This window comes from Narcine bancroftii, chromosome 6, assembly GCF_036971445.1.
Source record: "Narcine bancroftii isolate sNarBan1 chromosome 6, sNarBan1.hap1, whole genome shotgun sequence".
NCBI lineage: Eukaryota > Metazoa > Chordata > Chondrichthyes > Torpediniformes > Narcinidae > Narcine > Narcine bancroftii.
The window spans coordinates 124,411,818-124,555,996 of record NC_091474.1 but is presented as its reverse complement, the minus strand read 5'-3'; the positions used below and the strand labels follow the sequence as shown (position 1 = coordinate 124,555,996).

At 43.2% G+C, this 144,179-nt stretch overlaps 1 protein-coding gene across 1 annotated transcript; it reads right to left on the bottom strand.

Moving 5' to 3' along the window:
* Nucleotides 1-39,988: 39,988 nt before the first annotated feature.
* On the bottom strand, nucleotides 39,989-116,177 carry hcrtr2 (hypocretin (orexin) receptor 2). The gene is made up of 7 exons (XM_069888094.1): nucleotides 115,976-116,177; nucleotides 79,961-80,139; nucleotides 70,037-70,280; nucleotides 64,821-64,936; nucleotides 64,512-64,735; nucleotides 56,045-56,166; nucleotides 39,989-40,606 (listed from the first exon to the last, which is right to left on the bottom strand). Exons 1-7 carry the CDS (start codon nucleotides 116,175-116,177, stop codon nucleotides 40,386-40,388), a joined length of 1,308 nt encoding a protein of 435 aa, XP_069744195.1. The 3' UTR covers nucleotides 39,989-40,385.
* Nucleotides 116,178-144,179: the final 28,002 nt, after the last annotated feature.

Genomic DNA, 144,179 nt, shown 5'->3' with positions numbered 1-144,179 from the left:
TTGACTGTCACCATACTGCCACTTCTGGATACGACAGTATAGGGTTGATGGTAATAAGGTGTGTCTAGCTTACCACCAGTTTCATGCCTCACTAGAACATTATCTCCTAGCATGATGTCTGAGTACTTGGCTCCACGTTTCGAATCTGTGTACAGCTTTGCTGCACCTTTCTTTTCAGCATCGTGGTCCCTCATCTCCTGGTCGTCTCGGATTTCCTTTATTTCTGGCATTTTTGTGCGGATTTTTCTCCCAAAAAATGCTTCTGCAGGACTTTTTCCAGTGGTTGCATGAGGCGTTGCTCGATAGACAGCCACATAAGATAGCAATGCTTCTCGCCAATTTTGTCCTCCTGCGTGTGCAATCCTCAATCGTTTTTCAATGGATTGATTTTGTCTCTCTACTTCTCCATTGGCTTGCGGCCATTTTGGAGTTACTTTACGATGGTGGATACCTGTGGTCCTCATGTATTCTGCAAATGTCTCTGAAGTGAATTGTGGACCATTGTCAGAGTATAATGTAACAGGTAATCCATATCTTGCGAATATCTCTGCTAACGCTTGTATTGTTTTTTCAGTGGTTGTGGACTTCAACACCACGTACTCATAGTATCTGCTGTAGTAATCTATCACTACCATAATTGATTCACCCGTCGGTAAAGGTCCAAGAAAATCAACAGCTACGTCGATCCATGGTCCTGTCGGGAGTTGCGTACTCCGGATCGGTTCTGGCGGATTACTTCTACTTGTGATTTGACATCCGTGACAAGTTTTAACAAATTTCTCTGCGTCTTTATCACAACCTGGCCACCATACCTTGGTCCTGAGATTTTGCTTGGTACCAACAATACCTAGGTGTCCTTCATGCGCTAAGGATACGATCCTCGGTCTCAATCTTTGCGGTATCACCAATCTGCAACCTCTTAATACACACTGTCCGATGCAACAAAGTTCGTCTCTAATGGGAATGTAAGCCTTGTGAGTACACTTGTCCCATTGTCCACTCTGTATGCATTCTCTTTGTTCCCTGAGTTCTGGATCACGTTCGGATTCTCTCTCGACTTCCTTCGTAGTCACAGCTTTCGGTGTCGACTGAATAGCTACGAAGCGTACAAAGCTCTCTGTTTCTGTTCCCAATTCTGACTTGGATTGTGGACCACCATCCTTCACCAATCTAGACAGTGGATCAGCAATGTTTGCTTTCCCTGCAATGTGGATTACTTTATATTTGTAGGGTTGTAGTCTGAGTACCCATCTCTCTATTCTGGCACATGGTTTGGATCTAGGTGCATAGATCACCTCTAATGGCTTATGATCTGTGATGAGTTCAAATTCAATGCCGTATAAATATGCATGGAACCTCTCACAGGCCCATACAAGTCCGTGTGCTTCTTTCTCTGTCTGAGAGTATCTTTTTTCCACATTTGATAATGATCTGCTGGCGTAGGCAATGATTCTTGGTCATCCATCATGCATCTGGACCAACACGGCTCCTAAACCAACCGGGCTGGCATCCGCTATGACTTTGGTTGATGCCGCCGGATCGTAATATCCAAGAGTTTTTGCATCTGTCAGGCTTTGCTTCAGCGCTGTGAACGCTTTCTTCTGCTCAGATCCAAAATGAAATGGTACACCTTTCCTGGTTAGTTTCCTTAGTGGTTCTGCCACTGTAGCGAAATTAGGAATGAACTTTGCACAAAAATTGACCAATCCCAGGAAACTCCTCACCTCTGTTGCGTTCTGAGGTGCACGTGCCTCTTCAATAGCTTTCACCTTGGCCTCTGCAGGGTTTAGTCCTTTCCGTGTAAGTCTGTGTCCCATGAAGTCCATTTCTGACACACCGAACTGGCACTTGTTTCCATTCACGGTAAGGCCTGCCTCCTGTAGTCTAGATAGTACACGCCTCAACCGTTTGTCATGCTCTTCCTTCGTTGGTGCATGGACTATGATGTCGTCAGAAATGTTGGCAACTCCAGGAATGCCTTGAATCATTCGACGGATTTTATACTGGTAGATCTCCGAAGCTGCATTAATTCCAAATGATAGTCTCTTGTAATGATACAATCCACAGTGAGTCACAAATGTAGTTACATCTCGGGAACCTGGATCCAGCTCTAATTGATGATAGCCCCACCTCAGATCAATTTTTGAGAATACCTTGCTGGTAGTTAGTTCTTGAAGTATTTCTTCCACTGTTGGTATAGGGTGTCATTCTCTAATTATAGCTTCATTGGCCATTCTCATGTCAACACATAGTCTTATGTCACCCTTTGGTTTGGGCACAATCACTACTGGGCTGACCCATTGTGTCGAATGTTCCACCGGTTCAATAATGTCTTGTTTGATCAATTCTTTAATTTTGGCTTCGAATTTTCCACGAAGTCCAAACGGAGTTCTGCGCATTGGTTGTGCCTTGGGTTTGACCGTTTCATCTACCGCTAGCTTCAATTGTCGACCTTTCAGCTTTCCTACTCCTTGGAAGATTGCGGGGAATTCTTGCTTCATATCCTCGTATGACTGAATTGAATTGACACAAGCTCCAATATGAAGTATTGCCAGGTCTTGCGCTGTGCTTCTACTCAGCAATGGTTCTCCCCTCTCTTCTATGACCATAAACTCTGCTTCGGTGTACTTATCTCCAGCTTCAACAGTTGCAGTAAAACATCCAATAGTCTGCAATGGCTTGGTTGCTGTGTATGGATATAGTTTCTTGGAACACTTCTTTGAGGTACAGATGATCCTTTTCCTTTTCAACTTCTCCCATAAATGTCGATCAATCACATTACTGTCACTGCCTGAGTCTACAATGATCTGAACTGTCACTCCACCAATGATCACTGGGACTTTCTCATGACGTACTTCATTCAACGTAAATTGGTAACAACTCTGTTCCTCCTGGGTATCATCATCGTCACCGTCTATCTGGCGAATGGTATCTTTCTTTCCAGGATACTTTCCTTTCCCCCAGGCTTTGCCTTTGGAAGTTGTACTCTTCCTCTTCGGGTCTGCATTGGACTTGCTTTTGCACTTCTTTGCAAAGTGGTCTTTACCTCCACACTTTCTGCAAACTTTGCCCTTGGCCGGGCAATATGGGTCTTTTCCAAAGTGACCTCGGTTTCCACATCGATACACTCCACGTCCTGTGTCGGCGTATATCTTGGCTGATTATGGCAATGTGAGAGCCTCTTAATTTGCTGGCTTGAGTTGTCTTTCAGGGTATGAAATTGCCCTTCAACAGCCTCTAATGCAGCAGCAATGGTTAAAGCATCGGTGAGTTCCAACTCATTCCCTCTTTCCAGTAGACGTCTTCTGAGTTTATCTGATCTGCAGTGTTGTACGACTTGATCCAATAATTGGTTGTCCAAATCAGCTGGCATGTAATTGAATCCAACAGCTAGCTGGCGTAGTCTCGTCATGTACTGAGCAATTGTCTGGCCATCTTCTTGTCTCGTTCTCCGAAACAAATGGCGTTGAAATGTAGCATTCGGTGTCACTACATAGTGTGCATTTAATGCATCTACCGCTTTCCGGTACTCATCCTTTCTTCCAGTATTCAAAAGTGTCTTAAATGTTTCCCGAACTGAGGGTCCTGCAGTGAAAAGAAGTAACGCCCTTCTCTGCGCTTTTTGTTCAACTGTACCGGTATCTAGAAATAGGCCACGACTGTCGGCATAGGATTCAAATTCTTCCAGCCATGCCTTCCACTTCACACTTACAGTGCTTGCATCACCAGTCGGGTCAAAATGAGCAATTCCACTATGTGTTAGAAAGTCACTGTCTGCCCCAGCCATGAGGAAATATTCCAGCCCCAAAAGTACTGAGACAAGAGAAAATTCTTATCACCTTGAAGTTGTCTGTAAACCTCTGTAATCTTGTTTAGTCTTTAATTTTCTTCAAGCTTCTTTCATCCTCGTCGCCAATGTCACATTTGTGGCCCGAAATGTGAAGTTAAGGAAACATTAAACACAAGTTTATCAGGTAAACTTCTTAGTGGCTTTATTTCTCCGGTTTCCTTTGTTCTCCTGCTTGTGTTCTTATCTCCCTCTCATACCACGTGACTTCCGGTACATCTCATACATATTCATTATCATGACAGGTATCTCCGAACTGTCTCACCGATTCAGCCCCGATCCCTCTGCAGTCTGACTGGAGCTTGCACTTTCTCCATGTGACCCTTCACCTCGGAAGGGACGCTCTTTTGCTATTCTTTCTCTCTTACTGTAAGGAGCGCCAGACGACACCAATGGTGACTCCTTGTCTGCCTTGCGGCAGGCAGAGGAAGTTTCATGTAATATTACATGCTCTTTATTGCTACATGACAATAAAGAAATCATGAATCATGAAATATTACTTCTGACCTAGCGCAACCCCTTGAAACCACAGGCGTAGATTCTGCACTTCGACTTTTGGTCCAAAATATGACAATGTTATTCACTGAGTTGTTGGGTGAAGTATAATGAACACAATAGACTGAGCACCCTGAGGTCTCATATATAACCTGACGATTGCCTGATGCTACATGATAATGCATTTGATAGATTACTTCATTGCCACTGGTCAATAATGCAAACCATTCTCCTCAATTCAGAAATTCCCCTGTAATTGACAACTGGTGAATGTAAGGAAATATATTTTTAATTTGAGTTGCTTAATGTGTATTCAAAGGATTCTGAATGTCATATGTCTTGATGGACTTCCTCCTGGTCAGTTCATCAGAGGGGCTGAGTGCAGTCAATAGCGATCCGCGCATTGATCTTAATACTTGAATTTTAAAGTAGTTGTAAGTGGAGGAATATTTTGATAATTCAAGGAGAACATTAAATTGGGGGTTTGTTCTCCTGTTTATGCTAAATACTTTTTAACTTCCGTGTTTAATGTAACATAATGTAACGGTTAGTGTGGCGCTTAGTGCAACGCTGTGACAACGCCGGCGACCGAGGTTAGAATCCCGCGCTGTTTCTCAAGAGTTTGTACGTACTCCCCGAGTCTGTTTTCTGGTTTCCTCCCACCATTCAAAACATAACGGGGGGAAAAGTCAATCAGGTGTAAATTGGGCAGCACAGAGCCATGTTACCATGCTGTATGCCTAAGTTTAAATTTAAAATCTAAAATGAGTTTGTTTGCATGTTTACAATCTAATATCTAATCAATTCCACATCTTGCTCTTTTCCTTCTGAAAATCTATGTTGTGGGATATGCTACATCTCTGAAAACCATAGCACAGAGAGTGAGATTCTCCCCTTAACTTCTGAGAGCACTGCATGTTCAGGGTTCTTTTGCTCTTAGGGCGAAAGTGGTCACTTGTATTGCACCCAAGGCCAAAATGAATGTGAAGAACAAAAAATTTAACACAGTGATCACAAAACAGAAATGGACTATATCATAGCCAGTCTCGACTTCTAAAATAAGGGTTTTTTTTTTAAATATTGAAGCTAATGTGTGCAGTGATTCCTGCCAAATTGTGGTGTTGAGAATTGGGTATGTCTGGTCCTCATAGGTTATCAGCAGATCTTGCTAAAGATTATGATTACATGAGATCACAGAGGAGGTAGTTCAAGGAATAATGGTCGTTCTTAGCCCTGGGAGAGTTCATTTGTACTTTGTCGCGCCTTGTCTATAATTTACCAAGTTGTTTGTTCTCATCTATCTGTCTGGGCTTTCATTAATTACTTGTGAATCCAGACTTTCCCAGATCCTAAAACCCTCTGAGTGTAAAAAAAAGAACCTTTTATTTTCCCCTTTTCTTCACAATGATTTTGAAAGTTGAACTCTTGGAAAATGATTTACTTCCCAGAAGGCGTTTCTCCTCCTTCTGCTCTATCCAAACTTGGCATCATCTTAAACATCATTTATTTTCAGTTGTTGCTGGTTAACATTTGATCAGAAAAGAATGGTGCTCATTTCCCCAGCATTGTCGTAACTGAAGTTCCACACCTCACATCACATTTTGCTACAAGAAACTGTCAGAGCATAAGACAGAAATGGAAATAGCTTATTCAACTCATTAAGAGTGCCCCCCTCCATTCAATCATGAGCTGATCCATTTTCCCACTCGGCCCCACCGCCCGACCTCATCCCTATAACCTTTGATGTCCTGGCTTGGCATCCACATCCACCTGTGGCAACAAATTCTACAGATTCACCACCCTCTCTGGCAAAAGAAATTCCTCAGCATCTCTGTTCTAAGTGGACACCCTTCAATCTTGCTGTTGGGCCCTCTTGCCCTTGACTCTCCCACCATGGAAAACCACCTTTTTACATCTACTCCATTCTTGCCATTCTACATTTCATATGTTTCAATAAGATCCTTTCTCATTCTCCTAAATTCCAACAAGTACAGGCCAAGAGCTGTCAAAAGCTCCTCATGTGATAACTCTTTCATTCCTGGAATTATCCTTGTGAACCTCCTCTGAACCCTCTTCAATGTCAGCACATCCTTTCTTAAATGAGGAGCCCAGAACTGCTCACAATGCTCCAAGTGAAGTCTCATCAGTACCTTTAAAGCATTGGTTCTCGACTTTTTTCTTTCCACTTAGTAAGGGATTGCTTAAGGTGGTATGTCAGTGGAAAGAAAAAGTTGTCAAACCACTTCTTTAATCGTCCCTAATTGACTTGTTAAGTGCACGGTTTCATAACTCCAAAGGAAATGGGCCATAGACAATTTTTCTCAAGCAAAATATTTCAGTAACAATTGGGTCTAGTGCAGTGATTCTAAACCTTTCCTTCCCACTCATATCCCACCTTAAGCAACCCCTTACTAATCACAGAGCACCAATGGTATAGGGATTACTTAAAATGGGATGTTAGTGGAAAGAAAATGGTTGAGAACCTCTGATTTAAAGCCTCAACAACACAGGTCTGGAAACACTCAGGAAATTAGACACATCTGTGGAGAAAGAAACAAAGTTGGCCACCCCTGATTTAGATTTTAGACTTAGATGTCAGATTTATTGTCATAGTTCATACACATCACAAACAACCCTGAGAGTCTCTTTTCTGCCAGCAAGGCAGAACAGAATGACCACTTATTGAAAGTACAAGAAAAAAATGAACAGAGTGTATACATGTTAACAAAGAACTGTAAGCAGATAACTAATGTAAACAAACTGACTGTGCAATACACAGATATTAAAATATCAATAAAGTGCACGAGTCCTTGAATGAGCCTCTTATTGAGTTTGTCGTTGAGGAGTCTGATGGTGGAGGGGTAGCAGCTGTTCCTGAACATGGTGGTGTGAGTCTTGTGGCACCTGTACCTCTTTCCTGATGGCCGCAGCGAGAACAGAGCGTGTGCTAGGTGGTGAGGATCCTTGATGATCGCTGCTGCTCTCCGACACCAGCATTCCCCATAGATGTTCTCGATAGTAGCGAGGCTTTTGCCTGTGATGTCCTGAGCTGTGTCCACCACCTTTTTCAGGGCTTTACACTGGGCAGCCGGTCAGCATGTTTTCTATCACATATCTATAGAAATTTGCCAGGATTTCTGGTGTCAGATCAAACTCCTGAAGAAGTAGAGGTGCTGATGTGCTTACTTCATGATGCCATTAGTGCGTTGGTTCCAGTAAAGATCCTCCAAGTTAGTGACTCCCAAGAACTTAAATTGGCTCACCCTCTCCACCTTTGATCCCCATTCATCACTGAATCATACACATCTCATTTTCCATAACTGAAATCAACAATCAATGTCAATGGTGACATTGAGTGGAAGATTGTTGTGGGTGCATCATTCGGCCGAGTTTTCATTATGGTGACATTGAGTGGAAGATTGTTGTGGGTGCATCATTCGGCCGAGTTTTCATTATGGTGACATTGAGTGGAAGATTGTTGTGGGTGCATCATTCGGCCGAGTTTTCATTATGGTGACATTGAGTGGAGGATTGTTGTGGGTGCATCATTCGGCCGAGTTTTCATTATGGTGACATTGAGTGGAGGATTGTTGTGGGTGCATCATTCGGCCGAGTTTTCATTATGGTAACATTGAGTGGAGGATTGTTGTGGGTGCATCATTCGGCCGAGTTTTCATTATGGTGACATTGAGTGGAGGATTGTTGTGGGTGCATCATTCGGCCGAGTTTTCATTATGGTGACATTGAGTGGAGGATTGTTGTGGGTGCATCATTCGGCCGAGTTTTCATTATGGTGACATTGAGTGGAAGATTGTTGTGGGTGCATCATTCGGCCGAGTTTTCATTATGGTGACATTGAGTGGAAGATTGTTGTGGGTGCATCATTCGGCCGAGTTTTCATTATGGTGACATTGAGTGGAGGATTGTTGTGGGTGCATCATTCGGCCGAGTTTTCATTATGGTGACATTGAGTGGAGGATTGTTGTGGGTGCATCATTCGGCCGAGTTTTCATTATGGTAACATTGAGTGGAGGATTGTTGTGGGTGCATCATTCGGCCGAGTTTTCATTATGGTGACATTGAGTGGAGGATTGTTGTGGGTGCATCATTCGGCCGAGTTTTCATTATGGTGACATTGAGTGGAGGATTGTTGTGGGTGCATCATTCGGCCGAGTTTTCATTATGGTGACATTGAGTGGAGGATTGTTGTGGGTGCATCATTCGGCCGAGTTTTCATTATGGTGACATTGAGTGGAGGATTGTTGTGGGTGCATCATTTGGCCGAGTTTTCATTATGGTGACATTGAGTGGAGGATTGTTGTGGGTGCATCATTTGGCCGAGTTTTCATTATGGTGACATTGAGTGGAGGATTGTTGTGGGTGCATCATTCGGCCGAGTTTTCATTATGGTGACATTGAGTGGAGGATTGTTGTGGGTGCATCATTTGGCCGAGTTTTCATTATGGTGACATTGAGTGGAGGATTGTTGTGGGTGCATCATTCGGCCGAGTTTTCATTATGGTGACATTGAGTGGAGGATTGTTGTGGGTGCATCATTCGGCCGAGTTTTCATTATGGTGACATTGAGTGGAGGATTGTTGTGGGTGCATCATTCGGCCGAGTTTTCATTATGGTGACATTGAGTGGAGGATTGTTGTGGGTGCATCATTCGGCCGAGTTTTCATTATGGTGACATTGAGTGGAGGATTGTTGTGGGTGCATCATTTGGCCGAGTTTTCATTATGGTGACATTGAGTGGAGGATTGTTGTGGGTGCATCATTCGGCCGAGTTTTCATTATGGTGACATTGAGTGGAGGATTGTTGTGGGTGCATCATTTGGCCGAGTTTTCATTATGGTGACATTGAGTGGAGGATTGTTGTGGGTGCATCATTCGGCCGAGTTTTCATTATGGTGACATTGAGTGGAGGATTGTTGTGGGTGCATCATTCGGCCGAGTTTTCATTATGGTGACATTGAGTGGAGGATTGTTGTGGGTGCATCATTCGGCCGAGTTTTCATTATGGTGACATTGAGTGGAGGATTGTTGTGGGTGCATCATTCGGCCGAGTTTTCATTATGGTGACATTGAGTGGAGGATTGTTGTGGGTGCATCATTCGGCCGAGTTTTCATTATGGTGACATTGAGTGGAGGATTGTTGTGGGTGCATCATTCGGCCGAGTTTTCATTATGGTGACATTGAGTGGAGGATTGTTGTGGGTGCATCATTCGGCCGAGTTTTCATTATGGTGACATTGAGTGGAGGATTGTTGTGGGTGCATCATTCGGCCGAGTTTTCATTATGGTGACATTGAGTGGAGGATTGTTGTGGGTGCATCATTCGGCCGAGTTTTCATTATGGTGACATTGAGTGGAGGATTGTTGTGGGTGCATCATTCGGCCGAGTTTTCATTATGGTGACATTGAGTGGAGGATTGTTGTGGGTGCATCATTCGGCCGAGTTTTCATTATGGTGACATTGAGTGGAGGATTGTTGTGGGTGCATCATTCGGCCGAGTTTTCATTATGGTGACATTGAGTGGAGGATTGTTGTGGGTGCATCATTCGGCCGAGTTTTCATTATGGTGACATTGAGTGGAGGATTGTTGTGGGTGCATCATTCGGCCGAGTTTTCATTATGGTGACATTGAGTGGAGGATTGTTGTGGGTGCATCATTCGGCCGAGTTTTCATTATGGTGACATTGAGTGGAGGATTGTTGTGGGTGCATCATTTGGCCGAGTTTTCATTATGGTGACATTGAGTGGAGGATTGTTGTGGGTGCATCATTCGGCCGAGTTTTCATTATGGTGACATTGAGTGGAGGATTGTTGTGGGTGCATCATTCGGCCGAGTTTTCATTATGGTGACATTGAGTGGAGGATTGTTGTGGGTGCATCATTCGGCCGAGTTTTCATTATGGTGACATTGAGTGGAGGATTGTTGTGGGTGCATCATTCGGCCGAGTTTTCATTATGGTGACATTGAGTGGAGGATTGTTGTGGGTGCATCATTCGGCCGAGTTTTCATTATGGTGACATTGAGTGGAGGATTGTTGTGGGTGCATCATTCGGCCGAGTTTTCATTATGGTGACATTGAGTGGAGGATTGTTGTGGGTGCATCATTCGGCCGAGTTTTCATTATGGTGACATTGAGTGGAGGATTGTTGTGGGTGCATCATTCGGCCGAGTTTTCATTATGGTGACATTGAGTGGAGGATTGTTGTGGGTGCATCATTCGGCCGAGTTTTCATTATGGTGACATTGAGTGGAGGATTGTTGTGGGTGCATCATTCGGCCGAGTTTTCATTATGGTGACATTGAGTGGAGGATTGTTGTGGGTGCATCATTCGGCCGAGTTTTCATTATGGTGACATTGAGTGGAGGATTGTTGTGGGTGCATCATTCGGCCGAGTTTTCATTATGGTGACATTGAGTGGAGGATTGTTGTGGGTGCATCATTCGGCCGAGTTTTCATTATGGTGACATTGAGTGGAGGATTGTTGTGGGTGCATCATTCGGCCGAGTTTTCATTATGGTGACATTGAGTGGAGGATTGTTGTGGGTGCATCATTCGGCCGAGTTTTCATTATGGTGACATTGAGTGGAGGATTGTTGTGGGTGCATCATTCGGCCGAGTTTTCATTATGGTGACATTGAGTGGAGGATTGTTGTGGGTGCATCATTCGGCCGAGTTTTCATTATGGTGACATTGAGTGGAGGATTGTTGTGGGTGCATCATTCGGCCGAGTTTTCATTATGGTGACATTGAGTGGAGGATTGTTGTGGGTGCATCATTCGGCCGAGTTTTCATTATGGTGACATTGAGTGGAGGATTGTTGTGGGTGCATCATTCGGCCGAGTTTTCATTATGGTGACATTGAGTGGAGGATTGTTGTGGGTGCATCATTCGGCCGAGTTTTCATTATGGTGACATTGAGTGGAGGATTGTTGTGGGTGCATCATTCGGCCGAGTTTTCATTATGGTGACATTGAGTGGAGGATTGTTGTGGGTGCATCATTCGGCCGAGTTTTCATTATGGTGACATTGAGTGGAGGATTGTTGTGGGTGCATCATTCGGCCGAGTTTTCATTATGGTGACATTGAGTGGAGGATTGTTGTGGGTGCATCATTCGGCCGAGTTTTCATTATGGTGACATTGAGTGGAGGATTGTTGTGGGTGCATCATTCGGCCGAGTTTTCATTATGGTGACATTGAGTGGAGGATTGTTGTGGGTGCATCATTCGGCCGAGTTTTCATTATGGTGACATTGAGTGGAGGATTGTTGTGGGTGCATCATTCGGCCGAGTTTTCATTATGGTGACATTGAGTGGAGGATTGTTGTGGGTGCATCATTCGGCCGAGTTTTCATTATGGTGACATTGAGTGGAGGATTGTTGTGGGTGCATCATTCGGCCGAGTTTTCATTATGGTGACATTGAGTGGAGGATTGTTGTGGGTGCATCATTCGGCCGAGTTTTCATTATGGTGACATTGAGTGGAGGATTGTTGTGGGTGCATCATTCGGCCGAGTTTTCATTATGGTGACATTGAGTGGAGGATTGTTGTGGGTGCATCATTCGGCCGAGTTTTCATTATGGTGACATTGAGTGGAGGATTGTTGTGGGTGCATCATTCGGCCGAGTTTTCATTATGGTGACATTGAGTGGAGGATTGTTGTGGGTGCATCATTCGGCCGAGTTTTCATTATGGTGACATTGAGTGGAGGATTGTTGTGGGTGCATCATTCGGCCGAGTTTTCATTATGGTGACATTGAGTGGAGGATTGTTGTGGGTGCATCATTCGGCCGAGTTTTCATTATGGTGACATTGAGTGGAGGATTGTTGTGGGTGCATCATTCGGCCGAGTTTTCATTATGGTGACATTGAGTGGAGGATTGTTGTGGGTGCATCATTCGGCCGAGTTTTCATTATGGTGACATTGAGTGGAGGATTGTTGTGGGTGCATCATTCGGCCGAGTTTTCATTATGGTGACATTGAGTGGAGGATTGTTGTGGGTGCATCATTCGGCCGAGTTTTCATTATGGTGACATTGAGTGGAGGATTGTTGTGGGTGCATCATTCGGCCGAGTTTTCATTATGGTGACATTGAGTGGAGGATTGTTGTGGGTGCATCATTCGGCCGAGTTTTCATTATGGTGACATTGAGTGGAGGATTGTTGTGGGTGCATCATTCGGCCGAGTTTTCATTATGGTGACATTGAGTGGAGGATTGTTGTGGGTGCATCATTCGGCCGAGTTTTCATTATGGTGACATTGAGTGGAGGATTGTTGTGGGTGCATCATTCGGCCGAGTTTTCATTATGGTGACATTGAGTGGAGGATTGTTGTGGGTGCATCATTCGGCCGAGTTTTCATTATGGTGACATTGAGTGGAGGATTGTTGTGGGTGCATCATTCGGCCGAGTTTTCATTATGGTGACATTGAGTGGAGGATTGTTGTGGGTGCATCATTCGGCCGAGTTTTCATTATGGTGACATTGAGTGGAGGATTGTTGTGGGTGCATCATTCGGCCGAGTTTTCATTATGGTGACATTGAGTGGAGGATTGTTGTGGGTGCATCATTCGGCCGAGTTTTCATTATGGTGACATTGAGTGGAGGATTGTTGTGGGTGCATCATTCGGCCGAGTTTTCATTATGGTGACATTGAGTGGAGGATTGTTGTGGGTGCATCATTCGGCCGAGTTTTCATTATGGTGACATTGAGTGGAGGATTGTTGTGGGTGCATCATTCGGCCGAGTTTTCATTATGGTGACATTGAGTGGAGGATTGTTGTGGGTGCATCATTCGGCCGAGTTTTCATTATGGTGACATTGAGTGGAGGATTGTTGTGGGTGCATCATTCGGCCGAGTTTTCATTATGGTGACATTGAGTGGAGGATTGTTGTGGGTGCATCATTCGGCCGAGTTTTCATTATGGTGACATTGAGTGGAGGATTGTTGTGGGTGCATCATTCGGCCGAGTTTTCATTATGGTGACATTGAGTGGAGGATTGTTGTGGGTGCATCATTCGGCCGAGTTTTCATTATGGTGACATTGAGTGGAGGATTGTTGTGGGTGCATCATTCGGCCGAGTTTTCATTATGGTGACATTGAGTGGAGGATTGTTGTGGGTGCATCATTCGGCCGAGTTTTCATTATGGTGACATTGAGTGGAGGATTGTTGTGGGTGCATCATTCGGCCGAGTTTTCATTATGGTGACATTGAGTGGAGGATTGTTGTGGGTGCATCATTCGGCCGAGTTTTCATTATGGTGACATTGAGTGGAGGATTGTTGTGGGTGCATCATTCGGCCGAGTTTTCATTATGGTGACATTGAGTGGAGGATTGTTGTGGGTGCATCATTCGGCCGAGTTTTCATTATGGTGACATTGAGTGGAGGATTGTTGTGGGTGCATCATTCGGCCGAGTTTTCATTATGGTGACATTGAGTGGAGGATTGTTGTGGGTGCATCATTCGGCCGAGTTTTCATTATGGTGACATTGAGTGGAGGATTGTTGTGGGTGCATCATTCGGCCGAGTTTTCATTATGGTGACATTGAGTGGAGGATTGTTGTGGGTGCATCATTCGGCCGAGTTTTCATTATGGTGACATTGAGTGGAGGATTGTTGTGGGTGCATCATTCGGCCGAGTTTTCATTATGGTGACATTGAGTGGAGGATTGTTGTGGGTGCATCATTCGGCCGAGTTTTCATTATGGTGACATTGAGTGGAGGATTGTTGTGGGTGCATCATTCGGCCGAGTTTTCATTATGGTGACATTGAGTGGAGGATTGTTGTGGGTGCATCATTCGGCCGAGTTTTCATTATGGTGACATTGAGTGGAGGATTGTTGTGGGTGCATCATTCGGCCGAGTTTTCATTATGGTGACATTGAGTGGAGGATTGTTGTGGGTGCATCATTCGGCCGAGTTTTCATTATGGTGACATTGAGTGGAGGATTGTTGTGGGTGCATCATTCGGCCGAGTTTTCATTATGGTGACATTGAGTGGAGGATTGTTGTGGGTGCATCATTCGGCCGAGTTTTCATTATGGTGACATTGAGTGGAGGATTGTTGTGGGTGCATCATTCGGCCGAGTTTTCATTATGGTGACATTGAGTGGAGGATTGTTGTGGGTGCATCATTCGGCCGAGTTTTCATTATGGTGACATTGAGTGGAGGATTGTTGTGGGTGCATCATTCGGCCGAGTTTTCATTATGGTGACATTGAGTGGAGGATTGTTGTGGGTGCATCATTCGGCCGAGTTTTCATTATGGTGACATTGAGTGGAGGATTGTTGTGGGTGCATCATTCGGCCGAGTTTTCATTATGGTGACATTGAGTGGAGGATTGTTGTGGGTGCATCATTCGGCCGAGTTTTCATTATGGTGACATTGAGTGGAGGATTGTTGTGGGTGCATCATTCGGCCGAGTTTTCATTATGGTGACATTGAGTGGAGGATTGTTGTGGGTGCATCATTCGGCCGAGTTTTCATTATGGTGACATTGAGTGGAGGATTGTTGTGGGTGCATCATTCGGCCGAGTTTTCATTATGGTGACATTGAGTGGAGGATTGTTGTGGGTGCATCATTCGGCCGAGTTTTCATTATGGTGACATTGAGTGGAGGATTGTTGTGGGTGCATCATTCGGCCGAGTTTTCATTATGGTGACATTGAGTGGAGGATTGTTGTGGGTGCATCATTCGGCCGAGTTTTCATTATGGTGACATTGAGTGGAGGATTGTTGTGGGTGCATCATTCGGCCGAGTTTTCATTATGGTAACATTGAGTGGAGGATTGTTGTGGGTGCATCATTTGGCCGAGTTTTCAATCTCCCTCCTGTAGGCTGATTCATTGTCACTGTTTATACAACCCACTGCTGTGGTATCATCAGTGAATCTGTAGCTGCTGCTAATAGTCGTACTGAGCCCCACAGTCGTAGGTGTAAAGTGAATAGACCAGAGGGCCAAGAACTCAGCCCTGTGGTGCTCCAATACTGATGGAGATTGTGAAGGAGATGTTCTTACCAATCCTCATTGATTATGGTCTGGAGGCGAGGAAATCCATAATTCATTTACATAATGGGGTGTTAACTCCCTGGTCTTGGAGTTGGCTGATCAGTTTTGACGGGATGAGGGTGTAAAATATCAATCTGTAGTCGAATAAAGAGCATCTTGATGTATGCATCTTTGTTGTCCAGGTATAAGGCAGACAAAGAGCCACCATGAGCATTGCCCGGCATCCCTAACAATAAGAGAAAAAGAAGCAGAAGAGAGTCCCTTCAGAGTCACTGAGGGTCTGTGGATTCAACTTCAGTGTTCCCACGGCCTCTTCAGCTGCACAGATTCCTGTTTGATCCATCAGCAACCTAAGCTCCAGATCCCAACCTCCAACATGATCTGATCAGGGAGCCTTCAGCACCCGAGGCCTTTCAGGAGCCCTTCTTGCCTTCAGCACCCTTTTGAATCCCAGCTCTGAAACCTGGTTCCCATGAGCCAGTCTCCAGCAGCCCACAGCCCATGTGGGTCCCCCGCCTGTAGGTTATCCGCAATGTGTGTGGATCCCTCAGCCACTGAGCCCCTTGCTGGTCTGTCGCTGTGTTCATCATCCTGCAGGTTCATCTTCTCTGCTTCTCCTTCTCAATGGTGGATGTTCAACTCATTACAGGAGTCTGCAACCTTGTGATATACTGTCCGGCTAGAGTTGGTGCCAGAACGAATGTTGGAGGGAGGCATTAGCGTATGGGGGGCAGAGTGGGATGCTCATAAACTTGCTCAGTGGGGAGGGGGCTATTGCTAGATGCGGGGGGGGTTTGCGGGACAGAGTGTAGTATAGCCAAGTTTGCAGATGATACTAAATTGAGTGGAAAAGGATGTGGAGAGGCTGCAGAAGGATATAGTTAAATTAGGTGAATGGGCAAAGGTCTGACAGATGGAGTACAACATTAATAAATGCGAGGCCATCCACTTTGGGAGGAAAAATAGAAGAGCAGATTATTATTTAAATGGTGAAAGACTGCAGCATGCTGTAGTGCAGGAGGACTTGGGAGTGCTTGTGCGTGAATCGCCAAATTTTGGGTGGCAGGTGCAACAAGTTATTAATAAGGCAAATGGAATGTTGACCTTCATCACTACAGGAATTGAATTCAAGAGCAGGGAGACCATGCTGCAACTGTACAAGGTACTGGTACACAATCCTTTATCTGGAACCCTTGAGAGGACAGTGTGTTCTGAATTTCAGATTTTTCCGGATTTCAGAACAAAAGCCAGTTGCCCCAGATTTAAGCTGCCATATCCACCCCTTCCAGTCGTGCTGCCATCTCTCTCCCCTTCGCCACCCGAGTTGCGCTGTCGTCTCTCCCCCCACACCCACCTGCGTCGTGCTGCCATCTCTCTTCCCCCCCACCCCCCCCACCCCACATCAGATTCATGCAGGATTTGAAAGGTCTTGGGATGTGTAGGTCTTTGAGTGGTCTTTGTGGTTCAGGTTTTCATATGTACCTGTCAACCCCCGATGATATTTTCATCCCAGGCAAAGACAGATCTGGGTATGCTTACATGTGAAGTCGAGTGGCAGAGAAACAACTTGAGGAGAAATTGAGAAACTACAGATGCTGGAGTCTTGAGCCAATAATGAGCTGCAGGGGGACCTCAGCAGGTCAGGCAGTGTCCAGGGTCTCAATACAGGGTCCCAACACAACACATTGACTCATCATTTCCGTCCATACATGCTGCCTGTCTCACTTAGGCCCTCACTGCTTGCTCAAACTTGTAGAAAGGACTTGGGGAAACCAAGGAACCCACTTCAATGGTGGAAATAATACCATAAAAAAACAGACTAAAATGCTGGAGAAGTCAGCAGGTCTTTCGGTGTCCATAAAAGACAAATATCTTTAAGAGGCATTTAGACAGAGAGGGAAAGAATGGAGGGATGAGAGAGTGCACTTTAAATTGGTATCATGGTCAGCATGAACATTATGGGCTGAAGAGCCCATTCCTGTGCTATACCGTGGTGGGTTCTATGATAGTCCAGGTTGATGCACGATTCCTAGCTCTTCTTAACACAGCAGCTGGGACATGAACACCTCCAGGAAATCATGGCATTCTCAAGAAAGAAATCTTCTTGATCTACAATAACCTGCTCTTTGAGAGGGTGGAAATAATCCCCTCCACAAAAAAAGAGATCCGTTCTCTTGAATATAAATACCTAAAAAAGCTGGAGAAACACGACAGATCCCATAGCATCCAAAGGGGGAAAAGCTATATAGATACCATTTCAGGCCTGAGCCCTTCACCTAGGTTTGAGCAAGAAGCAGGCAGGTGCCAGAAAGTAGGGGTAAGAGGGAAGAAAGGGGAAGGGGGTAGCTTTGTGAATGAAGAGCAGGAGGAAAGGAGACAGAAGGAGAGAGAGGGATGAGGGGAGGGGAGCTGGAAGAAAGGAGACTGAAGGAGAAGATGAGAGAGGGATGGGGGAGCTGGAGGAAAGGAGACTGAAGGAGAGGGAGAGAGAGAGAGATGAGTGGAAGAGAGCTGGAGGAAAGGAGAGGGAGTGAGAGGGATGAGGGGAGAGGAACTGGAGGAAAGGAGACTGAAGGAGAGAGGGATGCGGGGAGGGGAGTTGGAGGAAAGGAGACTGAAGGAGAGAGAGATGAGTGGAAGAGAGCTGGAGGAAAGGAGACAGAAGGAGAGGGAGAGAGAGGGATGAGGGGAGGGGAGTTGGATGAAAGGAGACTGAAGGAGAGGGAGTGAGAGGGATGAGGGGAGGGGAGTTGGATGAAAGGAGACTGAAGGAGAGGGAGTGAGAGGGATGAGGGGAGGGGAGGGAGGAAAGGAGACTGAAGGAGAGGGAGAGAGAGGGATGAGGGGAGGGGAGCTGGAGGAAAGGAGACAGAAGGAGAGGGTGAGAGAGGGATGAGTGGAGGGGAGCTGGAGGAAAGGAGACTGAAGGAGAGGGAGAGAGAGGAATGAGGGGAGGGGAACTGGAGGTAAGGAGACTGGAGAGGGAGAGAGAGGGATGAGGGGAGGGGAGCTGGAGGAAAGGAGACTGGAGAGGGAGAGAGAGGGATGAGGGGAGGGGAGCTGGAGGAAAGGAGACTGAAGGAGAGGGAACGAGAGGGATGAGGCGAGGGGAGTTTGGAGGAAAGGAGACAGAAGGATAGGGTATGAGAGAGATGGGAGGGAATGGGGGCAGGGTGGAGGTATTACAACCACAAAGGCAGCATATCACATAGGGGTAAAGATGAACAATTACTTTAATAACAAAAATTCACCTTCAAACTTTAATTCAAAACCTCTTTATCGTGCAAGTTCAGAAATTTTTAGATCATTTTTTGCACATGCCCAGTCCGTCTCCCACCCTCTCAGCAGTCCACCTTCACCTTGGCTCTCTAAGGCAAACTGTCACCTTTTAACATAAAACCACACAACACATAGCCCAATACACAACACAGAACTCTGTAATGCCTGACAGAAGATGAGGTATTGTTCCTGCAGTTAGCAGGTGGTCTCAGTTGGGCAGTGCATGAGACCGTGGATGCACGATGCTATCACAATGTCTGTGACCCAGGTTCAAATCCGGCGCTGTCTGTCAGGTGCTTGTACATTCTCCCTGTTTCTGCGTAGGTTTCCTCTGGCTGCTGCAGTTTCCTCCTACCCTTCAAAATGGATGTGCATTGCAAGTTAATTGGCAGTAAATGGGTGGCACAGGCTCATGGCCTGGAAGGGCCAGTCACCGTGCTGTATGTCAAAATTTTACAAAAATATTTAGATGCAGATGTCAGCATGGGAATGTGGTGGGGAATTGAAATGGGTGGTCACTGGAGATCTTCGCCATTACAGTGGACAGAGCCGAGGTGCTCAACCAAGTCATCTCACAGTCTGTGTCCAGTTTCTTCAATGTAGAGAAGATCACAATGGGAGCACAAGATGCAGTAGATGACCCCTGCAGATTCACAAGTGAAATGTTTAGAGGCCCGAATGTGGGGAGGGAGGGATTGTGGGCGCAAGGGTAGCATTTTCTGTAGCTACAGGGGTAGGTACTAAGGGGGCGATTGGTGGGAAGGGATGAGTGGGCAAGGGAATCACGGAGGGAGCGGTCCCTGTGGAAGGCAGAAAGATGAAGTGAGGGGAAGATGTGCATGGCGGTGGAATGGCGATGTGATGTAGATGGTGGAAATTACAGAGGATAACCTGTTGGGTGGTAGGTGAGGACAAGAGCAATCCTTGTTGCATCTGGAGCTGGAGGGGACAAGAGCAGATGTGTGGGAAATATTCAGGTGAAGGCCGAATTGATAGTAATGGATCAGAAGCCACAATTTTTGAAGAAGGGGGCATCGTGGATGATCTCACATGGAAGACTTTGTCCTGGGAGCATCTCTTAAATGCATTTGCATGCAGTCAATGGCTCACGGGAAAGAGGTGGATCCCAGTACTTGAGATACAATTCCTATAGGTTAGATGGCCATTGGAGAGAAGATGAATGGAAATTTGCCAGGCAGCTGATGAGAATGTGGAAAGTGTAAATGAGTTCAACAATGGCTTGATGGGTTGCAGAACTTGTTTCTATGCTGTATGTGAATCCTCAATGAAATCCATGTTCCATGTTGGAACCTCTGCATGATATCAGCATGGATAGGTCTGACAATGAGAGTTCGCATTACCTTGACCTCCATGCAGGGAGCAGTCCAAGCAAAAGGATGCCATAGAGCACCTCTTCCAAGAACACCACCCATCTCAGCTATAATATTTGTGAGAGTGTTGAACCTTTGAGTTCATTGGTCATCAGTGAGGTCCAGATAGGATGTTGTGTTTGTACAGACTCTATGGGAGAAGGTACTCCACTCATGGGCTTACCTTTATCTCCTGCCCTGATGTCCCCCAACCTTCTGACAGGGACGCACCTTACCTCCATCAATGAAATTGGTTTGGCTCATTAGGCAGCTTGTGAGTGAGACCACATCCTTGAACAAACACCCTATTAATTTGATGACAGTATGTGGAATTTAGAAAATGCTTGAACCATAAAACACAGGAAGAGAAATAGGTTATTCAGCCCATCAAGTCTTCTCTACCATTCAATCATGAGCTGATCCATCTTCCCATTCAGCCCACTGTTGTCCTTCTCCCCAGAACCTGAGATGCTCTTGCTAATCAAGAACATGTCAATCTCTGCCTTAAGTGTACCCAGTGACTTGACCTCCACACCGCTTGTGGCAACAAATTCCACAGATTTACTACCCTCTGACTAAAGGAATTTCTCTGCATCTCTGTTCTAAGTGGACCCCCTTCAATCCAGAGGTTATAGCCTCTTGTCTTTGACTCTCCCACCATGGGAAACAACTTTTCTACTTCTACTCTCTCCGTGTCTTTCAACATTCAAAATGTTTAAATGGGACCCCTTCTCATTCTCCTAAATACCAACAAGAACAGGCCAAGAACCATCAAGCACGCTTCACCTGATAACCCTTTCACTGGTGGAATCATCCTTGTGAACCTCCTCCGAGGTTATCCATCAGGAAGCAGATACGCAAGCTTGAAAACCCGAATTGCCAGAATCAAAGACGGTTTCTTTCCAGCTGTTAAGACTCTTAAGCAGACCCGTCATTGGTAAAAGATGATGCACTGTTTCAATGGTACTTTTCGCTATACCCTGCTCTTTGTCCTTGTAACACTATACCCTGCATTCTTTAACTCGCTGTAACACTACACTCTGCACTTTTGTTTTATTATTGGATTACCAGCTGTACTAAAGTGTAAGTTGACTTGCCTGCAGAGCATGCAAAACAAAGATTTCACTGTATCCTGGTTCATGTGGCAATGAACAATTCAATTCAAATGAGTTGGACTTCCCTTTGCAATTTTAAACAGATAAGAAGGAGGATAAAAACTGGCACAAAATTATTCTAGTTTTACTGAGGAAAATCCACCACAATCCTGGGACAGAGACTGTGCAGCTAAACACAGCTCAAACCACGTCATCAAGTTTGCCGATGACACAACCGTGATGAGTCTGATCGACATGTTAGTGTACAGACACAAGGTGCAGTCGCTAACGGACTTGTGCAGAGCCAACAACCTGTATCTGAACGTTAATAAAACAAGAGATGGTTGTCAACTACAGGAGGGCCCGGGAGGATCACGTGCCGCTGACCATTGACAGGTCTGCCATTGAGGTCATCAAGAGTATCTGGAGTACACTTGGCGGAGAATCTCACCTGGTCCCTTAACACCATCTCCATAGCCAAGAAAGCCCAGCAGCACCTCTACTTCCTGCGAAGGCTGAGGAAAGTTAATCTCCCACACTCTATCCTCACTACATTCTACAGAGGATGTATTGAGAGTATCCTGTGTAAATGCATCGCCACCTGGATTGGAAGCTGTACCACCTCGGACTGCAAGGCCCTGCAAAGGATAGTGAAGTCAGCAGAAAAGATCATTGGGGCTCTCTTCCTACCATGAAGGCCATCTACAACACTCGATGCAGGTGAAAGGGAATAAACATTGAAAAGGACTCCACACACCCCTCACATAAACTGTTCTCCCTTCTGCCATTCAGTAGGAGGTACCATAGCACTCAGGCCATTATGTCCAGATTGGGCAACAGATTTTTCCCCCAAGCCATCAGGCTCCTGAATTCCCAGAACATGTGTGGATAGTGTACCGTGGACTTGCATTGCATACATCTTAATATTTCAATATTTTAAATGTGTTGAACTTCTATTCTAATCTATATTTATGTAAATATGCTCAGTGGTCCTGGAGAAATGCTATCTCATCTTTACCGTGTGGGCATAGTATGAACAACAAAGAAAGGTGACTTGATTTGACTTGAGATAATAGTAATTTGTGGGTGAAAAATGAATTCCTGGAGGAACTCAGGGTTAGGCAGTATCCATGGGTAGAAATAGTCAGTCAACGTTTCAGGCCAAGACTCTTTATCAAGATTAAGGTAAATAAAAAGGTGTAATAAAATATATAAATTAAATTAAATTGAAATAGAAATTTAAATTTTAAAATTTATATTTTAAATTTAGACATACAGCATGGTAACAGGAACTTTCGGCTGCCCAATTACAATCCTGGCGCATTTTTGAAGGGGGAAAGAAGCTGGGAGAGAGGCCCAAAGGTGATAAAGTATTGGATAGAAGGTACAAGAGGTGGAGAGGTAGATTGAGGGAGAGACCATAAGGTTGGAGAAGAGAAGGAAGAAAAGTTAGAGGGAAATAAAAGTAAGCAATGGATTTGCATGTGTACTACCAACCAACCACAATCAGACAGAGAATCGTGATTAATAGGCTTTAATCACCTTAAAGTGTCAGCACAGCTTGCATGTTGCTAGCCCGGTTCCAAGGCAGGAACTGAGGGAGGGGTTTGGGTGTAACAGCCTTTATGGAGATATCTGGGAGGGAGGAGTCACAGGTTCAGGGGGCTGGTCAGCCCATGCATACATCTGTACACATACTGGTAGCACCACAGTGTGCATTTGATGTAGGAAAAGAGTAAATGTACATATGAATAGTCCACAAGCGTGGCTATTTCACATTTATATTTGGTGTGATTTCACTTGGAAATGATTCCCATTGTGATCTACTTGAAGTAAGGTCAAAACCGGATGGGATGGGCCTAAAATGTAGGCCCTGTCCCAATTCTTTAGGTTTTTCCTTAAAATAATGTAAATTTAGACATGCAGCTTGGTTACAGGCCCTTCCAACCCACATGCCTGTACTGCCTAATTATACCCAATTGACCTATAACCTCCCATATGCTTTTTGAATGGTGGGAGGAAACCATAGCCCCCACAGGGAAAACCCATGCAGACACATGGAGAACGTAGAAACTCCTTACAGACAGCGTGGAGGTTGTCCTGATCACAGCATTGTACTGTGGGGTAGTCACTGGTCCTTCAGTCAGATGTGGGCAGAATCTGGAGGGAGCCGGTGGAAATGTTGGGAGAACAAAATAGAGTTGTGTAAATGGTTAATGGTCAGCACATACTTGCTGGGCTGAAGGGCCTGTTGCTGTGCCAGGGGACACATCACTGGAACCAATGCAGATATCAGGTAGATGGCTTCAGACAGCATGTACCAGGTAGGGAGCAGACATCACTCTCCTGGAGGTTGGAGTGAAAATGGCAAGAGCGATTCAGATAGGAAACCATATACTTTGAATTGTGAACCGCCTTAATGAAAACCACATTTGCAAAGTCTTCATGAGGGTATAATATTTATCTCCTGGAATGAATTACCACAAGCTTTTAAATGTGCTTCCTCTATAAAAACAGATTAAGCAGCTCATTAAAGCCAATCTCTTTGAAATGTTCTTAACATAATCTTAGTTCTGAGCATAATTGTGCCATCTTGCACCATTTCTCAGAATTGATGCTTTCCTTTCCAAGAGCAAGCTCCTCTTCAATGTTTTGTTGACAAATCTGTTTGGATAAGGTTAGACTGGTCACCATTTTGTAGAAATGTCTCCTCAGTGGCTGTAGGAAGGAATGGTCCAGCAGAAGTGTCTCAATGATGTAGCTTTCAGATTCCCAGCCATTCTGCCACATTCTTCATCGATAATAGAAGAGAGATGATCCTATGGCAGACAGGTTTCACATCTCTCAGAGTCCTTCAGTGGCAAGTATTGAAGATATTAATTGTAATGCCCTTTACAATTGGATTTATCTGTTCCATTGTGACAACTGCAGGGAGCTTCTCTAACCTTCAGCTACCAGCTACTTTGTACAAAGTAGCCTCTGGCCATCCTGGTGTTTGTCCCTTAACCCCCACCATCTCCTTCACAACTTAATTGGGCAGTACGATTGATGTAGCGGTTAGCGCAATGCTGTTACAGTCCCATCGATTGGGTCTGGGGTTCAATCCCACACTGTCTACAAGGAGTGTGTACGTTCTCCCCGTGTCTGTGTGGGTTTTCCCCGGGGGGCTCCGGTCTCCTCCCACCTTTCAAAATGTCCCAGGGGTTGTAGGTTAATTGGATGTAATTGGACGGCACGGGTTCGTGGGCTGAAACGACCCGTTACCGTGTTGTACATCCAAATTTAAATTTAACAGAAAGGTGGAATGTATGTTGTCTGTGCAAGCAAAAATTCCAAGTTTTAATTTAATTGTTTAAAATGTTCACAGCACAGTAACAGGCCAATTGCACCCAGGTAACCAATTTACCTACTAACCTCATGTCTTTGGAATGTGGGAGGAAACCGGAGGAAATCCATGGGGAGAAGGTGCAAACTCCTTATAGACACTCCCAGATTTGAACCCAGGTGGCGGGTACTGAAATAGCATTGCACTAACCGCTAAGCTAACCTTGTCACTCATTACTGTCAATGAGGCATCTTTCAAACCTGAATGTGAGGCTGATGTTGTGGCACAGCTGCCTCTATCACACTTGTACAACACACCCATTTAACAAGTGATGCTATGTATTACAATAGACAATAGCCAATAGGCAATAGACAATAGACAATAGGTGCTGGAGTAGGCCAATTGGCCCGTCGAGCCAGCACCACCATTTATCAGATCATGGTTGATCTTTCTTTTTCAATAACTAATCCTAGCCTTATCCCCATAACCTTTAACTTCCCTGCCCATAAGAGCCTTATCCAACTCTCTCTTAAATCTATCCAGCGAATCTTCCCCCACCACCTTCTGTGGCAATGTATTCCACAGATCCACAACTCTAATTTCTCCTAATTTCTGTCTTAAATGGCCTTTCTTAAACTATGCCCTCTAGTCCTAGTCTCTCCCATCATTGGGGACATGTACTCTGATTTCACCCTGTCAAACCCTTGGATAATCCTAAATACCTCAATCGTGTCTCCCCTCATCCTTCTAAACTCCATCGCATATAATCCCAGTCTTTCTAACTTATCCGTGTATGACAATCCTGTCATCCCGGGAACTAACCTTGTAAATCTGCACTGCTCTTCTTCCATAGCCAGTATGTCCTTTTTTAAATATGGGAATCAGACCTGGACGCAATACTCCAGGTGAGGTCTCACCTGGGCCTTGTACAACTGCAAGAGGGCTTCTCTACTCCTATACTCCAATCCCCTCTTTATGAAAGTCAACATACCATTCGCCTTCTTTACCGCTTGCTGAGCCTGCATGCTAGTTTTCAATGACTGGTGAACAAGTTCGCCCAGATCACTTTGCATTACCCCACTCCCTAGCTTAACTCCATTTAAATAATATTCTGCTCTCTTGTTTCTGTCTCCAAAATGGACAACCTCGCATTTACTCACATTAAACTTCATCTGCCATTTCTACGCCCACTCCCCTAACCTGTCTAAGTCCCCCAGAAATTTCCTGACATCCTCCTCCCACTTCACACTCTCACCCAGTTTTGTCATCTGTGAATTTGCATATGTAGTTATTTATCACCTCATCCAAACCATTTACATAAATGATAAACAATTGAGGGCCCAACACTGACCCCTGCGGGACCCCTCTCGTCACATTCTACCATCCAGAAAATGACCCATTTATCCCATACCTTTGTTTCCTATTTCTTAGTCAACTATCTATCCATGACAGCAGCCTACTCCTGATACCATGCTCCTTGACTTTGCAAACTAGCCTCCTGTGTGGGACCTTATCAAAGGCTTTGTGGAAGTCTAAGAACAAGCTGCGTCAGTGGTTGTATAAGATCTTTGGCTACACAAGGTCCCACCCATATACATCAAGTGTACCCAATGCACTGCAATACATGTATCATGGAGAATCTCCACCCAGGCAGGATTAAGCCCAGATCCATGAAGTCTGGAACCAGTGGTTCTACTCGCTGTGTCACGGGGCCATGGAATTTACATTGTTAGGCCATTTCGGCCCATGAGTCCACACCATCTAACTTACACTCCTGGTACGTTTCAAATGATGGGAGGAAATCAGAGCCCTTGGGAAAAATCCATGCAGACACAGGAAGAACATACAAACTCCTTACAGACAGCGCGGGATATGAACCCCGGTCCAAATCTCTGGCGCAGTAAAGACATTGCATTAACTGCTACACAAAACGTGCCGTCTTCAGAATCTTCCCAGACCTTCTCCTGCCAACTCACAGAATCTCTGCCTCCACCCCTGTGTGGTGCACTACATCAACACCATGGCTGTAGAATTGCTAGAGTCCCAAAGAAGCCTCTAAAAGCTCAGACTCTCCGCTGGAACGGACAGGAGGCTGTCGCCGCTCTGGAGTTGAAGCCACGCTGTCTCGGATGGGCTCTCTTTTGCTTCTCTTTCTCCTATTGTTGGGGGCACCAGGCTCTTTGTGAGCCTTTTCGGCAGGGAAAGGTTGACCATTTTGTGTGTTATGACATTTTGTGTATTAGTACATGACAATAATGGTATCTTGATCGTGAATAAGTCAAGTGTCTGCCATCTAAAAAAAAATCAATGTGCAATTTAACCATTTCCTGGTAGCAATTATACTCGACGCTGTCTGTAAGGTGTTGATATGTCAATATGTTCTCCCCGTGTCTGCATGGGCTCTGTGGTCCTCCCAGTGTTCAAAATACACCGGGGGTGTGGAATAATTGGGTGTAAATTGGGTGGCATAGACGTGGACTGAAATGGCCTGTTACCATGCTGCATGTCTAAATTTTAAACATTTATGTTCCAAGTGCTGTACTGATTAATTTAGAAGACTTCATTAGACATCATTTATCCCAAAGACTTCTTGGGGCACCAGTAATTCTTCAGTCATGATGTTGGTGTAGCACTCCACACAGCTCTGGGCAGGAGAAGGTCTGGGAAGATTGCATGATTCCTGGATAGTGATTCCATGAGTGGTGAAGTGAGATGATGGTAAAGCCTGCTCTCTGCTGCCCACTCTTCAAACTGCAGCTAGCAGGGAAGCTGTTCTCTGCCTGCTCGGGTTAACAGTGACACACTAATTGGAAGTGACTGAGTGCCTCCCCCCACCTTCCCGCAACCCCCCCAACAAACTATGCTTCACGCACGGAGTGGGTGAGTTATACAGGATGGGAACATACCCATCAAACAGGCAAAAGAAGTCAGGGCACGACTGTGATAGTACAGATCTATCACCAATGTATATAGTGTATATAGTTACAGTATCTAGACTGTGCTTACAGCGATTGGCTGAGAGCTAAGCCACGCCTACTGTCTGGGCCTTAAAGGGTTGTGTCCCTAGCCAGGTCGGATCATTCTGGACTGGTCGGCCACCTGTGAAGAGCTCCTGTCTTTTGCTAATAAAAGCCTTGGTTTGGATCAATAAGTCTTTGATTCTTTCGACGAGCTCTACGACAGACACAGATACTGCAACAGGGGTGGGAAACTTTTTTTTAAACTCACATTCCACTTTAAGAAATCCCAATGCCATGAGATGCAGTGTCCATATTCGACAGATAACCCTGCCCATTGGTCAGCAGATCCATCTGCACAGCATTTCTAGTTTTGCAACCATAAATTCCAATTTGTAGAATCCGCTTGTAGAAACCATCCACCATTTGCAAACCCTGGGTTCTCGTGACCCTGATTGGGAGGCTAAACAGGTAAGACATCTTGCCCAAGCGTGACCTGTAGGCTGTTGGATGAAAGGAGTGCCTTATTCCTCCTTTTTCATCGACACCAAAGCAATGGGAAACCACTTCAGTATTTTTCCCTTGAATAATCATGAACACAATATCGATGATGTTCTCAGCTCAAAGATGGAGCGTTCAGCGAAGGAGAACAGGGGAGGCAACAACTACAATTGGGAGGGTCAGAGATCGTGTCAGATGGAAAGACTTGATCGCCTATGCTGAACAGCAAGACACCTGAATGAATGATGCCGTAGGTGCTCTGGTTGAAGGGTCTGCAACAGCACTGAAGAATTAGTACTAGAACCAGCTACCATAGAACATTACAGCATAGAAACAGGCCCCTTCGGCCTTTCCAGTCTGCACCAAACCATATTTTTAATTCTAGTCCCACTGACTTGCATCCGGTCCACAGTCCTCCATACCTCTCGCATCCATGTACCCGTCCAAACATCTTAATTGTTAAGTGAGCTTGAGCTCACATTCACAATTTCAGCTGGCAGCTCATTCCACACCCCCACCACTCTCTATGTGAAGAGGTTCCCCCTAAACTTTTCCCCTTTCACCTTTAACCCACACCCTCAGGTTTGTATCTCACCTATGCTCAGTGGGAAAAGCCCACCTACATTTACTCTGTCTATCCCCCTCATAATTTTAAATATCAAATCCTCCCCTCATTCTTCTATGCTCCAGGGAATAAAGTCCATACCTTTTTAACCTTTCCCTGTTACTCAATTCTGCTTATCCCTTGAAGAAGGGCTCAGCCCAAAACATTGGCAATATATCTTGGTCAAATCCTATGGACACTGAGAGAGTGGCTGAGTTCCTCTAGCATTTCTATGTGTTTTTATTCAGTTCCTGAAGTCCGGGCAATGTTCTAGTAAATCTTCTCTGCACTCTGGACACTGTGGACACTTTATAAACAGGTTGGATTTAAATTAATATTTTAAATGTTAATATCATTTTCATTTTTAAACTTATGAAAAATTTGAACAGTCATTAATTCTATTTGATTAATTTTAAATGACAAGAGGAAATTAATGGGCAGATGGAAGATACAGAGGGTGGATGAAAAATAATTTTGTGGAAAGTGAAGTGACATTTTGGAGCCAATTGCACATATTTTGCATGTAAAATCCAATTTGTGTATTTCTATCCCTTTTCTGTTGCCAGTCCTGCCTGCTTTGAACCAGGTACTTTTGAAACCAGTTCACCTCATTTCTCTGGTATCTTTCATGCATATATTAATGTGCACATCTCCCACATTTGCCTTTTTTATGGAAATTGGACCAAATATTGTGCAACCTAATACCTTTGTTTTTTTTAAATCACAGTGAAATAAAGAGGTAACAGATGAACATCCAGAATCTCTGAAGGAACCCTCTTTTGCTTCTCTTTCTCCTATTGTAATGAGCGTCAGGCAATGCTCATGGTGACTCTTTGTTTACCTTATGGCAGGCAAATTTGAAGTACATCATTTTTTAATGTGACAATAAAAGGAACCTTTGAACCTATAAACCAGCTGGGACACAGATGTTTTGCAGAAGCATCAGGATGATCATTTATATGCACTGCATTCTTTTCCCCATGTAGGGCTGCAGAATATAGTAAACATAGCCTAGACCATCAGGGGCTCCTACCTCCCATCCAGTGAAGACATCCATGTGAGGCGCTGCCTCAAGAAGGCAACAAACATCATGAAGGATCCCCATCACCCTGGCCACAACCTCTCCTCACTGCTGCCTTTGCATAGAAGACCAACACCTCTACCCAGAATAACTTTGACTCGTCACACATTCTGAAAGTCAATGGAATAATGGGCCCAGGGCTGGATTAAGGCCCAGCTGATGGCCAAAGCACAGGCCAACAATGGTTCCCCCTCGACCCTTCCATTGTCTAACTCAGTAAGTGCTGAATGTGAAATAATAGATTAAAAATTCAGTTTTCTCCCAGGCCAGACCCCACAATGATATTAAATCATTGCATATGATTTTTTTTTTCGTTTATTGTGGGGGCCCCTTTTTGTGGGGCCCTAGTTCAGCTGCACTGTGGTAAATCTGGCACTGGAAAAAAACTTTGTGGTGCCCCCTTCCCTTGGGGCCCTAAGCACGTGCTTGGTTTGTTTAATGGTTAATCCAGGATGGCATTGGCCCTGGCAATATCTGCCTTGTTGTTGGCTATGTGGAGCAATCCATGCTACGATTCTACTCATACCTTGAAGAAGAGCTCAGGCCCAAGACATTATCTTTACCTCCTATGGACATTACAAAATCTGCTGAGTTCCTCATTTCTGTGTTTCTAACCATAATCATAGCTTCTGCAGACTTTTGTGTTCCACTCCTCTAGGTTCAAGAACAGTTTCTTTCCAATGGCTATTAGCCTTTTGAAATTCTCTTACGACCCTAGCCATAAACTACTCTGTGACCACAAAAAAAATCATCTGCACAATTTTGTTCACTAAACAATTTCTTTTGCACTCATGTAACTAGAAATATTTATTATCTATCCCTAATATTTATTATCCTTTTCTGTGAAGTGATTTAACATATACTATTGTTGTTTGTTACAAGTAGGTGTGTGGCTGCAGCAAGTAAAAAAATTGGTGCGGTTATGAGCCCAAAGGACCCCAAAACCCAGCAGCAATTGATATTCACCAAGACAAATAGCTACTTAAACAAAAGTTGCTTTTAATTATCTTTAAACATGAAAATAGAAACAAACCTTAACTTATCTATTATTAACTTACTTAACCTAACTTAACCCTCTTCTGGTTCTAAGCGCACGTGTGTGTAATATGTGTATACGTTTAGAAAAGTTCTTTGGTTCACAGTCCAATCTCACTTCTCATTCCTCCAAGTTCACTGGTTGCAAGCAATTCTTATACTGTGCACAGAATTTAACATGTATAAACTTCACCAGGCTTTGGTGTTTGAAATGTAAATGCTTACCATTCAGGAAGGTTCTTGTAGATTTTCAGAGAGAGATTTGTTGTTCCACGACATCCACAACTGATTTACTTCCCTCAGTCACCTCAATATCTTGCTGATGAAACTTGCCCCATCAGGGTTCTCCAGATGATAACCTCTTTCTTTCAGGTCATCACAGAGTTCCTTTCTGTTTCATTTATTCCAAGTGAAACATTAGACAGCCAGTCCTTTTTTGCATGAACCAACAAGGGCTGTCTAGGCCATCTTCCATACTGGAGCTTCTTGTCAGCCTTTCCTATTTCAGTTGGCTGACACTGGGCTCTCTCTCTCACACACACACATTCTAAGACTGAGACAGCCTGTTTGACTCTCATTGCTTGCAAAACTACATGACCCTCTTACATCAGCAAGTCTTCTTTAGACAATAGGGCACCAGCCAGCTCTTTCATTTGTTGCTTTTGGGTAAACAAGAACCCATCAGTGAACTCTCTTCAAAGTTCTTGCAAAAAGGCATGAGAAGCCACTACATCTCAGTATTTCAAAAAAGATCAGTTTTAAAGTGTTTGCATGTGACCTACTCTAACAAACCTTTCCCAAGTTATCTCCCAAAAATATTTCTATATACTCTGTCAAAGTGCCCATAGGACCATCAGACCCTAAAGCATAGGTCTGATCGCCAGGCTGTTGTCTACACTCAGTGTACAAGCAGAAACTGAGTACAACAGTACCAGTGGGGAAAATGGTAAAAGTATGGTGAAGGGAGCCAGATGGCAGGACTGTTTTGAATCGGTGGACTGGACCATATTCAAGTATTTATCTTCAGATTTGAATATGCCACAGCCCTCAGTGATTTCATCAAGATCTGTGCGGAGAGGGTTTGCCCATGCATACATACCATGAGTACCCCAACCAAAAGCTGTGGATGAACCAAAGGATTCACAGCCTGCCGAGGGCTAGATTGATGGCGTTTAAGACCAGTGATATAGATCTCTATAGGAAGAACAGCAAAAAAGCAATTCCGAGAGATGTTAGAAACAGAGTCAGATGCAGGCCAGACACGACAGGGTTTGTAGGTCATTACACCCTACAAGGTGAAACCTAGCATCATAAATGGCTGTGATGTTAAATGGCTGAACTTTCAGACTCACTTTGAAAAGGAGTGTTCAACTGAACCAGTGACAATCCCTTCAGAAGCTGGCGATCCTGTGATATCTGTCTCAGAGGCCAACATCGGAACATCTTTCAAGATGGGGAAGAGAGTGTACTTGGCAGGTTACTGAACATCTGGGCTAATCAACTAGCTGGAGTGGTCCTGAACATTTTCAATCTATCATTGCTGCCGTCAGAAGTTCCCACCTGCTTCAAAAGGGCATCAATCATACCGATGCCCATGGGGTGCAGAATGAACTACCTCAATGACTATCGCTCAGTGGCACTCACATCAGTTGTAATGTAATGCTTCGAGAGGTTGAACATGGACAGAATTAACTCATATCTAAGTGAAGACATGGAACCACTGCAACTGTTCCACACAGATGCAATATCACTGGCTCTCCACTCAGTCCTAGATCACCCGGACAGCACCAATCCCTATATCAAGCTGCTTTTCATCAATTGTAGCTCAGCTTTCAACAGCATCATCACCTCAGTACTGGTCAGCAAGCTCCAAAACCTGGGTCGCTGCACTTCCCTCCGCAGCTGGATCCTTGACTTCCTCATTGGAAGACTGCAATCAGTGTGGATCGGTAACAACATCTCCTCCTCACTGACAATTAACACAGGCATACCTCAGGGAGAGTGGCATAGGGAGAAGACGAGGGAAGATACTTCCCCCTAGCAGAACTACGCAAAACCCATCTCAAAGATTTTTTAAAAATTTTTTTAACTGTACTCTACAAGCAACCATGAGGAAAAGTAAAGAAACCAGTAAAGAAAACGGCTATTAAACAGTTAATAATTACTGAAGAATCTCGGTCTACCATGCAAATGGAACTTCCAGATTCTATTTCCTCTCAGCCCTGACTGCAACGCCAGTCCTCCGGTAAGGGGCACACCACAACGGAGCTGACTTTGTGCTTGGCACCAGTGCTCGACGTCGACCTCCTTCAGTGTAAGGACTTTTTGCACGTGTGTTACACCTGAAACAGCCCAGGCTGCAGGGGGACATGACCTCCCTTGGTCCAGCAATCCTGGACTGATAGGAGAGGGAGTCCATACCCATAGTCGGATTGAGACGACCTCCGTATCGATGGAGGAGGAAGAGGACATTCTTGGATTGGAAGAGGAGGAAGAACAACCTATGGAGGAGGAGGAGGACACAGTCATATTTAAGGGTAGGCCTGAGGTGAGGCAGACTTTAAAGTCTGATCTTCACCATTCAGATCCAAATTTATCTATTGATTTGTCTAAACAAATGGAGAACCTGGTTGAACAAATGAGTCAAGGATTTTCAGTTATGAAGGAACAGTTTGCTGAAACGAAGGGAGAAATATCTTCTGTTAAAATAGATGTGGCAAGCTATTTGAAAGCAGTGGATAAGGTTCAGGATAAATTTAATAAAATTGAAGAAGCATTTATTGATTGTAAAGATGATGTGGGCCAATGTAAAGATGGGACAGATGGAGGATTCATTTATTTGTTGGGAAATTCAGAAAAATTACTTGTTAAAGAAGATTGATGGTTTGGAAAATCAAAGTCGGAGAAATTATGTCAAAATTGTTAGTCTTCCGGAAGATTTTGAAGGTTCGGACCTGGTTAAGTTTTTTCACAAGTGGATTCCAGAGGTTTTGTGTACAGCATATATTTTCCAAATGGTCTTGAATTGGTTAAGGCCCATCGAGCAATAAGAAATAAATCACTTCCTGGTCAAGCCATGATTTAATGATTACATTTAAACCTCAGGAAATTAATGATGTTTCGTACATTTTATGAGAAATTGCATACTTCTGAAGTATTGAAAGATGAAGCGAAAATTGATAATTTTTTGTCTGATTTTGTCTTTGAAGGATATGGATGTTAAGAATTTAAACACTTCTTTTATTGCCTACTGAGAAGTCTCCAGGGGATGATGGTTTTACTTCTGAATTTTATAAAAAATTTCAGGATTTATTAATCCCTTTATTGATGGATGTATTGAAACAGGCGACAGAGACAGGTTCTTTTCTGGATTCATTTTCTAAAGCAACTATTACGGTTATTCTCAAGAAGGGTAGAGATCCACGAAAAGCAGGATCTTATAGACCTATTTCATAATTGAATGTAGATTATGAAATTGTTGCCAAGGTTCTGGCTAATAGATTAGCTAAATATTTACCAGATTAATTCATGTAGATCAGGCCGGTTTTATTAAAAATCGATACTCAGCAGATAATATTGTAAAGTTGATTTCTTACATTAATATTTCTCATGAGCGATCTGATGTGGTAATTGCTCAATGCAGAAAAGGCCTTCGATAGAGTGGAGTGGAGATTTTGTTTAAAGTTTTGGAGAAGTTTAATTTTGGGCCTCCTTTTACTGGTTGGATTAAAGCTTTATATAAAAATCCTACAGCCAGTGTTGTGACAAATGGACAGGTATCTTCACCTTTTATGTTATTTAGATCGACTAGTGTGACAGAATATATAGAAATATTTTTGGGAGATAAATTGGGAAAAGTTAGAGTAGGTTACATACAAACACTTTAAAACAGATCTTATTTGAAAATACTGGAAATTTCGTGTCCACAGTCAGCGACTTTGCAGAAACCGTGAAGAGTGCCAATGGAGACTTCATAAGTAGGTGTTAATTGAACTGACGTTATGGAAGAATGGACTATTGTCATTAAAGCAACAGCAGACACATGATGGCTTGTCACAAGAGTGCTCAGAGAAGTCACTGATGGGCTCCTTTTTTTTAACCTAAAAACAGATGAACCAGAAGACTGACTCCTATTGTTTGATAGAGAAGGCCAGGTGGTTTTTGCAAGCAGAGGGAGAAAACAGTCTCTGACTGAGGGTCAGAGTGTGTGTGTGGGAGAGAGAGAGAGAGAGAGAAAAAGCAGAAGCTTGCTGGAACTGAAATAGAAGCTCCAGAGTGGAAAATGTTTCACTTGGAATAAGAAAAACAGAAAGGAATTTTGTGGTAACCTGAAAGAGGTTATCATCTGGAGAACCCTGAAGGGGGCAAGTTTCATCAGCAAGACATTGAAGTGACCAATGGAAGTACCTCAGTTGTGGATGTCCTGAAACAACACATCTCTCTCCATAATTGACAAGAACCTTCCTGAGCGGTAACCATTTACCTTTTGAGCGCCAAAGCCCGGTGAACTTTATACATGTTAAATTGCCTGCAACCAGTTAATTTGGAAGAACAAGAAGTGAGATTAGACTGTAAACCAAAGAATTTTTATAAACTTACCACACATTATACACACATGCACTTAGAATTAGAAGGGGGTTGTTAGGTTAAGTAAGTTAATAATAATATACGTTAAAATTTGTTTCTATTTTCATGTTTAAAGATAATTAAAAGCAACTTTTGTTTAAGTAACCATTTGTCTTGATGAAAATCTATTGCTGCTGGATTTTGGAGTCCTTTGGGCTTGTTACACTAGGCAAGGCTGTCCTTTGTCTCCAGCTCTATTTGCATTGGTTCAGATGATTAGATAAGATGGTAATATTAAGGGTATTAAGGTGAAAGCAGATGAGTATAAAATAAATTTGTTTGCAGATGATGTTTTGATATATTCAATACAACCTTTGATGTCTTTGGGAAATCTGCATGATAGATTGGAGCAGTACAGTGAAGTATCGGGATATAAAATTAATTGGGAAAAGAGTTGAATTATGCCTTTAGCTGAAATGGAGTATTCACTTAGTAGGATTTTTTTTTAAAGCACAGGCACACCTCGAGGATATGTGCTTAGCCCACTGCTCTACTCCCTCCATACCCAGTGCTCTGTGGCAAGTCACAACTCAAATGTCATCAGCAACTTTGCCAATGTCACCATGGTTATCTGCAGAATCACAGACACCAATGAGGAAATGTACAGGAGGGAAATAGATCAGCTGGTTGAGTGATGTCACAAGAACAACCATACACTCAACTTTAGCAAACCCAAGGAATTGATTGTGGGCTTCAGGAAGGGGAAGCCAGGAGAACACAAACCAGTCATCATCGAGTGGTCAGGAGTGGAGAGGGTAAGAAACTCTAAATTCCTGAGACAATATCTCTGAAGACCAATCCTGGAGCCACCAAGTCGATGCTGTCATGAAGAAGGTTCACGAGCCTTCGTCAGGTCTCGAGGAAATTTTCAATGCTACCAAGGACACATGCAAATTTCTACAGGTGCCCTGTGGAGAGCAATCGGACTGGTTGCATCACCTTCTGGTATGTAGGCACCAATGCACAGGACAGTAACAGGTTACAGAGGGTTGTAAACTCGGACAGCACCTTCACTTCATTAAGGACATCTGCAAGAGGCAGTACCTCAAGAGAGCAGCCTCTACCATCAAGGACCCTCATCATCCAGGCCAGGCCCTCTTCTCATTACTCCCATCAGGAAGGAGGTACAGAAGCCTGAAGACACGCACTTGTATTTACAAAAACACCTTTTTTCCCGACACCATCAGATTTTTGAATGAACAATGAACCTATGGTGACTACCTCACTTCCTTTTGGCACGAGTCATTATTGTTTTAAAATCTTGTGTTTACAGAATTGTAATTTTACACCTTGAACTTCACAATTCCGCTGCTGTAAATCAACAAGTTTCATGACATGTTCATGACATGAAACCTGATTCTGCTTCTGATAGAGAAGCAAAAGTAGGTGACTTGGCCTATCGAGTCCATTTCACCAGTCTGAGACTAGCTGATCCATCTCTCTCACTCAGCCTCACTCCCCTGCAACCTCCCCATAACCCTTGATACCCTGACTCTTCAGATACCTATCAATCTCTGCCTTAAATGCACCCATATTGGCCTCCACAGCTGCTCATGGTAGCAAATGCCAGAGGTTCACCACTCTCTGACTAAAAGATTTCCTCTGTATCTCTGTTTTAAATAGGTGCTCTTCAGTCCTGAAGTTATGCCCTCTTGTCTGGACTCAACTACCTTGGGAAACAACTTGGCCACATCTTGATCTTCAACGTTCGAGATGTTTCTATGAGGACCCCCCTCATTCATCTGAACTCCAATGAGTACAGACCAAGAGCAGTCAAAGTTCCTCAAATGCTAATCCCTTGATTCTAGGAATCATTCTTGTGAATCTCCTTTGCAGATAAGGAGCTCAAAACTTTATTCCATACTCTAATTGAGGCTGCACTAGTGCCTTATGAAGCACCTCTGTTCTTCCATCCTATTCCGAACACGGCTTTCTTCATAAAAGCGACTTTGTTATAATTCAAGCATTCGTAAATCTGGCTATAACCTGTATACAACATCCACTGCATGTCCTTTGTCCAGCCTGCTTGTGGTTGCCTCAAAAAATTACAGTGGGTTTGTCAGGCACAATTTTCCCTTAAGATGTTGACTTTGGCCTCTCAAAGTCATGCTCCTCCAGGTTCTCCGTGACCTCATCCTTGACAATTAACTGGAACAATTTCCCAACCACCGACGTTAGGGTAACAGGTTTATAATTTCCTTCTGCTGCCTCCCTTCCTTTGTAATTTTCCAGTCCTCCAGAACCATGCCAGAATCTATTGATTATTGGAAGATCATTACTAATGCCTCCTCAATAGCCACTTCTTTCAGAACTCGAGGGTGGTTTCCATCTGTTCAGGGAGAGTTATCGACCCTTACACCAAGTAATCACCTTTCTGGAAATCATGATTACTTTCATTTCTCTTCACTGACACCATTTGAATTCTGGTATATTGCTAATATCTTCCATGGTGAAGACTGATGGAAAATACTCATTCAGTTCAGTTCTTCGACCACCTTGTCTCTCATAATTTCTCTCAAGTCATTTTTGATCGATCCCAGATCAACTCTTGTCTCATTTTTTAAATCTTAATATGCTTTAATAAAGAATTTTAATATCCTTTTTTGATGTTATTTGATAGCTTCCTTTTAAAGTTCATAATTTTAAATTTAGACATATTTAAAATTTGAAATGCCCTGTAACTGTGCTGTATACCTAAATTTATTTGTTTGACTTTTGGCTCATGACCCTGTGTGGCCCAATTACACCCAATTGTCCTACAATCCCTTGTACATTTTGAATGGTGGGAGGAAACCGGAGCCCCTGGGGAAAACCCATGCAGATTTGTTTCTTATAACTTTCTTAATTGCCTTCTGAAAGTTTTTAAAAGCTTCCCAGCCCTCTCTCTTCTCACTAATTTTTGCTTCCTTGTCTGCCCTTTCTCTTGCCTTTATTTTGGCTTTGACTTCTCTTGCCAGCTACAGTTGTGCCTTTTATCCATTCAAATGTTTCTTCTTTTCTGGAATATACCTGTGCTGCACTTGGCTTATTTCATACAGGAACTCCAGGCCATTGTTGCTCTGCCTCCTCCCTGCTGGGGTGTGCCTTTCCAATCAACTTTGGCAGTTCCTCTTTCATAGACATACAGCACAGTAACAGGCCATTTCGGCCCATGACCCCTTGCCGTCCAATTATACCCAATTGATGTACAACCCCCAGTACATTTTTGAAGGGCGGGAGGAAACCGGAGCCTCCGGGGAAACCACACGTAGACAAGGGGAGAACGTGCAAACTCCTTACAGACAGCATAGGATTCAAACCCCAGTCCTGATTGCTGGCACTGTAATAGCGCTAGCCACTACACTAACCGTGCCACCCAGTGTTAGTTTCCTCTCACATCCTAAGGATGTGCAGGTCTGTAGTTTGAATGGACCATTTAAATCGTTGTATATGTGGATGAATGGTGGGATCTGGGAGAATAGAATGGGGCTAATGTTGAAATGGGTTCAACATAGAAGTGGTGTACGTGAGTGAGTGGCGGACAACGAAAGACCTGTTTCTGTTTTGAACGAATTTGTGGAACCAAGGTCACTAAGAAGTGTTCAAAGTGATGAGGGGTATAATAGGGTAAATGCAAGCAGGCTCCTCCACTGAGGTTGGGTGAGCCAAGAACTAAACCAGTCATTCTCAATGGGGGCTGTTTGGACCCCTGGGGGGGGGCCACAAACATTTTTTAATATTTCTTATGTCATTGGTGGGAGAGAAGTTTGGAAGAAACCAACTACCTCACAGGGAAGGGGGATCATTATCTTTGAGCAGAAGTAGAAGAGGGGCCATGGCTGAATTAGAGGACATGGGTTAGGGTGAAAGGTGAAATGTTTAAGGGGAAACATCTTCACACAGAGAGCAGTGAGAGTGTGGAGTGAGTTGCCATTGGAGGTGGTGGATGCAGGTTCAATAAGGGAACCTTGGAGAGATGCGCGGATGGGACGTGAAAGGTATGGATGGCTGTGGTCTGTGTGAAGGTGGAAAAGAGTTCAGCTTGGACTAGATGGGCTGAAGAGGCTGTTTTATTACTGCATTATTCGATGGTTGTAAGAGTGGTGAGTGATGATATTACTGCCGGAAACAGGTTCAATCATAACTTTCAGATTTTGCATCTCATCAAAAGAGGTATTTGTAACTGTAATCTAAGTGCAGTTTCTAAATTTAAATATACAGCACAGAAACAGGCCATTTCAGCCCATGAGCCCATGCTACCCAATTCACCCTCAATCCTTGGTATGTTTCAAACGATGAAAGGAAACCAGAGCCCCTGGGGAAAATCCACACAGACACGAGGAGAACATACCAACTCCTAACAGACAGTGTGGGATTCGCACCTCAGTCTTGATCACTGGAGCTGCATCAACGCTGTGTTAACAGCTACACTCATTTTGTCGCAAATGATCACAAAGAATTGATTCACCCTCCTCAACCCTGCCCCACAATCCCTCACCCACTGCCACCCTCCCGTACCCTCCACCCAGCCTCCTACATCCTTCCCTCACCCTTTCCACCCTCCACTACTCTCCCCCACCCACCCACCTACCCCTTCCCCTCCCTTCCCACACCCACCCATGTTGCGCATTCTCCAATAGTTCTTTCATCAAATCATTTTTTTAAAGGAATATATGGTACAGCATAACTTTGAGGGCCGAAGGGCCTGTTCTGTGCTGTGGTGTTCACATGAGAAGCCTGGTGGAGAAGCATCTTTTGAAGCTTTAATTATGTTTTTAATTATTTTTTAAAATTTAGACATACAGCATGGAAACAGGCCATTTTGGCCCATGTGCCCATGCCATCCAATTCATCTACAACCCCCCAGTACGACATTTTAAATGGTGGGAGAAACAGTGAAAACCCACGCAGACACAGGGTGAACATACAAATTCCTTACAGACAGCGCGGGTTTCAAACCCTGGTCCTGATCGCTGGCGCTGTATCAGCATTGCACTAAACGCTTCACCAATTGTTCTGCTCCCTGTTATCTTTGGACCAGTGATTTACAGGTCCAAAGATAATTGTCACCTCTTGCCACGCACCCTTGGGTTTTGTTGTGACATTCACAGTAGCATCATGATCTGTGCTGCGATAAACAAAGTAAGCATGGTCCATATATCACCAGGCGTTGGCTGTGGTACAAGCACTGGGCTGCATTGTAGGTACATTCGCAAGGACCATGTGCTCCACAGTTTTAGAAATGTTGCAATGGCAGGTTTGTGTAGTCAAAGACTTGTGGCTTTCTGTGTTCGTCTGCCTCCTGGTGAGTTGTTCTTTGCTCGGATGTCTCCTCCCATCATAACAAGAAAATGCGGTCTTAAACTCTTCCCGAAATTTGCCTTGAAGAAAAGAGCAGAACATTTTCAATCAATTATCACATCCACTTGAGGTAACTGATATTACCAACCAGAAAACAAAAACAAGAAGCAAGTGCTTAGAATGCATCAGACTATTTTGAACAAGTCTTAAACCGATTTAGGCTCCAAGACTTCCACTTCGGAAATAGTTTCAACTTTGTTCTTATTCACCTAAGTGGTGGGCATGTGGACTCAGGCTAATGGACACTGAATGAACTAAAAGCATTATGGACAGTGGATTCAAATGAACCAAATAGATATTAAATTTGGTACCCTAAACATGCAAAGCACTAAACGCACTACACAATGTGAAAATGCCTTGCAACACATGGGCAAAGTGAAAGTGGATATCATGCATGTTTTTACAGGAGTGCAGGCTGCCACACCGCTGAAACATTTGGAAGTGGTCACGATGGTTGCCCCACGGGTTGTGGGTATGGTGGAGGAGGGGGGGGGAGAAATTATTGCCTCACTTCCAGGTTGGGGATTTTACTGCAGGGAGGCAAATTTACAATCACTGAGGTGAAGGAGGTGGTTGGGGGCATTGCCTCCTGGTGGAACTGAAATACCGCGGCACCCCGCTCCAGCTGATCAATGTCTATGCCTTGCCCGTGTGGAGCAAGAGAATGAATATTGTCCCACTATTGCTGGCGATGTCCAGTCCGGTCTTTCTGACCAGTGACTTCAACTGCATCAGAGATGCAGTTGGATGATCCGACAGTGCTGACAGTAGACTGGACAGCTCCTCCAGCAGACTCCTGATGGTGATGATAAATGACGCAGAGGTGTGCATCACCTTTAGCAACCTTGCAGTTGCAGGCCATCTGGTCAAGATTTGATGGCTCGAGCCAGTCCTGGATAGACTTTGTCTTCATATCAAAGGCCATCACAGTCAGAACCACCAAAGTCATGCCAGTGTTTTTCACTGGCCACAGCCTCCTTTTCACCTCCTGTCATATACAGGAGGCCCAGAAGGCGGGCAGAGGGATGTGGAAAGTGAATGTGAAGTTGCCGACCCTGACCTGTGGGCCCAGACCTAGCTGCAAGTATACAATGCCATGCTTCTGGCAGGAAGCATGTCAGACTCCATGAAGAAGGGTATCATCACCCTCAACTACAAAGAGAAGGAGGAGGAGGAGGATATCAGGAATTGGAGACCTATTTCACTGCTAAATGTGGACTACAAAATCCTGTCGAACACCATCACCAATCGAATCAAGTCTGTTCTGGGAAAGGTGAGCCACCCTGTCCAGATCTGTACGGTTCCAGGCAGGAAGATCTCTGACAATCTCGCACTGCTCAGGGACACCATCACCAACATGCAAGATGGAGTTGGATGCCTGACTGGTCATCCTAAACCATGAGAAGGCCTTCAACCAGATTTTGCATATAATGGATGTACTTACCAAAATGGGCTTTGGGGAGGGAATTTGGAATTGGATCTGTTATGAGCCCACAGGACACCAAAACTCAGCAGCAATAGAAATTCACCTAGACAAATGGTTACTTAGAGGTTGCTTTTAATCATCTTTAAATGTGAAAACAGGATCAAACTTTAACTTATTACTATTAACTTAACCCTCTTTTAATTCTAAGTGTACATATATATAATGTGTATATAAGTTCAAAAAAAGTTCTTTGATTCACAGTCCAATCTCACTTCTCACTCCTCCAAGTCACTGCTTGTAGGCAATTCTTATGTTGTGCACAGATTTAACATTTATGAATTTCACCAGGCTTTGGTGCTTGAAAGGTAAATGGTTACTGCTCAGGAAGGTTCTTGCCAGTTTTCAGAGAGGGATTTGTTGCTTGTTGAACACCCACAACTAATTCCTTTAGATCAGCCACGTCAGTGTCTTGCTGAAGAAACTTGCCCCATCAGGGTTTTCCAGATGATAACCTCTTTCTTTCAGGTTACTACAGAGTTCCTTTTTGTTTCCCTTATTTCAAGAGAAACATTATGCAGCCAGTCCTCTCCTCTTGTATGGACCACAAGAGCTTTGACCAGGCTAAACTAAGAACTCACAACCCATCTTCAAAATGGGGTTTTTCCACAAGCTTTCCAGCTTGTCCTGTTCCAGTCCCAGCTGCTGCTGCTGAACTGTAGAAATGTAGAATTTTTTTTTTCTCTCTCTCTCTCTCTCTCTCTCTCTCACAGAGAAAATCACATGACCCTCTTAGAACAGCCAACTACACTCAGACTGCAGCTCCGGACTTAATCTTCTGAGTTCATTCATCTGTTACTTTCCAAAACAGCGTGTCCAATTAACACCTACTTGCAAAGTCCTCATAGGCATTCTTCAAAGTTTTTGCAAAGGCAATCGGTGCCTGGACTGTCTGGCTTGAGCAGAGATCTGGCATTTTAAATTAGATCTGTTTTGAAGTGTTTATACGTGACCTACACTAAAAAAAAACTGCCACAATTTATCTCCTTTTAAACTATATCTATACACATAAAATATAACATAATCTGTCATAGACTCAACTGCTCTACACAGATATCTGTAGTGCAGTCCAAATCAACAGGTGGAAGACAGATAGCTTTCCCATTAAGCAAGGCTGCCTTCTGTCTCCAGTTTTATTTGTTTATTGTATAGAGCCCTTTGCCAAAGCCATCTGAAAAGATGAAGGCACAAGAGGAGTGACGTTGCCAGGTAGCAGAGGCACCCAGGTCAAGGCCTCCCTGTACATGGATGATGTTGCTGTCTTCTGTTCAGATACACAATCGGTCTGGAGACTAACCAGCAGATGCGGGCATTTTGAGTCCTTATCAGGTGCAAGGGTCAACCTAAAGAAGAGCGAGGCAATGATCTTCAGTAACTGGCCTGACCATCAGAACTGACTACCATAAGGTGCTGGGGATCTGGTTTGGAGGGACTGAGGCATGTACCAAGAATTGGTTGGAGCGGATCGCTAAGAACCACCAAATATTGGGACAGTAGGCATGGCGCTCCCTCTCAATAACAGGGAAGAACTTGATCATTAGGTGTGAGGTTCTCTTGGTGCTGCTGTACATGGTGCAGGGTGGCCTATCCCCTGCACCTACACCCTGGCAGTCACCAGAGCAGTGTTTTGATTCATTTGCAGCCCCAAAATGGATAAAGTCAAAAGGACCGACATTTACATGTCACTAGAAAATGGGGACAAGGGCGTACCCAACATAGCGCTCACCCTGATTACCACCTTCATGTGTGGTGCATCAAGCTGTGCATGGAACCAAAGTACGAGGGCACCAAGTCCCACTACGTGTGAGGCTCTGCCTGTCCCAGATGTTGCGAAAAATAGGCCTGGCCCCATTGCCCTGCAATGATGCAGCTAGCTGGACTGTGCTGCACTAGTTATCCTTTGTGGAAAAAGTTCTTCCACAACAACACCTTCAGCCACAAGCCCATTAGACAGTGGTCAAGGTGGAATGACCTGCAGAAACTGAATGGAGAATTCGATGGATTTGGTGGGATGGTTCCTGGAACAGACTGTCCAGGTCATCTGGCAGAATACCTCATCACCAGGGCTCACTAACAAGCACCAGGACTTGGCCTGGCTGGCAGTGAGAGGGCCCCTCCCAGTGAGATCCTTCCTGTATGACTAGAACATCACCCTCAAGGCACACTGTCCTTGGGATGGCTGAAATGGGGTGGAGACCGTTGCTCTTCTCTTTGCCGAATGCAGATTCACAAGGAAGGTGTGGAGAGAGATGCAGGGTGCTCTGTCACAGTTCATCCCCAGCGACAACGTGGCAGAGGACTCCCTGATTTACAGACTGTTCCCACGCACCCACTCTGAGACCCACATCCAGAACTGCTGGAAGACCATCAACTTGGTGAAGGACGCCCTTTGGTCAGCACGAAACCCGATGGTCTTTCAGCACTCTGAGATGTCAGTCTGGGAATGTTGCTGCCTGGCACATTCCAGGCTGCAGGACTATGTGCTGAGGGACGCGCTGAGGCTTGGTGCAGCCAACATAAGGGCACTCTGGGGAAGAAGTACAGTTTAGAGATTTCCCCCCCCCCCACCTCCCAATTACTGGGCTGTGAGGGGTTGATACTGAGGGGCTTATACCAACAGAGAGAAAGGAGGAACAACAAGGCACTGCAGGGATGGTGACTGGGCATTAAGGGAGAAGGTAAAATGTACTGTAATGGGATGATTATCACCTTTTAAAAGTTATTTGAACAGTTCTTTTTTCCTGTATTGCAATTTAAGTGACATGATGAAAACTATGAATGTAAACCGTTGAACAGTTTCTTTCCCATATTGTATACAATTTATTATGAATTTATCATGAATAAAGTATATTTTTCAAAAAAATTGTTCTCATTCTGAGTAGATTCTGCTATGGCAGTGGTGGTACAAGGACAATAGCACAGCTTATAAAGCCCCTCCTTCAATGCCTTCCAGCAGTAGAGAGCAGGGTTGGATTCTGACCATAGGCGCTGTCTGTGTGAAGTTTGCATGTTCTCCTGTGACAGCTTGGTTTTCCTCCGGGAGCTCCTTGTCCTTCCGCATCCCAAAGATGCGTGGGTTGGTAGATTAATTGGCTGCTATAAATTGAATGCCATGTGTGTGTATGAATGGTGGGACCTGGGGGGAATTGATGCAACATTGTGTAAATTAGTGGTTGATGGTCAGTGAGCCCGTGAAAGCCATATTTCCATGCTCTTTGTCTCTGTGATACAGGTAGAAGGCCTGTCATGAGAGGAAAGATATTGCAGTGGGAAAAACTGGAAGAAATAAGACCTCATGGAACCTCCAACATAGATTTCCAGACTCCCTGACCTTGTCTGCTGTCACGTATTGGTGCAAAGGCATCTGACAACCATGACATTGTCAATCACATTGTCGTTGGCTAATTGAGAATTTTTTCAAAGGAAAAAGCAGTTTACATGTCTACTTATACAAATCTATTTGTTTGAAGATTTAAATAAATTGGAAATCAATCATTACTTGAAGTGCCAAGATCGTGAGAGAATTTGGGCATCTTGCACATTTTTAATTTGTGATCGGCCATTTCTCTTTGAAACAGGCAATACCTTGTTTAATATTCAACTATTGCTAAATCAAATGTACGATGACCCCCAACCTGGAACAATATTGTAATTAGATAAACATTTATAAAAGGAAAAATAGTATTCATTGTTTTATTATCTAAACTAGGCATGGGAGTATCAACAAACAACTTTGGTCATTAAGGTGTAAAGATCCAGAAGTAATTTTTTTCTCCAATTAATTCTTATTTCTGGAATTTGTTCCCCATAATGGGAGGACTCTTGACCATGGTCCTTCCCCACAGCGCCCTTGCCAAGCCTCAGTGTGTCCCGTAGCCAGGAATGTGCCATTCGCAGTATTCCCACACTGACATCACTATGTGCTGAAAGACCAACAGGTTTCTGGCAGACTAAATGGCTTCTTTTGACTGCCAGCAGTTCTGGATGTTTGAATCTGTGGCCCTGGGAGCAGCCCGTAAATCAGAGAGTCCTCTGTCATGCTGGTGCTGGGGATGAACTATGTCAAGGACTTTTGCATCCTTCTCCACACCCACTTAGCAAATCTGCATTCTCCCTTCTCCATCACAGTCATGTCAGGGACACATGCCTTATGGGTGATATTCTGGGTTGTACAGGAAGGATCTGACTGGGAGGGTTCCTCTCACTGCCAGCCAAGCACTAACAATGAGGCATTCCATCAGGTGATCTGGACAGTCTGCTCATGGAACCACCCCACTGGGTCCATTGAGTCCTTCAAGTCCTTATCTCTCAGTTTCTGCAGGATGTTCCGTGCTGACCACTGCCTGATGAAGTAGTGGTCAAAGGTGTGGGTCTGGAAAAACTTTTCCACGAAGGATAGGTGGTGTGGCATAGTCCAGCTAACTTGGACATTGAATGGCAATGGGCCAGGCCCATCCTTTGCAACCCCTGGGACAAGTAGAACCTCAGCATGAAGAGGCATTTGGTGCCATCGTACTTTGGTTCCACACATGGCTTGATACAGGATCACATGAAAGTAGTCATCAGGATATTGGCCTCATTGAGCGTGCCTGTGCCCCTGTTGTCTGGTGACCTGTACATGGCAACTCTTCTAACCCTTTCCATTGGATCCATATGGACTAGAAAACTGCTCTGGTGACAGCCAGGGCAGAGCTTCAGGGGATGGGTACAGCATCTGATGACCAGGTTCTTCCCTGTAATTGAGAGGGAGGGATTTGCCCACAAATCCAATTTCTGGTGGACCTTCCTGATCTGCTCTGATCAATTCTTCTTGCACATCATGGCCCCTCCAAATTAGATACTTCAGGTAGTCAGATCTGATGGTGGGAGGGAGTGGTGAGGGGGATGTTGGTCCAGTCAGCAAAGAGAATTGTCTTGTTGTTCTTCCAGATTACCCTGATGCCTGATGCAGACTAAAATTAGCCGCAGATACTGATGTCTTTGACTTTGTCAAGGCATTTAGGTCTCCCTGTACATAGACAATGTCTCTGTCTTCTCTCCAGACACCAGATCGGTCCACTCTTCTTATGCCCTGGTCATTCCAATGGATTCGGGAAAGGGTTTATGCTGCACAGGCTAGAGGGAGTAGACAACTCTTCCTGACTTCAGACTTGATGGGGAAGCTATCTTTTTGGACTATTGATTTGGACTTCACTACAGATGTCTGTGTGGAGCAGTTTAATCTAATTCTGGATTCCCTCCCCAAAGTCCATTTTGGAGAGCACATCTATTATGTGTGTATGTGATATCTGGTCAAAAGCGATATCTGGTCAAAAGCCTTATCCTGGTCTAAGCTGACCTGGCGAGCATCCATTCCGTCCTGCATATGGACAATGGTGTCCGTGAGCAGCGTGAGGCAGTCAAAGATTTTCCTGTCCGGAACCATGCAGGTCTAGTCTGGGTGGATCACCTTCCCCAGGGCAGGCTTGACTCGCTTGGTGATGGCCTTCGACAGGACCTTGTAGTCTATGTATAGCAGAGAAATAGGTCTCCAATTCCTGATGTCCTCCTCCTCCCCCTTCTTTATATAGATGAGGGGGATAATACCCTACTTCATGGAGTCTGACATACTTCCTGCCAGGAGCACGTGTTGTATACTACCAGCAGGTCTGGGCCCACCCTGTCCCACAGAGCTGTATACAACTCAGCCAGTAATCCATTGCTTCCAACCCAAAGGAAAGTATGGAGTTCGTCAGTTCCTCTTGGGTAATTGCCTGGTCCTGATTTTCCTATTTGCTGGCATCTAAGAACTCCATGAAAGAGGACAGGAAGTTCTGGGAGACCATTCTGTCTGGAGCCTTGGTGTCAGATGGATAGGTATATAAGGACTGCCAATCATCTGTATGCCCATCTGCAAAGATGTGACTGAGCCATCCTCTTCCTTTAAGCTGTAGATCACAGAGCTCCCTTTATGCACCTTCTGGAAGAAGGAACGTGAGCACATCTCATCCCGCTCCACTGTGCGGACTCTGGATCGGAAGCTGATCTTGGAGGACTCTGAGGTGAAGAGTGTAGCATGCCGGCTCTTCACCTCTTTCTTTACTTCCTCTACATTCTCTGGGGTCACCACGTTCAGCTTCACAGTCCCCTGCTCACCTTCTGAATGTGACAGGAGGCAGTGGTCAGAGAGGAACACTGGCATGACGTCGGTGATTCTGACTGTGACAGTCTTCAACACGAAGATGAAATCTATCTGGGACTGGGTTGAGCTGTCCGATCTCAACCAGGTGGGGTGTGGCTGTGCTCCACCTGCAGGGTTGCTGAAAGCGTCACACAGCTGTGCATCCTTTTCCGTCTCTATCAGGAGTCTTGAAGAGCTGTCCAATTTGCTGTCAGCCCCCCCAGAATGTTTAGCCGCAGTTGAAGTCACTGGACAGAATGAATGGCCTGGAAGTCACCAGCAACAGTGGAACCTGCTGAAAAACAGCCAGTCTCTCATTCTGCACAGGCGAGGCGTACATATTGATAAGCCAGAGTGGTGTGTCATGGTTCAATAGATTTGCCATGAGGAGATGCTCCCCCAATCACCTCCTTAACTTTGGTGATTACTTAGTTGCCTTCCTGTAGCAGGATGCTCAGACCAGAGATGTGACAATCGTTTCCATCCACCCCCTCTCACACCCTGCGACCATACAGACAACTCGTGGGGGCACCATTGTGATCACCTCCAGTAACTACTGAGACATGTCGGCCCACACTCTTTCATCAAAGTCATATCTGTCTTCACTTTGGCCCGGTATTGAAGATTGGGGAAGAGTCAGAGAGGAACTAATTCCCCTCCAGGAAAGGAGCAAAAATGAATGCACTGACCCAAAGCTTCCCCCTCACTGCTGCTGCTTGCAGTGTGCTTTAAATTTTAGACATAGAGCTCAGTAACAGGCCCATTCAGCCCACAAGTCGGTACCGCCCAATTATACCCAATTAACCTACAACCCTTGTATGTATTGAACAGTGGGAGGAAATCAGAGACCCCAGGGAAAACCCATGCAGACACAGCAATGCACCAACAGACAATGTGGGATTCAAACCCCGGTCCTGATGGCTGGCGCTGTAATGGCATTGTGCTAACTGTGCTCTTGCCTTTCATGGCCATTGGTTTACAGCAAAATACAGATCTGATCCTCTGCAGCAAGGCCCTACTTCAGCAGCAGATAGGCCTGTGGCAGCTACAACAGTCCCATCCCATAACACAACGGACAACCAATGACCATCCCCTACTCCCAATATAGACAGCTGTCAAACTTGCACAGCACTTTCAAAAATAAAATAAAATCTTAAAAATTATTTAACACATTTAATAACAGAAATAATTTTGCAGCTAAATTCAGCTCAAAAGGATATACTCGTAAATCTACAAGTCACCTTCATGTGCAGTCTGACTGGCACAAATATTTTTGGATGGGTTCATTGGTGGAATTGTCAGTGATTTGCCTTGTTTCACCTTGCTGCTGGTTTCATGAAGGTTCAATGTTGGGATGCAGTTAGGAGGACTTTGAATGGAATTGAATTGTATGTTGTTAGGTGCCCAGAGATGCAATAACAAACTTCATTTTGTGTTCTATCCAATCAAGGTTAATTTGTGCATAGAACAGCAACTAGTGCAAGAATAAAATCACAGCATTACAATCAAACTAAAGTGCAGTGACACATCAAACACAAATGCAGGGGATAGCGTCAAAAGGAAAAGTACAGATAAACAGTTCAAGGGCATCATCTTTTACTGATGGGAGGCCCATTCAAGAGTCTGATAAGAGACGGAAAGAAACTCTCCTTGTATGGTAGTTCAATGATTCTTAAAGGAACTTCTTTCTTAGTATCTGCTATGATTCCCTTCACAGCCACAGTCTGTCTCACATCACGAACAGCAAAGTAACCTTAAGGTAGATATTTGGAAAAGCTCTCCACACATCAGCTTTTTTTTGGAACTCCAGATTTTAATCTCACGTGACTCCTGCCCAACAGGAGTGGGGTGGCGGGGGGTGGGGGGAGAAAGGAAAAGTGTCAGGGGCAGAACAAGTCATGTAACGTGTTGGCTGCTTTCCTGGGAAGTGGGAGGTGAAGTTAGAGTCACTGACTAGCAACCTGGCTCTGGGTTTCCTGCATTGACGCATTCTAATGCAGAAACTCAAACTTCTTGTCATTGGTAGATGATGTGGACCACTAACATCTCCCCACTGGAAATGTTGTCAGCGTTTCGGATGCAGGGAAGGAATGTGTGGATGGATTCAAGATTCCAGCTGCCTCCTTTTTGAAGATTTCCTTTGGGAGGTTTAAAGATTTGCCAATCAATTCCTTTATCAACCTCACTTGTCACCTTTCTAAAACCTGATTCAATGTGATGTCTGGTGACAGAATGTAAAGGGGAATTGATCCTGGCTGCACATCAATAATTTGAGCTGCACAGGTTTGACCTCGAAGATAGAAAACGAAGTTCTATTGAACCAGAGTTTACCTTGAGGCCTTTGAGCAGTGTTATTCAATCCCTGCTCATATTCCGCTTGCCTCACTTGACAGCTTTATTTTAGCTACCACCAATGATAAGGGAGTTCAATGCACCTCTGAGATCTTATTGATGGTAACAGCAGGCAAACAACAGTTTGCTTGTCTTGATCTTCAAGGATTTTGCCACTTTATTTCAATTGTTTAACTTTGTGTGAAAGCAACAGGGAGACAAATTCCTTGTGATCAAACTGAAAGCTCCTCTGCTAAATTTCATCAACAATTACCATAGCGTTTAGTGCAACGCTGTGACAGCACCAGCACTTGGGATCGGGGTTCCAATTCTGCGCTGTCTGAAAGGAGTTTGTACATTCTCCTCATGTCTGTGTGGGTTTTCCCCGGGGGCTCCGGTTTCCTCCCACCTTTTGAAACGTTATGGGGGTGTAGGTCAATTGGGTGTAAATTAGATGGAGGCGGCGGCCCCAGTCCAGGCACAGGGAGAGCAGCAGCGGCCCCGGCCCCGGTCCGGGCGAAGGGTAGACGGCGGCGGCCCCGATCCGGGCAGGAGCAAGGGGGAGACGGCGGCCCCAGTCCGGGCACAGGGAGAGCAGCAGCGGCCCCGGTCCGGGCGAAGGGTAGACGGCGGCGGCCCCGATACGGGCAGGAGCAAGGGGGAGACGGCGGCCCCGGCCTCGGTCGAGTGAGGCAGGCGGAGGCCCCGGTCCGGACAGGGAGTGGGAGGCGGCGGCCCCAGTCCAGGCACAGGGAGAGCAGCAGCGGCCCCGGCCCCGGTCCGGGCGAAGGGTAGACGGCGGCGGCCCCGATACGGGCAGGAGCAAGGGGGAGACGGCGGCCCCGGCCTCGGTCGAGTGAGGCAGACGGAGGCCCCGGTCCGGGCAGGGAGTGGGAGGCGGTGGCCCCAGTCCAGGCACAGGGTGAACTGCGGCGGCCTCGGCCCCGGTCCGGGCAGTATGGACCGACCTAGGAGGGGAGGCAGACCCCTCCAGCCCGGGTAAGAAACCTGCATAGGAGAAGGCCACTCCGATATAAAACCTACGACCCAAGGACCTCGCTGCCACGTCCCAGCTTGCTTGGCCACGGCACACGAACCATGGGTGTAAAGGGTGGGGCCAGTACTGCGCGCACTGCACTCCACCTAAAAGCTCCTTTGCGCAGGCCCGAGGACAGGTCCACGTCCTCCCCCTCAACGTCCTCCCCCTCCACGTCCTCCCCCTCCACGTCCTCCCCCTCCACGTCCTCCCCCTCCACGTCCTCCCCCTCCACGTCCTCCCCCTCAAAAGATGCTCACAAACTCAAGCTAGCATGCTGGAACATCAGAACCATGCTAGACAAGACTGACAGCCACCGACCTGAACGTCGGTCTGCCCTCATTGCACATGAACTCCTCAGACTTGACATCGACATAGCCGCTCTCAGTGAAGTCCGCCTGGCAGATGTAGGCAGCCTCCAAGAACGCGGCGCGGGCTACACACTCTACTGGTCTGGCAAGCCTTCGGATGAACGACGCCTATCTGGTGTAGGCTTCATGGTCAAGAGCTTCATTGCCTCCAAACTCGAAAACCTTCCGACAGGCCTCTCGGACCGAATCATGTCCATGCGACTCCCACTTCAAAACAAGCGTCACATCACCCTCATCAGTGTCTATGCTCCAACCCTCCAGGCGGAACCAGCAGAAAAGAACAAGTTCTACACCGACCTGCGCAACCTCATCCAACGTACCCCTACAGCCGACAAGGTTGTCATCCTGGGCGACTTCAACGCTCGTGTCGGCAAAGACTCAGAAACCTGGCCAGGAATCCTGGGCAAGCATGGCGTCGGCAAGTGCAACGACAATGGGCGCCTCCTGTTGGAGCTCTGCGCAGAACAGCGGCTTGTCATTACAAACACCCTTTTTCAGCAGAGGGACAGCCTTAGGACCACCTGGATGCATCCCCGATCCAAACACTGGCACCTCCTGGACTACATCCTGGTGCGAGAAAGTGACAAACAAGATGTGCTCCACACCAGGGTCATGCCTAGCGCGGAATGCCACACTGACCACCGGCTGGTTCGCTGCAAGCTCAACCTTCACTTCAAGCCAAAGCCCAGGAACAATAAAGCCCCCCAGAAAGAGGTTCAATGTTGGAAAACTGCAGTCAGACGAAGCGAGAGGAAACTTCCAGGCAAACCTCAAAGCAAAGCTCGACGTTGCAACCCGCCTCACGGACCCGTCCCCTGAAACCCTCTGGGATCAGTTGAAGACTACCATACTGCAATCCACTGAAGAGGTACTGGGCTTCTCCTCCAGGAAAAACAAGGACTGGTTTGACGAAAACAGCCAGGAAATCCAGGAGCTGCTGGCAAAGAAGCGAGCTGCCCACCAGGCTCACCTTACAAAGCCGTCCTGTCCAGAGAAGAAACAAGCCTTCCGTCGCGCATGCAGCCATCTTCAGCGCAAACTCCGGGAGATCCAAAATGAGTGGTGGACTAGCCTCGCCAAACGAACACAGCTCAGCGCGGACATTGGCGACTTCAGGGGTTTCTACGAGGCTCTAAAGGCTGTGTACGGCCCCTCACCCCAAGTCCAAAGCCCGCTGCGCAGCTCAGACGGCAAAGTCCTCCTCAGCGACAAGATCTCCATCCTCAACCGATGGTCAGAACACTTCCAATCTCTTTTCAGTACCAACCGCTCAGTCCAAGATTCCACCCTGCTCCAGCTCCCTCAACAGCCCCTAAGGCTAGAGCTGGATGAGGTTCCCACCCTGGATGAGACATATAAGGCAATCGAACAAATGAAAAGTGGCAAAGCAGCAGGTATGGATGGAATCCCCCCAGAAGTCTGGAAGGCTGGCGGCAAAACTCTGCATGCCAAACTGCATGAGTTTTTCAAGCTTTGTTGGGACCAAGGTAAACTGCCTCAGGATCTTCGTGATGCCACCATCATCACCCTGTACAAAAACAAAGGCGAGAAATCAGACTGCTCAAACTACAGGGGAATCACGTTGCTCTCCATTGCAGGCAAAATCTTCGCTAGGATTCTACTAAATAGAATAATACCTAGTGTCGCTGAGAATATTCTCCCAGAATCACAGTGCGGCTTTCGCGCAAACAGAGGAACCACTGACATGGTCTTTGCCCTCAGACAGCTCCAAGAAAAGTGCAGAGAACAAAACAAAGGACTCTACATCACCTTTGTTGACCTCACCAAAGCCTTCGACACCGTGAGCAGGAAAGGGCTTTGGCAAATACTAGAGCGCATCGGATGTCCCCCAAAGTTCCTCAACATGATTATCCAACTGCACGAAAACCAACAAGGTCGGGTCAGATACAGCAATGAGCTCTCTGAACCCTTCTCCATTAACAATGGCGTGAAGCAAGGCTGTGTTCTCGCACCAACCCTCTTTTCAATCTTCTTCAGCATGATGCTGAACCAAGCCATGAAAGACCCCAACAATGAAGACGCTGTTTACATCCGGTACCGCACGGATGGCAGTCTCTTCAATCTGAGGCGCCTGCAAGCTCACACCAAGACACAAGAGAAACTTGTCCGTGAACTACTCTTTGCAGATGATGCCGCTTTAGTTGCCCATTCAGAGCCAGCTCTTCAGCGCTTGACGTCCTGCTTTGCGGAAACTGCCAAAATGTTTGGCCTGGAAGTCAGCCTGAAGAAAACTGAGGTCCTCCATCAGCCAGCTCCCCACCATGACTACCAGCCCCCCCACATCTCCATCGGGCACACAAAACTCAAAACGGTCAACCAGTTTACCTATCTCGGCTGCACCATTTCATCAGATGCAAGGATCGACAATGAGATAGACAACAGACTCGCCAAGGCAAATAGCGCCTTTGGAAGACTACACAAAAGAGTCTGGAAAAACAACCAACTGAAAAACCTCACAAAGATAAGCGTATACAGAGCCGTTGTCATACCCACACTCCTGTTCGGCTCCGAATCATGGGTCCTCTACCGGCACCACCTACGGCTCCTAGAACGCTTCCACCAGCGTTGTCTCCGCTCCATCCTCAACATCCATTGGAGCGCTCACACCCCTAACGTCGAGGTACTCGAGATGGCAGAGGTCGACAGCATCGAGTCCACGCTGCTGAAGATCCAGCTGAGCTGGATGGGTCACGTCTCCAGAATGGAGGACCATCGCCTTCCCAAGATCGTATTATATGGCGAGCTCTCCACTGGCCACCGTGACAGAGGTGCACCAAAGAAAAGGTACAAGGACTACCTAAAGAAATCTCTTGGTGCCTGCCACATTGACCACCGCCAGTGGGCTGATAACGCCTCAAACCGTGCATCTTGGCGCCTCACAGTTTGGCGGGCAGCAGCCTCCTTTGAAGAAGACCGCAGAGCCCACCTCACTGACAAAAGGCAAAGGAGGAAAAACCCAACACCCAACCCCAACCAACCAATTTTCCCTTGCAACCGCTGCAATCGTGTCTGCCTGTCCCGCATCGGACTGGTCAGCCACAAACGAGCCTGCAGCTGACGTGGACTTTTTACCCCCTCCATAAATCTTCGTCCGCGAAGCCAAGCCAAAGAAAAGAGATGTCATGGACTTGAGGGCTGAAATGGCCTATAACCATGCTGTATGTCTAAATTTAATGTCTAAATAAAGTTGTATTCTTCAAAATGGGTCTGTGGGAATATCAATGATGTGTGTGCAATCACACTCAGTCACTCACCACAATGAGGTCACTAAGCTTGATTTACATTGCCCACCTCTGACCATAGCATTAACATTAAATGTGGCCAAATAGAGGATTTTACAGTATTGATGGAGGCCATTTGGCCCTTCACCCTGTCAACCCCATGCCAACTATCAAGCACTCATTTACAAGAGCTCCATTTACCAGCCCCTGATCCCAGCCTTCCATGTGCTTGTCTGGATCCTCTACAAGAGGCTCCACCCGCTGGGTGAAAAAGTGCTTTCTCAGATCCCCTCAAAACCTCTTCCCACCTTATCCTGAGTCTGCATCCCTTTCATGTTATGAGGCAAAGTTTCCTACATCTGGCCTGTTAATGTCTTTCCTAGTTTTATATGACCTGTCAGGTCCTTGCTCACAAATGAGTTACAGGCAATTGGAATAATTGGCAGAACTGTACAAGTAATCAGTCCTTCATTCAAAGTAGTTGTGGCTACCAGGAATTAATTATTCTCCTGAAGAGATATTGTCTTAATCACTTAGTGTTGACCTGACAGAAACAATGGAAAGAATCTCATTACAATGGCACAGCTTTCTGCTTTCCTGCATTTTCTCACAACCTTGAAAAGACACCTGGAACCACATTAACTGCCCAACAGCTCATCATCTGCCTTACGGTTAGAAACACACCATAGGTAAAATTAAACATCTGCAAGGAGTTTCTTTTTAAGCATTCATTAACCCGTGTACAAATACCTTAAACCTAATCGCACACCACCAGCTGGAAGCAAATCCAGTGATCGCGTTAGCACAAGCCAAAGGATTAGAGCAAGGAACTTACTGCTTAAAAAGTTATAAATGATGGGATTCGCTGCACTGTTAGTATAGACCAGCCAATGTGAGACGGTGAACAAAGCATAGAGTGTTGTTCTGTCGTGAACATTGTTGAAAATACCCAAAACTCTGTGGAAGCAAGAAAACAAAAGGCACAATCAGTCACTGAGCTCACTTTATATGAATAAACCACACTTTGGAGAAAATGTGGGAAACACTCAGCGGGTCACTCAGCGTCCATAGAGAGAGAGTCTGCTAACTTGAAAAATTGCTAGCTGAAAACACTAATGTAATTTTTCTCTCTGCAGACAATATTTTCTGTTTTTATTTCAGATTTCAAGCCCTGCAAGCTTGTGTGTGTCCCGGCTTGTTCCCCACAAACACAGACAGGTTTATAGTAACACAGTCCACTCACAATGGAGCAAAGGTAGGGGTGAAAATTTGGTTAACACACTGCTAAAATGAACTTTGAGCATGGACAACTGTAGGTAACTCAGAAACAGTGAGCTCTACCCTCATTTTCTAACATCCTTCCATCTGGGATTTAATTTACATCCTGAACTGAGGAAAAATAATTCAAGGTACTGGTTGACCATGTTGGCAACCATGGATGAAGATTCAGAGGGCAGTACCTCAGGCATACAATGTTGAAACTGTTTTTCACCAACATGGAAGAAGCAAAAATTAGATGAGCTTTGGGTCTGGTATGCAATACTGTTCATCAAACTTTCATTCATCCAATGCACCCAATAGCTTAGCACTGCCTCTTAGTTGCACTAGGACACAGTACATGACCTGGGCTTCATAGAATGTTTTCCCCAGAGTATTTCCAAGGTTAGAGTGGGTTCCAGGGATGACACCTACAATCTGGTCAAGTAATTGTGGCCTGGTCATGTTAGTCTTGAGATCTGAATGCTTTTTGGTCTGGTTCTGTGGTTGGAATAAGTCAATAGACACCGTTTTATGTGGTTAGTGTGATGCTGTTACAGTGTCAGAGACCTGGTTTAAATCTGCCACTTTCTGTAAGGAGTTTGTACATTCTCCATTGACCACATGGGCTTCCTCCGATGTTCTGGTTTCGTCCTATGTTTTGAAGTAGCAAAAAGCTAATGAGAGCAAAAGGAGAATCAGAATCAAAATTTATTGTCATAAACATGTCACAAAATCCGTTGCTTTGCAATGGTAGTACGGTGCATTACAAGTGCAAAATATATATTAGTGCAAAAGAGAGAAATAGTGATGTAATGTCTTTGGTTCATTGCCCATTCAAAAATCTGATAGCAGACGGGAAGAAATATTTTTATATAGCATTGGGTGTTCAACTTCTAGCTCCCGTACCACCTTCCTGATGGTAGCAGTGAGAAGAAGGCAAGGCCTAGGTGGTGAGGGTCCTTGAGGATAGATGCTGCTTTCTTGAAACACCGCCCTTTGTAGCTGTCCTTAATGTAGTGGAGACTGATGCCCATGATGGCACTGGCTGAGTTCACAACTCTCCGTTGGCTTTTCCTTTCCTGTCCTGTCCATACCAGACAGTGATGCAACCAGTCAGAATCCTCTCCATGGTACACCTGTAGAAATTTGCAAGAGCCTTTGAAGATATCCCAAATCTCCTCAAACTCCTCATGAAATATAGCCGCTGGCGAATCTTCATCATGATAGCATCGATACGAGGGCCCCAGAGAATTGGCCCTAGGAATTGGAAGCTCTTCAGCCTCTCCACTGCTGAGCTCTCGATGAGGACCAGCTTGTGTTCTCCCAGTTTTGCCTTCCTGAAGCTCAAAATCAGTTCCTTAGTTTTGCTAACATTGAGCACAATGTTGTTGTGACACCACTCAACTAGTTTATCAATTTATTGTATTTTGTATCTGGATACGATTACATGTATGGAAAATATTTAAATAAAATTTTCCAAAAAAAAACTAGCTGATCAATGTTAATTTACACATCAGAGCTTCCTCACAAACTGTTGCACTGTTACCTATTTTACAACTGCTTAATGTGAAGTTATGTTTATCATCATATGGTCAAATATTAAAAATTGATGATACTTCACACAGACTTGTTTAAATTGGTGGGTAAAGCACTGACAGGTTCTTTACCAGCGAATGGGAGTTGGAACAACAGAGCATGAGAACAGGCTTGTTTAAATTGGTGAGAGGTATAAGTGAGGGGGCCATTGTGTGACTGGGCCAGAGTTGCAGAGTTTTGGCTTTGGCTTGAGACCCTGCGGCGAGAAGAGGCAGAGGTGGTGGTGCAGGAGTTCAAGAAGCCCAGTCGAGGACAAAAGGATTCAGCAAGGAGGCACAGGTAAGGAAAGGTCTTTTCTAAAAAAAATTCTACTTTATAGACAATAGGAATGGCAACAAGGGCAGGGACATGCTCCTCTTGCAGAATGTGGGTCATCCCAATGATATCCTTAATGACTTCATCTGTGAGAAGTGCTTCCAAATGCAGTTCGTTACAAACAGGGATTTGGAGCTGAAGTTGGATGAACTCTTGAACATTCAGTAGGCTGGCGGGGTGATAGATAGGAGTTACAATTGTACCTAGAAGTTAGGAGAAAGGTAGCTGGGTGACAGTCAGGAGAGGGAAAGGGAAGAGGCAGCCAGTGCATAGCACTGCTGAGTGGGTTGACCTCCCAGGGACAAGCCATGGTGGCCAGGTCTCCAGCACAGGGCCTGGCCCTGCAATTAAGAAAGGAAGAGAGAGAAGGGGCAAGCTGTAGTTACGTGGTTCAATAGTTAGGGGAACAGATAAGAGGTTCTGAGGAAGAGATCAAGAATCCCAGGTTCGAGATGGATTTCCCTGCATTCTCAAGAGGGAAGATGAGCAGCCAGATGTAACGGTCAATGTAGGGACCAATGACATGGGTAGGAAGAATGAAGAGGTCTTGCAAAGAGAGTTCATGATGTTAGATATTTAGTTGAAGGACAGAACCTCCAGAATTGTGATGTCAGGATTGCTACCCATGCCATGGTGAGGTCAGAAATAGGAAGATAATGCATCTTATCACATGGCTAAAGATATAGGAGGGAGGGCTTCAGGTTTCTAGATGACTGGGAAGCTGGCACCTGTTCCAGTGGGTTCCGTTGTTGTCGTCATCTTCTTCTTTGTCTTCTTCTTCTTCCCCTCCTCCTCCTCTGGCCCCCTCCACCCGCATGTGCATCAAAGGACAGGATTCCTCTCATCTTCACTTACAACCCCATCAGCTTTTGCATCCTCCTCTGCAATTTCCACCACCTACTACACAATTCCACCACGAGGCACATATTCCCCTCTCCATCTTCAAGACAGCTACCAACATCCCTGTACCAAAGAGTGTAACAGTAGTGATAAAAATTCTGATAGTTTCAAGATAATTATGGAGAAGGGTAGATCTGGTCTTCAGGCAAGGAGTCTAAATTAGAGAAAGGCCAATTTTGAATAAATGAGAAATGATGTAGTAAGTGTGGACTGGCTAAGGTTGTTTTCTGACAAGGCCTTCAAAGGTAAAATTTTGAGACTACAGAGTTTGCATGTTCATGCAAGGATTAAAGGTAAAGGTAACCTAAAGTTAACCTTAGGCATAAGGAATCTCGGATTTTGAGGGACAGTGGGGATCTGGTTGAGAAGAGAGAGATGCATTGCATGTAAAGGCAACAAGGGGAAAATGAGATAATTGAGGAGTATAAATATGCATAAAAACAAGACAGAAATCAGAAACACAAAAGGACATGAGCTTGCTTTGACAAACAAGGTAAAGAATAATGCTTAGGGCTTCCACAGGTATATTAAGAGCACAAGGGTAGTAATGGACAAAATTGGTCCCCTTAACGAACAGAGTGGCCAGCTATGTATGGAGCCAGAGATGGAGGAGATCTTAAATAGGTTATTTGCATCTGTATTTATTCATGAAATTGGCACAGAATCCAGGAAAGTGAGGCAAACAAGCAGCGAGGTCATGGAACCTATAGAGATTAAGGAACAGGAGGTGCTCGCTGTCTTTAAGGTATCTGACAAGGTATTCCTTTGGGCTCTTGAGGGAGGCTAATGTGGAAATTACAGGGCTCCTGGCAGATATATTTAAAATGTCCTTAGCCAGAGATTGGAGGTAGATCACGTTCCATTGTTAAAAAAGAGAAGAGAGAGGTTGGTAAATTATTAGAAGGTGTTCGAAGAGATAGGATATTCAGGAACTAATGAGGGATTCTCAACATCACTATGTTCATGGTAGGTTAATGTTTAACCAATCTGGTAGAGTTTTTTGAGGAAGTTACCAGGAAGGTTGATGAAGGGAAGGCTGTGGATGTTGTCTACATGGACATTAGTAAGGACTTTGACGGTTCCATGTGGGAGGTTAGTCAGGAAGGTTCAGTTGTTCGGTGAAGTAGTAAAATGGATTCGACATTAGCTTCCTAGGAAAAACCAGAGAGTGGTAGTGGATGATTGTTTCTCTGACAGGATGCTTGTGACTAGTGGTGTGCCTCAGGGATCGGTGCTGAGTCCAGTGTTGCTTGTCAGCTAGATTAATGATCTAGATCAGTGGTTCTCAACCTTTTTCTTTCCACTCACATACCACTTTAAATATTCTGTACACCATAGGTGATCTGTAATTAATAACGGATTGCTTAAGGTGGTATGTGGGCGGAAAGAAAAAATTTGAAAACCACTGTTTTAATTGTACCTAATTGACTTGTTGTGTGCACAGTTTCTTAACTCCAAAGGGAATTGGGCAATGACAATTTTTCTCAAGCAAAATATTTCAGAAACAATTGGGTCTAGAACAGCAATTCTCAACTTTCCCTTCCCACTCACATCCCACCTTAAGCAATCCCTTACTAATCACAGAGCACCGATGACATAGGGATTACTTAAAGTGGGATGTGAGTGGAAAGAAAAGGCTTGAGAACCACTGATCTAGATAATAATGTGGTAAGTTGGAGTATAAAGTTTGCAAATGGCATGAAGATTAGAGGTGCAGTGGACAGTGAGGCAACTTTCAAAGCTAACTGGGAAAATGGGCTGAAAAATAGCAGATGGAATTTAATGCAGACAAGTGTGAGGAGTTGCATTTTGGAAGAACAAACCAAGGTAGGACATAAACAGTAAATCAGTAAATCGTAGTGCATTGAGAGGAGTGGTATAACAGAGGGATCTGGAAAACTTGTACATAATTCCCTGATACAGTCATAAAAAGAGCTTACATCCTTCATAAATCAATGAGTAGAGCAGTTGTGATGTTATGGTAAAGTTTTATAAGACATTAGTGAGGCCAAATTTGGAGTATTGTAGTCAGTTTGGTCACTGAATGAGAGGAAAGGTATCAATACGATTGAAAGAGAGCAGAGATGATTTACGGATGTTGCCCAGACTTCAGGAACTGAGTGATAGGGAAAGGTAAACAAGTTAGGACTTTATTCCTTGGATTGTAGAAGAATGAGGGGAGATTTGATAGAGGTATTTAAAATGATCAGGTAGAGTAAATGCAAGTAGGTTTTTTTTACTGAGATAAAAAACAGAGGGCATGGGTTAAGAGTGAAAGGGAAAATGTTTCGGGGGGATCTTCACACAGAGAGTGGTGCGAGTACAGAGTGAGCTATCAGCTGAAGTGATGACTGCAGACTCAATTTTAACATTTAAGAAAAATTTGGACAGGTACATGGAAGGGAGGGGTATGGAGGGCTAAGGTTTGGGACTAGGCAGAATAATAGTTCAGCATAGATTGGTAGGGTTGAAGGGCCTGTTTTCTGTGCTGTAATTTTCTGTGGTCCTAATGTAAATAGCTTTGACTCACGTTATGGGTAGGATTGATTTTAAAATCTCAAGCATGATTAATTGTTCGGAGCCTCCTAGATATTCAAATAATAGTTTGGCACAGACTAGAAGGGTTTAAGGGCCGATCGAACTAGTTATCAATAATAGTTCACAGTTCATATCGGAGTCTTTTCAGATATTCCTACGGAATAACAGTATTTGACACATCTTGCCAGCACCCACCAGCCAAGCACAAATGGGGAAGCAGATCATTTTGTACAAATGTTCAAGACAGTCATGAAAAGGAAGAAAACTCTAAATTAATCATGGAGTCATAAAATTACAGATTTCCTACTAGGCTATAGAACTACGCCTCACTCAACCACCAAACCAACACCAGCTGAACTGACGTTTGGACATAACTTGAGAACAGTGCTTTCCATAGTACCTCCGAACATCAGCCTTTGAATAGAACAATCTATGTCTCCCAATAAGTCTACCAGATCTCTAGAAGTCGGAGAACCAGTACTGGTATGTGACTACCAGGACAATGGGAAACCATGGGTGAGAGGAGCGATCCTTAAAATACTGGTGGAAACTAAAATATGGAAATGACACATTGACCAATTTGAGAGCAGTGGATGATCCTATGGCCATACCAAGGCTCACTATCCTGATGAGAAAAGCAGATGAATGTCCATTGGCCTATGCTACTGTGTACATTCTGGAATTACCTTTGAAGAATGAGGATCTGTCTCAACCAGGCAGTCCCACAACTCATCAAAGCAGTCCCATGACTTAACCAAGCAGCCGTGCTCAACAATGCAGTCCTATGCAATATCCAGATGTGGTTCACCAAAGACAAACTTCACTGTCCTCACCACCAACTGAGCCGTCACCCCAAAGGCAAAACGTTCGGAGAAGTGGCAAAGTACCACAAAGTATTCTACCCCTCCGAGACAATCAAACAGGGAAAAACGACCTCCTGAGCGACTGAAGGACTACCACATGTTCAGTGACTTTGGCGGTTTAATATTTACATACTTACTTTATAGTCTGTGAGCACCACGAAACTACAATGACTGCATGGTGCTCTTGGACTAATGGTGAGGATGATGGTATTTTAACAAAGCATTTATTTTGTGGGGATGGGGAAGAGAGTTTTACCTGCGTATGTATTACATCACCACACCTAGTGTGATGACATCATCACTCATATATACTGTGTACTGGGGAACCATTTTAGTTCTGTATTAAACAATGAATGAAGCATCACGTTTCCATGTGCAATGCTTTCTGAATGTCAAATGCGTGGCAATTCCCTTCCTGAAAAAAATTGGGGATTATGATGGGAAATATACTAGTAAACTTAAAATATGACAGGAAATCACAAAAACAGGTTACAGTGAAATGCCATTATAACACGATTGTTGGCGTCCATAAAATCTCATCGCAAAAAAAAGCAGGGTCGGGCTAAATCGGGGTATTTTCCTGTTTAATTTGCATACCTACATCATTTCCATTTCTCCTTATTTGGAACAGCCCAGTTATTCTGTATGCATTTTAAATCAATCCGGGAGCCCGACATCCCTGCTCCTGTTGGGAGCCCGATGACCAATGCCCAAGTTCAATGACTCATTGCATTATATCCAAATTTGCGTTAAATCGGGACACATAAAATTGGGGGTTCACCGTATGCCTAAAAAATAGTACATGATAGGAAACTTTTAAGGCAATTTTTATAATCAGCAGGCCAAAATCTATAAAGTACACCCAAAAGTGTTCAGGAAGCAAAATCGTTGATGTCTGGTGTAACCACTGAATTAAAAGAGTGCTGGTTGTATTAAATGTACAATGGTCCAAAAATCTTCCAGTGTGGCACCACCAATGTTCAGATTGTTGCAGGTTTATGTGCTGGTCTCGGATGAACCACAGAATGCTACAGCACGGAAACAGGCCCTTCATCCCATCTAGTTTGTGCAAATTAATTATTCTGCCCAGTCCCACTGTCTTGCACCTGGATTATATGCCTCCATGCTTCGTCTATCCATGCACCTGTCCAAATTTTTCATGGACTTTTTATCTTTATTTTATCTTAATGCTGAAGAGCTTATGAATAATCCTACTCATTACATTGACTTAATGAATGAAAACACACAAAGTAGGGCAGAACAGTTAGGGCAGTACAGTTAGGGCAGTGGTTAGACCCATGCTTTTACAGCACCAGTGACCCCAGTTCGAAATCGGCGCTGTCTGCAAGGAGTTTGTATGTTCTCTTCGTGTCTACATGGTTTCTTCTGGGTGCTCTGTTTCCCTCTCACCTTTCAAAAAGGTACAAGGGGAGGGGGGATTGTAGGTTAATTGGCTATAACTGGGCATCACAGGCCCTCAGACCAAAAGGGGCTGTTACCGTGCTACATATCTAAATTTAAAAATTTGGTCCATTCTTCTGTTCTGCAATTAGTTCCATTCCCCTGCTCTGTCCCCAAGGCCCTGCTGGTCTACCTGTGCATTTTAAATGACAAATCCATGTATATCTTATATCTAAAGAGAGGGGCATAATGAGCTGAACATATTCTGTTCTCACAGGTTTTCAGACTGACCTCATAAGCGAGGAGCTGACATCACAAATGTTTCAAAAATGAGATGCCAATTTCAGAATTAAGGAGGGATACACTTGGGCTGCAAATGTATTTAAATTGCAACAGACTTTCTATTTGAGGGAAAGTTCATGGACTCACCTTTTCAGAATATTTAGAACACTGACTGGAAGGTAGCAAAGTGCAAAAAAAATGAGAACCACCACCAGCATCCTTGCTGTCTTACGCCTCGCCTGGATCTGTTTGATTTCTGCAGTGATGGCTCTGGCCCTCATCCTGGTTTGGTCTTTGCTGCCCCTCTGAGAGGAACACTGCAGGGCAGGAGGCTTCCTGTTTCTTTGTACGATAGAGAAAGTGCCGGGAATCTGCGGTTTCAGCGAGAGAGTACTGTCAGAGGCAGCCTTTATGAACATAATAACCTTTCCGTCAATGACATTACCATAAGCTCACCTGTCGACACCAGAGTTTTTGAAAGATTTGAAAGTAAGCCAATATCATGAGACACAAAGGAGCCACATACGTCACAATGAAAAAGCAGATATGGTATACCTTGCCATATATCTCATCTGCGATGAAATAAAAAAGTATTATCAGAATCATACATTACAATGGAATACAACTTCAATAAATTGTTCTGTTCATACAATAATAGATTACAAATAAATATGGTGTTAAATTTTATTTCTATAGAGTAAACAAAATGAGCAAATGATGCAATTAATATTTTATCGTATGAACTAGAAAAGATGGTAGATAATATTTCTGACTGATCTGATTACCATGCTCTGAGAGATGACAAAACAGTTAAGAATGGTCAATTGGTCCTTTTCATGAACTACATCAGGAATAAGAATCCCTGAGATACATTTATTTCCCTTTCATATTGAATCAAAACTCCACAAGTTGAAAGCATTACAGCTGTAAGCCACTGGCAGGTTTTAATCATGCCTTTGCCAAAGGACAACACAGTTGGCATAGCGTTTCATACAAATGCCAGCAATCGGGACTGGGTGCGAATTCCATGCTGGTTGTGAGGAGTTTGTACATTCTTCCCGTGTCTGTGTGGGTTTTTCCCGGGGGTTCCGGTTCCATTCAGCCATTCAAAAAACATACCAGGGGTTGTAGGTCAAATGGGTGGTACTGGCTGGTGGGCCAAAATGGCCTTTTTCTGTGCTGTATGTCCAAATTTAAAAAAAAAAATTATATTTGTTCCAACCCTGAACAGATAGAAACAACTCTCTCCTAAAAAGATTTAGAAGCAATCTAGTTGCTGCTATCCAATTCCATTTTCCATTTTAAATTTCAATGAGAGGTGACATCCATTGTTTTTGTAGACAACAAGCTGAAAAAATTGATTGGAATTGTCCAGTGGCCCAGAGGCAATGCTGCGTGATTGCATTAGCATCGCACCCAATTCACTTTTGTATTTGGGTTCTCTCCACTTGCTTGAATGGCCTTAGGTTTTTTTTTAAGGAAAACGTGCTAGAAATTTGAGTGCATCCATGAGTGGGCAACAGGAGAAGTGTGATGCATGGTGCGAAGTGATTTGGATTTGAGCAAGGAGTGGACTCCAAAAGGGAATGAAAAGGTGGGAGGGGAAGAGAGTGCTGATTGGATTCAATCAGAGGTAGGTGTCTGGCTCAGTTTCAATACTGGTGGAGAGAACTATTCTTGCTGATAGCCACAGGGTCTGTCTTATGCCCCATTGTCAGTATCTAGGAATGAGCTCTCTCTCATTGAGCTTGGACACAGATAGCGCATTGGTGAGAGGAAGGGGGTGCACCCTGCCCACTGTGTCACTGGCCCCATTCCGGGGTGACATGCAAACAGGTTTCTAAGCCACTCCCTCATAATTCCCTGACTGACAAGCTCCTCTTTCAGAGATTGTTTGTGAGCTGCTACTTTCCTGCTTGGTCCCCCTTCATGTGTTTGATGCCAGTGCTGTACCTTCCACTCTTCGCCAGGTTTGCACCAATCTAATACATAGCATCTCCTGAACCATTCATCTTTCTTGACTTTTCCATTAAAGCAGCCTCAATGTATATACCCATAGAACAATAGACCATTACAGCACAGAAATAAGTCTCTTTGGCCTTTCTCGTCTGTGCCAAAATATTTCTTTTGCCCAGCCCCATAGACCTGCACCCAGGCCATGGTCTTCCTTGCCTCTCCCATCTATATACCTGTCCAAATTCCTCTTAAGTGTTAAAGTTGATCCCACATTCACGACTTCAGCTGGCAGCTCAGTCCACCCCCTCACCGCTCTCTGTGTGAAGAAGTTCCCCCTCATGCTCACCCTGAACTTTTCCACTTTCACCCTTAACCCACATCCTCTGGTTTGTATCTCACCTACCCTCAAGTGGAAAAAGCCCACCTACAGTTACTTAGTCAATCTCCCATCATAATTTTAAATAACACTATCAAATCTCCCCTCATTCTTCCACACTCCAGGGAATAAAGTCCTAACCTGTTTAACCTTTCCCTGTAATTCAGTTCCTGAAGTCTAGACAACATTCTAGTAAATCTTCTCTGCACTCTTTCCATCTTATTGATATCTTTCCTGTAGTTAGGAGACCAAAAACAGCACACAATACTTCACCAATGTTTTTAACGTTTTTCTTTAATTCCACCTATTTAAAGTTTTGCTGTTTTAAAAATGTACACATGTCCTTACTTGAAGAAAATAATTCAGAAACTTAGAACCATATTCCCATTTTCCCTACTTGCTGAATCATATTTCCTTGGATTGTATTTCAGAATTCATTTGCTCAAAGTTTTTTTTTAAAACCTTGGTATAGATTTAATTAGGCATAGTTCTGAAATCAGTGGACCTAGGACAATAAATAAGGTCCTCTCTAAAATATTTGACAAAACTACAACATAATTGAAATTATATTTTTTTTGCAGCAATTCTTGAGTATTCTTCGTTTCCAACAATTACTTTTTATCCCCCCTGAATTGCCACAATTACTCATACCCAACCTCAATATCATGCGTCTTCCCTGCACTGTGCTTATGAACAGAAAGTCTTCATGAAGTGCAAGGAATTTCCTTGGCCATCAAACAGTTAAAATCCAGTCAGCCCCATATCTTTTGGTAGGTAGATGTGTCAATTTCTCAGGATTGGCTTTGGGTAGAATTTTGACTACCATTGGGGCTCTGTTCTCCCTGACTGTTTGGAGGTGGGTTTGGTATTATACAACTTTACCATAAATTTTCTCTTTTGGATTTTGTCAGATTTTTCTCTTCTTTGGTACTTTTTTCTTTACAAATACCTTCCTTATAGTTGTACAACTAGTTTTCCAAGAAATATGGCATGATGGAATTAGTCATTGTAATGTACAACTGTCAGCCACGAGGATTTGATCACATCTTCTTCTTTGGCTTGGCTTCGCGGACGAAGATTTATGGAGGGGGTAAAAAGTCCACGTCAGCTGCAGGCTCGTTTGTGGCTGACAAGTCCGATGCGGGACAGGCAGACACGATTGCAGCGGTTGCAGGGGAAAATTGGTTGGTTGGGGTTGGGTGTTGGGTTTTTCCTCCTTTGCCTTTTGTCAGTGAGGTGGGCTCTGCGGTCTTCTTCAAAAGAGGTTGCTGCCCGCCAAACTGTGAGGCACCAAGATGCACGGTTTGAGGCGTTATCAGCCCACTGGCGGTGGTCAATGTGGCAGGCACCAAGAGATTTCTTTAGGCAGTCCTTGTACCTATTCTTTGGTGCACCTCTGTCACGGTGGCCAGTGGAGAGCTCGCCATATAACACGATCTTGGGAAGGCGATGGTCCTCCATTCTGGAGACGTGACCCATCCAGCGCAGCTGGATCTTCAGCAGCGTGGACTCGATGCTGTCGACCTCTGCCATCTCGAGTACTTCGACGTTAGGGGTGTAAGCGCTCCAATGGATGTTGAGGATGGAGCGGAGACAACGCTGGTGGAAGCGTTCTAGGAGCCGTAGGTGGTGCCGGTAGAGGACCCATGATTCGGAGCCGAACAGGAGTGTGGGTATGACAACGGCTCTGTATACGCTTATCTTTGTGAGGTTTTTCAGTTGGTTGTTTTTCCAGACTCTTTTGTGTAGTCTTCCAAAGGCGCTATTTGCCTTGGCGAGTCTGTTGTCTATCTCATTGTCGATCCTTGCATCTGATGAAATGGTGCAGCCGAGATAGGTAAACTGGTTGACCGTTTTGAGTTTTGTGTGCCCGATGGAGATGTGGGGGGGCTGGTAGTCATGGTGGGGAGCTGGCTGATGGAGGACCTCAGTTTTCTTCAGGCTGACTTCCAGGCCAAACATTTTGGCAGTTTCCGCAAAGCAGGACGTCAAGCGCTGATCACATATTTTTGGTAAAAAAGACATGCTACCCGTACATATCTTTCTGTACAATGCATTCTGTTGGAGGGTACATGACTAGTTTATTTTGAGAGAGTGCCCCCTGTCCCATTAGTCCCACCAGTCTAGCTGCATCATTGTGTGATATGGTAGCTGCAAAGCTCTGGACCAGAAGTCAATACAGAGGATTATCAAGACAGCTTAGAAGATCACTAGGATCTTCCTTTCCTCTAAAGACAACATTCACTGAGAGTTTTGATTAAATAGAACTCTGAGGCGTGCGTCATGGCGTCGTGCGGCGTGCGTCATGGCGTCGTGCGTCATGGCGTCGTGCGTCATGGCGTCGTGCGTCATGGCGTCGTGCGTCATGGCGTCGTGCGTCATGGCGTCGTGCGTCATGGCGTCGTGCGTCATGGCGTCGTGAGGCGTGCGTCATGGCGTCGTGAGGCGTGCGTCATGGCGTCGTGAGGCGTGCGTCATGGCGTCGTGAGGCGTGCGTCATGGCGTCGTGAGGCGTGCGTCATGGCGTCGTGAGGCGTGCGTCATGGCGTCGTGAGGCGTGCGTCATGGCGTCGTGAGGCGTGCGTCATGGCGTCGTGAGGCGTGCGTCATGGCGTCGTGAGGTGTGTATCTGTGTGTGGATATGTTACACATTTTAATTATATCTTTATATGTGTGACCATTATGTGCTGTGCATTTTATGTGTACGTGCAAGCACTGTGGTCCAGAGAAAAACTGTTTCATCTTGTTGCATATGTACAGTCATATGATAATAAGCTTGAACTTGAATTAAGTGTCAGCCAAAATCTATCTCTGTCAACTTAGTATTCGGCAACCTATAGAAAAATAAGAGATAAAACAATGGATGGCTGAATGATTTGGAATCTGTGTTGGGCATTTGCTGGGGCAAGTGGGGAGAATAAGATGAGTTCGGGGAAAGATTACAGCAAAGCTGATCAGCATGGTTTTGGTTGGCCAGTAGGCTTTTTCCTGGCTGTGACTAAAACTGACAGGATTATCAAAGCTTCAAAAAACCCATCACTGCCAGAGTGAAGTTGTGGGTTATTTATAACATGGAAGAGTTATTTTGGTACAAAGTAATTTCATAATGCTGCAGGAAATCAGGAGGTCAAACAGAGTACTTTATAATGCAAAGATAAAGGTACATAACCAACTACCTTGATGAAGGGATCTAGCTTGAAATATTGGTTATGTACCTTTATCTTTGCTATATAAAGGACACTGGTTGACCTGCTGAGTTTCTCCAGCTGCATTTTTACTTCAACCACGGTGTCTGCAAAACTTGGTGTTTTACAGTTATTTTGGTACAAATTGTTTTTACCTGTCCAATGCTCATCACAGATGGTGAATAAAACTGTTTTATTGGCAAATTCTGGTACAATAATACTGCACTCCATGACGATCGCCTGGGGTATCATGAATACGCAGGATACAATCCATATCATTGCTATGTTGCTCCGTGCACGGCTGGCTGCACTCTTGAACATGAGTGGGTGACATATAGCATACCAGCGGTCCATCGCGATGCAGCTGAGTGTCAGTACAGACACGGAAACTGCCACAGTCTGCAGCAGAAAAAACATATTTATTCTCTCAAAATCTACTGTTTGTCAGCAGCGTGGACAGGGCTGGTGGTGGAGCCTGCCCTCAGTTCATTGCCCATGTGTCTGCTTTTTTTTTTAACTACACAACTATGCACACAGAAGCAGTGGCCTGGATTAATGATTCAAAGGCAGGGGTTCAAATCCAGCCTCAACAGTTTGGGAAACTTAGATGAATCTCACCAAAGAAGACAAGCATAGAAACAGAAGCCCCTTTTCCACTGGTATCCCAGTGAATTGGCCATGCAGTGTCCCAGGATAGGAAGTCCTTTGTGCCATTTCCACTGGGCCATTCTTAACTGGGACACTAATTGGTTTTTCACTGAATACACTCGCCCCCAGGGATTGGAGTGTTCTACTTCAACTGTAAACGAGTGACTTTCTGCTGTTCCTTTTCCACTGGTTTTAACAGCACGTGGCATCAGCAAACACTGGGGATATGAATGGGGTAGAGGCAGTTAATCCCCAGCGTGAAATAACATCATTTGACGCCGGCGTTTGGCCAGTGTTCCTTTTCGACTGGATCCTGTCCCAGTGAATTCCTGGGACCGGAAGCCAATAGAAAAGGGGCTCATGTCTCAGTCACATAAATCATGAAATGACAGGACTTACTTCAGACAGGTTCACTGATGCTAAAGAGGGGTCCATATTGGAGAGAGGTCATTTAGCCCACTGAGTTTGTGCCAACCACTGAAATGACCATGTCTTTCAGGAGTCCTAACTTTCTTAACTGGCCTCTACAAGACTCCAAACCCACAGCAATCAGCTTGTGTCTGGCATATTACGGCCAGTCATCCACCCCCAGCACCTTGTCAATGGCATAGAGTGATATGCCACTCCAGTGGCTTTGCTCACTATGTTGTGCTGACCTATGTTAACCAATTTCACAACAATCTCATTTTTTCCCTATATTATCCCATAACCCTGTATTTTTGCAACATCCATGTACTGACCCAAGTGTCTTTTAAATGTCCCTGTTGTACCAGACCACCACCACCCCAGCAGTGCCTTCCAGGGATATACTACTCGGGCTAAAAAGCCGACATCTTACATCTGACATCATTGGGGTGGCATGGTTGGCGTAGCAGCTTGCACAACATCTTTACAGCAGCAGAGATCAGGACTGGGTTTCGAATCCTGCACTGAGTGTAAGGAGTTTGTACATTCTCCCTGTATCTGTGTGGGTTTTCCCCAAGGGCTCTGGTTTCCACTGACCATTTGAAACGTAGTGGGAGTGGAGGTTAATGGAGTGTAAATTGGGCAGAACTTGTGGGCCAAAATGGCCTGTTACCGTGCTGTATGTTTAAATATTTTAAAAATTAAAAATCTTTCAAATTTATGTAATTTCAAATTCACTCTGAAGCAACTGAAAGCTGAATCAATGCATGTACAAGGTAAATGTGAAGAGTGGGAGAAGCAGAGAAAAGTTTTGCATTTAGACAGGGAATGAGTGGCATAAAAATAAAACCACACACAGGCTTTGAATTTTAGACATAACTATTTGAAAATTAGGTTTCGATTTTAGTAGCTGGAAGATACTCATTTAGAGCAAGAAACACAAAAAGATTCCAAATGCACAAGGCAGTTCTCCGTGTTTTAAACCAACATATTAGGAAGATATTTTTTACCTCAGTCCAGCTGCATGTACCCTCCAAATGTTGGTGTGGTGTCCACATTTCACTCCTTTGTGCAAGTGAGGGGTGTGAGTGTGACAGGAGTTGGGTTAGTGTGTGATTATGAAGAGGAAATTTGGTACCATAGGGTAATTCAACAGCTCTTGGATAGGCAAGGAACATAGAGCACAGTACAGGCCCTTCAGCCTTCAATGTTGTGCTGACTCAGATATTCCTTAAAAAGTACTAAACCCTCTCCACTCCATAACCCTCTATTTTTCTTCCATCCATTTTCCTGTCTCAGTCTCTTTAATGCCCCTAATGTTTCAGCCTCAACCATCATCCCTGGAAAGGCATTCCAGTCACCCACAACTCTGCATAAATATACTTAACCCTGATACCTCCTCTAAACTTCCCTCCACTCATTTTGTACATCTCCTCTCATGTTTGCTATTCCTGCCCTTGATAAAAGGCACTGGGTGTCCACCCTATCTATGCCTCAGAATCGTGTAGACCTCTGTTAAGTCTCCTCTCATCCTTCTACACTCCAAAGAGAAAGGTCCCAGTGATGCTAACCTTGCCTCATGAAACTTATTTTCCAATCCAGGCAATATCCTGGTAAATCTCCTCTGCACCCTCTCCATAGCTTCCACATCCTTCCTACAATGAGGTGACCAGAACTGAACATAATACTCTTAAGTGTGGTCTCACCAGGGATTTGTAGAGTTGCAACATGACCTCTCGACTCTTGATCCCTCTTAATGAAGCCCAACATCCCACAGGCCTTCTTAACTATCCTATCAACCTGCATGGCAACCTTGAATTATGTATGAATTTGAACCCCTTTGTTCATCCACACTCTTAAATAATTGACCATTAAACCTGTACTCAGCCTTCTGGTTTGTCCTTCAAAAATGAATCTCCTCACCCTTATCCAGATTGAACTCTATCTGCCACATTTCCACCCAATTCTGCATCTTCTCTAGATGTTTTTGTAACCTATGACAACTTTCAGCACTATCCACAATTCCTCCAACCTTCACATCACCCACAAACTTACTGATCCATCCTTCCACCTCTTCATCCAGGTCATTTATAAAAATCACAAGGAGCAGGGGTCACAGAACAGATCCCTGTAGAACTCCACTAGTCACTGACCTCCAGGAAGAATACTTGCCTTTCACTACTACTTTCTACATGCAAGCAATTTTTTTTTTTTTTTTTTAAATCCACACAATCAAGGTTCCATGGATTTCATGTCTCATGAGTTTCTGAACAAGTCACTCATTGGGGACCTTGTCAAATGCCTTACTAAAATCCACATAGACCACATCTACCACTGTACCCTAATCAATTTCCTTTGTTACTTCCTCAGAAATCTCAATTAGACTTGTGAGACACAACCTTCCCTTCAAAGCAATGCTGACAATCCTTGAGTAGATTGTACTTCTCTAAATGCTTGTAAATCTTCTCCAACAGTTTCCACACCACTGATGCAAGTCTCATCGGACTACAATTCCCAGGATTCTCCCTATTACCTTTTTTAAACAAGGGAACTACATTTGCCATTCTCCAATTCTCTGGCACCTCCCCTGTTGCCAAATATGACTCAAAGATCATAGCAACTACCCAGTTATCTCTTTCCTCACTTCCCACCGCAACCTTGGGTATATTACATCTGGTTCTGGGGACATCAATCTTAATACTTTCAAGATGACCAACACTTCCTCTTCCTTAATCTCACTATTGTGCAGCACACAAGCCTGTTCTATTGTGATCTTACCCTGATCAAGGTCCTTTTCTCTTGTGAATACTGAAGCAAAGTATTCATTTAAGACCTCCCCAACCTCCTTGCCTCCAGGCACATTTGCCTCCTTTTTCCATTAGCAGACCCACCTTCATTCTCATCATCCTTCTGTTCTTCACATGCACATAGAATGATAGAAGGCCTTTGGGTTCTTTTTAATCCTACATGCCAAGGCCTTGTCATGCCCCCTTCGAGCTCTTCTATGACCTTTCTTAAGCTCCTTCCTGGCTACCATATACTTATCATGAGCCCTTCCTGTTTCCTGCTTCCTACGTCTAATGTATGCTTCCTTCTTCCACTTAACTAGTTGCCTCACCTGTTGCATCAACCACGGGATCCTTTTGCTACCATCTTTTCTGTCACAATAGGACAAATCTATCCTGAACCCAGCACAAGTAGTCTCTAAACTTCCTCCACATTAGTTCTGTACTTTCACCATGTAACATCTGTTTCCAATTTACTCTCACTAGTTCCTGCCTCACCCTATTGTAATTATCCCTTCCCCAATTAAACACTTTGCCATTTTGTCTGCTTTTATCCTTGTCTATAGCCATGCTAAAGCTCAGGGAGTTGTGGTCACTCTCACCAAAGTGCTTACCCACCAAGTGGTCCGCCACCTAATCAGGTCATTACCCAGAATTAGATCCAGTACGTCCTCTCCTCTCATCGGCTGGTCCACATACGGTGTCAGGAATCCTTCTTAAAAACACACATGACAAATTCAGTTCCATCTATCCTTCTTGTAGTCTGGGCAGCATGGTTAGCTCAATGCTTTTACAGCACCAGCGATCAGGTCCTGGGTTCAAATCCCACGCTGTCTCTAAGGAGTTTGTACGTTCTTCCCTGGGTGGGATTTCCCCGGGGGCTCCAGTTTCCTCCCACCCTTTGAAATGTACCAGGGGTGTAGATTAATTGGGTGTAAATTGGGCAGCACTGACCAGAGGGCCAAAATGGCTTGTTAGGTCTAAATTTTAAATTTAGACAAGTGCTAGTCAATATTAGGGGAGTTGAAGTCTCCAGTAGCAACACCCTGTATTTCCTACACCATTCCAGAATCTGCCTGCTTATCTGCTCCTCAGTGTTCCAGAGGCTATTTGGGGGCCTATAGATCACTCCCAGTACAGTAATTTCACCCTTCCCATTTCTGACTGCCACCCACACCAACTCAGTACACACTCCCTCAGCAGCGTCCTCCCTTTCTTTAGTCGTGATACTATCCCTGACCAGTAATGCTTCTCCTCCTCACCCTTTTTTAATAAGCATCCCATCCAATTTCTTTTAAAAGACCTAAACCCAGGTACCTGCATCAACCAATCCTGGCCTTCCTCCAGCCAAGCCTTTGTAATGGCCACAACATCGTAGTTCCATGTTCTGATCCATTCTCCGTTCATCCCCTTTATTCCTCACATTGAAACAGGCCCACTTCAAACCCTCCAACTGACTAGTTTTATGTTTTTCCCCCGTCTGTCCTTCCTCACCAACTCAGGCCACATTGCACCATGCTTTTGACCTTCTGCCCTATTCTCTGCTCTCACATTCTGGTTCCCATCCTCCCGCTTAGCATATGGATGTAAGAAAAATGTAGGGCATCTAAAACATTGAGTAGAAAAGTTTAGCTTAAATTTATTCAACTTATAAGGTATATAATACATTTGTTGTAAAAAATTATATTGAACTATTTAATATCTAACATTGATTGTATTAGTTACCCTTTCTTTAGACAGTTTCATCCATATTTTACTTGAATTTGTATATTTAAATCCTGCTCCCACTTCAATTTACTTTTATACAAATCTTTCTTTTCCTTTATTTCTTGTAATTTATGAAACGTAGTAGCTATAAATCTTCAAATAATAAAGGTCTCTGTTATAACACATTCAAATTGACTCTGCTCTGGGAGTCTTGTCATTCCCATTTTCTTCAAATATAATCATAATTGATAATATACAAATATTGCATTTTGTAATATCCTATATTTCTCCTTTAATTGATCAAATGTCATAAAAATTGAACCTCAAACAATCTTGTATTTTCTGTATACCTTTTTCATACCAATTGTCAAATAAAGAATTATTCATTGTAAATGGAAGTTGATTTTGTCTTAAAGTCAGTTGAGCCAACTAATAATTTCTTGTAGCTCTTTCCACATGTATCCTATTCCATATTCAAAACAAATGTTTTAAAATTGGTACTTCTTTTCTACCTTTAAAAAAATGTCATGGTTCCATTTATACAATATTTGGTCTGGACTTTCCTCACCTATATTATTCATCTCAATATCTACCCAAGATGTTTTTTCTTCCCTTTGATATCAAGACGACAAAAATCTCAATTGAGCTGCCTTATAATAACTTTTAAAATTCAGTAATCTCAAACCTCCTTGATCTTTTTTTTTTCCATGTCAACTTTTCCATACTTATCCTTGCTGACTTCCCTGCCCATAAAAACTCCCTAATATTCTTATTTAATCATCAAAAAACATTTCAGGCACCTGAATTGGTAATGTATGAAATAATTATTGAATTCTATAAAAAATATTCATTTTAACATAATTCACCCACCCTATTAACGCTCTCCTCTGGCCACCGTGACAGAGGTGCACCAAAGAAGAGGTACAAGGACTGCCTAAAGAAATCTCTTGGTGCTTGCCACATTGACCACCGCCAGTGGGCTGATATCGCCTCAAACCGTGCATCTTGGCGCCTCACAGTTCGGCAGGCAGCAACCTCCTTTGAAGAAGACTGCAGAGCCCACCTCACTGACAAAAGACAAAGGAGGAAAAACCCAACACCCAACCCCAACCAACCAATTTTCCCCTGCAACCGTGTCTGCCTGACCCGCATCGGACTTGTCAGCCACATTCGAGCCTGCAGCTGACGTGGACATTTTACCCCCTCCATAAATCTTCGTCCGTGAAGCCAAGCCAAAGAATTCTTTCCATCTTTTTAAATCTTCCTCCAATTTTTTTTTTTAAAAAGTGGTAAATAATTCAATTTATACAAATTATTCAATTGTTTACTTACCGTTATCCCCAAATATTTAACCCCCTCACTTTACCATTTAAATTTTACTAACTTTTTTTTACATTGTGTGTAATCTGCATTAACCATGGGTATCATTTCACTGTTATCCACATTAACCCTATATCCTGAAACTAATCCATATTTGGTTAATCTTTCATTTAGTCTATTCAATGAAGTTTTGGGTTTAGTCAAGTATATTATAACATCGTCTGCAAAAAAAACTAATTTTATGAACTTTATCTCCCATCTCAAAACCTGTAATTCCCTTATCCCCTCAACTCACTTCAGCTAACAGTTCTATTGCATTCAGTATGGTTGTGTGAAAAGGTAAAAGAATTGTGTGTTATGTTAGAGAAGATATTAAAAGTGAAAGTAAAATTAGATCAAAGGATTTTTCTGTTGGGTAATATATATGAAGAGATTAAGTTGGAACTAGATGAATATTAAAAAAAAGTCCAGCAACAGCCATAGCTAAAATGTGGAAATTGGAATGTAAAAATAGAAGAATGGTTGATGAAATAAAATATCATCTCCCATTAGAAAAAAAATTACTTATAATAAGAGATGATTATGATAAATTGTGTCAAATTTGGGAACCTTATGAGATTTATGAATATAGACTAATCCAGACTTTCTAATCCAATCTCCCCTTGAAAATATGGTACTTTCATCAAGAACTGTATTATGGTATTATTAATGTGGTTATAATTTCTAAGATGAATGTGTTATTTTCTTCTATTTTTTTTACTATCTTTTTCTTCTATCTGTGAGGTTAAGGTTGGTGGGAGGTGGGAGGGGAGGATAAAAATTGAAAATGATTATGTAATGATATTGCAAGTTAATTTGAAATGTATGAAAGATACTAACAAATAAAATTTTCAAAATAAGAAAAACAAAGGGTGATAGGTGTGAGATAGGAAAGGATTAGATTGTGTTTTTACTCATCTCTGGAGAGGCAAAAGTGCTATTGAATGGAACATTCCTGACTTCAGAATTTATTTTGGACTTACAGCACAGTAACAAGTCCTTTCAGCCCATGAGTCCATGCCACCCAATTTACACCCAATTAACCTACAACCCCTGGTACATTTGGAATGGTGGGAGGAAACTGAAGCCCCTGGGGAAAATCCACACAAACATGGGGAGAACGTACAAACTCCTTACAGTCAGAGTGGGATTCGAACCTTTGTACCAATCACTGGCACTTGCACTAACTGCTACGCCAACCATGTTGTGTTGGATAAGAAGTGAGAAAACATTTTTACTGATGTCTTTTTTTCACTTTTCTTTTTAATTTACCAAATGAACAGAAGCAACGGAGTGCATGTGAAATAAGAAAGTCTGCAGACACTGTGATCATAGTGTGACAGATTATGTTACATTTTATATTGTATATAGATATGTTTTAAAGGAGATAAATTGTGCCAGATTTTTTTTTTTTTTTTTTTTAAGTGTAGATCTCATACAAACACTTCAAAACAAATCTCATTTAAAATGCCAGCGCTCTGCTTAAGCCAGACAGTCCAGGCTCTGAGTGCCTTTGCAAAATCTTTGAAGAATGCCTATAAACGACTTCACAAGTAGGTGTTAATTGGACATGCTGCGGAGTAATGGATTATTGTTTTGGAAAGCAACAGATGAACGGACTCAGAAGATTAGGTCTGGACCCACTGTCTGTCTAAGTGCAGTTGGCTGTTCTAAGAGGGTCATGTGGTTTTCTCTGAGAGAGAGGGAGAGGGAATTCAGTTCTACAGTTCAGCAGCAGCAGCTGGAACTGGAACAGGACAAGCGGGCAAATTTGTGGAAAACCCCATTTTGAAGACGGGTTGTGAGTTCTTAGTTCAGCCTGGTCAAAGCCCTTGTGGTTTATACAAGAGGAGATGGCTGGATGTATAATGTTTCACTTGAAATAAGGGAAACAGAAAGGAACTCTGTGGTGACTTGAAAGAAAGAGGTAATCATCTGGAAAACACTGATGGGGCAAGTTTCTTCGGCAAGACACTGAAGTGGCTGATCTGAAGGAATCAGTTGTGGATCTCCAATGAGCAACAAATCTCTCTTTGAAAGCCGACAAGAACATTCCTGAGTTGTAACCATTTACTTTTCAAGCACCAAAGCCTGGTGAAATTCATGTTGCATTCTATGCACAGAATAAGAATTGCCTGCAACCAGTGAACTTGGAGAATTGAGAAGTGAGATTGGACTGTGAATCAAAGAACTTTTTTGGAACTTAAACTAATTACATACATGTGCGCTTAGAATTAGAAGGGGGTTAATAGTTAAAAATAATTAAAAGTAATTTTTAAGTAACCATTTGTCTTGGTGAATTTCTACTGCTGTTGGGCTTTGGAGTCGAGAGAGCGCGCGCGAGAGCGCGCGAGCAGCATCTGCAGACCTTTTTTGTTTATACCATTGAATCCATTGGGTGGTAGAAGGAGAGATGGGAGTCGGAGGGTGCTTGGAAACTGGGACTTTCCCATGGGCACCTCATACACTATAGCCACTACCCCACAGTTCAGGATACCCAGGGTTCAATCCTGATTCAGGGTGTTGTGTGGAGTTGGCATCTTCCCTCCTGGGACTGCTTGGGTTTCTCCTGGTTTCAGCAGTTAACCCACCAAGCCCCAGGGATGGGCTGCTTGGTAGATTAGCTGGCTACTGAATATTGTCCCTTGTGTCAGATGAGCGGCAGAATCTGCAGCAAGTCAGTGAGAATGTTGAGAATTAAATGAGTGGTTGCCATGGGTTCAGGGTGATGAAGGGACTCCTTTCTGTCTCTTTTCTTCCTGATATGGATGGCAGTTGGCATGGCACTTAGCAAACCGCTGTTACAGTGTCATGGATTAGGACCAGGGTTTGAATCCAGTGCTATCTGTAAGGAGTTTGTACGTTCTCCCAGTGTCTGTGTGGGCTTTTCCATTCAAAAAAGTACCAGGGGTGTAGGTTAATTGGATGTAATTGGGCAGCACGGACATGTGGGCCGAAATGGCCCATCACCGCACTGTAATTAAATTGAAACTTGGCTGATATTTACCCTCCTCCTGGTGCAGTTTTTCAGGCCATCGTAAATCAACTGAAGTTAGTTAACTTGAGCTCAGATGTGTGCATCGATCAGTCATCGCTATGCATTTCATAAGCAAATTAATGAACACTGTTTGGGCATTGATTATCACTAAAGTCTCAGAATAGCTCAATACTTACCTGCAGATAGGGAATTATTTTGCACAATACCTGCCCATAGAACCAAGTCTCAGTGATGTCCACCAGCAGACTGGCAGGCAGACAGATCATTGTCACAAGAATATCGGCGAATGACAAATTAACAATGAAGTAGTTTGTGACGGTCCTCATGTGGCGATTCTTCCAAACTGCAACACAAACTGGAGAAGAAAGAGACCATTAGTACGTGCCAAGATAACACCGACCTTTTAGCATCTGCACATTCTTTTCTGTCTCTCACGTCAGGCAGCATCTGCAGAGAGAGATACTTGGTTAACCTTCCAGGTCAACAACTACTTATTTGAGCTGTGAAAGATTAGTAATCAAGCACATTTTTAATTGTACAGAGGGGGGAGAGTGGTAGAAGAAATGGAGCTGCCTGAGATAGGGTGAGCTAAGAGAGGGATCACATTGGTTAATCCCATGATGGGTCTGAGCTGGGTGTAAACAGGAGATGGATGGGGACAGATCAGTGATGGAAGTAAATAAGTAATGCTGGAACTGTGAGAATAATTCAGCTAAACAAGAAGATCTGCAGCCACTGTGATTGTAATTCAATCATGAAAATGTTTGAAAAACTCAGCAAGTCATGCAGCATTCCTTAGGGAGCAAAGATATGTAACCAGCATTACTGGCCTGAGCCCTTCGTTGTTATGAACAAACAGCAGGCAGGCACGTGAATATAAATGAGGGAAGGGGCAGAGGGAGGAGCACAGGCAAGAGGTAGAGGGCAGAAGATAGTAATTGCTGGGTGAGTGGTTAGCTCTCTGAATGAAGAGCGAGAGCGAGAGCCCTAACTGAAAATGGTGAAGTTGATATTAATACCATCTGGTTGGAGAGTGCCTGATGGAGATTAGGTGTTGTTCCTCCAATTTGTGGGTGATCTCAGTTTGGCAGAGCCTCAGGCCATGGACAGATTTGTTGGTATGGGAATGGGGCAGGGAATTGAAATGATTGCCTACTGGGATGTCCCTGTTATTGCAGCAAATGTGCTCAACGAAATGATCTCACAATCTATATCCAGTCTCTCTAATGTAGAGGAGACCAGAATGGAAGCACCAGATGACCCCTGCAGATTAACAAGTGAAGTGCTGCTTCATTTGGAAGGACTGTTTAGGGTGGTGAGTGAAGGAGGAAGCTGAATGCAAATGTAGCATTTTTGTGGTCCCCAGTAGGTAGCAAGGGTGGGGGGGGGGGGTGTGGCAATCAGAGGACAAGCGAGTCATAAGAGTGAACTGTCTATACAGAGGCAGAGTGGGGAAGAGAAGGGAAGATGTGTTTGGAGGTGAGGTCACATTCTAGGTGGCGGAAATTGCAGAGGATAATATGTTGGATGCAGTGCTGGTGGGTGGTAGATGAGGACAAAGGGAATCCTGTTTTATGTCTCAGGGCAGATGTGTGGCAAATAGAGAAAATATAGATGAGGGCTAATTTGATGGTAGTAGAGGGGAAGCCACATTCTTTGAAGAAAGAAGGCATCCCAGATTATCTAGAATGGAAGACCTCATTCCAGGAACAGATGTGATTGAGAGAAAGAGATAGAGTCCTTGCAGAGAACGGTGTGTGAAGAGATGTAGTCACGGTAACTGAGTTTTGGTGGGTTTATGGAAAATGTCTGCAAAGAGTTTGTCTCCTGAGATGGATTCAGAGTGATCAAGAAAGGGGAGAGTGTTGCCAAAATTATTGAGATCACACACCACCAGATTCAAGGACAATTTCTTTCCTGCCATTGTCATACTGCTGAATGAACCGCAAAAAAACCAAAATTCTCCTGCCTTTATTCCAAACTAACAGAGTTCTCTCTGTAATTCTGCACTTTTCTACTATTGTACTATGTATGAGAAATATATAGTACGTCGATATAGCTGGCCTGCTTGCAAAACATCCCCAAAACATAGCAGCAATAGAAATTGACCAAGACAAATGGTTACTTAAACCAAAGTTGCTCTTAATCATCTTTAAACACAAAAATAGGATCAAACTTTAACTTATTACTATTAACTTAACTCCCTTCTAATTCTAAGTCCACGTGTATGCAATGCATACATGTTCAGGAAAGTTCTTTGATTCACAGTCCAATCTCACTTCTCACTAAGGTATGCCATATGTTGGTGCAATTTACTGATTTCTTCTCTGAATTCAGAGAACTAATTAAGTACTGGTTACTTGGAAATTCAATTGGATGCCATTTGTTCATCTTACATCAGCATTTATTATGACAAAATCACCCAACACAATATTGAGCCAACTTCAAACTACTTTTGAAAACTTTGGAAGTAAGCCCAGGACTCTGTTTATGGAGCCAAGCACAGAGGTTCCAAAGCTACGGAACACCAATTGTGACCACTTATTCCACCTCAGGGCACCAGGGCTTCCCAGCATCTGGTTCCCGCATCAGGTCGGAACTCTTGACTATTCTGCATGTTGGGTGAATAAGCCAAAGAAATGGGACAATGTTTCTTTTGGAAATATTTCTAGCTTTTTCAAAATTTTTAATTATTTATTTGTATTTGGATGATTTTAACAACATTTTTAAACATTTTGAATTATTCCTTTCACATTTAAGTAGTCATTTTTAAGAACAGGTGCTCCACAACTTATGATGGGGTATATTCAGCCAACTCATCGCAAGTCTAAAAATACCACACCTCCCATTTTTTTTTATGATTAAATTTTGAATACCTTGATTCCATACTGAAAACACATTAACGTACACACTGGGCATGAAGAATATTTGAAGCATTGAACTAAAATGCCCAGCATTGCGAGAGAGTTGCGCACCGCATAATCGCAAGTGTGGGAACAGATTGGAATTCAAAAGTGAAAGGACTGATTTGAACCATCAAAAAATCGCAAGTCGAACCATCATAAGTAGGGAGTGCCTGCATATGTATCATTCAAAAACATATGGCTCTCTTATGCCTTTTACACCCAGTGAGACTGGGCTTTAGGATGTCTTGGGGAAGAGGAGTGCTTTGTTAGATGAGCTGCAACAGCTCACGTCATGCAGCTGAAGTCTGAAAGATTCTTTGGGACATTTATTTGCAGTTTCTATTTGAAGATAATCTTTGAGCAGCACAGGCAGCCAATGTGGCCACTGAGTCAACATCAGCAAGATCTGGTCCTTAAATAATAAAGGCGAGCTTCCTGTGCAATGAATAATGTTCACATCTTCACAAATTTTCTCCTTAGCCACTCGACTTTCTTTGTGTTTAATGTGTGCTTTTCAAAATAGTGTTGAAATCATAACTGCATTGACAATATTTGGTCTTGAAATAGGATGAAGCCCTGAGGTAATATTTCCAGATTGAATAATTTTGTACTTCGAAGAGATACAACAGCTGGAACCTTGAGTAGAAAAAGAATCACTGAAGGGACTCAGCAGGCCAGGCAGCATCCATGGGTCAAAATGGTCAGTCAATATTTTGAGTCTGAACCCTTTAATCCAGACTAAGATAAAAAGGTAAATTACTCATATGAAGAGGGAAGGAAGATGGGTTGGAACCCAGTAGTGATTGCAGAGAAGGTTTGAGGGGAGAAGCAGAAGAGAGAAATTATTCAATATGTGGAGAGGTGGGGGGGGAAAAGAAAATTTAGAGAGAAAGAAAAAAATTGAGAATAGGAGTAGTAAAAGAGGACATGGAACATGTGGAATAAGATGGGGGCAGTGGTTAACTCAATTCTGAAAAAAAAAAGTAATTGTTTATGGTGTCAAGTTTAAGTCTGCCCAGGACTTGCTCTTCCTCAAGTTTACTGACAATGGATAATGCTTAGGGTAGACATGTCATTGTTGAAATGGTTGTTGGGAGTTACAATGAACTCCTACAGTCTGGGTGACCATCGGGGAGACTGGGAGATTGGGCTGTTGAGCACCTCAGCTCTGTTCACTGCAATAACGAGGATCTCCCAGTAGCCACCCATTTCAATTTCCCATCCTATTCCTTTGCTGACATGTCTGTCCATGGTCTCTTGCAGTGCCAGACTGAGACCACCTGCAAATTGGAGGATCAACACCTCATCTTCTGACTGGGCACCCTCCAAACGGATGACATTAATACCAACTTCTCTGGCTTTCACATTAACTCCACCCCACCACCTTCTTCCACAATCACATTCCCCCAACTCTGCTCTCCCTTGACCCTGTTCATTTCACATAGACACAATCAATTCTTACCTCTCCTCTTATCATAGCCAATTAACACCTTTTGCTGGTTGGTACTCCTCCCCCAGCCAGCATTGTCTGAATTTTGAGATTCCCTGTTTTTTTGCTAATTTTCTTTATTCCTTGAAGAAGGGCTCAGGTCCAATACATCTCTGTCTCCTATGGACACTGAAAGGCTGGCTGAGTTCCTCCAGTGTTTTAGTGTGTTTTTACCCATGTCCCTACACTCCTCCACTCACCTCCATCCATCACAGGTGAGACAGATCTTTACATGCAACCTAATCTACTGCATGCGGTGTATCTGGTGTGGCCTCCTCTACATCAGTGAGACCAAACACAGATTTAGTAACCACTTCAATGAACACTTACCCTCTGTGGAAGGATCGAAATGAGTTTCCTGCGGCCAATGTTTTCATTCCTCCTGGGCATGATGAATCCTCATCTCTGGCTACACTACAGGTACAGGAACCCTGTTAAAGCACTGATGCAGTACCTTCACTTTACCTCCTGCCTTCCCACCACATGGGTTCTGATTAGACTACCACATCAAGGAAGAACCACTACGAATCCCCATGTCCTCCGAGGAAGACGTGCAGGCTGCCTTCAGGAGAGTGAATCCAAGGAAAGCATCCAGTCTGGATGGTGTAACTAGCCAAGTACTGAAATCCTGGGTTGACCAACTTGCCAATGTATTCAGATATCTTCAACATCTCACTCTGGCAGAGTGTGGTATCTGCTGGTTTCAAACAGGCCTTGTATTGTTCTTTTGCCCAAGTGGAGAATGGTAACCTGCCTAAATGACTACTGACCAGAGGCGCTCATGCACTCAGTGTTAAAGTGTTTTGAGAGGCTGGAGTTGAAGTGTATCAGCTCCTGTCTGAATGGTAGCAAGGATCCACTCCCACTGAAACACTCACTGAAGATAATTTCAGATTAGCTGTAGGAAGTGGGAGAAACATTAAATTAACTTTAATTGAATTTGGCATGTTTAATCACATACTGATGCTGACACATTGAGTTAGTTCAACTGACTTAAAAATGCTTTGCCACTTATTTTCTTTTGGATTCAGCATCTGATGCCTCTCATGTCAGTGCCCAACAATAGTCGGCCAGCATTGATGGATTCCAGTTGCCCCAATACCATTTATTCATGTCTTGGTAAAACCTTTCACCATGTTCATCACTGACTGCAGAAGTCATCAAAATGCAAATGCAGAAAATTAATTTTCAATTAAATGTTGCACCAAAGGTTTTACATGCATGAAGCATGCTGTCAATTATTTTCCACATCTGGTTGGTGCATTGTGTCATCTTCATCTGCCTCATCTAGGCTCCATGTCTCTGGTGGTTTCAGAACTGGTGCCATGTGGCACTGGGTCTCATGGCTGAAGGCAGATTGGAGTATTCAATAGATTTCTTATTTTTAGCAGAGAAGCCAGATATATCAGTCAGATAGAAGTAACAGTCCTTCATGTGATCCTTCTGTTCTCACCATAACATTGGGACTGCAAATACCATAGATGTCCAAGTACCTCTAAGCCAAGCTCTCAGGTTGACTCAACTAATGTGAAGAGCCCAGGGTTTGTCTTGGTTATCAATTTTACAACCAAAGTAGAGCTCTAGGCTCTCTTAATAGTGCAGTCATGCTGTGGCTTTGAGCCTGAAGCATAAACTCACCACAAATGTAATAATGTATCACTGCTTTTGAGACACTGATGAGACATTTCCGCCATATTGAATCTTCCCGGAGACAATAAATGCTATTGTTAAGTACAGGCAGTCCCTAGGTTACAAATATGTACTTACGAACAAGCAGTTTCCCAATTCACACACGTGCACAATGTTACCTCACGAACAAGTACCTGTTCCGCCTTGCGTACAAATTCAGCTTATGGACAGACCCAGGTAATGAAGCTCTTTTGTAACCTGGGAACTGCCTGTACACTCATTATGCTTTTACCTAAAGAGCATGTGCATCAACATATGTCTATGTCAATGTGAGCTGCTTTTATAGCCTATCTGCATCTATCTTGACTAAGCCTGCCCAGGCCTAAGACAACATTTGCATTACACCTGCATTATACCCATGCATGCTTGACTGACCAAAACAGCTTGCTATGTGGGGAATATACTAGTAGACAAAATAGGACAGGAAATCACAAAAAATTGGTTATATCTAAAATACAGTACGTGATGGGAACATTTTAAGGGGATTTTTGTGATCATCAGCCCAAAATCCATAAAAATCCATAAAATACGTGTTCAGGAAACAAAATATTAATTGTCCAGTGTAATCAATGACACTGTTGTTGTAATTTACAAGACAAACCTTATAGCAGTGACCCCAAAATTAATATACAACACGCAGTGTTGCAGTCACATGTATGCCATTCTATATTCATATATCTTCCTTTTGTGAGCACTTCACATCTTTTCTCTGACACACATTTTCTTACAGAAGAAACAGTTCTACCAACGATGCTATAGCCTTGTCCCTTTACTCCATCCTAGTCCAACTGGAGAATGACGCTTCATACGCCAACCTGCTGTTCATTGACTTCAGCTTGGCATTTAATACAAACATTCCCGGAGGCTGGAGGAGAAGCTGTCCTTGCTCTTTGTAACTGGGTCCTGGATATCCTAACGGAAAGTCTAGTCTGTCTGGGTTGACAGTAGAATGTCAAGCACTGTCACACCTCAGGGCTGTGTGCTCAGCCCAGTCCTGTTCACACTACTGACTCACAACTGCAACACCAGATCCAGCTCCAACAGGGTCATCAAGTTTGCAGATGACATGACAACAGTTAGCCTCATCAGCAACAAGGAGTCACACTATAGAGAAGAGGTGGAAAATCTTGGGAAATGATGAGAGAGTAACAACTTTAGTCTCAATGGGGACAAGACAAGGTTCATGGACTTCAGGAGGAGCAAGAATGACCACCCTCTACTACAAATCAACAACTCTGTAGTTGAAAGAGTGGGGAGCACCAATTTCCTTGGACTTCACTTAACTAGTGACGTATCGCAGAAAATCAACATTTCACTTGTCGAGAAGGTGCAACAGCATTACCTGATGCTACCAGCTGCCATTGTCTCAACCTTCTATAGGACCTCTATCGAGAGTGACCTGGCCAGCTGCATCATAGTGTGGCATGGTTGCTGCAGAGAAATGGATCGAACATCAATGAACAAGACCATAAAGTGGCAGAGAGGATCACTGGAGTCTCCATCTCCTCCATTGACATGATCTACTGGAAACATAGAGGACTTACAAAAATCATCGAGGACCCCTTCCACCTTGCACTTAGCATCTTTTAGCTGCTCCTGTCAGGGAAGAGATACAGGAGTATCAGAACCAGCACCACCAGGCTGAGGAACAGTTTCATCCCACAGGTAGTGAGGATGGTGAACGACCAAAAGAACAGCTCACACTAACCACCCAAGACTCTCACATGCACAAAACAACATTTATTTATTTATTTATTCATGTGGATGAAATACTTGACTTGCTATGTATTGTTTGAGTATGCTATGTTTGGTTGTGTGTCTGCATGCTTTGCATCAAGGACAAGAGAATGAACAAGGACAACCCAATGAAACATCAATCAAATGACAATAAACTTGGCTCGACACTTCTGTTTCTACCCTTCCAGCCTATCTATGACCCATTTGCCTTTTCCACCCCCCACCCCCTCCTCTTCCCCACTATCCCCACCAGTTTATTCAGCCATCTGCCTGATTTTCAGCACTCTTGAAGGGCTTAAGCCTGAAACGATGGGTGCCTTTTCTTTCCTATGGACACTGTGTGACTTGTTGCGTGACCCTGCTGAGTTTCTCCAGCACTGAGTACTCCATGTTACTCCGAGATCTGCAGATTTTCATGTTTACCTTGAAACACCCAGATATATAAATGACACAAGGAAACAGACATTTCTGGTATTCTGAAGAACTAACTGTAGAGTATGTACAAAACATTATCACCCACACCTACATTGCACAGGGATTAAAATAACCCTCATACATATTTTACTCCACAACAGCAAATTGAACAATAAATCAGTATGGCTCTGGGCTGAGGCAATTCGTGATAAGATGCGAGCTACATGATGTTGTGGCATTACAGGAGAAGGGGGATGTGTGCACTGCTGTAATTTTAATGGAAAATCCTTCAGAAAGATATTACACTGCTTGAGCTAGCAAGATCATTAATGTATTCAGAGAACAAAGCAAATTAAGTTAAAAAAATCACCAGGCAAAATATTCAAGTGTGGAATGCTGGGACAGTCATTACTGCTCTAGATACTTGGGTTCAGTTCTTCATGTACTTCACAGACATTAGACCATCAAAAAGAGTTAAATGGATAGGGGTTTGATATACATTTCCTTAAATCCATTCCAATTTTATTTTATCCATTAACATAACCTAATGCCTTTGCAAAAATAGTCTTATTTTAAATTTAGACATACAGCACAGTTACGGGCCATTTCGGCCCACGAGTCCGTCCTGCCTAATTTACATCATATTAACCTATGTCCCAGATACGTTTAGAACAGTGGGAGGAAACCAAAGCTCCTGGTGTACCAACTCCTTATAGACAGAGTGGGAATCAAACCCTGGTCCCGATTGCTGGCACAGTAACAGTGTTGTGCTAACTGCTACGCCAACTGTGCCATTCTTATGTTAATGCAATACTATTACAGTTGCCAGTGACCCAGGATTGAATCCACTGCTGTTTATAAGAAGCTTGTACATTCTCCCCAAGACCACGTAAGTTTCCTCCCACCCTACAAAAACCATATGGGATTAGTTAGTCATATAGCTATTTGGATTGATGTTGTACGAGCTTGTGGGCCGAAAGGGCCAGTTACCATGCTGCATCTCTAAATTATAAAATAATTTAAAAATACAACTGGGATATTTTCTCTGGTAGTACAATTATGTTTCCACTTCTCCAAATGCATCAAGAAGCAAACTCTGCTTTTCCCTCAAGGACCAAGACCTGCCCAATTGGATTGCAATGATCTGCATTACAATCCCTGCCTATTGGGGAGGGATGGCTGGTGTAGTGGTTAGCGCAATGCTGTTACAGCACCAGCCATTGGGACTGGAATTAAAATCCCATTCTGTGTGTAAGGAGTTTGTGCGTTCTCCCCGTGACCCCATGGGTTCCAATTTTCTCCTGCCCTTCAAAACATACTGAGGGTATAGGTTAAGTGGGTGTAACTGGATGGCACAGGCCTATTACTGTGATGTATGCCTAAATTTAAAATTTACTCTTACCGGGGCTTCAGTCTTGATTGGCATTTTGATCACAGGACCCAAAAGGTTCTCCTTCAGTACTTCTGTCCCCTGTCTGGTCTCATTCCCTAAAAGGAATTGCACTCTCTCTAGTTGGTACCTCTCCATATTGATTTTAAAAACTTTCCTGAACCATTTGAGAAACTCCAAGCTACCCAGCCCTTTTACAGTATGGGAGTCCCAGTCAATATGTGGAAAGTTAAAATCTTCTACTACAGGTTGCCTAACCTTTTATCTGGGATAGGGAGCGGACATCTGCTGTTCAGAAACTTACGGATTTCGGTATCATTTTGATTTTGGTCCCTTTAAGCTAATGCCTCACTCCTAGCTCCTGCTGCCTGCCGCCCCCCAGACATCCGTCACTCTCCACTGACTCCGAATGTCCCACGGCCCGTTCCAACATGCCCTCCAGCTGTCTGTCACCCACCCACCCCTGTCCATCTGTTGCCACCATCCGTCTGTCCCTCACCCACCCTCCAATTTTGCGCCCCAAGCTAGGCTAAGTGTGGGGGTTCGACGTGCACCATACAGGAGGCTCTTGACCAGTGCATTGATCTGGTGGAGGTCGGGGAAAATGGGGTGACCTGGGAGGTCGGCCAAAAAGGCAGTCAGCGTCGGCTGCTCGGAGTCGGCAGCCAAGCAGGGCAGAAGAACTGAAGGATGAGTAGACCATCAGGGTAGTGGAGTCGAGAGCCAGCAGCTTTCAGCACTCCACCAGCTTGTCAGGCCAGCCCTCAGGCACACCCCAGCAGCACAGCACCATCCATCGCACCCCCCCATCTATCTAACTCCTGTCGCATCAGCAGAGGTGCAATGTTGCTGAGCACAGAGTTTATGCAGCATTGCACCAGATCACAGCAACAGTTCAATGTGGGAGCAACGGCCATTTCATTACCTTTAATCCCCCATGCAACTTGAACTGCTCTGGCGTTGGCAGAGCGGTTCCAGCTACATGGGGGATTATGGGTAAGGAAGACAGTCATTGTTTCTGCATTGAGCTAGCCATCACCTGCTTCTCTCCCCCCAGGTGCTGGAGGCCAAGAGTCACCTTTCTATCGAAGATAAGAGAGGGTGTGGACGGGGATGACAGGGACTGGAGGGTGAGTCTCCCTCTGATAACAGAGAATTTATTACAGGAAATTAATGTCACTATGTGTAATGTCATCTAATGAAAAAAGTGCCAATTTTGGAGGTTGCTGGTTTCGGAATTCCGGACAAAATGTTAGTCACCTATAATCACCACCTTGTGTTTCTTGCAGCTGTCTTTTATCTCTCTACAGATTTCCTCCCCAATTCTCCCTGACTATTGAGTAGTCTATAATACAACACCATGAATGTAGTTATACCTTTCCTGTTCTTCAGCTCCACCTATATAGCCTTAATAGACGAGCCCTCTGGTCTGTCCTGCTTGAGATCAGCTGTGATATTTTCCCTAATGAGCAATGCCACCCCTCCTGCTTTCATCCCACCTTCCTGTTCTGTTATGTCTGAAGCAACAGAAGCCCAGAACATTGAGCTCCCAGTCCTGCCCCTCCTGTAATCAAGTTTCACTAATGGTCACAAGGTCATAATTCCACATGTCAAACCATGCTCTCAGCTCATCTGCCTTTCCTACAATACTTCTTGCATTGAAATGGATGAACCTGAGAATATTTCCACCATGTACAACTCAATGAGTAACATTACAAGCAATTTTCACTTATTTTCCCTCCTCCACTCTCATAGAATGCTACAGCACAGAAAACAGGCCATTTGGCCCCTCTAGTCTATGCCAACCACCCTCTCCTTAGACCCACTGACCTGCTCCTCCATAATCCTCCAGCCCTCTCCCATCCATGAACCTATCCAATTTATTCTTAAAACACATGATCAAGCCTGCATTCACAACATCAGTTGGCAGCTCTTTCCACTCTACCACCAATCTGAGTGAAGAACTTCCCCCTAAACCTTTCCCCCTTCAGTTTAAAACTATGAACTCTTGTATTTATCTCCCTCAATCTAAGTGGAAAAAGCCTATTCGCATCCACTCTGTCTATAACTTTCACAATATTGTAAACTTCTATGAAATCTCCCCTATTCTTCTTTGCCCCAAGGAATAAAGTCCTAACCTGTTTAATCTTTCCCTATAACTAAACTCCTGAAGACTTGGCAACATCCTAGTAAATCTTCTCTGAACTCTTTCAAACTTTTTTTTTTCCCACACTATAAACCATTCTGACCAAAATACATAGACATTTTTCTCTTGAATATATAGTGTAATTTTCTCCCCTTTTCCCCCCTCCCTTCCCTCCCTCCCTCCCTCTCCCCCCCTTCCCATTTATTCAAAGTTCAATCTATAAGATACATTAAACCCGTTAAACAATGTCGTCACTTAATAAAAATAAGAATTTTTTGTCTTTTACTTTTATATATTGCATCAGTTCATTTCGTTGTCTTCTTCTTCTGTCATTTTAGGTGGTGGAAGTCCATGGTAGGATTTCATGTATGGTTCCCATATTTGTTCGAATATTGTGATGTTATTTCTTAAATTATATGTTATTTTTTCTAATGGAATATATTTATTTATTTCTATGTACCATTGTTGTATTCTCAAGTTGTCTTCTAATTTACTCTTTCAAACTTATTGATATCCTTCCTTAGTTAGGTGCCCAGAACTGCGCACAATATTCCAAATTTGGCTTCAATATCTTAAACAACTCCAACATAACACCCTAATTCCAACACAATACTTCGATTTATAAAGACTAAGATGCTAAAAGCTCTCTTTACAACCCTGTCCACATACAATGCCACCTTCAGGGAATAATGTATTCCCAGATCTCTCTGCTCCTCCATACTCCTCAGTACCCTACCATTTATTGTGTATGTCCTACCTTGGTTTGCCCTTCCAAAATGCATCACCTCACTTGTCTAAACTCCATCTGCCATTTTTGGCCATTCTCCCAGCTGGTCCAGATCCCCCTGCAAGATTTGAAAATCTTTCTTGCTGCCCACAACGCCTCCTACCTTTGTCTCATCAGCATACTTGCTGATCCAATTTACCACATTATCATCAGACAAACAACAATGGTCCCAACACGAATCCCTGAGGCAGACCACTCATCACAGGCCTCCAGTCTGAGAAGCAATCATCCAGCCTAACGATGGGCTGAATGGCCTCTGTGTTTTGGTGATGATTATAGTTCTTTGAGCTGGTGGATCGAAGGGAACAGGTTTCCACAGGGCATTTGATAAGATGCCACATGAAGCCTGCAGAAGATCAGGGATGAATGGAGTTGGGGGTAATTATTGGCATGGATGTGCAGGAAAGGTTTACAAGGAGGTTGCCTGGTTTGCAGCATCTGGATTACAGGGAGAAATTTATTCATTGGAATGTAGACAACTGAGAGGGGACTTGATAGAGGTATTTAAAATTATGAAAGGAATAAATAGACTAGACTCTTTCCCCTGGGGGCAGGGGAGGTTGGAACAAGAGGCCATGAGTTAAGGGTAAGGGGGCAAAACTTTAGGAGAAATATTAGAGGTGACTTTATTTATTGTGGATCCAGAGAAGGCAAAGTAATTCGCCGAAAGTCTGCCCACATTGATGGGGATCAGCTTACAGTAGTTTTTATTACATTGTGAATTCAGCCCACAGGGGTGTACAAATGTGTAAAGGACTGTAATAATATTTTGGCATTTAAATTGAAGGTCTGAAAAGAGGTTATGCTGAGTAGACAAGTTATAATTAGTTTTTCTTGGGGAGCTCGGGAGACGGAGAGAGGAGTAGATTGGTACAGGTGGCATAACCTGTTATTGGGGAGAATGTTGACAACCAAAAGAGTTTGGCAACAGAGTTGGGGGGGGGGGGGGGGGGGAAGAGGAGGGTGAATGCAACATGGGGCAAAGGTTATGTTGGGAGAGCAATAAGAGAAGGGAAGGTATGGCTGTGAATATTTCTTGCAGTTTTTTTTGGTTAGTTATTTGGGCTTTTGTCTTTGTTCTTGTTCCTCACCTAGTTATTTTCGCAGCTCGGATGGAAATGAGCAAAGGGTGGATCGTAAGAGATTGGGGGTAGTGGGGGGAAGCATTTATGAGAGGCACTCAGGGGTAATGGCTAAGAATGTAAAGTTTTCTACCTTTAATGTCAATGGCTTAAACATTCCTGTGAAGCAGAAAAGGGTCTTGGCACACATTAAAAAAGAGGGATAGATCTGGCCTTCCTTCAAGAGATACAACCGAGTGGGAACATCAAAAGCTAAAAAGGGGATGGGAGGGTCAGGTTATATCCTCCTTGTTCGGCCCAAAGGCAAGGGGAGTGGCAATTCTAGTGGGAAAGAGTGTTCCAGAGTAGGTGCAGAAGATGATTACAGACAAAATGGGAAGATTCATAATGGTACACCGTCAGATATATTCAGAATCATGAACCCTAATGAATGTGTTCGTCCCCAACTATGATGATGAAAAATTTATACAGGACATTTTCCTACGATTGACAGAGGGTAATGAAAATATTCTAATAGGGGACGACATTAATCTATGTCTAGATCCTGTGCTGGATAAATCCACAAAACTGATAACTAGGACCAGCATGAGGGAGCTGAATTTGATAGATGCGTGGCAGAGAAAGCATCTAAGAGAAAGGGACTACTCATTTTACTTGAAACATCATGACTCTTACCCTAGAATATATTTTTATCTGGCTTCAGGCCATTTGGAAGGTAGGATCATGGAAGCAGTGTATAGCGCAAGGCTTTTCTCAGACTATTTTCCCTGGGTTTTGACTATAGATATGCCAGATAGGCAAGGCACAGCATACAGGTGGCGTCTTAACTCTTTGCTGTTGAAAAAGCCTGAGTTTTGTAGTTTTATAACAATTCAAATAACCCTGTTTTGTGAGGATAACTGCCCCTCTACTCCAGATAAATTTCTTCTGTGGGACACACTTAAGGCATACTTGAGGGGCCAGATAATTGGGTATACAAAGACAGTCAAGGAAAGTTATATGGGCATGGAGAGGAAGCGTGCAAGTGCACAACGTGCCAGTCAAGGGATAAAAAAGGCATCGAAAAAATCCCAGAGCAGCGGCATGGCGCCTGCGCGGTGAGTCTGGATCGAAGTGCGCAAGTGCTTGGGGCTGTAAAACCTTATATAAAAAAAAATAGAAAAAACTTTAAAAAAAAAAAAATTATATGAGAGAAGTGGAGAAATTGGAAAAGGACATTACCCAATAAGAGAAGGACTTTCAGGAATCAGGCCTAGAGGTCCATTATATAGCTCTCACGAACAAGAAATTAGAATATAATATGCTTCAGACCTATAGTATGGAGAAGGCCATGGAGGTCAAGACAAAAATATTATGAGTTGGGGGATGAGAGCTCACAAGGTCCTCACTTGGCAGTTGAGGGCAGAACAAGCCTCCAGAACAATTAATGCAATACAAACGGGGAATGGCCAGGTCTTGTATAAACCAAAGGAAATTAATGAGACCTTCAGGAAATTCTATGAAGGTTTGTACAAATCTGAATTGACTGGGGATCCGAATCAAATGGACAAGTTGCTGACCAGATTAGATCTCCCACACCTGAATCCAGAAGAGCAGGGGAAGAGCTGGGTAAAGGATTGAGTGCGCTACAAGCAGGCAAGTCTCCAGGGAGGACTGATTCCCACCTGAGTTCTATCGAGAATATAAGGACTTATTAATCCCTCTGAATATGGAAGTGATAGATCAGGCTAGGGAAATGTGGTCCTTTCCAGAATCTTTTACAATGGCGATTGTTATGACAATTTTGAAGAAGGGTAAAGATCCACTCATGCCCTCTTTTTCTAAGCCAATTTCCCTGCTGAATACTGATTACAAGATCCTAACCAAAGCCCTGGCAAACAGATTGTTTATCAATTTCGGCAAATGCAACACCAAAGACCAGCCAGGCTTTGTGCAGGAGAGGCAAGCAATGGACAATAATAGCAGACTGCTGAGTGTAATGCATCTGGCACAATCTAGAAATGAGGGGGGATTGGCCATTTCCTTGGATGCAGAGAAGGCTTTTGACAGACTGGAGTGGGAATTTTTATTTAATGTGCTAGATAAGGCTGGGTTGAGACCAACTTTTCAAAATTGGATCAGGACGCTATATTATGTGCCCAAGGCTAAAGTTATAACCAATGGGCAGGTGTCTTCAGTCTTCCTACTTACCAGATCTAGTAGACAAGGGTGCCCGCTGTCACTGGCTCTCTGCGCTGGCAATGGAACCTCTGGCAGAGGCCGTTCATCAGGATCCAGACATTAAAGGTTATAGAGTTGGTCAGCAGGAGCACAAAATTAACTTATTTGCTAATGACATATGGATATATCTGACATTCCCTGTGACTTCTCTGCCTCAATTGCACATGGTACTGGAGGACAATGGGAAACCTTCTCAGTACAAGATCAATTGGGAAAAGAGCAAGGTGATTCCACTCACCGAGGGTAATTATAGTCAATTTAAAAGAAAATAGTAATTTAAAGTGGCCACAGGAGGGGATCAAATACCTAGTAGTTAATATTGATGGTAACTTGAATAATCTATATGTTAAACTGCGCCACCTTGCTGGAGAGGGTCGAGGAGGACCTAAAGAGGTGGACGTCTCTGCCCATAATATTGGTGGGCAGGGTTAACTGCATCAAAATGAATGTGTTGCCAAGATTCCAGTATCTTTTTCAAACATTGCCTGTGCCATTGCCTGGGGTTTCTTTAAACAGCTGCTACATAAGGTTAGAAGGTTTTTCTGGAGTGGAAAGGGTCTCTATGGAAAAAAATTAACATGAGACTACAGTCTAGGTGGATTGAGAATGCCAGACTTCAAAAAATATTATTGGGCAGCTCAGTCGAGATACATCGCCTCTCTCTTTCAGGGAGGAGGTGTACCATCCTGGGCACAAATTGATCTGGATTTGTTGGGCGAGAAGATGGCAGAGGATTTTATTTACAAATGAGACCTCAAATTGCTGTCAGGGAAGAAGGACAGCCCCATACTAAAACAAGTGATTAGTATCTGGACCAACATTAACCAGTATCTGAACGCTAAAGTGGAGCTGTCACCAAACCACCCTGACTCCTAATAAATTAATACCATTAATGGTAGGTAACAAGATCCCAGACATCTTGCACTGTAATGGCATCAGGTGCATAGAGGACTGTTACGAGCAGGAGCAATTAATGTCGTTTGAGCAGCTAAAAAATAAATATGCTTTGCCAAATCAGACATTCCACTGCCATCTTCAAATAAGGTATTTTCTATGGGACATATTGGGTCCAAGTATGGCCCTACCTCGATGCAGTAACATAGAGGCCTTGATTCAAAGGGGGAGCGGTAAGAAATTTATTTCGGCAATGTATTGCCTGTTCCAGTCGGAGGGACTTTCATACGTCAAGAGAAAGATGGGAGTCGGACTTGGGCATTGCAATTGATGAGAGATGCTGGTCTGACTCCTGCCGGGAAAGGTATGCAAGGTATAGGCATGTCCAGTATAACTTCAAAACCAGAACTCTCAGAGCAATGCTTCAGATGTGGTGTTGCAACCAGGACATTTGTGCATACAACTTGGTCATCTACTAAGGTGAGGCTCTTTTGAGTAGATCTAGGTCAAGTCCTGGAGAAAATTATAGGCAAGCTCTTCCCACAGGACCCAGAGTTGTTCCTGCTGGGAAATATAATGGACGCAAGGCTTACAATGAACCGGTCCAAATTTCAAATCCAATTTGTATTAATCACATTGGCAATGGCCAGGAAGTGCATAGCGGCAACTTGAAGTTTGACTCTAGTCTTAGTATCGAACAATGGAACAAGGAAATGCAGAGCTGCGTTTCCCTGGAGAAAATAACTTATAACCTGAGAAACAAATACAGCACTTTTCGTAAGATCTGGCAGCCATACATGCATCACATAGGCACATGGCAGTGATTGGTTTCCCCACTCCTTAATGTGGCTTCCTCTCCCTTGCACTGATCCTGATCAAGGAAAGTCAGGAATAAGCATCAGCCCAGAGGCCCACTGAGCTGCGACAATCCCTGCCCCTTGTTATTTGTTTTCCTGCCTTTAAAATTTTGTTGTTGTTGGTTGAAATTTGAGCGAGTCATCTTGTTTTATATGTGCGGGGAGGGGGCTTGATAGAGACATGGGCTTGTATATATACATATTCATTTTCTATATGACTATATGTATATTTGATTGTGATCTGCCATTGTTGGCATGACATTGTATATGGCTGTACAAGCTTGAGAAAATGGAAATAAAATATTCAAAAAAATCATACACCATTCAGTCAGATGAAGGTTCTGTGAAGAAATCATCAAGACCTTCAAATGGGACCAGCCACAGAGGTGGAAAGACAGACTCCGTTGAACAACCTGAATACACAGCTGAGAAGATATTGTCTGAGTCAACAACTCAGATTCAAGGACAATCAATCAGGAGATCTTCAAGACACATGAATCCTCCCAAGAGACTCATTGAGCAAATTTAAAGACTCCTATTATCGAATGAAGTAGTGCTATCTTATTCGCTCTTCAAGTTTTAGTGTCTGTAAATGTGAATACACAAAAAAAAGTTTTAAAAATGTTAACAATGTTGATAGTAATGAAAATGCAAGTTCTTTGTGTTAAAGTTAAAATTGCAGAGTTATACAAAGAAAACATGTTAGTTAAAAGTAAGTTACTTTTGTTTTAAGAAAGGGAGATGCAATTATAGTGATCATGTGTGCAAGGCAACCATCAAGGACTTACTGTTTGATTAGACATGGCTGCCAGCAGAGAACTGACACTGTATATGGAATCTGTAATGGAGACTTGCAGCCTCATGGGCTGTTTACAACAACTTTAAAGAACCTTTTCCTTCATCCATGTGTTGTCTAAGAACTCACACGGAAGAATACAAGATGAAACAGCAACCTTGCATCTTTTTGCCTTCCTGAGAATTCTTGAGAATGTTCTTGCTTTTTGTTTGTACTCTTAAAGTAGAGATTAAAGGCAGATAAATCCCAGGGCCAGATATTCTGCATCCAAGAGTGCTTAAGGAAGTAGCCCAAGAAATAGTGGATGGATTAGAGATCATTTTTCCAAACTCTTTAGATTCTGGGCTAGTTCCTGAGGATTAGAGGGTGGCAAACATTATCCCACTTTTTCAGGGAGGGAGAGCAAAAATGGAAAACTATAGACCAGTTAGCCTGATATCAGTAGTGGGGAAAATGATAGAGTCAGTTATTAAAGATGTAATTGCAGCACGTTTGGAAAGTAATGATATCATCGGTTTTATGAAGGGAAAATCATGTCTGACAAATCTAATAAAAAATTTTAAGGATGTAACTAGTAGAGTAGATAAGGGAGAATCAGTGCATGTGGTATATCTGAACTTTCAGAAGGTTTTTGATAAGGTCCCATACAGGAGATTAGTGTAAAAATTAAAAACACGGTATAGGAGGTACGGTATTGAGGTGAATGGAGAATTGGTTGACAGACAGGAAGCAGAGTAGGAATAATCAGGTTCTTTTCAGAATGGCAGGCAGTGACTAGTGGGGAACTGCAAGGCTCAGTGCTGGGACCACAATTATTTACAATATATATCAATTATTTAGATGAGGGAATAGAAAGCAGCATCTCCAAGTTTGCAAACAACTTGAAGCTGGGTTGCAGGGTTAGTTGTGTAGAGGATGCTAAGAGGATGCAGGGTGACTTGGACAAGTTAGGTGAGTGGGCCAATGCATGGCAGATGCAATATAATGTGGATAAATGTGAGGTTATCCACTTTAGAGGCAAGAGCAGGAGAGAAGATTATTTCCTAAATAGTGTCCGATTAGGAAAAGGAGAGAAGCAACGAGATGCTGTGCATCAATCATTGAGCAGGCAATGAGGAAAACGAATGGTATGTTGTCATTTATAGCAAGAGGATTTGAGTGCAGGAGCAGGGAGGTTCTACTGCAGCTGTACAGGGCCTTGGTGAGACCACACCTGGAGTATTGTGTACAGTTTTGGTCTCCTTATCTGAGGAAAGGCATCCTTGCCATAGAAGGAGTGCAAAGAAGGTTTACTAGATTGATACCAGGGATAACAGGACTTGCATATGAAGAAAGGCTGGATTGACTAGGCTTATATTCGCTGGAATTTAGAAGATTGAGGGGGGATCTTGTAGAAATGTATAAAATTCTTAGGGATTGGACAGGCTAGATGCAGAAAAGTTGTTCCCGATGTTGGGGAAAACACAGTTTAAGTATAAAGGGGAAGTCTTTTAGGACTGAGATGAGAAAATAAATTCTCTCAGAGTGGTGAATCTGTGGAAATCTTTGCCACAGGAAGTAGTTGAAGCCAGTTCTTTATCATTATTTAAGAGGGAGTTAGATTTGGCCCTTGTGGCTAAGGGGGAGAAGGCAGGTACTGAGTAGACAATCACCTATTTTTTATGTTTCTACCTCATTAGCTCCTTTTTTTTTGCCTATACTTGCTATACATCTCCCTCTTCTTAACCAGATCTCCAATATCCTTTGAAAACCAGGGTTCCCTATGCCTAGTTACTTTGCTTTTAATCCTAACAGGAACATGCAAACTGCATTCTCAAGATTTCTCCCTTGAAGGCCCCACCATATTTTTGCCATCAAACAACTTATCCCAATACACCCTTCCTCAATCCTTTCTTAATTCCACAAAATTTGCCATCCTCCTATTTAGAATCCCAAACATGAGGATCAGATTTATCCTTTTCTATAATTCACTTGAAGATAATGACATTATGGGCACTGAACCCAAAATGTTCACCTACACATACATCTGTCACCTGACCTGTCTGGTTCCCTAATAATAGATCAAGTATTGCCTCCTCTCTCAATGGTACTTTGATGTATTGATTTAGAAAACTTTCCTGAACACATTCACAAAGTGGAAACCATCCAGCCCTTTTACAGTATGGGAGTCCCAGTCAAAGTAACTAGGCATAGGGAACCCTGGTCTTCAATGGATATTGGCGATCTAGTTAAGAGGGAGATGACTAGCAAATATAGGCAAAAAATAAGCTAATGAGGTAGAAACATAGAAGATAGGTGATCGTCTACTCAGTACCCAGTACTTCCTTTCCTTTCTTAGCCACAGGACCAGACTCCATGCCAGACCCGATCACAGAGGCTTGTCTCTAGTAGGCCATCACCCTCAACAGTATCCAAAATGGTCTACTTGTTATTGAGAAGAATGGCCGCAAGGATGCCTTGCACTTCCTGCCTGTTCCCTTTCTATCTTCTAACTGTCACCCATCTGGCTTCCTTGGAGTAATAGAGTTTCTGTAACTCCTGTCTATCATCTCCTCTGCCTTCCAAATGATCCAGAGTTCATTCAACTCCAGCTCCAATTCCTTAGCTCAGCTTGTCTGAGGTTTTTCTGTGAATAGGGTGGCTCTTTCTTACATCTATTCCTGTACCACCACCACAGCCTCTTCTCACCTCTTCAGCCAAAGGCTTTCCACTGACTCAGACCAATCCAACAATAATCGTTCCCTCGATGACTACTCCAACACGCAGTCCCTCACTTTTTTTTTTAAAGTTATGCTTGGGTCATCTGACCTTGATTTCCCAATCAGCTTCTTCCTACTGTATCTGAGCTCTTCAAATCTTGCTCCAACTGTCTGGATCACCTGACCTCATTCGCTCTTTCCTTGACTTCTATGCCTACACATTACAGTGGACGTCATAAATACACTGGTCATCAGATGTGCGCTCATCTGCCCTCATCTCACTACTGAGTTTGTGACAGACTGATGAGGTACACTTCACATCTGGTCTATAAACTTTTTTTTATATAAAGTAACCATACTGCACTATAACAGATAATTTCAGCCCACGAATCTGTGCTAACCAATTTTCACCCAATTAACCAATACCGCCAGAACATTTCAAATTGTGAAAGGAAACCGGAGCCCCCAGGGAAAACCCATGCAGACACAGGGAGAACGTACAAACTCCTTACTGACAGTGCAAGATTCAAACCCCAGTCCTGATCGCTGCACTAACTGTGTTGCCCAAACCTTCTGCCAAGGTCTTTTCATGCCCCCTTCGAGCTCTCCTAATTTCCTTAAGCTCCTTTCTGGCTTCTATAAATTTCTCATGAGCCCTATCTGTTCCCTGCTTCCTATATCTAACACAAGCTTGCTTCTTCCTCTCTACAAGTTTCTTTACATGTTTCATCATCCACAGTTCCCTTTTCCTACCACTTTTTCTTTTCCTAGTGGGACAAACCTGTAGTGGATCCAGCTCAATTGGTACCTTAACTTCCACTACACGACTTCTGTGCTTTCCCCCTTGAACATTCAATAAATATTCCCTAGTTCCTGCCTAATCAATTCATAATTAGCTCTTTCCAACCACTCTCCTATTTAGCTTGAGTTTGTCTTTTTCTATAGCTATACTGGAGATAAGGGAGTTATTATCACTTTCACTTGACCGGTTCATTCCCCAGAACCAGATCCAATGTGGTCTCTCCTTCTTGAACACCTAATAAATTCAGCCCCATCCCCATCTATCCCCTTTGCAGTCAGGAGGCCCCAGTCAATATTAAGGAAGTTAAATTCTCCCATGACTACAATCCTGTATTTCCTACACCATTCTAAAATCTACCCATTTATCTGTTCCTCAATGTCCAGGAGACTATTTAGGGGCCCATAGACTATGCCTAGCACACCCCCTTCTCAATTTTGATTTCCACCCATACTGACTCAGTGGACTTATCTTCCTCAGTGTCCTCCTTCTGTACAGCCGTGATACTATCCTTAAGCAAAAATGCCACTCCTCCCCCCCTCTTCTTTCTCCCCTTTTTTTTTTTAAAAACAGCTATACTCTGGTACATACAGCATCCAATCCTGTCCTTCCTCCAGCCAGGTTTCAGTAATGACTACAACATCATAGTTCCACATACTGATCCAAGCTCTAAGTTCATCCCCTTTATTCCTTACACTCCTAGCATTGAAGTAGACACTTTTTTTGATTGGTTGCATTTATGATTTTCCCCCTTCCTGTCTTTCCTCAAAATAGGTCTAATAGCATCCTGCTTTTGTCCTACTACCCTAGCCTACGCATTCATGATCTGATTCTCACCTCCCTCCCCCTGCCAAACTAATTTAAACTCTCCCCAACAGCTCAAGAAAACCCTCCTGCCAGAATATTTGTCCCCTCCAAGTTCAGGTACAGCCCATCCTTTTTAGAGAAGTCTGACCTTCCCCAGAAGCAATCCCAATGATCTAGAAATCTGAAGTCCTGCCCCCACTCTTGAGCCACGCATTCATCACCCATAACTTTCTATTAGCATCCTGTCTAGCGTGTGGCACAGGCAGAAATCCTGAAATTACCACCCTTGAGGTCCTGTCTTTTAACTTCCTACCCAACTTCCTAAATTCCCTCTAGGACCTCATCTCTACTCCTATTTATGTCATTGGTCCCCACGTGAACCACAACATCTAGCTGCTCCCCTTCCCCTTCCAGAATGCTGTAGAGTTGATCTGAGACATCCCTGACCCTAGCCCCTGGGAGGCAACAAATCAACTGGGAGTCTCAACACATTGCAACAAAACTTCCTGTCTGCCCTCCTAAACAATGAGTCCCCTATTACTAAAGCTTTATCAATAGTCCTCTATTACTTCTCAGCCCTTCCCTTCTGAGCCAAGGTACCAGCCTCTGTGCTGGAGACTGAACCACCTCAACTTGTTCCTGGTAGATCATCCCCACCAACAGTATCCAAAACAGCATACCTATCATCAGTGGGAACATCTACAGGGGGACTCGTGCCATCCTTTTTCCTCCCCTGACAATCACCCAGCTACCTGTCCTCTGTCTATTTGGGGGTGACTGCTTCCCTGTAACTCTTCTCAACAACTTCCTCAGCCTTCTTAATAACCTGCAGTTCATCCAACTCCAGCTCCCATTGGCAAGCTTGGTCAATAAGTAGGTGGAGCCAAATACACTTTCTGCAAGTGTGGTTATTTGGGTCAAGTTTACCTTCCCAGAGATCCCACAGCTGGAACAATCCACACCCCTAGCCCTTGATTAGACTTACCTTCCTGGATTCAAGCAGCAGCTCACTCCTGGGCCTGTTCCTCCTTTTAGGAAATGCTAAGCCTATGAACACAACAACTGTGCAGCTCCAGACAATTTTCTCAATTCCTTACACCTGCACCCAATGATCCAATCACTGCCTCAACACTTAACACAATAATCACTTAAATATTTAAATCTAAATGGCAAAGCAACTGAACAACAAGGCAAGCTGTCCTGCCATTTTGAATCTGCCCAACCGACGTCACACACCCGCGCACAAGGCCCCTTCCCCAACCTTAGTCCCTCTGCGTCTAAATAAATAAACGGACCTCTAAAACTCTGCTAGTCCTAGCCCATCAACACTTACAAATAAATAAATAAATGTGTAACCTTCTGCTACTCCTCGCCTCGACATGTCTAAATAAATAAATAAATGTGTAACCTTCTGCTACTCCTCGCCTCGACATGTCTAAATAAATAAATAAATGTGTAACCTTCTGCTACTCCTCGCCTTGACATGTCTAAATAAATAAATAAACGTGTAACCTTCTGCTACTCCTCGCCTCGACATGTCTAAATAAATAAATAAATGTGTAACCTTCTGCTACTCCTCGCCTCGACATGTCTAAGTAAATAAATAAAAGTTTAACCCACTCTTACTCATAGTTTGTTTCAGCAACTCTCCTCACCAACTGAAATACGAACAACACCATCTCATCTTCAGGCAAAGCACATCACCTCCTTCAGGCTGGATGTACAACTCAACAATTTACAATGGTCAGCGTTCCCTGTGGCATCAGAACTACTGGTCCAGATGAGCCATTATTCTCCTGAACTACAAACTACTTCAGCTGTCAAACCTTCTGTCAACTTCCAGGATCTCTAAATTAATTACAGCCAACAGGATCTGCAGTGTTTTAGTTTTCCAGTTTGTAACTTACATTTTCAGCACCTTCTAGTTTCTCTTTAAACTTCTCTGCCTTTGCTGTTATAAGAACATAAGCACCTAAGAAATAGGAGCAGGAGTAGGCCATCTGGCCCATCAAACCTGTTCTCTCATTCAATGAGATCATGACTGATCTGATGATAGGCTCATCTCCTTTCCCCATCTCATTTAATTCCCCTAACTAAGTAAAAATCTATTCAACCTTGTCTTAAATATATTTACTGAGATTGCCTCCAATAGTTCGATGGGCAGTGAATTCCGTAGATTCACCAACCTCTGGGAAAAGCAGCTCCTCCTCATCTCTGTCCTAAATCTACTACCTGGAATCTTGAGACTCACCTATCAGTTGAAACCACTTATTTGCATCCATCTTATCAATGCCTTTCATAATTTTATACATTTATATAAGATCTTCACTCATTCTTCTGAAGACCAGGGAGTAAAGGCCCTCATAGGTCAACCCCCTCATCTCTGAATCAACCTTGTGAACCTCCTCCAAAGCCAGTACATCCTTCCTCAAGTAAGGAGACCAGAGCAGCATGTAATCCACAAGATGTGACCTCTCCAGAACCTAGTATAACCTCCCTGCTCCTAAATTCAATCCATCTAGCAATGAAGCCCAACATTCCATTTGCAGTCCACTGCTCACCAACCGTTTGGGATTCATGCACAAACACTCCCAAGTCCTTTTGCATGGCAGCATGCTGCAATCACTTGCCATTTAAATAATTTACCAACATTGTAATTCATCTGCCAGGCCCATACAAACTGATCTATATCTCTCTGCATGTGGGTAAGAAGTGATGAGGCCCTGCAAGGAGAGTTCAGGAGTTAGGTGCTAGGATGAAGGATAGGACCTCCATGGTTGTAATCTCACATGCTAGTGAGGTTAGAAATAAGAGGATAATGCAGCTTAACACATGGCTAACAATGGTGCAGGAGGGAGGGCTTTAGGTTTCTGGATCATTGGGCTTCTTCCAGGGAAGTTGGGACCTGTTCTGTCGGGACAGTTTGAATCTGAACTGGAGAGGGACTAATATCATTGCTGGGAGGTTTGCTAGTGCTGCTCTGTGGTTCTTAAACTAGATTTGTAGTGTGATGGAAACCAGAGTACCAAAGAATATAGGGGAGTGAAGGAGGAAAAAGATGAAATGGAGATTAAATGTAATGTCAGAAGTCAAAGGGTTGTACATGGTTGAGATGTTCTCAGGTGCATCTATTTCAATGCAAGGAGTATTGTAGATAGGGAAGACAAGTTTAGAGCATGGATTGGCACGTGAAATTATGACACTGTGGCTATTAATGAAACTTGATTGCAGGAGGGATAGGACTGGCAATTCAATACTCTGGGCTTCTATTGCTTCAGACATGTTGGGGGGGAGGGGTTGGTGAAAGGGAGAGGAGTAGCATTGCTCGTCAGGGAAAATATCACAGCCATGCTCAGGCAGGACAAATCAAAGGGCTCATTGACTGAGGCTATATGGGTGGAACTGAGAAATGGGAAAGGTATGACCACACTCATTGTAGACCCCCTAATAGTCAACCTGAATTGGAGGAGCATATTTTGAGAGTACAGAGTTTGTATGTTCCATCAGGTTTCAAGGCAAAGTTAGGAGGCATAGGGAATCTTGGTTTTCGAGGATTATTGGGGATCTGGTTCAGAAGAAGAGAGAGGTGTATAACACAAACAAATGAGGACTTTAGGAGTGTAATAACTGCAAGAAAAATCTCAAGAAATAAATCAGGAAGGTTAAAAGAAGATATGAGTTTGCTTTGGCAGACAATTTAACGGAAAATCTAAAGGGTTTCTGAAGAGCAAAAGGATAGTAAGGGATAAAATTGGTCCCCTTGAAGATGAGAGCGGTCAGGTATGTCAGCTATGGAGCAATAAGAGATAGGGGAAATTTTAAATCCTTTTTTTTCCCATCAGTGTCCACTCAGAAAACTGGCCCAGAATCTAGGGAAGTAAGGAAAACAAGCAGTAAGGTCATGGACTGAATACAAATGAAAGAGAAGGAGGTGCTTGATGTCTTAAAGGAAATTAGGGTGGATAAATCCCAGGGCCTGACAAGATATTCTCTGGGACCTTGAGGGTTGAAATTGCAGGGGTTCTGGTAGAAAGATTTAAAATGTCTTTAGCCATGGGTGTGGTGCCGGAGGATTGGTGGGCAGCTCATGTTGTTCCATTGTTTAAAAAAGACTCCAAAAGTAACACAAGAAATTATAGGCCAGTGAGACTGACATCAGAAGTAGCTAAGATATTGAAAGGTGTTCTAAGAGCTCAGATAAACAAGTATTTGAATAGTCAGGGACTGATCAGGGATAGTCAGATAGGTTTGTGCCTGATAGACCATGTTTAACCAATTGTATAGAATTTTTTGAGGTTACCAAGAATGTTGATGAAGGAAAGGCTATGGATGTTGTTAACATGGACTTTCATAATGCCTTTAACAAGACCCTACATGGGAGACAGGAATTCATCAGATGCTTGGTACTCGGGAAGAGGTAGTAAACTGGAATCGACATTGCCGTACGGGAGCCAGAGAGTAGTGGTGGATGATTGCTACTCAGACTGGAGGCCTGTGACTAGTAGTGTGTCTCAGGGATCGGTGCTGGGACCATTGTTGTTTGTCATCTATATCAATTATCTGGATGATAATGTGGTAAATTGGATCAGCAAGTTTGCAGATGACACTAAGATTGGATACATTGTTGATAGCGAAGAAAGTTTTCAAAGCTTGCAGAGGGATCTGGACCAGCTGGAAAAATGGGATGAAAAATGGCAGATGGAATTTAATGCAGACAAGTGTGAGGTGTTGCATTTTGGAAAGAGAAACCAAGAAAGGACATACACAGTAAATGGTAGGGCAATGAGGAGTGCAGTAGAACAGAGGGATTTAGAAATACAGATTCATAATTCCCTGAAAGTGATGTTATAAATAGATAGGCTTTTGGTTTACTGGCCTTCATAAATCAAAGTACCCGTATTGAGTTTTGATGATACCTATACCTGTATTGATGATATGGTAAAGTTGCATATGACATTAGTGAGGCCAAATTTGGGGTACTGGGCACTGTTTTGGTCACCTAACTACAGGAATGATATCATTAAGATAGAAAAAGTGCAGAGAAGATTTACTCAGATGTTGCCCAGACTTCAGGAACTGAGTTACAGGAAAAGATTAAACAGGTTAGGACTGGAGTGTAGAAGAAAGAGGGGAGATTTGATAGAGGTATTTAAAATTATGTGGGGGATATACAGAGCAAATGTAGGTAGGTTTTTTCTACTGAGGGTAGGTGATATGCAAACTAGAGGTTTGGGGTTAAGAGTAAAAGGGGAAAACTTTAGGGGCAACTTCTTCACACAGAGAGGGGTGAGAGTGTGAAATATGCTGCCAGCTGATATAGTGAATGTGGGCTCAATTTCAGCATTTAAGAAGAATTTGAACAATTACATGGATAGGAGAGGTAGGTCAGTGGGACTAGGAATAATAGTTCTGCACAGACTAGAAGGGCCAAAGGGCCTGTTTCTGTGCTGTATTTCTCTGGTTCCATGGTTTAAGGCGGCCTTTCAGTATCCTCTGTACAATTTTCTGTTCACTCAATTTACGGTCATCAGCAAAATTAGATACACTACACTCTGTCCCCTCTTCCAAATCATTAATGCATATCACAAACAGTTGCGGACCCAGCACTGAAAGCTGCACCACACCATTTGATTTCCAACCATCTCTCTGTTTTCTATTGGTTGACCAATCCTCTATTCATGCTAATATATCACCCCCAACTCTATGTATTATCTTATGGATAAGTCTTTAATGCTGCACCTTATAGAATGCCATCTGGAAATCCAAGTAAATAACCTCCATCTGTTCCTCTCTAGCTGGTGTCAAAATGGCGGCGCTGACTGGACCACTGTAACGGCAGCCCTGCTGCTGATGCGGACCCGTGGGGAGTGAGGGAGTGGAGATATAGTGCTCTCGTGGGGTCTAGCCACCCAGTCAACTGCTATCAGCTCCAAACGAGCTTTGAACACCCCATTGAGGGAGCCAACGGAGGTTTTCACTTGAAATCCTGCGACCGCAGGTCAGCGCCTAAGATGGTGGTACCTATTAATTGGTAGCAGCCACGAGGGGCTGCAAACTCTGAGGAAGATGAGGACTGGAGAAGGGCACTAGATGACGGGAAGATCACACACCCTGCCTGAGAGTGAAAAGTGGAGGAGATGACCCATGGGGACAGCAACCATGCTGGTGGACTAGTGAGGGGGGGTCTGCGGCTTAGGAACCAGTGCATGCAGTGGGCTGCTGGAGACTCGAGGTGAGGAACTCATGGAAGCTGTGGGCTGCTGGAGACTGCTGTTGGGAGACTTGTGCTGAGCTGCGGACTGCAGGAGACTGGGATGTGAAGGGGTGCCTAGGGTGCTGAAGGGTTCCTGACCGTGTCAGAGGGTCAGATCTGGAGCACAGGTTGCCGATGATTTGGACTGGACTCTGTGTAGCTGCAGAACCACTGGAGGCGAATCTACGGCCACTCGGTGACTCTGGGGGGACTCTCTTTTGCTTCTCTCTCTCTCTCTCTCTCTCTCTCTCTCTGACTGTAAGAGGAGCTTCAGGCAATTCTTGCCGGTGGGAAATCTGTCTGCCTTGCAGCAGGCAAAAAAGAATTTCATGTAATATGACACTGTTCCATTACTATGGTAATAACTTGAATCTTGAATCTACCACACTGAAAGAAAGCCATTGAGTTCGTCAGATATGACCTGCCTTTACTGAATCGTGCTGCTCTTGCCTGACGGATCAATTTTGTTCTAGATGCCTTGCTAGTTTTTTCTTTAATGATAACTTCACACATTTTCCCAAGTAGAGAAGTGAAACTAACTGGCCTGTAGTTCCCTGCCTTGTGCCTACATCCTTTCTTGAACAGTACATGAAATTCGCCATCTTCCAGTCAGCATGATGTAACCAGAGTCCAGAGAACTATAGCTTCTGCTATGTGAGGGGCTCTGGACAAAGTGGCGACTCTCTGTCTGCCTTCCAGTGGACAGAAAGTTAAAGAATTTCAGGTATGTTACATTCTAAATGGAGTATTATGTGACAATAATTACCTTTATATTTCTTTCAGTGCCCTGTGATACATTCTATCCGGACCAGGGGATTTATCAATCTTTAGTTCCACAGGTTTGCTCAGCACTAACTCTTTAGTGATAGCTATTGTATCCAGGTCCTCACTTCCCATCACTATCTTCTGCTAGTTATACATCCTCCAGGCAAATGATCTGTGAATAAAGAGCCCTCACTGCTCTCTCTCTCTCTCTCTCTCTCTCTCTTTCTCTTTCAGTCAGCACCACACCATATACTATTCAGTTCACCTACTGTGGTGGAACACTGCACTGCAGTCATTGTACTGGTTGCCCCCCCCCCCCCCCCCGATGCTATAACTCCTCCCTCTCCAGGATTCCTAATCAAGGAGGTATCGCCCAATCCCCTCCCTCAGTATTGCCTTGGAATTGGGCCAACAGCATGTAAGATAAAAGCTATGCATTGTATTGTTCAGATGACTGACTCGACCCTCACCTACCCCAATATAAACCTTGATTTTCCCTCCTTACTTCAGATTCACCTGGCTATTGTCTACTGGCCATTGATTGTAAGCTATTAAAAGCACGTTTGTACTCCTCACTTGTCTCTGAGTGCATTCAGTCGCGTTACAACCTATTAATCTCGCCTTCTGGTCTGTCGGGTCTAATTGATAACGCTAGACCTACATTCTCGTTAATCTCTCCACCACTCCCCACTTCTGCACACTTGAAACATCTTTACTTTCCAGCTTCTTACAGTTCAGATGAAAAGTGATTGATAGGAAAGAGTAATTCATTTTTCATTGACACAGAGTCTGCATAAACTGTGGGCCATTTTTACTTCAGTTGCAATAGTCCAATGTGATGGTGACTCATTAGGTCCCATGGACGCTGTATGACCTACTGAGGTCCTCCAGCACATTTGTCTCTTGTATTTGACCCCAACATTTGCAGACTTTCTTGTTTAACTTCATTTTTACTTCAAAGGTTTTTTTTTCCCACTTCTTTCCACTAAACTTTCTTCCCAATCCTCATTTCTAAAAACCACTTGCCTTCCTTCACAGAAACATTCCCTCACTGCATCCCTTTTCTTCAGCCTTGACCCTCGTGATCCGCATCATTAGTTGATGCAAAAATCAAAGTTCCCATTTACAGCACAGAGGCAATATTGATTCAAGTGGCCTGATATATTTCAATGCAGTCCGCTTGGGAGTTTTATTACTGGAAGGTATGTACAAACAAGGGATTTAAACAAAGAAGTCTGCAGATGCCATGATTGGAGTTCAATCTGCAAAAATGCTAGAGAAATTCAGCAGGTCACAGTGTTTTAGATATATATTATGCACACACACATGTGTGTGTGTGAGTGTGTGCGTGTGTAAGCAATGTTTTGAATGGATTCCTTTGTCAAGGTATGAGCTAAGAAAGGGACAAACAAGGATGCCTTTTTATCGATTGTCCGGGGACATAAGCCATTGTGCAAGGAATAAGCTAGTTGAATGGTATGCCTTTCTCCACCTGAAGCAATCCCTCCTAGCAACTCCAACAAGTGGTGGATGCAGGGAATACCACCTTCAAAATCCAAGGCCTGGGACAGAACCTTCCAAACCTGGAGCCTCTGATAGCTGGAGGATTAGAAAGCCTCTGTCGAGCCCCACTTGGAAATGACTCATCATTCTTTCATCATGAAGATGCTGGAATTTGGAGCAAAACTAAGCCACAAAAAAAAAGAGAACCCAGGATAACAATGAAGGGTCTTGACGTGAAACGGTCACTTTCCATTTCCCTCCACAGATGCTGCCTGACCTACTAAGTCCCCTCCAGCAACTTTTGTTTTTCATTCTTTCATTGTTGCTGGGTCCAAATCTTGTGACCCTGCACAGTAGAACTGTGGGAGTTTATTCACTGGGACTGCAATGGTCATTAAGTGCCTCACTGACAGATTCTCAATGATAATTTGGGATGGGCAACAAATGCTGGCCTTGGCAAATACTCCCATATCGAAGAAATTAATAAACATTAATTGATATAATAAGGAGTAATGGGACTAGTCATGGGAGCAATCAACATTTTTAAAAATGGCAGAGGTGCCAGAGCTGCAGTATTGGCAGCGCTGTTACACTGGTGTGGACCAGGGAGAGTGGAGAGCCAAGTCACAGTGCTCCTCCGAAGGCTCCTACCACCCAGTTCTATTGTTGACGGTTCAGTACAGGGCTTAAATGGCCTGTTAAAGGACCCAACGGTGTTTTATTATAACTCCTGCCACTGCGGGGTCTGGGCCCAAGTTGGTGGCGCCTTGTGGCCTCGAGAAGTTGCTGATTCTGTGGGAGCAGCAGACTGCTGCCAAGGTACCAGTAACGGGGAGAACAACGCCTGTTGAAAAGAAGCAGAGGCGATGACCCTCAGTATGGTGACTATGGTGGTGAGCCAGTGAAAGGCTCCGCGGCTATAGGGCACACACAGGTCAAGAGCTGTTGGTGACCTACTTTCAGGTGAGGAACCCGCACAGGCCATGGGCTGCTGGTGACTTGAGGGCAAAGAACTCACACCAGGCTGCTGAAGACTGGCTCATGACAACCATGTATCGGAACCAGGATTTGAGAGCATGCAGAGGGCAAGAAAGGCTCCTGAAGGGCCCAGAGCACCAAAGGATTCCTCAATATGTCAGAGGTTTGGATCTGTGCTTGGGTTTAAACTGAACTGGAGCCTCATGTGGCTGCGGACATTCCATGGCTCTGAGGTGTCTCTCCTTTGCTTCTCTATCTCTTAACTATAAGGGGTGCCGGGCAATGTTAATGGTGAATCATTGCCTTACAGCAGACTAAAGGTACTTTCATGTAACATTGCATTTCTGTCTTATTACAAGACAGTGAATAATCTGGTCTGAACATGCTGCCTTATTGTGTAGCATTGGACCAGAGCTGCAGTAAACAACCCTTGTTTCTGAATGTACAGAGAATGTCAGCATTATTGAGAGCATAAGCCTTTAATATATGCTAGAATCTAGAACCGTTCCTCTGTGAGGTAAAGATGCTTTCTTGGAGATAAGCAAAGGATACTTTCAAGTTGCTTCTGCTTAAAGATTAGGAATCATACCTGTCAGTGGTTGCTGTCTTAAAGTGGTATTTTTGCAATCTGCAGAATCTAACTTGAACCTAGGATGAGATCCAAGATTCAATTTATTGTCAGTAATAAAACAAAATCCTATTACTCGAAATTCCCTTTTGCCTGCTGCAAGGCAGACAGATTCACCACCAGCAGGAATTACCTAGGCGCCTCTCTCTTACACACAACTACTTACAATGTATGTATAAAAAACAGTGCCACAATAGGTTGATTTTCAGGGGCTGGGCCCATGGTTACAGAAGAGACAGATGGAAATATGTCTTTAGATGTTAAGATGTCCACTAGAGACCGAAGAGGCCGCTGCATCAACAATGGCGGTACCCAACTCGAGCACCTCCTCCTCCCCCACCGGCCTTTCCAGCCCCCGTACTCACCCGCTGGTGCTCCAGCCTCCTCCCCCGCCGGCCACTCCAGCCCCATGAGTGGGGAGAGAGTGGGGCAGCAGGATCAGTGTGGGGCCGCACTGACAGCCAGCCATCCTGAATTGACAGCTCAAGGGACAGGAGCCAGAATGTGCTCAGATGTGCAGCCTGGCACAGCTGTCCTTTCAGGTGGCCAGCACTGCGCTTTCAATGCTGCCACCTGAACTGTAATTTAAAGGGCCGCTTCTGCTTCTTCAGGCGCATTCTTAGTGGAGAATGCGCCTGAAAAAGCCTCATGTCATTGATGTAGAGAACTTTGAACTGGAGTTGAAGTGTTCTCCAGGACAACAGAAAGGATATACAACTCTGATTATACGAAATGGTCGGGACCTGTCCTATTTCGGATAAACGAGTTTGTTGGCTAACTGGTCATTTAAAAAAACAGGCCAGTAGCAACAGGAAATCACATGTAACAGAGTTTAAACAACAACAAACAACAAGGTAAAGGTTTTTAAGCATTAAAATGATGTTTAATTATTATAAAAAATGCTGGCCGCTGCCCATCACCGACAGTTTCCCACCAAGGCCCCGTTCATGCCGGGATCCTGAGGGTCCTGCTCTTCCTGGGAGCTTGAGGTCCCCTCTGCCACCGGGGACCAGAGGTTCACTGCTCCTGCCGCTAGGAGTCTGACATCTCCGGTCTGTTTGACTCCAAAAATAGTTCGGATAAATGTGGATTTCTGATATGTTTGGATACCTTCATGTGATTTTAAAAAATCGGATAATTGAGGATTACAGGAGAATCCGATTATGGATAATTGGAGTTGGACTGCACTTGTTCTTGTTGCTGGGTCTTGGAAACTATGCAAAGGTAGCGCGGGCTTTGTTTAGCTTTCTCTTGATGTCATGGAATGGTTAAGATTATTTGGGCAGGAAAGATTCAGAAGAATATAGAGCAAATGCTGGCAAATGGGTCTAACTTGGTCAGGTCAGGCAAAGGGCTGAAGGGCCAGTTCTGTGCTCTATGGACCTATGCTTCCTGGATTGTTTAAACAGACGTATCTTCAAACTGTCATGGTGGCCTAGTACTGACAGGGGCAATTGATGACTCTGACATGTGGAGTCACCAGGAAGAGCAAAAGAAATGTGAGGTGTGTTTACCAGAGGAATCTATTTTTATTACTACCTGTTTAAAACATTTTAATTAAAGATGTTGTAATAATCAATTTCAATCAAATTGTGCAAAGAGCTTTTACAGCAGGTTATGTTCATTATATGTGGTTTCAAAATAGGATGTGTTACACTCAATTTGTGTTTTTGATGCAGATTATACAATGGGCAATACATATTTTCTTTCAAAACAGACTGTATGGCACTAAATATATCCTCTTTCAATGTACACTCTGCAGTGAAATATAGATATGCTTCTGGAAGGATTCCTGTTAGCCTGGATGCAGCAATAGGACATAAAATGAACATGGTGAATTAACATGAGACCTTCAAGTTTCTACAAAATCTTTGTGGAAGATCTTTGTAAAGCTCTGCTTTAAATGACTGTGTCCCTTTGCGTAGGATTAGCTCTTGGGGGACCAATCCTTGTTAACTGTATTACTTACCTCGTTCAGTGCTATGTCTATAAACCTCAGGAATTTTAATGGACTATTTTGGAAATACACTTCGTAGAAGGCAAGATGTAAACAAACTAAAATTATTTCATTTATAACTCCTTTTCTAATGTACTGACGAAGCACTTTTGAAAAAGCAGCATTGTTGTGAAATAGGGTGAGGGGATGTAGGGTTGGGGTGGGGAATTAATCTGTGGGAAGACCTCAGAAACTGAAATTTGATCATGGCTAGTTAGCTGGTTTATTATTGATCTTGATTCAAGGACAAATATTGGGTAAGAATAATGGTTCACCTGCCATCTCCCTCAATAATCATGTTTCGCATCCAAAGGAAAGCATTTCCAACAGTACAGGCAGCACAGATTTTCCTGCCTGTCCTTTTTCATGTAGACCTACAGCACAGTAACAGGTTCTTTCCCCTCACAAGCCCATGCCACCCAAATGACCTACAACCCCGCTACGTTTTGAATGGTGGAAGATGAAGCAGATGCCCCAGACACGTGCACTGTATTTGAGTCAAATTCAAGCGTGAGATTTTTGGGGGGGGTTTGCTTAGCTTCACGTCTCAGGGAAAACCACCAGTATACCACTTTATACTGCACCATTCGACACAGTATGTTATATCTTCATGAAAGGTCACGACTCAAAACGTCGACATTCTTTTTCTCCCACTGATGCCTCTCAACGTCGAGTCCGTTCCACAGATCGTTTTGTGCTCCAAATTCCAACACTTGCTGTCTCTGGCTTGTCCACCGGATACGACCTCCCCCTCGGCATGCCTTTCAAATGAGTTGATCGCTTGCTGCTTTACTGCCATGAATCAGCCTTGCATCAGTTTGAAGCTCACTTGGGGTCTTCATGTTCCCTCTCTCGTTCTGCCCTCACCTTCGGAATCAGGATTTCCATGAGTGAAATTACAGACAGGGTGGACAGGTTGAGCACAGTCAGGGACGCTGCTTGCAAGAAGGACGTATTCTTCGCATTCCTAGTTTTCACCAAACGCGAAGATCGGATCTCCATTAAAAAAAATAAACAAATGCTAAAAACCCCATGAACTCCCCGCGTGGGGGTCGCAAGTGCATAACTCAGCTCCTATCTGCTAATGGCAAAGCGACTTTCTCCCAACATTGCGTGACCGTTTTGAGCGCCGGGCTGCTCCATGGAGACATATTACATGTCAAGGCACCAGTCCCCGACTAGGGAGACGAGTTAACACTGCTCAGTCTTTGGACCGATGGTAAATTCGTGCATTAGGCAAACCTTTAACTGATTCTCACTCCACGTACTCCAGCCTGGAAACAAAACAGCCGAGCGAAAGGGATGGGTACAGGTGAGAAGGAGAGCCAGAGACAGGTACCACAGGGTATTACTCACCCAGAATGTTGCCAACCAGGGCAACGATGAAAACTACAATGTAGGCGGCGATTAGAACCCACTCCCACTCCTTGGGGAATAAGTATTCCTTCCAGATATACTGGATAAACTCCTGATCATAATCAACTCGGGGGTCGAGGGCTGTGCTGGCGTTGGTCTCATTCGCCTGGAGCGGAGTTGCGGCGGTGTCAGCGCTCCCCATCTCCTCTCACTCGCTCCCAAGCCAGGTTCGTCCACCACTCCTACTGAAGATGAATGCGTGGAGACAGTTGTGGAGAAAGATTCTCCCCACCCACCCCACCCCACTCCCGAGGCTGATCTCAAGCAACTCCATCCATCCTCTCTTCGGAAGCAGCCTCCAAAAAACTTTGCCTCCCCCGGCGACGTGGGAGCACGGAGATGGGGGGGGGGGGGGGGTGGTTCCCTCTCTCTGGCAGTGCAGCCACCGCCAGGCGTCACCGGCTCAGAAACCTGCCCCTGAAGATTTAGAAGTTTCAGCGAAAGGAGGAAGAAACCTTCAAAGAGATGTTGAAAGCGGGAGCGACGTCGGGGACTTGCCCATTGCGGAACTTATTTCCGAAGAGCTGCTGGCCGGGGATGGTGTCTGTGGAAATGAGGTAGGGACGCGCACTTATGGAGCCTAAGGCACGCACTGTCCGGGGTACCCGTGTGTCTTGGTCTCAGGAAAGGCTTGCAGTCACGAATGGTAAGGCATACATTGCAGGGGCATGCATTCGTGCGTATATATGCTTAGATATTCATTTGGGGGGATTTAACGCTTTCACTATCCCTCTGGGTCATTTACTTTTGCAACTGGAATCAGTTCATTGTCGCAAAAAACAAATGAAGCATATTAGAAACAGAACAGGGATTTTTGGTTCGATAGAATTTAATCCTCAGATCTTTCCTCCTAACCATGTGTGTACATTTACAGATCTGTCTAAGGTGAGGTAAAACATGCAGGAGCTTAAATTTATATTCAAGAGAGCAGAGTAAGGCCATAAGACCACAAGAGATAGGAGCAGAATTAAACAATTCGAGCCCCCATACTTCTCATAACCTTCAACTGATCAAGAAACTATCAACCAATATTTTAAATCTACCTAAGAACTTAGCCTTCACAGTTGTCTGTGGCAATGAAAAAAAGAATCTTCTCTCACTTCTCAGGGATTTCCTTTCATTCTGAGGCTGTACCCTCTGGAAACAAAGATTGATAGGTTTTTGATTAGCCAGGGCATCAAAGGTTATAATAGGAATATGGTACAATTGATTGGCAGGAAGCAGAGAGACAGTATACAGGGATCATATTTTGGTTGGCTGCAAATTACTAGTGGTGTTCCACGGGGGTTGATGTTGCAGCTGCTTGATTTCATGTTCTATATTAATTTTTTAGATTATGGAATCTAATTAGATTGTTGCCAAGTTTGGAGATGATACGTAGGTAGGTGGAAGAACTGGTAGCATTGAGGAAACAAGGAGGCTGCAGAAGGACTTGGACAGATTAGGAGAATGGGCAAAGAAATGGCAAATGAAATACAATGTTGGAAAGTGTACCATCATGCACTTTGGTAGAAAAGATAAACAGACAGACAATTTTCTAAATGGATAGAAAATTGAAAATACCCAGATTCATAGGGACCTGAAAGTTCTTGTGCAGGACAGCCTGAAGGTAAACTTGCAGGTTGAGTCAATGGTGAAGAAGGCAAATGCAATGCTGACATTCATTTCAAGAAGAATGGAATAGAAGAGTTTTTTGTTAAAGCTGGTCCTACTTGCGTCCGACTATTAAGGAGAACTGCCTCAGGACCTTCGTGATGCCACCATCATCACCCTGTACAAAAACAAAGGCGAGAAATCAGACTGCTCAAACTACAGGGGAATCACGCTGATCTCCATTGCAGGCAAAATCTTCGCTAGGATTCTCCTAAATAGAATAATACCTAGTGTCGCCGAGAATATTCTCCCAGAATCACAGTGCGGCTTTCGCGCAAACAGAGGAACTACTGACATGGTCTTTGCCCTCAGACAGCTCCAAGAAAAGTGCAGAGAACAAAACAAAGGACTCTACATCACCTTTGTTGACCTCACCAAAGCCTTCGATACCGTGAGCAGGAAAGGGCTTTGGCAAATACTAGAGCGCATCGGATGCCCCCCAAAGTTCCTCAACATGATTATCCAACTGCACGAAAACCAACAAGGTCGGGTCAGATACAGCAATGAGCTCTCTGAACCCTTCTCCATTAACAATGGCGTGAAGCAAGGCTGTGTTCTCGCACCAACCCTCTTTTCAATCTTCTTCAGCATGATGCTGAACCAAGCCACGAAAGACCTCAACAATGAAGACGCTGTTTACATCCGGTACCGCACGGATGGCAGTCTCTTCAATCTGAGGTGCCTGCAAGCTCACACCAAGACACAAGAGAAACCTGTCCGTGAACTACTCTTTGCAGATGATGCCGCTTTAGTTGCCCATTCAGAGCCAGCTCTTCAGCGCTTGACGTCCTGTTTTGCGGAAACTGCCAAAATGTTTGGCCTGGAAGTCAACCTGAAGAAAACGGAGGTCCTCCATCAGCCAGCTCCCCACCATGACTACCAGCCCCCCCACATCTCCATCGGGCACACAAAACTCAAAACGGTCAACCAGTTTACCTATCTCGGCTGCACCATTTCATCAGATGCAAGGATTGACAATGAGATAGACAACAGACTCGCCAAGGCAAATAGCGCCTTTGGAAGACTACACAAAAGAGTCTGGAAAAACAACCAACTGAAAAACCTCACAAAGATAAGCGTATACAGAGCCGTTGTCATACCCACACTCCTGTTCGGCTCCGAATCATGGGTCCTCTACCGGCATCACCTACGGCTCCTAGAACGCTTCCACCAGCGTTGTCTCCGCTCCATCCTCAACATTCATTGGAGCGCTTTCATTCCTAACGTCGAAGTACTCGAGATGGCAGAGGTCGACAGCATCGAGTCCACGCTGCTGAAGATCCAGCTGCGCTGGGTGGGTCACGTCTCCAGAATGGAGGACCATCGCCTTCCCAAGATCGTGTTATATGGCGAGCTCTCCACTGGCCACTGTGACAGAGGTGCACCAAAAAAAGGTACAAGGACTGCCTAAAGAAATCTCTTGGTGCCTGCCACATTGACCACCGCCAGTGGGCTGATATCGCCTCAAACTGTACATCTTGGCGCCTCACGGTTCGGCGGGCAGCAACCTCCTTTGAAGAAGACGGCAGAGCCCACCTCACTGACAAAAGGCAAAGGAGGAAGAACCCAACACCCAACCCCAACCAACCAATTTTCCCCTGCAACCGCTGCAACCGTGTCTGCCTGTCCCGCGTCGGACTTGTCAGCCACAAACGAGCCTGCAGCTGACGTGGACATTTACCCCCTCCATAAATCTTCGTCTGCGAAGCCAAGCCAAAGAAGAGATTGGCACAATACAATTTTTTGCACCAACTATATCCTACGCTGCAAAAAATTACACAAATTAAAATCAGAAATGTAAGATCAATGTTTTAGATGTAGCGAAGAAACAGGAACCTTTTTGCATTCAACCTGGTCATGTTCCAAGCTGAGGCCTTTCTGGGAAGATTTGGGAAATCTTCTAGAACAAATCACTAAGATTCAGTTTATATTGGGAAATATAGCAGATTTAAGACCTAAAATGAGGCTGTTGAAACACCAATTAGTATTTGTAAAGATTGCATTGGTGGTGGCCACGAAGTGCATAATGGTGACCTGGAAATCTGATTCCCATCTAGGTATGACTCATTGGAAAGCGTAAATATATGCTTGTATTTCTTTGGGAGAAAATTACTTATAACCTTAGGAAAAAATATGATGTTTTTTCTAAAAATTTGGAGTCCATATCTTTCAACACATAGATGTAGATTCTTAATGATGGCCCCCACACCCCCTACCACCCTCGTCCCCCTGCATCCAGGAACCACCTGGGATTCCAGGTAAGTCAGGGTATTTGTCTCTTGGCAGGAGACTGATGAATCCAATGAAATCTTTTTCTTTTCTCTCTTCAATTCTATTGGCTATTTCTCCCCTTTTTACCCTTGGGTGGATGGGAGGGGGAGGGTTAGGGCTTGTTCTTGTATTTCTTGTGTTTTCTTACTCAAAATCAACATCAAATTATATGATTATGTTTCTTTTATGTAATTGATGAATTTCATGTTTTCATGCTGATTTTAAAATATAAATAAAATAATTTTAAAAATAGAATATAAGAGCAAGGATGTGATGCTGAGACTTTATAAGGCACTGGTGAGTCCTCACTTGGAGCATCATGAACAGTTCTGGGTTCCTCATTTAAGGAAAGATGTACTGACTTTGGAGAAGGTTCAGAGGGGGTTCACAAGGATGATTCCAGGAATTAAAGAATGTTTGACAGTTCTTGGTCTGTGCTCACTGGAATTTAGGAGAATGATGTGAGGATATCATTGAATCTTGCTTGAATTTATTCTGATATTCGTTCACTTTATGACAAATGTAAACTATTTGGCGTCTCTTTGCTACACATATTTTGGACTTGCCCTAATTTGAAAAAAATATTGGACTGACATTTTTGGAACTTTTTCAACCCTATTTAGATCCATGTCCAGTAATTGCACTATTTGGTTTTTCTAAGGATGTAAATATTATTTTATCTTCTAATCAAAGACAGGTTATAGCATTCTCCACTTTATTAGCCAGAAGAGCAATTCTGTTAAAATGGAAAGAAGAGTTCCATTTACTGTGCATCACACATGAGCAGTGTGTGGTTGCATTGGAGATTTGGGTCTGGAGCTCGGGTTGTTGATCAATTGAAGAGGAGCCTGTGTAGCTGCAGATTCTGCAGGAGTGCTGGAGGCGAATCCATTGACGCTTAGTCACTCCAAAGGGATTACCTTTTGCTTCTCTTTCTCTTATCGTTGGGAGCAGAGGGCACTGCTCATGGGGACTCTTTGTGTGCATTGTGGCAGACAAAAGTTAACGTGTTCCATGTATTACATTTTGTGTATTAGTACATGACAAGTAAGAATGTAATCTTGAATCCTGAGTTTTGAATCATGCATAAACTTTTAAATGAATTGGCAAACTTTTTATCATCTCCTTAACCTTATAAGTATGAATGTTTTAAAATCCATTCTACCTCTTAAAGCTAAAATCAAATGAATGACATTGTCACAGGAAGTTCCAAATTCTCAAAGAGAATATTGCTGATCAATCAGTCTACAACTGATTTAACAGCGACATCCTAGATCAGGTGTACACCAATGTCCCTGGTGCATATGAAGTTGCTTCTCATTGGACACTCGGATGATATATTCGACCTCCTAAGCCTGGCATAGAGTCTCCTGGAAAAACAAAATCAGTTCATTGGGAAATCAGGATGAGGCCAGGGTTGGGGGGAGGGGCATAGCAGCACTGCAAGACTGCATTGACACCATGGACTGGAGCTGTTTCAGGGAAGCAGCCACCTACAATGGTCATGTAAAGGTAGAGGATTACATGAGGTCAGTGACTAACTACATCAGCAAGTGCATTGAGAATGTCACCATGATCAAAAGCTTCACAACCAGGGCTAACCAGACTCAATGGTTGGATGTAGAGGTCCAGGGACTTCTCGGAGCTTGTAATGCTGCCTTCAGGATAGGAGGCAAGCTGGCACTAAGATCAGCAAGAACTGAACTCTCCCGTGCAATCAGGAAGGCAAAGCAAGGGTAAGCACAGAGCATCCACGGACAGCTGTGTGACACCAGTGACACGAGGCGCACGTGGCAAGGAATCAAGAATACAACAGACCACAAGGGAACCTTGAATGTCAAAAGCACCTGTGCCTCCCTTTCGGACAGCCTGAACATCTACACACAGTTTGATGAAAAGAACAGTCTGATGCAAGAGACAGCTCCAAATTCCCAAGATGAACTGGCCCCCTGCATGGCTGCGGCCGAAGTGAGAAAACACCGTTCAAGGTGAACCCACACAAGGCAGCAGGACCAGACAATGTACCTAGTCGGGTACTGAACACCTGCACTGACCAACTGATGAAAGTCATTTTGGAGATTTTCAACATGTCATTGCAGCAATCCATCTACCCGTGGGTTTAAAGGCATCGTTCCGGTACTAAAATAGGTGAAAGTAACATGTCTCATTGACTACAGCCCAGTAGCACTGATCTCCACCACTATGGAATGTTTCAAGCATCTGGTGATGGAAGACAGTACCTCCCAGAGACACTGGATCCATTTCAATTCACATGCAGGCAGAACCATTCCAGTGATGGTGTTCCAGCCTTGTTCCTCCACTCCAACCTGACCCACCTGGAGGATAGTGCCTCAAACACCAAGATGTTGTTCATTGACTTCAATTTTAACATGGTAATTCCCCAGAGGCTGGGGACTTAACTTCCCCTCTCTGTAACTGGATTCTCAACTTCGTAACAGAAAGACTACAGTCTGTTTGGGTCGGCAGCAGAATGTTGAGCACCAACACTCTGAGCACTTGAGCATCTCAAGGCTGTGTGCTCAGCCCACTCCTGTTCATGCTGCTGACCCAGGATTGCAATCTCAGATCCAACTCCAACAGAGTAATGAGGTTTGAAGATGATTCCAATCTAGTTGGCCTTATCAGCAACAATGATGAGGTGGAAAATCTCGTAACCTGAGTCTCGATGTGGACAAGACAAAGGCAATAATCATGGACTTCAGGAGGACCAGGGATGACCACCCTCCACTGTACATCTATAACTCAGTTGTGGAGGGAGTGAAGAGCACCAAGTTCCTCCAACTTCAGTTAACAAGTGACCTATCCTGTGCACACTTCTCTTCACTTATTAGGAAGGTCCAATGGCAACTGCACTTCCTGAGAAGATGGAGATGCGAAAGGCTACTGGCCACCATCCTTTCAATTTTCTACATAACTCTATCAAGAGCATCTTGTCTGGCTGCATACCATTACTATAGAGCATCAGACATCAATCCATCAGAACATAAACGTGGCAGAGAGGATCACTAGGATCACCCTCATCCTACAGAGATTGTGGTGGCATTGGTAATAATCTTATAGTAAATCAATGGAGTCTGGCACGGGTCTGGTGAACTGGAGGATCGCAAAAGTTATCTTGCTGTTTAAGAAGGAAGCAAGGCAGCAGAAAGGTAATTATAGACCAATGACACTGACATCAGTGATTGGGAAGCTGTTGGAGTCAAGTTCCAAGGTTGAAGTTTCGGACAAGATAGACCCAAGTCAGTATGGTTTCCTTAAAGGAAAATCATGCCTGAAAAATCTACTGCAATTTTTTGAGGAGATCACAAGTAGTATAGACAGGGGAGATGCTTTGGATGTTGTGTATATTGACTTTCAGAAGGCCTTTGACTAGACGCCACACATGAAGCTGCTTAACATGATGAGAGTCGATGGAATTACAGGAAAGAAACTAGCATAGGTAGAGCAATGGCTGATTGGCAGTGTAAAGGTTAAAACCTTGTGTTTTTGATTTTTGTTAATTTTATGACTATCCCTTTAAGAGAGAATGTTGTTTCTAATGTTACCATAGTTACCGTGACATCATATGTCATAATATCCAGGTGGACGGGGAGCTTGCTTTCATTCTTCAAAGAACCATGGAAGAGGCATAAGCATCTGAATACTTTGCATTCATCTTATTCATTTTAATTTTGGTTTAATTGCTTAAAGAAGAATATCATTATTATTATACAGTATCTTTATTTACTCAAGTTATGAAAACCTTTATTCAAAGTTATGCAAAATGTTTATACATTAATGTCAAATAATTAAGGCTATTTACTGCTGCAATTACAAAGTTTGATTTATTGGATTAATAAGATAGTAATTCAGAATATTTTTGCTCATGTTTCTGTGAAGATGACATGTTTTGAAAATGGGAAATATGGGACATTGGAAAGTGTCATTTATATTCTTATTCAAAGTGATACAATTGTGAACTTTGGAAGAAAGAATCATAGAAATTTGTCTGAGAGAATTTACCCAGATTTAAAATTGAGAAAGTTTTCTATAAGAAAATGTCTACCAGCTGTCTGTTTGAATTGTGCAGTTTGAAACCAGCTGGTGTCTTGCAAGACACCTGTGGCCTTGGGAATGGGATAAGACAGAAACAAAACCAGAGACATCAGCCTGAAAATTGGCAGGAAGCCAAGGAATGTTTTGAAAAATTGTAAAAACAACATGAGATAAGAAAAGATGTGTGAAAAAACATAGACAGAGACAGCCAAAGAAATCATTTAAAAGGGACCATGCAAGATACAAATTTGTTTACAGTTCCCAGGAAACAGAAGTGGCAAGAAGACAGGCTTTAGTGTGAATAGCCCAAGATGGATAAGGAGAAGTCTTGTCAAGCTAGAGACCTCAAGCAAACAGCTCCTCTCAAAGAATGTTTGATTGTGAGTTGAGCCAGCATAGGGACTGACAACAATGGCAGGATGTTGGAGCCAGCCACCAGTGAAGAAGCAGCTTCAACTATCTACCAGGAAGAAGACTCTGATAAGGCACTGCATACCTCCTGAGCAGGTTTAAAGGTTAGTGGAATTGGAACAGATGAATGTACCTTGCAAATCCCCACGTGCTGTACCAAGCAAAATATTGAAGATGGAAACTCAATCAGCGGAGTCTGAAAGTTCAGATGTGAATCCAGATGATAGTATTTCCAAGCACTGGAAAATCTTCAAAGTCTTCAAAGGCATCTAGAGCAAGTTCAGCCATGTGTGCTTCAAGCATGTCAGCTAAGGCACAAGCAGACTTGGCTACTGTCTGTGCACAACATGAGTGGTTTGAGAAAAGACATGGTTTAGAAGATATGGAAGCTGAAATGAAGAATCAGCAACTAAGGCCAGAAAGCTGTTTTATTGCAAAGTTGAAAATGCTTTAGAAACATGTTCACGATTGGAGAAAAGACCGTATGATGAAAAATTAACCTTTTTAAAGAAGAATGGAATATGTTCTGGTTGCTTGTGTAAGGGCATATCAGCAAAACTTGTAAAAAGTGACTCAGTTGTGATATATGCAATTTAAAACATCCCAAGTTACTGCTCACTCAATGAAGTAAAGTTGAGAAGGAAGTCAAACAATTTGAATCCAAGACTAAAGACACAGTCAAAGAGAATATTTAAGTTTTGGTTCAGACAAACAGTCTTACTGGGGCCGGTGACAAAGCTCTCTCAATAGTTCCTGTTAAGGTTAAGGTTAAAAAAGGAAGCTTCATACTAAAGACTTATGCATTCCTTGAACCAGGAAGTACTGTATCATTTTGTATTGTTGAATTGATGAATAAACTTAATCTTCATAGTAAAAGATCACAGATCTTGTTGAAGACAATGAATGATGAAAGGAACATTGAAACTAATATAGTTTCAGGTTTACAGATTGCTGGATTAAATAGTAATGAATTTTGCGATCTTCCAAGTGTATATACTCAGAAGACTATAGCTGTGAATAAAGAGAATATTTCTTATCAGGATGATATCAAACAGTGGGATCATGGAAAAGATATTTGTTTACCCAAGATTGATGCTAAGATCGAGATGTTAATTGCATTAGATGTACCAAAGGCTCTCAAACCTCTAGAAGTAATATGGAGTCAAAATGACGGACCTTTTGCCATGAGAATGTTACTCGGATGGACAATTAATGGACCGTTAGGAGGAAAAATAAATAATGATCAGGAGTCGTCAAATGTAAATGTCAACAGAATTTCAGTTGTCAAACCTAGTGATCTGTGGGAACAACAGTTTAAAATTGATTTCCCTGAATGTTGCAAAGATATTCAAGAACCTTCAAAGGAGGACAAGCAATTTCTGGATTTAGTTTCAAATTCAGTTAAACATGTTGATGGTCATTACTGTATAGTATCACCCTTGAAGAAAAGGGAAATTTGTATGCCAGATAATAAAAAATTGTAAACCGTGTGTGCTGAATTTGAAACAAAAAGTTCAAGAGAAATTCTTCCTTTCATTTGGAATATATCAATGTCACATTGGACATGATAACCAAGGGTTATGTGGAAAAGGTATCAGAAGATATCTTGGAACCTAAAGATGGCAGTAAAAGGTATTTACCTCATCATGGAATTATACATCCACAAAAGGAGAAACTAAGTATAGTATTTGATTGTGGAGAATCTTTTCAAGGATTTTCATTGAATTTTCAACTTTTACAAGGTCCAGACGTAACCAGTACTTTAATAGATGTTCTGATAAGATTTTGTAAAGAGCTTATTGTAATTGTTGCAGAAATTGAAGCGATGTTTCATCAAGTGAAAGTTCCATCAGAAAATCGTGATTATCTATGATTGTTATGGTGGCCTAATGGCAATTACAATAAAGATATGATTGAAGACAGAATGACAGTTAATTTGTTTGGAGCAACTTCACCGAGTTCTGCAAATTTTGCTCTCAGGAAATGTGCTGAAGATAATGAAGAGCATTTAGTTCTCGAGCTATAAACATCATCAGAAATAATTTCTATGCTGATTGACTTCCTTCAGTGGTTTCAGAAAAAGAAACAATAGATCTTTATCATGAGCTAAAAGAGATCTGTAATAAAGGAGGTTTCTTCCTTATGAAGTGGATTAGCAACAGTCGATGTGTTGGCTGTTATTTCTGAGGCAAAAAGAGCAAAGGAGATAAAACAACTTGATTTGGATTGTGACGTTCTACCTGGCAAAAGAATGCTGGGAGTGCAATAGTGTGTTTGATCTAATGTTTACAAATTCAAAATTGTTTTGAAAGAACGATCTTTAACAAGAAGAGGTATTCTTTTGATCGTAAGCTCAATATATGATCCTTTTGGAATATAGGCACCAGCAGTATTAATTGCCAAGGAAATTTGGTAAGAATTGTGCAGAGGAAAATTTGGATGGGATGAAGCTATACCAGATTAGATTAATTGGATTGAGGAGTCAAGAAATGTTAGAAAATTTTGAACTTGACAGATATTTTAAACCAATAGACTGCAAAATTATTACATTTGCTCAGTTACACCATTTTACTGACACAAGATAAGGTGGTTTTGGTACTGTCAGTTATTTAGTACTGTGAAATAACCAAGAGTGAGTACATTGTGGATTTGTTATGGGAAACCCCAGAGTGGCTCCATTAAAGCAGTCACCATTCCTCAAATGGAATTGAGTGCAGCTACTCTGGTGAGTAAAATGGACACTGTATTAAGAAGAAGATTACAGATGAAGCTAACAGATTATATGTTTTGGTCTGATAGTACATCAATACTTAAATATGTCAATAACAAAACCATGAGGTTTCGTACCTTTGTGACTAACAGAATTAATGAAATCAAAAAGATTTTGCACGCTAATCAATGGAGATATGTAAAAACAGTGGTTAATCCAGCTGACCTGGCTTCACAAGGATCAATGGTACAATTGTTTCTGAAAAAAGCCAACACTTGGGTGTTTGGTCCTCAATTTCTTTCACAATCTCAAGAAGAATTGACTCAAAATCCAGAAGAGTTAAAAGATGTTTCAGTAAAAGATCCAGAAATCCAAAACACTAATGTGAATACTATTCAAATATCTAATGAGAATGATCCGATTATTCAATTAATTTGCTAATATTCTTCATGGTTTAGTTTAAGCATGGATTCTTAGATTTAAAAACAATTTTTACATCGTATCAAGAAAGGGAGTCTGAAGTCTCAAAAGAGCTGTTACCTTACAGTTGATGAATTGGTGAATGCTGAACTGGAGATAATTTGTTTATGACTGAGAAAGGTGTTGGATAATGAGATATCAAAATTGAAGAAGAATCTGAATGTTACAAAAACAAGTTGTGTTTACCAGCTAAATTCTGTTCTGGTAAATGCTGTAATGAGAGTAGGAGGAAAATTGGAAAAGGCCATAATGCCAGAACAAGTGAAACATCCAATTATCTTTCATATTCCTGAATAGATCAACATTCACATGAGAAAACAGGTCATAAGGGTTGTAATCACGTTGTCAGAATTATGCCAGAAATATTGGATGCCTGGTGTTTCGACATTGATCAAGGGAATTATATCAAAATGTGCTAATTGTTGATGTGTAAATACTAAACCTGGACAACAACAAATGGTGGATTTTCCACAAGACAGAGTTTCACCTGACGAACCCACATTTACATACGTGGGAGTTGATAATTTTGGTCCTTTACAAGTAAAACAAGGAAGAGGTGTTGAAAAATGATACAGAGCTATTTTTACCTGTTTAATTATGAGATCTTGGGATCCCTTCCCTTCCCAAGATCGTGTTATATGGCGAGCTCTCCACTGGCCACCGTGACAGAGGTGCACCAAAGAAAAGGTACAAGGACTGCCTAAAGAAATCTCTTGGTGCCTGCCACATTGACCACCGCCAGTGGGCTGATATCGCCTCAAACCGTGCATCTTGGCACCTCACAGTTTGGCGGGCAGCAACCTCCTTTGAAGAAGACCGCAGAGCCCACCTCATTGACAAAAGGCAAAGGAGGAAAAACCCAACACCCAACCCCAACCAACCAATTTTCCCCTGCAGCCGCTGCAACCGTGTCTGCCTGTCCCGCATTGGACTTGTCAGCCACAAACGAGCCTGCAGCTGACGTGGACTTTTACCCCCTCCATAAATCTTCGTCCGCAAAGCCAAGCCAAAGAATTATGAGAGTAATTCATACTGAGGTAGCGTTATCGCATGATACAGACTCTTTTATCAATGTTCTTCGACATTTTATCACCAGACATGGTCAAGTAAAAGAATTACGTTCTGATAATGGATCTAATTTTACAGGAGCTCAATTAGAGTTACAAAAAGCAATTCAAAATTGTAATCAACATCAAATCCATGATGCACTACTTCAAAGAGAAATTAACTGGATATTTAACTCACCCACAGGATCACATCATGGAGGTGTATGGGAAAGAATGATTAGATCAATCAAGAAAATTCTTAATTCCATTTTTGAATAGTCAATTATTGAATGATGACAATCTTCAGACAGTATTGTGTGAGATTGAAGCCATTTTAATTATCGTCCAATAAAAAAAATTCTGTCAGTTTAAATGACATCGAGGCGCTTACACCAAATCATCTCTTACTTCTTAGATATAAACCTTTAATGCCTTCAGGTCAATTTCAAAAGAAGATATTTATGCGAGACATAGATGAAAACAAGTGCAGTTTATAGCAGATTTAATTTGTAAAAGATGGATGAAAGAATATCTTTCATTATTAGAAGAAAGACAAAAATGGTCTAAAGCTAAACACAAATTTGTGTGCGGAGACATTGTAATTATCATGGACAATTTGGCACCAAGAAATTCTTGGTTGGTGTGGAAAAAACATGGATACAGTTCCAGACAAAAAATGTTTAGTTCGGCAAGTGCAGTTTAAAACCAAGACTGGTTACTTAAATTGACCTATTAGTAAAATCTGTCTTTTATGAGAAGCAGAAAGTTTTGATTTCTAATTTTATACTTACCATATTTACTTTTGTATTTGTAATAGTAATTATTATATATTAATCATTAAAGTCTCTAAATAATAATTAGGGGATGGAATGTAAAGGTTAAAACGTTTTGTTTTTGATTTATGTTAATTTATGACCATCCCTTTAAGAAAGATTATTGTTTGTAGTGTTACAATAGCTACTTTGACTTCATATGTTGTAATATCTGGGCGTATGGGGAGCTTGCTTTCATTCTTCGAAGACCATGGAGGAGGAGGTGTAAGTATCAAAATACTTTTCTTTGAATTCATCTTAATTTCATCTTATTTTGTTTATTTCTTTCATATTTGTTTAAAGTTTAATATCGTCATCATTACACAATATGGATTTTTACTCATCGATATGAAAATCCGAAGCTATGCAAAAGGTTTATTCATTATATCAACAAATTAAAGCTACTTACAGCTGCAACTACGAAGTTTGATTTATTAAAGTAATATAATGATAACTTGGAATATTGAGGCTTATATTTCTTTGAAGATGACACGTTTTGAAATTGGGAAATACTGTAACTTGGAAAGTGTCGTCTATAGTGGGATCACAGTGCATGTGGTGGAAATTATGGAGGATGTTATGCTGGTCGTGGAGGCTAGTGAGGTGGTAGGTGAGGACAAGGGAATCCTGTCCTTGATGCGCAAGGGGGTGGAGGGAGTCAGGGCATGTGTGTGATTAATGAAGGGTATGTGGGTGAGTGCCGAGTTGATGGTAGTGCAGGGAAAACTGCATTTTTTTGAAGAGGTCAGCATGTTAGATGATCTCCCATGGAAGACTTCATCCTTCAAGCAGATGCAACGGAAACAGAAACTGAGAATGGAATAGAATTCTTAAAGAGGACAGAGTGTGAAAAGGTGTAGTCAGGGTAAGGAATTAGTGGGTTTGTAGAAGACATCTGTCGAGACTTTGTCTCCCAAGATGGAGACAGAGCAATTGAGAAAGGGGAGAGTATTGCTCGAAATGGATCAAGCGAATTTGTGGTCGAGGTAGAAGTTGGCAGCAAAGTGTATGAAGTTGACGAGCCCTTGATGAGGACTGGATTGTGTTCTTGAAAGACGTAGAGAGAGAGAGAGGTAGTAGTGCAGGGCATTCAGTCCACTGAGTTCATGCTGATCACCCATATATACCAATGCTATATTAATCCAACCTACTGGATTCTATCAGCCATCTCCACCAGGAGCAATTTTCAACTCACATGCTGTTGGTACGTGGGAGGAAACTGAAGCAGCTGGTCACAGGGAGAACGTGGAAACTCCACACATATCACCCCAGGTCAAGATGGAACCTGGGCCTGAAGCAGGGCCTCCACTAGGTGATCCTTTGGGCCAATCAAAATTCATGATTCAATCATGTAATAAAAAGTGTCATATTACACACAATTGCTTTTGTTTGCTGCAAGGCAGACAGATTCGCCATAGGCAGAAATTGACTGAAGTGGCTAAAGCTTTTTGGGAAATCTATGCATAAAACATCAAAAGCATTAGCTTCATTAGTTCTCCCTCATTTGAATCCAAATTATGTGGCATGAGTTGTTGCACAGAAGAATGAAGAGTGCCCCTTAACAAGATGTTTGAGATGAGTTTCTAGCTAAAATTGAACTACCGAAATTACAAGAAGAGGAGCAAAACAAATTGATAAAACCATCTGAAATAGAGGAAATGCAGGATATATTAAAAAAGCTACCAAACAATAAACGCCAGGAGAGGACAGACTCCCAATAGAATTCTATAAAACATTTAAAGACTTATTCATTCCTCCTCTCCTGGAAGTAATGAACCAGATTGAAGAAACACAAAACATGCCAGATTCATGTAAAACAACAATAATTATTGTAATACCAAAGACGGGGAAAGATCCACTAACACCAGCATCGGAAAGACCAATATCTCTACTTAACTCAGATTATAAGATAATAGCAAAACTATTAGCAAACAGATTGGCCGACCATGTACCAAAAATAGTAAAACTAGATCAAACTGGATTTATTAAGAAAAGACGAACAATGGACAATATCTGTAAGTTAATTAACTTAATCCTTGCAGTACAAAGAAATAAGATACCAACTGTGGCGGTTGCTTTAGACGCAGAGAAAGCCTTTGACAGGGTAGAATGGAATTATTTATTCAAAGTTCTACAGAGGTTCAACCTACCAGAGAAATATATTAATTGGACTAAAGCATTATATAAGGGACCATTGGCGATGGTGACAGTAAATGGATATATATCGAAACAATTTAAGTTAAGCAGGTCAACTAGGCAGGGATGTCCACTATCTCCCTCACTGTTCGTTTTAGCAATAGAACCCTTGGCAGAACTCATAAGAACAGAAAATAAAATAAAAGGGATAAAAATAAAAGAGAAGAAATATAAAATCAGTTAATTTGCAGATGACATCATAGAATACTTAACAAAACCAGAATTATCAATAAAAGAATTACATATGAAATTGAAGGAATATGGAGAATTATTGGGGTACAAGATCAACGCAAATAAAAGTGAAGCGATGCCAATGAATAATGCGGATTTCACAAAGTTTAAGAAAGAGTCACCATTTAAATGGCAAACACAAGCAATCCGATACCAAGTTATTAGACTAGATAATAATCTAGGCCATCTATACAAATGACTTAGAACATTGGAAAGATTTACCACTAACACTGATAGGAAGGGTAAATTGCATTAAAATGAATATCTTCCCAAGGATACAAATGTATCTTCTGGTTTGGGTCACAAATTACCTATCCTCTTGCTCTTGAGGCACAGACTTCTGTGGATTGGACTAAACATTGAGCCAATGGCCTCTTCTGTTGAGTCAGCATTGCAGTGCTGGTTCCCCATTCCTGGAGGAATTCCATGAATTCTTCTGCTTGGATACTGATTCAACATTAATATGCCCAGTATCAGGCCTCAGTGGCACAGCTGGAACTACTGTCTCAGATTTCCCGGTTCCTTCCCACATTCCAAAGCTATGGAGGTCAGCAGGTTAAATTAGTTGTAAATCTCCCCTTGTATACAGACAGGTGAGTGGGAGAACTTGGGGGAGTTGATGAGGATGAGGGGAGATTACTGCAGGCTTGGTGTTAAGCATAATTGGGTCTACTTCCATGAGCGCCTTAGCACAGAATAGGTGGAACAATGTTTAATACAATTACCATGGGCATTTCACATGACTGAAAGTTGATGTTCATTCATTTTCCTGGCAAACAGAAGCCCATATCAGGGGCGTGATTGAACATAGAACATTACAGCTTAGTAATGGTCCTTCAGCCATGATATTGTGCTGACCCATATATATGTTCCCAAAATAAACCTAAATCCTCCCTACCTTATATTCCTCTATTTTTTTCTTTCATTCATGTTTCTGTTTAAGAGTCTCTTAAAAACCTCTATTGTTCCAGCCTCTACCACTCTCTCAGACATCCCTGATATCTCCCCTAAACTTTTTTCCCTTTGCTTTGTACAGATGTACCCTAGGTTTGCATCTCCCACCCTGGGATAAAGGTGTTGGCTGTCTCCAAAATCTATGCCTCTCGTAATCTATTTAAATCTCTATTTATCCTTCTTCACTCCAAACAGAAAAGTCCCAGGTCTATTAACCTTGCCTCATAAAGCATATTTTCAAATCCAGGCAGCATCATTATAAATCTCCTCTGCACAATTTCTAAAGCTTCCATGTCCTTCATGTAATGAGGTCACAAGAAATGAAAAAAATATTTTGAGTGTTTTCTCACTAGAGCTGAAACATGACCTCTCAGAACTTAATCCCCCAACTAATGAAGCCCAACATACCATACGACTTCTTAATGATCCTATCAATCTGTGCAACAACCTTGGGAGATCTATGGATTTGGACCACAAGGTCCCTTTGTTCTTCTACTCCATCAACCCAGTATTATCCCAATTACCCAGTCTTCGTTTGACCTTCCAAAATGCATCAACCTCACACTTATCCAAATTGACCACCATCTACTACTTTTCTGCCCAACTCTGCATCCTGCCTATATCCTGTTGTAATCTACGGCAAAGTTCAACACCATCCACAACACCGTCAACCTTTGTATCATCCGCACACTTACTAACCCATCCCTCAACTTCTTCGTCCAGGCCATTAATAAAAATAACAAAGAGTAGAAGTTCCAGAAGAGATCCTTATGGAACTCCACTAGTCATTGATCTCCAGGCACAATACCTCCTGCCACTACTACTCTCTGCTTTCCACAGGCAACCCAATTCTGTATCCACACTGCCAACTTTCCATGGATCCCATTCTTCATGACTTTCTGTAGGTGTTTCCCAAGTGGGACCTTGTCACTAAAACCCATAGACGCTTCTACCACCCTACCTTCATTAATTTCTTTTATTATCTCTTCAAACAACTCAATTAGGCTCATGAGGCACAGCCTTCTCCTCACAAAGCCATTCTGACTATCACTGAGAAGACTACATTTCTCTAAATTCGCATAAAGCCTGTCCCTAAGAATCCTCTCCAATAGTTTGTCTACCATTGGCCTATAATACCAGGATCCTAATTCCTTTTTTAAACAAGGGGAGCACGTTTGCCAGTTACCAATCTTCTGGTACTCTTCTGTTTCCAAGGAGGATGCAAAGATCATCACCAATGCCTCAGGAATCCCTTCCCCTAGGAGCCTAGGATATATCACATCCGGTCCGGGAACTTATTGGTCCTAATGCTTTTAAGAAGATCGAGCACTTCTTCTTTCTTAATCTCCAGCACATAGGCTTGTTCCATTCTGACCTTACCTTGACCAAGATCCTTTTCTCTGGTGAATACTGAAGCAAAAATTTCATTTAGGACTCCCCCACCCCTCACCTCTGCCTCCAGACACAGCTTCCCTCCTTTACCCTTAAGCATCCCCACCATCACTCTCGTCATTCTTCTGTTCTTCATGTATGCATGGAATGCCTTTGAGTTTCCTTAATGAAATGTCCAAGGCCTTTTCATGTCCCCTTCGAGCTCTCCTAAGTAATTTCATAATTTCCTTTCTGGCTATGATAAAATTCTCATGAGCCCTTCCTTTTTCCTACTTTCTAAATCTGATGAAAGCTTCCTTCTTCTCCTTTCTTCCCCTTAACTAGCTGCCTCACCTGTTTTGTCAACCACAGTTCCCTTTCAATGCTATTATTTCCCTGCCTCAGTGGGACAAACCTATCCTGAACCCTATGCAACTTGTCCCCAAACATCTTCCACATCACTTCTGTGCTTTTTCCCTGAGAACATCTGTTCCCAATTTACTATCCCGAATTTCTACCTCATCCCATCAAAATAAGCCCTTCCCCACTTTCCTATTTTGTTTACATTTATTCTTGTCAATGGCTATGCTAAAGCTAAGGGAGTTGTAGGCACTAAAATTGAAATGCTCCCCCACTGAGAGGTCTGTCACCTGACCAGGTCCATTAAGCAGTACAAGGTCCAGTACTCTAGTGAGATGGTCCACATATCCGTATTGTATCAGGAATACTTTTTGGACATACCTGACAAATTCTGCTCTCTCTCTCTCTTTCTCTCTCTCTCTCTCTCTCTCTCTCTCTCTCAAAAACATCACAAAACAATCCTTAGAATCATGAGTCATTAGGGAACCTTAAGCATAAACTCAAGGATGTGAAACCTTAATAAAAATGAACTTTAAAAAATAATCTTGATAAAATGAACATTATTGTAAAATCCTTGAGCCTGATGTTCCTCTGCAAGTTTTTTGATGTCAGGTTCCAGACTGGATAGTGAGAGTTAAAGATCACCTCTTGTGATATCAAGTCTGTTCCTGCATATTGACAAGGACAACTACCTCACTGAATCCACATTCAACTAAGTATGTTGAGGGAAAGGCAATTGAAAATATTTTGGCCTTTTTCCCATAGCTTTGGAAATCTATTCGGCTGATCATCCTTAACCCAAAAATGTTATCACTCTGAAGATCAATCAAGGTCTTGAGTTTCTGTGTCTACATCGGTCGGTTGGTCCTCATAGGCCAGACTGTTCCTTGATTTCAGCTCGGCATTCAACATGATCATATCTCATATGGATCCAAAATGGGATATTGAGATTTAACAGGTCATTAAATCTTTCCTGCAGATCTGTGTGAACTTGCTTTCGGTGTTTCGCATCAACAGTAAAGTCATCGTCCTTTGGTGACTCTGCATTCGTGTTCAGCTTTGGAAATTGTAAAAATTCCTGATGCCTTGATATTGCTTCAATAGATTTCAAGCTTTTTAAGGAAAGAAACAATGGCTTCCTCACTATTAGTGAGGCTATTGTGTTTTTCTCTGAGGTCTTGTTCAATAAATTCAGTTTTTCAAAGATATCTGCCAGGTAAAATATGTCCACATTGGCATCAATTAGTTTGTTTTTCCCCCATGCTCGCTATGAAAAAGAATGGAAGCAATTTCCTTTGGACAGCCATCTTATCCTGGTATGCAGCAGTACCTGGAAATAGTCATAATTTTCTTCACCCAGGTTCCAGAATAGACAATCTTGAAGGGGACGTTATAAAGTTTACAGACTTTATGTCCTTTGAAAGTGAAGCATTTAAATATCCTCTTAGGTTTTAGCCACTAAGTGCTCCTTATGGATGATGCAATGAACAGTGAAGACTGATGGACCCTCTATCATCCAACCATTGAAGCGTCACCATCACTTGCACAGGCAGTTATGTTCTTGATGGATACTGTTCTGGTTTATGTCATTCTTAACTTCTCAGAAAATAGTGACCCCCTTAGTATCTGTTTTAATCCTCCTGGCAAACAACACCTCTTTCACCAGCACGTTTCCATTCCAGAATCTGTCAGAAGCCATGAGAATATCTCGTTCTCTTGCAGAGTGGATTTGTCTAATTGTAAAGAGAATTTCTTGAATTGCAATGAAATGACAAATTATTTTTCCAATATTACCTTGCCATATCATCAATTCTTCTAGAAACAGTGGAATTATTCAAAAGAATTGCCTGAATAGTTTCTTTGGCATTTATGTTCATGATATCAGATATTTTTATAGACACTGAAGGCAAAATAAGTGACTCGGCAACATTATGAGCATTTATACTTTTAGCAATCAATTCACTTCTCTTGTATGGTGCCGGAAGACCCTTTTCTAATTTTTGTGACATTTCAGTAATCATCTCTGCACATTGCAATTATCTCAAAGGGTTCTGAACTAATCCAAGGATTTATCTTTTTTTCTCTTTATGTACGGTCTCTAAATGTTGTTTCAGCTTGCTTGGCCTTATGCTTTTTTAAAAAATGTCTTCAAAAAAAATCAAACACATGGGCAAGGAAGGGTTTTGCAGAGATGTATTGAAGCCATATGATAAGTATTCTAACGAGTACTGTCAACACTTTTTTGCTGAGGAACTCATGAGTAAAATAATTTCTAAAAGCAACAAAAATGAACTATAACAAAAGGAAAGCACTTCAAAAGTCATCTTAAATTTTATTGAAATTTATGAACAATACATTCAGTAATGATAGAGTGCTAGTCATCATCCTAACCACTAGAGGGAGTCAGAAATTATTTTGTTGCAGCTTCAGTTGGATTCAAGGTGGATTCCCCCACATGGTCTTGTGTACTTTAGCTAATAAAGTATAGTTTTAAAAGAACCCAAATTTCTTTATTACAATAAAAAGAAACATCGCATGGTGCCAAGAGTTTGCAGTGTGCACAGGCGTGTGTTTCAGTCATTATCAGCAGAGAAATGGAGAGTGTAAAGACACCTGACACTGTAAGTTAGATTTGAAATGCAGACCATGAGTAGAGGCTGCAAGATTCAATGATCCGTGATCAAATTGTGTTTGGGATTATTGATAAGAAAGTGAGAGAGAGGTTTCTGCGAGGGACAGAGCTGTGAAGATATGCCACACCAGTGATTTAACTCTGCAGCATGTGAAAAAGTCAGTGAGAATGAAGGCATAGTTGTAACTACAGTATCGGGACACACACACACACACACACACACACACACACACACACACACACACACACACACACACACACACACACACACACACACACACACACACAAATAATGAAATATAGGAAACAACAAAAAGTTGGAGAGGCATTCAATTGTAAATGAGGTGACACTCAACAGGCACCAAAACAATGTCCCACCTATGGAAAAGTGTAACAAGTGCAAAGGACAGAATCACGATGCAAAGCAATGTTTTTCCAAAGGGAAACAAAACAGAAGTGAAATTGTACACACTATGGAAGAAACTGCTCTCATTGATACGCTCTTCATTAGCATGTGTAATGCGCGTCGAAAGAACCAAAGACTTGTTGATCCAAACCAAGGTTTTTATTAACTAAAAGACTGGAGCATATCACAATAGGTCGACCAGTCCAGAATGACCTGGTCTGGCGAGGAGCAATCCTTTAAGACCTGCCAGTAGGTGTGGCTACACTCTCAGCCAATCACAGTCATCCTCCACTATCATCTGTACATATACACATTGGTGATAGAATCTGTACTATCACAGCAGGATTATAAACCAACAGATACTGAACAGCCAAGCGTGAACTGATTCAAGCAGGATAAGTGGACTGTGTCACTATATACAAATATTCCTTTCGAGCTGGACACAGGCAACGGTCTATTTGATCTGTGTGCACGACATCAGGTCAGTGAAGGTAAAGCCATGCAAATACTGTACAGCTCAAAGCCTACAATTGGCAATGCATCAACATGAAAGGTACATGTAAACTCAAGGTGAAAGTTAAAAATAAAGAGTACCACCTCAGGTTTGCACTAGTTCCAAGTAGACATGAATCAAGGCTTGGTGACAAAGCACGTGAAAATTTAAGCCTAGTCAAGAGGGTGTACCTATTGTGTTAGCTGATACATTGTCCAGGGCAATGACACAGAGTGAAGCACACAATGAAAGTTCCACAGAGACAGATGTGAATCTCCATGTGAACCCGATTACTAAATCGCATCCCTATCTGACGTGAAATCCAAGCAGATCACAGCTGAAACAGAAAAGGACACAGTTCCACAGAAGAGCACCAAGAATCTGAATGAAGGATGGCCTAGAGGTCAATGTCAGCCATACTACAACATCAGATCTGAGCTGAGTGTTGTCAGTGGGCTTCTACTCTGACAGAGCAGAATTGTCATTCCTCAATCACTGCGACAAGAGATGCTGAAAAGGGTGCTCGAGGGGCACCTTGGAATGGAGAAATGCAAGTGCAAGGCCAGAGCTGCTGTTTATTGGCCAGGGATAAATACCAACATTGACAGGATGGTTTCAAGCTGTGAGACCTGTTTGAAACATCACACAAAGCAGACAAAGGAACCCATGATAATAAATGACATACCAGCAGAACCACGGAAGAAAGTTTGGACTGATCTGTTCCACGTGGATCAAAGTAATTACTTGCTGGTTATTGATTATCTATCAAACAATCCCATGTTTGTTACTTGTATGAGATCAAGTATGTGAAATTGACCTTTGCAAGATATGGAATTTCTCAAATTGTCTACAATGACAATAGATCATGCTACAACTGAAGAGAATTCCAAAACTTTGCCAAAGGGTATGTTTTTCAACATGTGACTTCAGTTCCTCTGAATCCACAGTCAAAACAGAGAAAGGAGTTCACATCGTTAAATGGCTGCTCAAGAAAGCACTAGACAGTGGCTCAGATCCATATCTAGCTCTATTGAGTTACAGAGCTTCGCCAGTTGACTATCCCTAATCAGTTCCTGGCTATCCAAATAATTATATATCTGATCTCCTGAAACACCTTCCAATAATTTACCCACTACTGACATCAGGCTCACCAGTCTATAATTTTCAGTTAGATTTTTGAGACATGACCTTCCAGTTACAAAACCATGCTGACTATCCCTCATCAGCCCTTGTCCATCTAAGTGCAGAATATACTCCAACAACTTGCCAACCACAGATGTGTGGCTCATTGGCCTGTTCTTCCCAGGCTTTTCCATGCATCCCTTCTTGAATAGAGGCACCACAATTGCCACCTTCCAGTCACCTGGTATCTCACCTGCACTTAATGATGACTCACTAATTTCAGCCAGGGCCTCTGCAATTTCCTCTCTTGCTTACCACAGTGATCTGATCAGGCCCAGAAGATTTGTCCAGCTTCATACACATCTGAACCTTGTTGAGGACCTGCCAATCCCTTGTAGTTCCGCACAAAGTTGACCAATTGATTCCTGAGGGGTCCCATTTTTCTCTGGTTACTCTTTTTCCTTTTATGTACATAAAATCTCTTGGGATTATCCTTCTTGTTGTCTGCCAGAGTTATCTCTAGGCCCCTTTTTGTCCTTAATTTCCTTTTATTACCTTCCTCTTCAGTTCCCCAAACTCCCACAGGTATACAGTGGATCCCAGTTGCTTAGACCTGCCCAAGGCTTCCCTTTGCTTGAATGACTGACCCTTTCACTCTAACAGGAATATTCATGTCCTGGACTCTTGTCAACACTTCTTAAAAACATACTATTTTCCTAACATTGGTCCTCCTTCTAGTAAACTGTTCCATTAATGTAAGCAAGTTTTTGATCATACCTTCAAAATTGGCTTTGCCCTATTTTCCATATTTTAAATCATGGTCCCACCAGACTCTCTTGAATATTTTATTTAATCAACCGATATAAGATTAAATAATTGAGAATGATATATGAAATTAATGGAATGTTAACAAATATATGCTGAAATTATATATGAAAAAGGACTAAAACCTGAACTAAAAACTTTTTTAAAACACTAAAACCACCCCCACCCGCCCCTACAAAAACTATTATAATCCCAGAACTAAAATACAAAATGTTTCATTAAAAAACAATCACAGTTAATTCAGATTGCATCAGTTGGCACTCAAAGACATCACAAAATCATTATATTATTTCTTCAGGGAAAACTTAATGGAACAGGAAAAATATAAAAAGAAATTTTATAATTTTAATATCATAAATCTAGTATACGGACCCCAAATTTGGAAAAATAAAGAATATTTGTTCCTCAAATTATACGTAATTTTTTCTAATGCAATACAACTTTCGATCTCAGCATTCCACCTCTCTCCTGATACCTATCTTACAACTGATAGAACAATGGTCACTGGTCCCCAATGCTCACTAACAAATGATTCATCCACTTTTCCTTAGTTTCCCAAGACTAACTCATTCATACCCTCCCTCATTTGTGACCCTCTACGTAATGCCCAAAGAATCTTTCCTGAACACATTTTACAAATTCCACCCCATTTAACTTTTCGCACTATGACCTTCCCAGTTAATATTTGGAAAATTAAAATCTACTGCTTATTGAGAACCACGGAATCATAGAACATTACAACACAGACACAGGCCCCATCAGCCCTTCTAGTCTGTGCTGATCCATTTTCCTGCCAAGTCCCACTGACCTGCACCCAATCCATAGCCCTCTTTACCTCTCCCATCCACATACATACCTGTGGAAATTCTTCTTAAATATTAAAATTGAGCCTACATTCATCACTTCAGGCAACAGTTGTTCCACACTCCTACCGTTCTCTGTGTGAAGAAGTTCCCACTTTCATTCCTCATAAACTTTTCCCATTTCCCACTTAACTCGTGTATGTCATCTAGTTTGTATCTCACCTACCCTCAGTGGAAAAAGCCTACCTACATTTACTCTATCTATCTGTAGTGTGGATTACAGAGAGTCATGTGACCTCTCTGACTAGCACCAAGTTGGAAGTTACTTCACCTGCCAGTCAAGGGTTAGATCTGCCCACAGGTAAATTCAGATGGGTCTTGCATTGAGAAAATCAAGCACATGCAGTCTCTGCTCTGTCTCTCTCTTTGTTTGCCACTACTGCATGGAGACCATCATTGAACTCCAGGCTGCAGGCCACGGGCAGCTCTGGAGGGCCAAATACAATGGGCCCGACCTAGATCCAGGGCCATGGGCTATGCTGGAGACCAAGTTCATTTGATATTCTTGTTAGTTGTAATTAATTTGTTAGTGTGCTGTGCCTGCTAGAGATAGAGAATTGATGATACTGTGTGTTTAACACTTGCGTTTCCAATCAGGTCCTGAGAATATTTAGCAGTGATTTATTCACACCCAATGTGTAGCTATTTATGTATTATTGCTATGTATGTGTTCGTTAGTTGTGACCATTGCTGAACTCCAGGCTGCGAACTCCACATGGCTGAGTCAATAAGCCCATCCTGGATCCCGAGCACTGGCATTGCAGATCAGGTATACGTTCTCATTATTTACACGGTATACTGTGCCTGTGGGTGGTGGGTGCTGAAGAAGCTAAACCTTCATTTCTCGGTATACCATAACTGTATGAGAGTGTAAATCCTTTTGTGAATTACCCTGTACATAAATAAAGCCTGCTGATTGTTGATAGAACGTGTCCATACATGATTTTCTTTGAACCTATTTAACCTATTTTTGAAAACAACCCTATTCCCGTCATAATTTAAATATCTCTGTCAAATCTCCCCTTGTTTTCCTCTGCTCCAGGGAATATAGTCCTAACCTGTTTAACCTTTCCCCGTAACTCAGTTCCTGAAGTCCGGGCAACATCCCAGTAAATCTTCTCTGCGCTCTTTCAATTTTATTGATGCCTTTCCTGTAGTATGCACACAATACTCCAAATTTGACATCATCAATGTCTTCAAAAAAACTTTACCATAACATCCCAATTCCTACACTTAATACTTTGATTTATGAAGGCCAATCTCCCAAAATCTCTTTTTATACAACCCTATCTAGCTGTGACACCACTTTTAGGGAATTATGTATCAGTATTCCCAGATCTTTCTATTTTACCAGATTCCTCAGAGCCCTATGATTTACCATGTATATCCTTTCTTGGTTTATCCTTCCAAAATACAACACCTCACACTGGTCTGCATTAAATTCCATCTGCCATTTTTCATCCCAATTTATAGCTGGTCCAGATCCATCTGCAAGTTTTGTGCGGTCCACAAATACCTCCAATCTTAGTGTCATCTACAAACATGCTGATCCAGTTTACAATATTATCATCCAGATCATTGATATAGATGACAAACAACAATGGTCCCAGCACCGATCCCTGAGGTTCACCACTAGTTTGAGAAGCAATCATCCACTATTACTCTATCACTTCTCCCATCCAGCCACTGTCGAATCCAGTTCACTACTTCACTATGAACCTTCCTGACTAACCTCCCATGTGGGACTTTGTCAAAGGTCTAACGAGATGCCATGTAGACAACATCCACAGCTTTGCCTTCATCCACTTTCCTGGTATCCTCTTTGAAAAACTCAACTCGAGCACAAAGCCAATTGACTATCCATAATCAGTTCCTGGCTATCCAAATAATTATATATCTGATCTCATGAAACACCTTCCAATAATTTACCCACTACTGACATCAGGCTCACCAGTCTATAATGTTCAGGGTTACTTTTGGAGCTTTTTAAATAATGGAACAGAATGAACTACCCTCCAATCCTCCATCACCATAGGGAGCTAAAGGACATTTTAAATATCCAGAATCCCTCCAATTTCCACACTAGCCTCCCTCAAGGACTGAGAAATATCTTGTCAGCCCCTGGAATTTATCCATTTTATTTGCAATAAGGCGCCAAGCACCACCTCCTCCTTCCTCAGTATAGTTTCCATGAACTCATTGCTTGTTTCCCTCACTTTCCTCATCTCTGTCCCAGTTTCCTGAGTGAATACTGATGCAAAAACTCATTTGAGATCTCCCCGCCATCTCCTTTGGCTCCATATAAAGCCAACCACTCTGATCTTCAAGGGGACCAATTTTGTCCCTTACTATCCTTTTGCTCTTAATATACCTGTATACACCCATAGGATTTTCCTTCACATCGTCTGCCAAAGCAACCTCATATCTTCTTTACATTCCTAATTTATTTCTTGAGGTTTTCCTTGCGGAAAATAATATTTTTACACCTCAAGTTCTTCCTTTGCTCCATATTAACTACACAAGCTATACACCTCTCTCCTCTTCTGAATCAGATCCCCAATGTTCCACAAAAACCAAGGTTCCCTATGCCTGTGAACTTTAACTTTAATCCTGACAGGAACATACAAACTCTGTACTCTCAAAATTTCACCTTTAAAGGTTTTCAGCTAACCTTGCACATCCTTGCCTGACAGCAACCTATCCCAATCCCAGTTCAAGATCCTTTCTCATTTCCTCAAAATTGACCTTTTTCCAATTGAAAACCTCATCCCAAGGCCCAAATCTATCCTTCTCCATAATTAACTTGAAGCTTATGGCATTATGATCACTGGACCCAAAATGAGCCCCTACACATACTTCTGTCACGTGTTCTGTCTCGTTCCCTAAAAGGAGATCAAGTATTGCACTCTCTCTAGTTGCTACCTCTCAATATTGATTTAGAAACTTTTCCTGAACACATTTGATAAACTCCAAGCCATCCAGCCCTTTTATAGTGTGGGAGACCCTGTCAATATGTCAAGCTGACAGCAATCTCCTGGCATAGTTGATTCTCTCATTTCCATTGATGATTTAGGGGCTCCAAACAAGATGATCATTGTCTTTCTTGATCCTCTGACTCACCTGCCAACTCATCTGTCATGTGATCTCTTCCTTCACAAAAAATACACTGTATTCTCCTATTTACCCCTTCCTCTTTCCCTCCTGAAGCACCTATAACCTTGAATGTCAAACTGCCATGAACTCTCTTAACCA

Coding starts and splice junctions, on each gene's coding strand:
- hcrtr2 (XM_069888094.1), bottom strand. CDS start 116,177: ATGGGGAGCGCTGACACCGCCGCAACTCCGCTCCAGGCGAATGAGACC. Junction 70,281..79,960: donor AAATAATTCCCTATCTGCAG/GTAAGTATTGAG, acceptor TTTCTGCTGCAG/ACTGTGGCAGTTTCCGTGTC. Junction 64,937..70,036: donor CTGTGATGAGCATTGGACAG/GTAAAAACAATT, acceptor ATTTCATCGCAG/ATGAGATATATGGCAAGGTA.